A 144,179-nucleotide genomic window follows, 5' to 3' on the forward strand; every position below is an offset into this window, starting at 1 on the left:
TACTACCTCCACCGAATTTTATTGTTGGATGCAATTGAGTATGAATGTTTCTCCTTTTTTCTCCATACGCTTTTAACATTCATTTATGACTCGTTAGTCCACGAAACTTTATTTCAGAATGATACCGGTATTTTTACATACATCTTAGCAAGTTAACTAAATAAATACAAAATCGACTTGCAGAATTCATAATGTCAAAAAAATGAATTACTTAGGGAAAAACTATACTTATATAAGGTTAAAAATTTGCATTGTTTGAATGTATTGCTAAGTCTTTTGCAATTAAAAACTTAAATATTTTTTTTGCTTATTCTTGATTATATTTGCTTTCATAATAATCATAAAGTTTAATTATAAAACTTTTCTGAAACTCTAAAATTTGACAAATTTTAGATTAAAAAAAAAAACATTTTCCCTCTGATACTTATCTCCTTGAGTGTGTTTAAGTAACCTTGTGCTGCCAACAATTAAAAATATCTAACCAACAGTTGTGAAACAATTATACAAAAATCTAATAACTTAAATGGTATTTATGACGTTACAAAAAGTCACAATAGCGTGTAATTGGCATGAAATGTTTAGATTATTAACATAATTACTTGATTTTCAATAAATACTTTTAACTACAGATCATTTGAAGAGAACTAGTAACAGAAATATTTCGGTTACCATTTGTAAAGCTTTAAAAGATTGTTTTCACTTTGATAGGACTAACCTTAATCTTCCACGAAATGAGCTGAGATCTGAAATCTGAATCTGATTGTAAAATATTTTTTCAGTAAATTGTGTATCTTTTTTAATCGTTTTTAAAAACTTTATATCATTTTGTTAAACTAAGTTTAGCTTTCAAAAAAAAAAAAATTCAACATTTTACAATTTATTTTAACTTTTTTCAAAATTTTCACTCTTTTTTCTACAGTAAGTAAATACTTTTTAAGATTGACAACAAAGGAAAACATGAATATTGCTTTGAAAATTGATCGAATTTGAAAACATTAAGGTTAGATAAATCGCGTGGATAAAAATTATTCGTTATCTTGAAAACAACAACATTTTTACTATTACTTTTTGTTTACACATCCTAACAGGACTTCCACGACACGTTTGTATTGTACTTTTATAAATACTTTTATAATATTTACGACTTATCAATTAAATTATCATTATTCATTATTATTTAGAAAATAATCATGTGTAACAAAAATTTAAAAATTACAAAAATTAAACATTATCAAGAAATTATAATATAATTATAAAATAATCTAAAAATTATATATAGTTATAAAACTATATAAAAATTAAAAAACGATAAGCTTATAATTACGGTAAAAACTAAGTCTAGAATTTTGACTTAGTTAAGTGGCTGACTTGATCAATCATTTTGGTTAATTAGTAAAAAAAAAAACTAAACGCAAGTAATGTTAGCAAACATCTAATTATGCAGATCTATAATAGGGGAATTAGCCCCTCTTATTTTTGCAATAAATTGTTGGTTATCAGAAAATTAGTCAAGACTGTAAATTTTTATTAAACCCCATAGTATACAAATTATAGAATTCGATATTAATCTTGGAATTTTTAAAATCTGATGTTTTAACGAAACCGCATTAGTGATAATAAATTATAATAAATATTTATTATTTCCTTTACAACTCTTAAAAAATCATTTAAAATTAAAATTAAATTAGATAAACAAGGAACACTCAGGGTGTTGTACAACCGTCATAAAATGTATATAACCGTCATAAAATAGATGTCTATTGTTCGAAACAAACAGCTTTCGTTATGATAACCAAAAGTATCACCACAAGCCGTTTTTGTTACTAAACATATTTATGTATGTTGTTTTTTAAATGAAATATTTTCTTATTTAGAATTCTTATTTAAAAAAGATTTTTTAAAGTTAATTTTAAAAAGGAAGTAGACTTTTAACATTGAAACGCATCTAAATGCAATTTTTTTTATCTACCTTTTTACTTAATTAAAAAAAAAAAACAATTAGGTTATACTAAATAACTTTCAATTTAAAACATTCAGACTTGCAGAACTTTATACAATGTAAATTATAGACAAATTAAATAAAAAAGTCAGACATGTTACAATATAAATTTAATACCATCTTTTTTTTTTTTGCAAATAGTAAACGATTGTTTATGGTTCAGATTATCTTAATATGATTGATAAAAAACATATGAGCCAATCAGATAGTAAACTCGATTACTAGGTAAAAAAAACAGTTATTTTTTTTCTGAACGTTACTTAATTTATATTTCTTATAAAAAGTACTTTATAAATAATGATAATACTTTTTAAATATAGATACATATTTTGTAAATATAGAGAGTTACTTAAGTAATTCTCTATAAAAAATATGATGCAGCTTTTTACCAAGATATATTTTTTCACCTGACCCATCTCGGATAAGTTGTTGTTTATCTCCGATAGGTTGTTGTTGTAGTTAATGTTGGCACTGCAATCTTTTACTTTTTAAACTAAATTTTTATTTGTTTTTTATTGACAATTTGTGGTTTATTAATATCTTTTTTTAAATTTATTTTGCCTCTATTTAAAAAAATACATATATATTTAGAATTAAAAAAGATTTGCTTTATTAAAAATTTAAAAGAACATTTAAATAACTTTTATTTGCTCGTTTTTCAAACTTATTGTATTGGTTTTTTTCCCGCATATTCTTTAGTTATAAAATTTTAAACGTTAGAAAATTTTTAAACTTGAAAGTATAATAATCAAAGCATTCCGTAATTATTTTTAGCGAGAAGATTAATGACGCGAGATGAGTATTTCTCGTCAGATTTTAAAATAGAAAAATTTTCTATTATTTTTAAAACCACGCAGGGTTAGCTATTTCTACTACGTAATTTATGTAATTGTTCGTAAAATAACTAAGCTACGCACTTTATAAACACAGTGATTATTAATTTAATTGCACGGGATGTTTTATATGAGTCATAAATTATGTTTTTCTCAATGTAAAAAAACTTCAACAAGCAGTTATAAATATAAAAGTGTGTTTAAACTATTTTTTATTATTTTCTATTTTTAAATTGTAGATTAATTAAAACACAGAAAAAGAATAAAACTTCATGCAGCTAATTGAAGTACTAAGGTTGTTTGACTCTCCTCTAAGTCAAGAGCAATGTTGGGCAATCTGTTATGGCGCCTGTCGAACTTTGAACAAAAAAAGAGCAGAAGATTTTCAAAGACATGAAAAAATAAAATATATTATAAGTTTTGAATCTTTGCTACTGACTCAAAGAGGAGAAATTGAAATTTTACATTCGGAGCCCCACTACGGTATTCCTCAAAAAGATTCTGAAATAATATTCAATTTGGGAAACCTTTTATGTCGATGTTTGGATTATGGGTTAAATGAGACTGAGATTGAAGACGTTAAATTCACAGATGATATGGCTGAACTTATTGGAGGTATTTTATTCTGTTTGGTTATATATTTTATATACAAAGCAAACGTAGACATAAATATGCAATTTCCAAAATTCCTCTCAAAGTAAACTAATTTAACATTGTTTTAAATTAACATTGTTTTTTCAAACAAAAAATTCCTCTTAAAGTAAACTAATTTAAAATTGTTTTAGAATTTTTTAAATAAAGATTAGGTCGAACGGGTCAGAGCAAAGTCACTGCAAAGATAAGTGTCAGTAACAAGTGTTGGATCCGGAACAAAATTTGAAGGAGGGATGTGGGTTTTAGAAACATTTTTACAAATAAAACTGGGATTTGGTTCCAAAAAGTCAAATACCTGTTGCATATATTCAAATATTTTTTTGAATATATCTACATAAATTAAATATTTTTTGTATATTTACACAAAACTATAACTTTTAAACCATTTTAATGTTATAACCTTAATGCTTTATGCAGAAATTTTAATTAGGTTTTAATTAAACTAAAAGCATTTTTAATAATCCACAAAAATTTAAAAAAATGCTTGCTAAGCAACCGGCATAACATTTAATGTTCTAAATTGAGCAAACAGATTTGTGCAATGAAATAAAATGTTTTGAAAAGAAAAACATTTTAATTTTTTTTAAGTCGCTAGATAAAAAAGTGAGTATATTATTATATATAATATACTCAATTATATTACTATATAAAAATATATTTCTATTTGTTTTGTCTGTCTATAGGGTGTGAAGTTTTAAAAAATTTTCCCACTAGGTATTTATTTAAAAAAAAAGCTAAAAAAAAAAAAAAAATGTATATATACATAAATGATGCCGACAAACCGACAAAGTTCATGAAAAAACTGACTGTAACTTATAAATTGCCTTTTTATGGTGAGGGTGTTCCTCCCTCGTTGAATCTTCCTGTATGTATATATATATATATATATATATATATATATATATATATATATATATATATATATATATATATATATATATACATATATATATATATATATATATATATATATATATATACATATACATACAGGAAGATTCAACGAGGGAGGAACACCATCACCCTAAAAAGGCAATTTATAAGTTGTAGTCAGTTTTTTCATGAACTTTGTCGGTTTGTCAGCATCATTTATGTAAATATACATATTTTTTTTTAGCTTTTTTTTTTAAATAAATACCTAGTGGGAAAATATATATATATATATATATATATATATATATATATATATATATATATATATATATATATATATATATATATATATATGTATGTATGTATGTATGTATGTATGTATATTTATTTTTAGGAATGGTTTTGCAAAGTAGTGAGTTTGATGAGGGAATAGGTGACTTAGATAGCCTTTCAGAAAGCTGGGAAAGTAAACGTTTCAGTACTTGCCGCAATTTTAAAGCACTTATTGAAATAACTCAATTTTGTGAAAAGCGTCGATTAAGACGAAATGTTTCAGAAAGCAAAAAACATTACTTAAACGTGTGCAAAGCACTTTATATTGAAGCGTCAGAACTCAAGGCATTTTTAGGACACGTAATGTGTGATTTTAATATTGATCGTTGTGATTCATTTGAAAAAAGCCAAGAACTTGCGAAACTGTATTTACAGGATTGGGCGAGCTTATGGGTGCGTGTAATGAACGAATTGCGGCTAAACACAGCAAAGTATAGAGAAATTTTCCCCGAAGATTATCAATATGTTACCTATGAAGTAAGCCCATTAGAACGTAAGATTCGCAGGAGAAATCTTTCATTTTTACCTGATGATGCTGAAGATATGGTTTACAATTTCCTTCGTAGCAGAATGACCAGTTTAGATTCAAGAGCCGATAGTGTTTGGGAATTGAATCGATCGGGAAGTTTATCTTCTAAAGAAGAGATAGTCAGTGAAAATAATACGAAAAAAATAAAACTAAGTATAGATAAAAATTTAATAAATAAAATTGAATCTTGGAATATTGAAAATGATGTAAACAATATTAACTTTCAACAACCAAATAAAGTATTAATATATAATGAAAGTTATTTTGATTCTAGTGCATCCACGACAAACAAAACAGACCATAATTTAATTGTGAAAACAAATGACGTAATGCATTCACAAGGTATAACTTTTGACTCCAGCTTCTCAAAAAGTTTGATGGATTTAGATGAAATTGATCTTAGCAGAGAAGATGATGCTTTTACAGATAAAAAGATTGGCGTTAGTATGATCGAAATTTTGAAGATTCGACAAGAGTTAACGAGATCCGAATTTGAAAGTTCTTCCGATGTAAATTTTATTAATGGAAAAAAGTGTTTTACTTGTCGAAAAGTGAAATTCTCAATATTTCAACGTGCCAGAGTTTGTGCAATATGTTGTAAGAAATGCTGTTTAAAATGCATGGTGGAAAATTTTCAGATACCTTACCATTTAATAAATACATTACCTTCAAATTTAAATGTGACGTATGGTAATCGAAACTTGATATATTCCAAATGGAATCTTGATATTAGTGATTTCCATATTTCGCGATGTTACAGCACAGATAACTTAATTATGCATAAAAGAAAAAATAGAATATTATTAAATATCTGCGTTGTCTGTAAAGAACTACTAGAAAGTATTGAACAAGAAAGAAAGACAAAACGTACAACGTATTTAGGGCTTGATAATTAATTAGGAGAAATAATATATATAAAAAATTCGCGTGTAAACTGTTTATATTTAAGTAATATTTATTTAGAAATAAAATGCAAATTCTAGTGATCTTTGTTGTAACAACGATACACTCCTCTTTTTAAGAGGTTTTCAGTTAAAATTAGTTTACTTTAGGTTTTTTTAAAGCACTCTTTCTAGTATGTTGACATGAAACAAATCAAAAGCATTTTTTTAAACCGTTTTCTAAAATTATAAAACATTCAAAAAATTAAGGGTTTCTAATACATTAAATGGCTGTATTTTTTGAGCGCTAAAATACAGGGATGCGGAGTCCCAAAAAGGACTCCGGATTTGAAAGTCACAAAAAGATTACTTTATCCTAGTTTTTGGTATCCAGTAGCTCCAAAAATATAAATAAGTTTATAGACTACTAATAAGAAAAAAATTAAGACTTTTAGGTTAGAGGAACAATCATTTTTAGAACCCGGAGTCTTTAAGTATATGGCGGCAAGGACTCCGGGACTCCTGGCATAAAAAAATAAGCTTCAAGTCATTAAATCTCATAAGTTTTTTTCTTATAGCAGATTTATTTGCATTATAGGTAAAATAGAAGAACTCGTCTTCTTGTTCATTCTTTTCAATCTTTTTAACTCGATTAACCATTCAAGCCTCTATAACTTTACTGATAGTCTTTCCTGTTTAAAATATAGGTTCATATTCCTTTACAAGTTCTAATTGAATAAACATTCATGTTCAAAATTAGTTCAGCGTTCACTAGTACTTTAATCAATTAAATAATTGACACTTTTTGTATAGACACACAACAGAAACAGATATGCAACTTTCTCAATAAAGTCTTGCTTTTCGCAGGCTTTTGATTTTATTTTTGGAGAGTCTGAAGTTTTTTTCAAAAAAAATTTGAGGCACACAGTACTTGTTTTGAGAATTGGAACATAAAAACCTTTAAAAAATATCCCCAACACACCTTGGGTCAAGATAAACTAGCTACAAACAAAAGGTTATACCTTAAATAGATCATAATTTTTTTATTTTTTTTTTTATTATTATTTTATTTATTTTTGTCAAGCAACTATTTACAATTAAAGATGATTTCCGACATATAAAATATTTAAAAATATTAAATACAAAATACACTTTATCATATATAGTAGTTTCAAGACTGGAGAACCTGAAGAAGATAAAATCTTATCATCAGTAACTTTTGATAATAAAAAGTTTATTGTTAGAAAAAATCAAGTAAGGAATCTTGATTGACAATTAGTTCTATTATGTTCTTTTTGAATTTTTGAGAGGTATTGGCTTCTCTTAGTTTACAACTCATGCTTGTTAAATGGTTCCATAGCATTAAGCCACGATAGGAAATGGCAAAGCTCGTAAGTTTTGATATAGGGAAAGGTTTTTTATAATTTCCGGTTGATCGAGTGTTGTATCGGTTTGATATTTTAGGAAAAATATTTTCGAAAACCTTCGGAGTTTTTTTAAACTGATGTTGGAACATAAATTGTGTGATTTTGAATACATTTATTTCATAAATATCAAGTGCCCTCATACTTCTTAGAAGAGGTTTAGCGTTTGTGAAGCGATTTTGAAAATAAATAATGCGTGCTGCATGATTTTGTTGTTTGAGGAGACATTTGAGTTTAGATTTGTTCGTACTACCCCAAAGAATATTGCCATACGATAAATAACTATGTACGAATGCAAAATATAGCTGAATTAGGGTAGATTTGTCTATGATTTGACGGGTTTTATTTAAAATACCATTATTTCTTGAGATTTTATTGCTAATATACTTAATATGATCTCTCCAGGATAAGTTTTCATCTATTAAGACACCAAGTAATTTATTTGTGAAAGAGCGCTCAATTTCCATGTTATTTATATATAGCATTGGTAAGGATTTAGGAATATATTGAAACTTTCGTTTAGAATGGAATAAGGAAAACTTAGTTTTAACAGTGTTTAAAGATAGGCTGTTCGTGTTAAGCCAGATTGATATTTGTTTGCAACTTGAAATAGAGAAATAATGTTATTGTGAGAATGAAATAAAGTGGTGTCATCTGCAAACATGATGGTAGACATAGTATTTGATGCTTTATATAGATCGTTGACGTATATTAGAAATAGTAGAGGACCTAAGATGGAGCCCTGTGGAACCCCGCATAATATTTTAAGTTTGTTTGTCTGAAAAACGTCATTTAGAGATATAAACTGTTTATTTAGTAACTAGTAAACTATTTATGGTATGTATGGCATATTCCATAATATTTTATTTTATCTAGTAAAGTTTGATGGTTAACGGTATCGAACGCTTTTGACAAATCTAGAAATATACCTAAAGTGAAATTGTTATGAGAAGATGCTCCACTGATAACTTCAACTATTTGCATAAGTGCATGCTCTGTAGAGTTATTTGATCGAAAACCATATTGGTTACAATAAAGAAGATTGTTTTCGTCCAAAAAGGAAAATAGCCTATTATACATGATACGCTCGAGGATTTTAGAAAAAACTGGTAACACTGAAATAGATCGATAATTTGAAACCAGACTTTCATCTCCTGTTTTAAAAATGGGTGTAGTAATTGCAATTTTAAGTTTATTTGGAAAAACACCTGTATTGAGCGATTTGTCAAAAACATCTAATAAAACATCTTTAATAAATCCATAGCAATCTTTGATTATGCTTGCTGAAATAAAATCATAACCTGTTGCTTTTGTATTGAGTCCTCAAGTTCTTAACTAGTGATTTTTTTTATATAACTGATAACTTCAACTAGTTGCATAAGTGCATGCTCCGTAAAGTAATTTGATCGAAAACCATATTGGTTACAATAAAGAAGATTGTTTTCGTGCTATGGGATTGGCAAAGCGCATTGATTATTTTTTACTTCGTAAATATCGTGTTAGAGTAGTTCAGCAGGTTCTACATAATATTTGAGGGACCATGTTTGTCCTGATCACCCAAGGACATTCCTAACTACTTTGCGTACGCTATCTAGGAAATGGCATCTTTCACGATCTTATGTAATACCTGATTTTGCCAATACAATATCCACATACATAGCAAAATATATCTTAAGAATTTAACATCCTCTAGCCATTATGAGAAAAATAGAACATACCCAAACGGCAAATATTCGTTTTTAAAACAATTTAATTTGGTCTTTAGAAATTTTAAATTCGTATTTGATAACATGCAAGTTTTTATATACGTTTAACGAAAGATTTTACAATGCAGAAACCGAAAACTTCGTATTTGAAATACCTAATAAAGGCGTATTTTTTGTCAACAGTAGGGGAGACCGGGGCTAGTTGCAACAAAATTTAAAAAACTGCATTTATCTCCTTAAACTTTAATATTTTTGAAATTTTTTTTTCAGGGTTATAAAATAGATCTTAGTGACATGTTAATCCAACATTGATAAATATAATACAAAACTTAGTTATTCCGCAATAGTGAAACAAAAATGAAAAAAAAAATGTTGCAACTTACCCCGCGTCGGGGCAAGTTGCAACAGTGAACGGGGCAAGTTGCAACACATTACTTTAAAAGAATAAGCCTTGTAGAGTTCACAGAAAAATTACTTGTCAATCTGTAATTTCTATTTGGCAACAAAAATTTTATAATTACAATAAAAGAAAGTAGTATTTTCCTTGAGTTGCAATACATTTATTATGCTAGACTTCACATATACCTGACTTGTTTAGTAATCTAAAAACTGTTTTTGAAAAAAAAAATTTCTCTTGGTCAAATAAACAACAATTAAGTTTAAAAAAAGACAAGAGGAGTATTTAGGATATTAAGTTCTGTTTTTTCTGTTTTTAGGATATAAAAACACAATAACATTTTGTTTAAAAAACAATTTTTTTAATGCAAAAAATTACATTAATTCCATTTTAATTCACCTTTAATGTTTTTTTTTTTAATTGTTGGTGTGGAAGTATTAGACTTTCTCTTTTTAGAACTAACTTCTTTTTCAGCCATAAGTCGCTGTTTTACTGGAGTATCTGTAAGAATTTCTGCATACTTTCTCTTTGATCTAGTGAGTATTTCTTTCCTAGGTTGTGCTTTTGGCAGAGGTCTTACATTCTCTGGGGAAAATTCTAATGATGCCAGAGATGGAATTGCATCTGAGATTGAATTTGATATACTAATATCAATACCTGCTTTAGATTGAGTTTCTGGACAATCAGTAACAAATGATGGAGCAAAATCTGCATCTGAAAATATATCCTTATCATATGGGAATATTCCTGCCACTCTAAAACCAGATGTTATGTTTTGTTGTGTAAGAGAATGCTGTAAGGCTATTTTTGCAATTCCTGGCAAATCATATATACTCATTGTTTTTCCTGGCCATTGTTTCATCCATGAGTCTTGTGCATTAGCTACGCATTTTTTGAATGGTCCGAATACAGATCTATCTAGAGGTTGCAACTTATGTGAGCAATGAGGAGGGAAGGAAAGCAAAACTATACCATTATTTTTACACAATGTTATTAATTGAACAGATAAATGAGACTGATGGTTGTCTAAAAGTAATAGCACAGGACTTTCTTTTGTGGGCTTGACGTGCCGAATAAAGTGGTTTAAGTAAGTAACAAAGCACTCTTCATTCATCCACCCTGACCCATTCGAAGCACCAATGCATTCATTTGGTCCATCACGAATAAAGTGATCAAAAAATTTCTTTCTCGGAAATAGAAACATTGGAGGCACACTATTGCCACATGCATTTACAGCTAACACCATTGTCACTAGTGTCCCCCGTTCTTGAGATGTTAATGCTCCAACTTGTTTAATACCTTTACGAGCAATTACCTTGTTTGGTTTTTGCACAGTAGTGATACCAGTCTCATCAACATTGTAAATATTAGATGCAGAAAAATGATTTCTATCTAAAACACCTGATAATTTTTGAAAAAATACACCTACATTAGCACGATTAAAACTAGTTGCTCGTGCAAGACTTGTTGCTTCTGGAGTTCTAATAGACAATCCTGAATGTCGATTTAAAAACCCTCTCATCCAGTCAGGACCAGCCATTGAAAGTTTTAACCAAGATTTTGGAAAATTAAGGTTATACTTTATAGCACATTCAAATGCAAGTTTTCGTGCTTCATAAGGTGATAATCCAAAATAAATATCAGAAGCTGTTGATATATATAAAGCAATAGCTTTTTCTTGTTCTAAATTGAAAACTTGGCGCGATTTTTTATAACCAGGAATAGGTAGCGGCATTCCCATATTAATAGCTTTTTTTACTTTATTTATGTAACGAAAAAGAGTTGAGTAGTGGATTCCATACTTTTTTGCTGATGCTCTAATCGATATTTCTTTTCCATCAATAACATGGTTTGCTGCCTCTATTACCACTGCTGTTGGATAAAGTCCTTTTTCAGTTTTTCTCTTATAAGTTCTCATTTACAATTTTTACTTAAGCACAAAATAACAGTTTAATCAAATAACAATAAAATAAAAAAACATTAAAGTAATTTTACACAACTTAACCTACATCATAATTTATTTATATATGAATGATTAACGTATCTTTGCATATATGTATACATGTATATACATATATATATATATATATATATATATATATATATATATATATATATATATATATATATATATATATATATATATATATATTTATATATATATATATATATATATATATATATAGTATATATAAATTTAAAACAAAATTTTATGATAAAAATAAGTTTAAAAAATAAATAAATAAATAAAAGCTTATATAAGTTGTATATGTAAATAATATATATGAAACGTATTTATATATATATTTATGTATTATATATTATGTATATATATATATATATTTATGTATTATATATTATGTATATATATATATATATATATATATATATATATATATATATATATATATATATATATATATATATATATATACATGTATGTAATATGTATATTAAACATAATATACATATAAAATACATGTATATATACATAATATGTAATGCATAAACATATATACATATATATACATATGCTTTATATATATTATATACATTTACAATTTATTTAAACTTGTCTTCATCAAAAAATTTTTGTTTTCGTTTATATTTGTTTGCGCTGTTACATAAAAAAAGCGTCCATTATTTTAGAAAAAACTAGTTAAGTGCGTAAAATCAACAAATCCCGCAGCTAATTTATGAATCTACTTACCCCAAGCAATTTAATGCAACTTACCCCATAGGCATCATTATCACTCGAATCATTGTATATAATTATTTTTATTAAAAAAAAAATTTTTCTTTTGACTTATCGTGTTTGAAAAAGATTTTTTTAACTTACCATAACTTTATTATGGTCATATACCTCTAAGTTTAAAGTAAAACCCAAAAAAACTTCAAAAACGAAATTTAGAATTTTATATCGAAAAAAAAAAAACATCAATAACTTTTGAAATTTTTATTGAATAACTGTAAGTTTTTTACAGCTGACGCGTTAAAGTTATAGTTATATTATTTAAGAAAAATTTAGGAAAAATATACAAAAACCATTCTTTAAACCGCATTGTTGCAACTTACCCCTGTTGCAACTAGCCCCGGTCTCCCCTATATGTAATATTATCTGTCTTGTAACTGGCTGCTTTTCTTTCCTCATCCAAGTGTCGGCTGCAAAAGAAACGCACTAAATACATTCCGTGAAACGTCTTGTGATGCACCTACGACGTAATAGCGCTCTGTTGCCGGTAAAAACGTTGTAAATTTGAAACGGTCAATCATACAGAAATGTTTTTTACATTTTTGGAATTAGAAAAGAAAATTGAAATAAAATATAAAAAAATTTATAGTGAGCAAAATTTGTGTAAAAATTTGTATCATTGTTTTATTACATAGTTTTGATTAGAAAGTTTTAAAGCTCTCAAAAAAGAGAGTTTAACACGGCGTTAATTTTTGGCCTAAAGTCTTTCAGCGCGAATTGTTCGAGCGACTATTATAACTAAATGTCGTGTAGACTGGAATATTCTTACGTTTGGTTCAGTTACACTAAAAAATACAGTTAAGTAACCAAGGATCATGGCTTAATTGGTCAAAAGTTTAATGTGTTAATGTGTTGAAATATGAGTTGTATTTTTTAATCATGGAAGAATATATATATTTTTACACATTCTTCGTATTATTTTAATCATAATAAATAAGTCTACAAAATTTTTGTAGTCTTATTTATTATGATCAAAATAATACGAAATAATACTTTTTGTCAAAAAGATGCTCGATAAACCACTATGTTACCTCTTCTATACACACAGTTTTACATTTGAAATTTATACTTGCATTAATATCTTTCTTTTCAGCTAGAGATTTTGAAAGTTAATAAATATATCTTGAGATATCTTATTTTTTCTTGTAAAAATTGATATTTTTGATTTTCACAAAGTCTTAAAACCCAAAATAATGAATTAACTTTAAAATCGCTAACTAAAAATGACCTAACACACTAAGGACCACTTGCGAAATTATTTTATAAATGAAGTAAAAGATAAGTATGAGTTTATCTCTGATGTGTTTCTATGTGACTTTCTGACTAATTTTCAGAAAACTGGCAGCCATTTTTAAAAAACATTTTTTTATTATTTGATTAAAAAACAAACTATTCTTAAGACTTTATCTTGAATGTTAAAATGCAAATGTTATACAATTTTTTATTTGTTTGTCACTTGATATTTTTAAAATTTTTTTTCAAATTTTATAATTGATAAAATATATTTCATAAAAATAATATTTATTAGTAGGTATATATATATATATATATATATATATATATATATATATATATATATATATATATATATATATATATATATATATATATATATATATATATATATATATATATATATATATATCTATCTATATATATAAAACAGTTAAAAAAAATAATTACAATTATCTTAACTTGCAATGTGTGACTGGCTACACAGCAGTGTTGTCTGTCTTTTACCAAGAAATGCATTCAGATCATTTTATGAAGTAAGTTTATGTTTATTCTATATTATTGTGTTATTAGGATATTCAAACACACTAAATATTACTTTTTATTTTATTTGGCTGAGGCAAGCAGGCTTTGAAAATTATTTTTTTCTCACAAAGTTTTTGAAGTTCCAAGTTTTATCTTTTTATTATTGGATCTTCATAATTGTTTATATTAATTATTATTTTTACTTTTATATTTTTGTTTTGTTTTCTGCTTTATTTCGTATTTATGAATGTCAAAATTATGTTCATTAAATTTTAAAATTGTCTGGATTTTCATATGCATTTTTTTGTATTCTTGTATTGTGACTTCATTAAAGATATTTATGAAGGATAAATTTTTTACTTGATTACTTATTATTAACTTATTATCAAGTTGATAAACAAGTTTATTATTGGTTTCAACAGTTTTATTATTAAAGACCTCCAGGAATGTAAAGACTGGTACTACTGTGAATAAAATGTATAAACAGCTACAAAAAAGTGTTTTAGGAATTATAATTAGTATTTTTAAATGACCATTTGAATATGTTACATTATATAAGTAATGAACTGAAGTGTGCACAAATTTTCTATATTTACAGGTTTAAATGTTTTATATTATTAATTTTTCATACAAATGTTGGTGTATCTTAAAAAACTGTATTTCTCTCATTTATATTCATTAATATCCATTTATATGTTGCATGTTCAAAAATAAAAATAATTTGTAGTTTGTTTTTTAAAGTTGATAAACATACTGATACAAGGTATCAGATATACTTTGTATGTTATAGCAATCTGATACAAGGTATCAGATTAATAAAAACCTTGATGTTTGTGTTAAGGTTATCTTAGTAAAGCCATGATCCAAGCAGGGATGTGGAGTCTCAAAAGGACTCCAGATTTGTATGTCGCAAAAAGGTTCCTTCAAGTATTATAAATTTCAAAATAGGTATCACATATGTAATGACTTGTAAGGCTGTTCAGTTTTATGGTTTTTTATTAAAAGATTTGTGCTGGCAAACATCAAAAAGAATGTACAAGCAACAAATTTTTTGGTTTCATTTTATTTCTGAAAATCCTTTTGCATTTTGATTATATCTCGATTTCAGAAATTATAATTGTTCAAGTTAATAATTATTTTTTTTTAGACTTGGATTTTATTTATATCATTTCAAGATATTTGCATATAACCTTCATAAAAAGATAAGATATTCAAAATATGAAAATAATTTATTTCTATTATTTTTTATAAATATTACCTATTATAAAAATATCAAAAAAGATGACACCTTTCTTAATGTTATGCTTTTTATTTATTTTTAATAAATTAAGGTGTAGATGTATATAGGTTTTGTTGGTTTAAGGTTATATTGGTTTAAGGTTAAGTTATTGTATTGGTTTAAGATTAAGTTAAGGTTAGCTATTTACTCCACAACATATCTAAAGCTAGGCTGTTCAACAAGCTAATCAAATTACAGTGTGTGTGTAGATTTATGAAATAGAATTTACAAATTGAATGAAAATAGAACATGTATGATAAATTGATAGGACAGTAGTAATTTTTTATTTTTGCTTTTTAGGTATTGGCAGGCTGTACTTGACAACTTACTTTCCTGCAACGAAATCAAAAGAACTTCAACTTCAAACCAATTAAAATAGTTTTTAAAGCAGCATTTTCTTAGAAGAATTTTCCCTTTATTTTATTTACTAATTAGATTACTTATATTTCTTAATTTCTTTAAATTTTTTTGGAGATTTTTGTTTTACAGTTTTGGAGATTTTTATTTTACAATTTACACATCACTTTGCAATGACATCGCAAATGGAGGAAGCATTTTCTTAACGATGAAAAGATGAAAAATAAATAAAAGAGCAACAAATATATATATATATATATATATATATATATATATATATATATATATATATATATATATATATATATATATATATATATATATATATATATATATATATATATATATATATATATATATATATATATATATATATATATATATATATATATATTGTTTAGAGTAGTAAATTTGAAAAATAAAATAAAAGAAATAAAGTGAAAACAATTAAAAGATTAAAGATTAAATAAACAGAAGAACTAAAAAAAAAAAAAAGATAAAAGAATAAAAATGTTTGTGATAAATTCGAAAATAAAAAAACTTTAAGTTTTTAAAAGATACAAAAAAAAAATTTTTTAAGTTTTATTAATTTATGTTGTATGAATTATTTTATTTTTTTTATTTTGTTTAATTTTATTTTGGTTACTATATTACTTTTTTTTGCTTTATTTGTTCATTTTATTAAGGTGTCACTCCAATGACTAGTTTTTAACTATATGAGTGACACCGAACCTAATTTTGTGAAATTATAAATCACCTTGTAATTATTTTAATTTTATGGTTTTAAATAAATGGATAAAAAAACTTTTGGTGTAATAATTTTTTAATCTTAAGTTTAAAAGATTATTTTACATATAGATTTTTAGTTTTTTGATAATTAATTTTTATTCAGAAGTACAATTATAATTGGAGTGTCCAATTCTTGTAATATTTTTTCTGCAAATATCAATTTGATATTATGTTATCAATGTGAAAGTATAATCTCAAGATATAATTTAAAAAATGGTAGGATGAGGTACATAAACATACGCTTTGTTTTCTTATATATAAATTTTAAGTATAGCGCAAAATGTCTGTACCGATAGAAACCACTCGCAAAAACTTTTGATATTGATTGGTCAATTAAAATTTTGCTGTTATTTTTTTACATGGTTTCCACTTACTACGACTGTAAGTGTGAAAACACGCACAAACTGGCAATCGGGAGATTTTTGAACAAAAATTAACGCCATGTTTAGTTTATGCAATCTTTAGCAAAAGTTTTAATACTCTTTAGATAGAACTCAAACATAAAAATTATATTGTGCTCAGTATTATAACACTAGAAACATTTGGTTTTTCTAAACATTCCATAGAAGTATAAACCTTTAAGAGTTTTTTAGCCATGCTTAACACTAATATGGATTGCTAATAACTTAACAAGTTCGAGGTAATAACAAATTTTAAAACTTACATAAACTATTATACTGCAAAAAATTATTAAAACAACCCTCTCTATTGAATCCTTCAAAATTGGCGAGTTTCTAAATAAATACTTGCCAACTCAGTAGCCTATGTTAAACAATTTTTTAATTTCTGTAATGAATAGAACTATAAAATATAAAAATTTCATGAAATTCCACTACACTATCTATTTTATTTTTTTTCATTTGATATGTTTAACTATAATTTAACCCTAGTTACTATTTTAAATTAAGTATAAGGTAAAAATATGCCGTAAAAATTTATTTAGAACAAAATTTTTTCCTCTTTCATCGCTTCCATGAATTTATTTTTTTATCGCTTCAATGAATGTAACAATATGTTAAAATTTTTATTACTTATATAGCAAGCCCCGTATTAAAAAAAAATGTCTCTTAACAAAAATGAAATCAGGAAAAATTATAAATATTAACTTGAAAATTAAACTTTATTTTTCAATTAAAATCAAAAAATATTGGCCTGTTTTAAAAATCAATTTTTATAATCTAATTGGTTTAAGGAAATTGTTTATTTTTTATACTCATTATTACCTTAAATAAGCATTCTTTTGTGCAGCATATGTTAAAAATTAATTTAAAATCCTTTTATTAAACGAATAAACATGGAATTAAAATATACTGTGCTTATCAACTAAATATTTAACATCACTTAACTTTTATGTTCAAAGTTGATATAAAAATATATTTGATATTTTAACTTGTTATTTATGAATTAGCAAAAATACTTTACCCGGTTTTCAAAATAGCATTTATATTCAGCCAATAGTTTATTTTTATGCAATTGCATTTTCAATCTTTATTAGTTCTTTTATTATCAAAACCTCTATTAATTGAATTTTCAATCTCTATTACCAAAAGTATACTCTTGGTTCCCTAACAAAATTGTAACTTATAAAAACACTTGAAACCTTTAATAAATTCAATGTAAAATTAAAAACCTTCTTCTTAGCGACAATTTGCATGACAAACATGGCTTTTTCTGAGGCATTCCGTATCGAATTTTTTTCTTATTTTAAGTCGTTAGTAGTGGTCCCAGGATTGATCCCTGTGGAACTGTGGATCCTTGTGGGACTCCACACACAATTTTAAATTGTGTTACACCATTTAATAGATCATAATTTAGTTTTATCGTATGTTTGAACAATACACATTGTATTTATGGTAGACGCGTGTAATAGATGTATCAAAAGTAAACAGTATTGAACTTTGTTATATGTTTATATATATCTTATTTTAGCGCGGAGTTGTTACGCTTCCGAAGGACTTTGACGCTTGCTGTAACCTTGGAAACAGACAAACAGTTCGCGCACATTAGAGACACGGCGAAGGATAGAAAAATTAAGTTTTAAATAGTTTTTAACACTTTTTTTTTTTAATAATATAAATCGTTAAAATTAAATTTTTTTTATAATATAAATCTATAATATGCATAGAGCGTATCAGCCTATTACTCCAGCACATAATAAGTTGCTTAAAAAACGTTGGGATATGACCAAATATGATATTCATAGAAAAAAGGTATTTAGTATTCATTATTATTATTATTATTCATTATTATTATACAAACTTGTTTCATATAATGTTTTTCCAACAGTAAGAGATTTCCAACAATAAGGACATAATTAGCTCTTATTATGAAAATCACCAAACAGTGAAAAGGGTAGGAAGAAGAAATTAACTGATTACAGGCTCTTAGTCAAGAAGAGGCAATGTTGTCAAGTTGTAATAAAGGCATAAATATAAAAATGATAATTGTTATAATAATAGCAATGATGATAATAATAAACTTATTGTTCATAAAATTATTACTATGATTTGTAATTTAGAGAATATAATAATACAATGTGAAAACACATTGGATCTATTTTGTGTGGATGTATATATATATTTTTTAAGTGTTCTTATAAGTAACTATATTTTATAATACAAATATTTAATAAATTATTAATCTCTGTTAGAATCATTATAAATTCAAAAATGTTACATTCTTTTAATTATAATACTACTTTTAATTATAATTTATTTTACAACTCATCATCTAACATAAACATTCTTTTAATTATAATACTACTTTTAATTATAATTTATTTTACGACTCATCATCTAAAAAAAAAATCTTTTTCAAAATCTTAATAAACTTGACAATGATAATATTAATTGTAAATACTATGATGCAACAGAGTATAAAAAAACTATTAGTATTGGTTCAAAAACCTATTTACATGTAAATATATCATTCCTGGCATATTACCTTGAGGATCTAAAACTTCTGCTTTCCCTTATGAATAATTAACCCAATATCATTGCTATATCTGAAACTTGCTTTAATCACAACAAAACACTTAGAAATGATATGTTTAAATCACTTTAAATGGCTATGTTTTTAAACTTACTGATTCTCTTTCTAGTAAAGGAAGAACTCTTATATATATAAAATCTGAGTTAAAGTATAACTTAAGATCTGACCTCAAAATACAGAAAAAAAAGAACTAGAATCAACCTATATTGAAGTTTTACTGCCATCGGAAAAAAATATTGTTATAGATTGCATTTATTGCCACCCATGTATGGACACTAGTGAGTTCAAAATCACTTATATACAAAACCTACTTGACAAGTTATCACTAGAGAATAAAAATATAGTTTCTTTAGAAGACTTCAACATTAATCTTTTAAAATATGACTCCTGTAATGATGTTTCTAACTTTCTAGATCTTATGTGATCTCTCTCCCTCTTCCCATTAATTACTCAACCAACCAGAATTATTCCAAAACCAAAGGCTCTCATGGATAATATATTTGTAAACTTTCACACTCCAAATACTAAATCAGGTAACCTAACAGTTTCCTTGCTGACCGTCTTATTCAGTTCATATCCTTTCCATGCAAGAACTTAAAGCAGTCTCATCCCCAAGTATATCATAGATGTTTTAAAAATTTTGATGAAAACAAGTTTCTTAAAGACCTTAAAGAAGAAACAGATTGGCTTTCAATAAACCAACAAGGGAACTATGGTGTTAATAACTCTACTTCTAAGTTTTTGGATGCACTTAAAAGATTACTTGATAATCATGCCCCTTTCAAAATGTCTACCAAAAAATTTAAGCTAATAAATCTTTATCAAAGCCATGGATTACTAATGGAATCATTTCGTCAATATAAATTAAAAATAAGTTGCACAAGAAGTTTATAAAATGTAAAAATGAGAATTTAAAGCTACCATACTTTTCAATTCAAATATTATAAAAATCAAATTAGTAACCTATTGTGATACTCAAAAAAGAACATAATACTCAACCTACTTTAATGAAAATCTAAATAACCTTAAAAACACCTGAAAAGAAATAATGAGAATTATTTCTATTAAATCAATAGAGTGCTCAATGTTCTTAAAAGAACAGAGCAATTGTATATTAGTAGAAAATCACTTAACAAAAATTTTTTCCATTTAACACTGTGTTTCATCAACAAAGATTTATCAGAAAAATTTTTCTTTTATATATATATATATATATAAAATTTATATATATATATATATATATATATATATATATATATATATATATATATATATATATATATATATATATATATATATATATATATATATATAATTCACCTCCCCAAGACCAAGAAGGCCACTACAGATGAGGAGGCTACTTAATTGTGCTTATAACCTTAAATATCAATAAATAAATATAACCTTAAATATCAATAATAAAACTATTACCAGGGGTTAAAGTAGAGGGCAACATAGGGGAATGCCATTCTTCTTTAGCTAACAAATCAAAAGTTTCGCTCAATAATTCTTTGCAATCATTCCACCTCGTTTTTGAGTTGTTTTTTTTTTTACAATGGGATTGTCCATAAATTATGTAACGCCTAATTTACCTCTTTAAAGTAGTAGATCATTTTCACTTTGTGCGCTAATTTTTATTGAAGTTAAAGAGCTTTTTTAATTTTTGCTAAAATTTATGACTAATATTAAGTAGTAGTCATCATGCGAGATCTCGAAATACAGCAAAAGTGATCAACAAAAATACACCTACAGCAAAAATTTAAAGGAATGATTACGCACCCGAAAGGGCTATTCCACATCTCTTTGAACAAACAATTGAACTTTTTAACATCCTTCACTTGATTTACTGTTCTACTTTAACCCCTGACTATAACTAACAAGAAAATAATTACAAACGCATTTAATGAATACTTCTCTTCAATTGCAGATAATCTTGCTAAAGAAATTATACCTACTAGATTTCACTTTAGCCACTATCTAAAAAACCAAAATCTTTATTCTTTTTTTATATCCCCAGTTACTTCTCAAGAAATAAATGACTATATTTCCCTCATGAATCCAAAAAAAAGCACTGGACCCAATAGCATTCCTTCAAAAATCTCAAGAATTGAGCTTCCCCTTGAGTATTATAATAAATCAATCTTTTCAATCAGGGATATTCCCTGACTTATTTAAAGTTGCAGAAGTTGTTCCAATTTTTAAAAGCGGCTGTAAACAAGATCCTTGTAACTATTGGCCTTACTTTCAAATATAAGTAAATTAATTGAAAAGCTTTTGTACAACAGGTTACTCAGTTTTTTAAATCTATCAAATAACTTATATAGTTGCAATTTGGATTCCAAAAGAAACATTCTATTAACCAAGCACTCATAGCTATAACTGAAACCATACGCAAAGCTTTGGATCAAAAAAAGTTTGCTGATGGTACTCGAAAGTACTCGAAAGTGCATCATTTTGTTGATGACAGCAACCCCCTGATTGTAGATAAGTTTTTATAAAAGCTAAATAAGTACCTAAATATGACCTGGCATCACTGGTTCCATGATTGTGATCAAACAAAGTATCTTTGAATGTCAAAAAAACTGAATTAGTTTTATTTAAACCTCAAGGCAAAAAAACTACTAAAAAACTTAATTTTAGAATTAGTGGTCAAAAACTAAATATTTCTATAAATTAAAATATTTAAGCATATTATTAGTTGAAAATTTTTTGTTCATTCAACAAATTAAATCTATATCAAACAAACTAAGTTGAGCAAATGAAATGCTTACAAAAATAAGGCACTTTGTGAATTACAAAACCCTTGTGAATGTTTGGCATGCTATTTTTAATTCCCATTTACGCTTTGGTTGTCAGATATAGGGACAAAGTTCATCCATTTATAAAAAAAACCTTAAAAATCTCCAGAATAAATCATTAAGAATAATTCACTTTCCACCTAACAGTTTTAGTTCTGACATACCATATAATCTTTCTAAAATTTTAAAGCTTGATAAACTTATCTACTTATCCAATTGTGTACTTGTATAGGACATTATCCACATTAATATGCCCAACTGCTTCACTAGTTATTTTAAATTCATGACTGATATTCATAGTTACAAACTTAGATCTGTATCTTATTGTAGCCTTTCTATGCCTTTAAAACAAACACGTAAGTAAGATCAATAAAGTATCAATCAATTCACTATTGATGCTCTCTTCCCATTAAAACCAAAAAAATATTCACTAAAATGACAAATAGAAATGCCTTCATAACCCATGTAAAAAGTTTATCCTCAATAAAAATAATCAATGAACTATCATTTATGCAATCACCCCCTAGTTATTCTCTATGACTAAATTTTTAAATTTAGTCATAGAGAATAACTAGGGGGTGATTGCATAAATGATATTATTATCTATGACTAAATTTTTAAATTTTGACAGGTTGCTAATAATGGGAACAAAATCTTTAAAAGTATATCAACCTGGGTCTCAAAAAAAGTGAAGTATTAAAAAAAGATATTTTTAAGCAAATATATTTGTATAAATCTATCATTTTTTAATTCAAAATCAGAAAATGTTAATTTTTATGGGGTTTTTTTAATTGGTTTTTTTAAAGATATTATTATGTAATCTAATTATAATTTTTAAGTTTTATACCATTTTGCTTTTTTAGTTACCCATGTTGACATATTTTTAAAGAGTTTTTTAAAAATAAAATTAGGGACCTATCAAATATAACGTTGGACAGCCCTAATATGCATAACCTTTAAGTATATTATATGTATGTGTGTGTATTTATTTATATATTAGGTTGGGGTGATAATTACTTTTATTGAAAATTCCTCCTGTTACACCCCCAGATTTTTTCTATATAATAAAATAACATCAAATTTAAAATTTTTTTTGAATGAAAAATATTTTCAGGGGTCCCAACTTTCTCTTGAATATTTACGTGTCTCTAATATAAAAAAAAAGCAAAATGGTATTAAAAATTTAAAAGTTATAATTATTTTGTTTTAAATATTATAAATATTTTGTTTTGAAGTGTTTTTTAACACATTGTTTTTTTGGTGCTTTCTAACACAAAATATTTTGGAGGTGTATTTTTGTTACATCAAAAATATTAGTGGTGTTTTCTACCATGTCAAAAATTTTGGTCAAGAATATGATGTAATCATAGTAATTTGTATTTCATTAGCCATGTTTTCATTAACCATGTTTTCATTAGCCATATTTTCATTAGCCATGTTTTCATTAACCATGCTTTCAGATTTAAATGTTAAGGTTTCCAAAACTAAATCTTTTCTCAAAATCGTTTTTTAAAACGTTTTTGAATTGATTTAAAAGTCTTTAAATCAATTCAAAAACTTTCGACTATAAAAATAAAAAAGAATTTTCAAATTAGATTGTTATGCTGTAAATATTTGTATCTAATTAGTTTTGTTTTAAAATACACAACAGTTCAAACAACTTTCAAAAACTTTTTACTTGCACTTGAAAATTATTTAACAATTTTTTATAATAATGTGTTTGCGTGCACACCATTATTTGCTTTTTTCTACTTCTAGGCTTACAGTTTAACCCCACCCTCTCCACCTTCTTTTTTTTTTTAATGTTTTAATATACAATGTATATTTACTATATTTTCTTTTTTTCAAATTTTATCATGTCAATTGCAGTTGTTATTATTTTTTTCATTATCACTAAGTATTTAAAACTTTTTTTTTTAACTTTTAAAGCCTAATGTCTCTTTTTTATTATATGTGTTTTTTAGGTTTATCTTGCTCGACCAGTTATTGACAATCATCCTCCTAAAACTTATGCTCATCTTCAGTGTAAATTAAAAAAGATGCAGGTTGGTATTTATCTATTTGAATCTGATGTTTTATCACTTATAAATTTTATGGGCTTTACCTAAGATGCACAAACTCAGTAAAGATTCTTCTCTACCACCTTTTAGACCAATTATTTCAATAATCGGGACATATAATTATAAACTTGCCAAATATCTTTCTGATTTATTTTCTCCTTATATACCTAAATTTTATTCCACCTGTGACTCTTTTTCTTTTGTTGAGGAATTAAAACAAGTTGATATAACTAACAAATATATAGTTTCCTATGATGTTGAAAGCTTATTTACTAATATTCCACTTAATGAAACTATAAATATAGCTACTGATTTATATTTTAATGATGAAACGTGCTTATAATATTTTTCTAAAGCTCATTTCAAAAAATTACTTCAAATCTGAACATCCAGTTCTCATTTCTTATTTAACAGGAAATATTATGATCAATTAGATGGCATTGCCATGGTTTCTCCTTTAGCGCCAATTTTAGCTAATACTTTTATTGAGTTTCACGAACAAAAATGGGTTACTAATTGCTCTTCCTCCATACCGATTTTCTATAAACATTATGTGGATGATATTATTGCTATTTTTAATTCAGAGTTTGAAGCTCAGGAATTTTTTACACATCTTAATAAACAACATAAAAACTTAAAATTTACTATGGAAAAAGAACAAGATAATCAAATTGCATTTTTATATGTTCTTATCAATAAGTCTGTTTTACTTTCCACATCAGTTTATCACAAAAAAACAAATACTGGTCTTTTACAAAAATTTTCCAGTTTTGTTCCCTATTGTTATAAAATTAGTCTTACACGTTGTTTAATTGATAGAACGTAAAAAATCAACAACACATGGCTAGGATTTGATAAGGACATAAAAAATCTATCTAATGTTTTAAAAAATAACCAATATCCACCTAAAATAATTGACACTGAAATTAAATTATTTGTTTATAAAAAGTTAAATCCATCTGTGATAAATACTATTGATAACCATAATATAAGATATTATAAACTTCCATTTGTAGAATTTTACTCAAATTTTATTAAATCTAAAGTTAATAAAATCATTAAAAAATATTGTAAAGATGTTATAATTAATTTAATTTTCACTACCAACAAATTACAAAACAGTTTATGTATAAAAGATCCACTTCCTAAGCTGCTCAAATCCAATGTTGTTTACAAATTTTCTTGTGCTGGATGTAATGCCAGTTATATTGGAGAAACCTCCAGACACTTAACAACAAGGATTCATGACCATCTTACAAGTGACAACCAATCTAATGTTTATAAGCATTTAATTTCATCTGTTATTTGTAAAAATATAAGTAGCTATAACTGTTTTAAAATTTTGGATACTGCTTCTAACAAAAACAACTTGAAAATTAGAGAAGCACTCCATATTAAATGGGAAAACCCATCTTTAAATAAACAAACTGTTCATTATAATATAAATTTGTTTATCTAGTTTTTTTTTTGTTTTTGTTTTTTATTTTCTTATAATTTTTTTTTTTTTTTTTTGCTATTTACGGTTTCATAATTTGTATTATAATTTTTATTGGTTTATAACAGTTCTATTTGTCTGTTAATATTTCTCTGTTCAAATTTTGATTTTATATTTATATCCAGAGTTTTTAAATTGTAATTTTATCTTTTGAAAATGTAGTATGTTAACTACGAAACATGTCAAGATTAAAAAATATCGTGTTTTTCTTTAAAATATGTTCACATTTATTGCTATTGCGTTGCTCAAGAAAAAAATATATATATATATATAAATATATATATATATATAAATATATATATATATATATATATATATATATATACATACATATATATATATATATATTTATATATATATATACATATATATATATATATGCATATATATATATATATATTTATGTATATATATATACATATATATATATATATATATATATATATATATATATATATATATATATATATATATATATATATATATATATATATATATATATATATATATAGATAGATAGATAGATAGATAGATATAGATAGATAGATATAGATAGAAAGGTATAGATATAGATAGATAGATATAGATAGAAAGGTATAGATATAGATTGATAGATATAGATATAGATTGATAGATATAGATATATAGATACATTTGCCAACTTTTATTGCTCAATTATTTTCATACAACTATTTTTGGAAAGAGAAGAACAAAAGAATACTAATTTAAAAAAAGATTGTTGCCCCAACCCAAACTCTTTGTTGATGTAGCAGAGCTCCATATATTTTCCTTCTCCTTGCATATGTATTTATGCATCATTTGTAAGGAAGGTTGCATGAACTTCCTAATTAAATGTTATTCTGCGGTGCTCTGTGATAATGCCATTAGGACTTCTTGGAGCACCTAAATAACTAGTTCATTATATATATATATATATATATATATATATATATATATATATATATATATATATATATATATATATATATATATATATATATATACATATATATATATATATATATATATATATATATATATATATATATATATATATATATATTTATATATATATATATATATATATATATATATATATATATATATATATATATATATATATATATATATATATATATACAGTGGTGGCCAAAAGTATGGAAACTTTTCAAAAATGCTTTTTATTTATTTATAAAAAATGTAACACTTACTACATATTATGCATATGTTTATTGAAGTCGTAATACAACTTTTTAATAAAATAAAACATTTTTTTTTAATTAACATATACAAAAAAAAATTAAATTTTTAAATAAGGCCTGGTCATAAGTATGGAAACTTATGACCATTTTAAATGTTCCCTTGCAAACAATAATCTACCCATCTTATTTTTCTTAGAAATTAACGGTTTTTTGACAGCCACTCTTCCAAATAAGCCCGCATCATTTAACCTTCTACGAACTGTCATGTCAGATAATAAAACTCCATGCTGTTCCAAGATTTCTTCTTTTATATCCTTTGATGACTTTCTAGGATCTTTTGTAGAAGTATTTTTTATAACTTTATCCAATCTTTTTGTTGTTTTTCTTGGTCTTCCAGGTTTCATTTTCACTTCCACAGTTCCCCTTTCTTTGATTTTTTTAATAATTTTTGAAACTGTACCTTTTGGAACTTGAAAATTTCAAGAAATATCAATTCGTTTATTACCGTTTTTAAAACACTCAACTATTTTATTTTTAATATCACTAGAGTAATATTTTCGCAATGCCATACTGATTAATATAAAAGTAAACTATGATGAACTAACAAAGATGTCAATTCTAACACGTTTTAATTCTAAATGATAGAATTTGTTTATGTTTAGTGACAAGTTTGAACAAGTTTCCATACTTTTTGTCCAATCGAAATTAAGAAATATTAGTATGTAATAAAATGTCTTAGAAAAGACAAGTTCAAACTTGTAGTATATATAAAGTAGACTATTGCAAGTACACTCGGGTTAAATAATTTTGGTTTTATTTAATACAAATAAAAAGAAATGTAATTTTAAAAAAGTTTCCATACTTTTGGCCACCACTGTATTTATATATATATATATATATATATATATATATATATATATATATATATATATATATATATATATATATATATATATATATATATATATATATATATATATATGTATGTATATATATATATATATGTGTGTGTATATATATGTATATATATATATACTCTGTCATAGCCAGCCAGTATTAACTTGATGCATTTGAGTTCTCCTTAGTGTCTGCACTTATTTCTCATTGTCATCTTCTTTCTCGTTATCTTTTCTCGTAAGAAGTTGTCTTTAAAAGTCATAAACGTTTTTACTCACATCAGTATCTTGCAGTTAAGCTTCCCTAAAAATTCCTGTTGAGAAAACACATTCATTCTGGGCCTAGGTCTGGTTTACTTAACTGATACCAAGCATCCTTGACTATAAGTATGGATCCATGATGCTTACAAGCTAGAGCAAAGTGTGACCTTTCCTTTAAAATTATAGATTTTTTTGTTGCTTCCATTTTAGGCCTGTTATAGAAACATGTGCTAACACCAATGCCTTGATGCATTTTTCCAAGCCCTAATTTTTTCTTGCTGGCAAATATACTTGGCTTGCTCTTCTCTAGTCCCTTTAGGTTTTCAGTCTTTTATCTATTTTTTCCTCAGTGTAGGGTGTTGCTCCTGAAACTAGAACATTAACCAAATGTTTTAGTATATACTTCATCATTATTTTATTTCAGTGAAAACCAACAAATTGAGGTTTCAGCTGTTGAAACTTATTCACAACTTGTTCAAAAATAGAAAATTGAGGTTTTAGCTATTAAAATTTATTTACAACTTGTTCAAAAGCAGCAAATTGAGGTTTCAGCCGTTGAAACTAGTTCAAATGTGATAGTAGACCGATAGAACTTTTGGCTCACAATCAAGAGGTTAAAGATTTCAAATCCACCGTATGTCTATGGAAGTATGTGTGTCTATGGACCGCACTCAATTTTGAAGTTTAGGATTGAGAGAGTTACAAATAAAAAAGTTTACAAAAATAATTAGTAGTCTTCTTGACTGTAGTGGCCTCTGGAGCCACTACAGTCAAGAAGACTACTAATTATTTTTGATTTATTAAAAAAAAATTAAAACAAATTGGTTTTCTACTTGATTGATCTCTGTTCTGTCTAGCATAGCTAAAACATTAGAGGTCAACCATGAATTTAGGAAATACAACCTCTAGAGTTTCAGATTTTCTTATTTTTATTTGATTTATTTTTGCTCTTTTCCAATAACCCTTGTCATTCTCATCTTCATTTTTCTTTATTGCTACATTTTTTTTTTTCATCTTTTATGTTGATCATTTTGTTTAAAATCCAGATCATCTGATGTTTGTCCTCTTTCTTACTCTCTTTCTTACTCTTTCTGGACATTTTCTGAAATTTTCTATAAAGTTACTATTCTCAAATTATTTGGGCAGGCAAGAGTATAGACAAAAAAATGCTGGTATTTTTGTTATTATTTTGTGTTAATAATATTTTTAATAACAACAAGATGTAGCTGGTTTATCAAGGTAATAGTTTTAATTTACTTTGCTACTTCTGCTACTCTGTTCACAACTATGGTTCTGTAATCAACTATGCTAGTACCTTCCAGATAAAATTTTAAATCTGATAAGGTTTTGTTAGAAAATAGCAGAGTTTAATTGGGTAGAATTAGTAACTTGAGTTTTCAAAATTTATGCTTCATAACAGTCTACAGTTACCAGAATGTAGATATCAGTGGTCTTTATAGTGGGATTTTTTCTATATTAGTCTTTGTAGAAAATGTTTAGCTTTAACACTTAATCATTATTATACAACATTAGGGGGCGTGTAAGAGTTCTTTACAGATTTTAGTGTCTAGATCATGTTAAATTCACTATGTAGTTCCTGCTTTAAAACTGTATAAATTGATCCAGTAATAGGTTTGATAGTACATATTGCAAGCGAATGCAATATGTCCTTTGTACTATATAGTTGTTTGTCACTAGTGCGAAAGCTGTAATAAATCAAATGAATTCTTCCTGAAGCCTTCCTATTATTGTTAATACTATTGTTACTTTTATTATTATTATAGATCGAAGAAGAACATTTAGCAACAGTTCAAAGAGATAATATGATATTATATCATAAGATGAGTTTTATTGAGAAAACAAAAGGCAGTGTTGATAATAGGAATGAATACGAACATAAAAGTTTAAATCAATCAAAAAGACAACGAGAGTTACATAGAGTAAACCATGAAAACCAGGTAAACTTAAAAATTAATTTAAAAAAAAAATTTTATTTAATATTATTAAAGCATATATTTTATTTTTAAGTTATTAGTATTGTTTTGGTGTTATAGTAATGTGTTTCATTTCAAAAAGCTTTACATATTAAAAATTATTGGCTTCTACATTAATAAATTTATTATTTTTCCAAATAACTCAAAAAAAGTTTTCAAACTTCTCCGTAACCAACAGTTCAAAAATTTTCAAACTTCTTTATTACAAATGACTCAAAGGTTTTTCTATTAGAATGTTTCAAAGGTTTGACTTGAAAAAAAACCTAAAATGTCAAAAGTCAACTGGTCCCAATCAAGTTAGTCCTAGTTTTTTAAAAGAAAATATTTTTATCATTGTCATATCATATTTTAATATACTCATATAAATAAATTATGTATTCTCTCTATTAACTTTAACAGTAGCATGTATGTGGAAAATTATTAAAATAGTCCAAACAATGATCCAATTGACTATATGTCAGCATCTGAACTACTTTATAAATAAAAGATATTGATAGTGTCATTCTATGTACAAGAGCAAAGCAATTTATGTACAAGAATTTAAGTACTTGCATGTAAATGCTTCTTGACAAATGTTTCTGCTAACTCCGGTTGTTACTTTATTCTTATCACTGATCTTTTAGATAGCTTAATTGTTTTAAATGTCTGAAGCAAGGCTAGTGTATTGAAGTGAAACTTTTGAATGATACATCAAAATATTTAAGGTCACTCAGAATATATATTTTTAAAAGTTAGAACCTGATTAGTTTTGAACTATTTCTAAAAAAAGTTCAAACTTGCATACTGATGCAAGAGAAATATTTCAAAGAGTTTTTGAGAATGAATCTGAATATTTTGTTCAAAAGTTTTGCTGGTGAAGGCATGTAAATGTGTTGGTGAAGGCATGTAAATGTGTTGGTGAAGGCATGTAAATGTGTTGGTGAAGGCATATAAATGTGTTGGTGAAGGCATGTAAATGTGTTGAGGGTGAAACAAATAACGATAGCAATAAAAAAGAAAATTTTAGAATAAAGATAAAAATTATGGAAAAATAGTTTTTTTTATGTATAATAATATCTTGAGGTTGAGCTGATATAGGTATGTTAATAGGTATCAAATCAGTACATACATCAAGAGTCACATTTTTAAAAATCTCTTGCGATTTTAAAAAATGCGATAAAGTTAGTGTGCATGATAAGGTGTTAACATTGTTTATTTTTAATAAGCGTTTATAGATTAATGATATTTATTTTTATAATATGTTAGTATATCCCGATTAATGTGTGTCATACATGTTTTTAGGCCATTATAAAACGAATAGTTGCCAAGCAACCATTTTACAGTCATTTGGATTTTGTGAGTTATTATTTATAATTTTATTAGTTTTGATAATTTTTAGTTTTTTCTTGCACATGTTCAGTGCAAACGAACGCCGTTTGAGTGTTGAGTTTAAATGTCTTACATACTTGAATAAAAGAATTAAACCTGTTTGTTTGAGCCTAATAAATTTAGTTACTTTCTGTTTTAAGGAAGAAGACTGGCGTACAAACCAGCAATTTATGGATAATATAGCAAAATATCCTCGAGATGTTATTAAAGACACTAAATCAAGAAATGACGATAGCCTCGATTCAAAACCAGTTGATTTGCCGGGTTTTTTACCATCTTTAATAACAATTCCCTCTTGCAAAAGAATGCACTAGTTTATTGGAAGAAAAAAAAAATGTTTTATTAATTTTTTTTAATAGATTTTTAAATGGATTTTTTAGTGAATTTTTAGATGGATTTTTTAAAATGGATTTTTGGATTTTTTAATGAATTTTTAACGCATTTTTAATAAATATTTTTTAATACTATGTTAAATAGAACATTTATTTTTTGTAATATATTTATTTTTGTTGAAAATTTTTAATAATTTAGTTTTTTTTATGTTTAATCCTTCTATAATAATAAGGTTTATTGTTTAACTTAACTGTAAACATTATCTCTAAAAATCGTGTCAAAAATTGCGGTTCTGTTTTAGCGTTCATTTTTTGTGATATCTAAACATCGAGGTCTTTCTCTTTTTGTTTCAGTGTTTCTTGTTATTGTACTATAAACGCATCTAAGTTCAGATTCCGACTTATCCGATTGCATATATTTCGTGTGGCTTCGGCGGGTGAGCGGCCCGGTGAAAGTTATAAACCAGGCGGTGTCTTTCATGGTGTTTATCGTCGTTCATTTTTTTTAGATACACAGAAGTTTCGAAATGAAAAACTAAAATTTTTATTGGCTTGATAGGCTGTTTCATGCTTTTTATATGAGTTGATTAGCTGTTTCACGCGCTTTATATGCTGGTAACTTCTATAGAAAAACTGCTACCAATTTTAGTTTAATCGATCTAAAAAACGCTTTAGTTTCAACTTTTTTCAAAGTTTTTAAAAATTAAAATTACCTGAAATTTTTTAGTTGAAGTCTTGTCAATCAAAGTCAAGAAAGCGATCCGCCACGATAACCTAAAATAGCTATTTTTTTAAGATTACCATTTATTTATAGTGGCATCATAAAAACATTTACGATTTGAAATTTAAAACTGTAATATTTAAAAAAGTTATAATATAATATTTAAATTTAATTTCTTAAATTTTCCGTTTATCACTAGGGGGCAGCATTAATTGGACACTATTTACTCTCCTATAAGCTGTTCGTTAAAAAATAGTACAGAGACGCTGAAATCGCCATTTTTGTATTAGCTGTGAAGCTTTGATTCCGCTACCACGTTATAACTTTTATGTATGTGTAAATAAGCTCTGCTACAGAAATAGGTAAGCTATTTCGTTTCTCTTTAACATTAAAAGTAAATTTAATGTTAAAGAGAAACGAAAAAAAAAGGTCAATTATTTGTCTTTCTTCATGGCAAGAAAAACGAATATTTTTAAACAAGCAGTCTGGGGCAAGATGGCGAGCTCGTCATATGTTTTGTAAATTATTTAACTAACCATGATTATGATCCAGAAGCTGTTGCGTTGATCATGATGTTGTTGGCGATCAAAATAAGAACGATAATGCTAATCATCAGACCCAAGTAGTAAAAAAAACCATCATATAAACCATCCAGAAGAATTTATAACAAATGTTAATTCAAATGCACCAGAGAAGTTGGTTAGTGTTTTTGATTTTGACAGCAAAAGAACATGAAAAATAACGAAAAAGCAGAAAAATTAGCTCAAGCATCTTTAAAAGTACACCCTTCAAAGAACTGTTGCAAGTACACCCTTCAAAGAACTGTTGCAAGTACACCCTTCAAAGAACTGTTAAACAAAGAAAAAGCAGAAAAAAGAACTAGAAAGTTTTTAAAAATAGAGCAAAGAAGCTCGTGAAGCTACAAAGAGCCTAAGTCTATAAAATCCAGGACAAACATTTTAGTAGCATCAACATCAAAGGATGATGTTATAAGATGTCTTGAATTTGTGACCCTCCAGCAGAAGAATAGATTCAGTGCTGTAAATACAAACAGTGGTGGCATGAGGAATGTTCCGATAATTAAAACAGTATTTTTATTTCTGAATATTGTTAACGGTACAACAAAACACTTCAACATTACGTTACATTGCATTACACTTAGTTTGATAGTTTGTAAGATGTAAAAACACAGTTATCATTTGTTAAACCATGTAACACATTCAAAAGATAAAATATATTTAACTATTTTCTATGTTATCATTTTGCCCCAAGGTCAAAGTCATCTTGCCCCAGTACTGGGGCAAGATGACTTTGACCTTGATTTGTTAGGGTTGTGAAAAAATAAAAAAGTAATTTTTTTTTCAACTCAAATAAGTAAATGTTAATATATTTAATATCACAAAGGACAACTCTAACATGTTCATGTAAAACTGATTTTACTTGAGAAAAAATTTAATATGCAACAAGAGTCATAACATAGTCATCTTGCCCTGGTCCTGCTTTTATAATTATTAGAATCTAAGGGTGGGATAATTGCAACATGCCGATTGCGTATTATATAATCATATCGCACTTGTTTTTACAATGCCAACAAACTTTTTTTAATTTCATTTTAATTTCATTTTTTTTTTATTTCATTTTTTTTTTTAATTTCATTTCAAAATATTTTAAAAACAGACGGTGACTCAAAGAAGATATAAATGATACAATATCACCTCAATCTTTTCATAGAACCCCTTAATATAACAAAATATTTTCAAAAAGGGTTATAAAAATCCATTAAAAAAAAATTATTAATAAAATAAAATAATATATAAAATAAACTAAAGATATAATAAGAAAGCAAAGTATTTTTACAAAAAGATACTTTGCAATAACTATATTGCAAATTTAGGTAATCAAAAATTTAGAAATAAATACAAATATATACACAAAGATTTAATAATTAATACATTAAAAGACACGTATATCATTAGTAACTACTAAGAATAATAAATAAAACTCATTTAAATAAATTTACAAAATTTCTTTGGAATTATTATTTCACAAAATTAAAAATGTGTTTTTTTTGCTTGAAACTTAAATGAATTTAATGATTTTACCATATTTGCATTAGTTTTTTGAAAAGAATTCCATAGCTTAGGTCCTCGATATGCTATTGAATATTCTGTATTCTTATTTAATTTCCTTGGCAGTTTAAAAGAACTTGATCGATTTGTTCTTAAGAAATACTTATTATTTACATTTTTCTCAAACTTACAAATAAAATTAGCTGGAGTTAGGTTATTAATATAATTATACATGAAAATTAGGTAGTGATAAAAATTTATAAACGTAACGTAAACATATTTCTCATTAAGGGCTTAGTGTGCTCCCCTCTTTTTTTCCCGTAAATAATTCAACACGCATGTTTTTGCAAACTAAGTATTTTTCTAAGTTTTGATGGTTGTGTACTAGCCCATGTAATATTAGCATAGTTAATGAAACAATGAAGTTCTATTGTAAATTACACGTTCGATTGTTTTCGAAAATACAGAAAGCACTGATATAGGCCTGTAGTTGGAAACGATCATCATTTTTGTAAATTGGTAATACTTTTGCTAATATAAGTACATCAGGAAATATCACTTGATCTAAAGAAAGTTTTACTATATAAAACAAAGGTCTACTAATACTTTTTTTATTTGAAATAAGTATATTACTGGGCATATCATCATATCCCGGTGGATTATTCTTTTTTAAAGAGGAAAAAGCAGTTTCAAATTCTTTTAATGTTAAGTCAAAATCATGCAAAGTTTTGTCGTCTGATGGTTTTTAAAAGAATTATAAAAGTCGTAACGTGTTAATAGTGTTGCAAAACATTTCGAAACATTTTCGAGATAAAAAGATTCACTATTTTTTTGAAATTTGAAAGCAGGATAAGTAGTATTTTGTTGATAAATTTCTTATCATTTTATTATTATATCGAAACTATTTTAAAACAATCAGATTTTTATAACTGTATTCGTCAAATAAGATTAAAATTGTATCCGACAAATGAGATTAAATGGGTGAAGACCGACAAATGAGTGGGTGAAGACGATATATCTATTTTGAAAATTATGGACGTTTTATTATTTCTTAAACTGTCGTCATATTAGACGTAATATTTATTTAGAAATTTATCGAGACAATTGTTCACATATTTCAGCGGTTATGTAGACTCAGTTGTTTGATGGATGCAAGCAGTACAAAACATATCAAGAAAAAAAAATAATAACAAAAATAAACCTAAAAACTTTGTTAAAAAAGCTCTAACTTCACCAACACTGGTTCTCTGTGACAAGACCTGATGTTCTTCTTTGAGTTTATGCGTTCCTTTTACTTTTTATTTTTTATATTTTAACAATATTTTCACTTGTAATTTTTCATGCTAAACTGCATGAAATATTAATTATTATTATTGGTAACTACTTTAGTAATACTAAAGTTGCTTCCAATAAAGATTCCAATTTCATTTTAGACGAAAGTTGTATCTTTTGTATCTCAAATTATATCGAGTTATATGCAACAATGTCATCAATCTTTGCATCATATCCCATAGCGTTTTTTTGAAATAATTTTAAGAACTTTGGAATGGTTATGTTTTTGTTGTTTTTAAATAGAAACCGTGTAAATGGTTTTATCAATGCTAAAAGGCGAATACTGCTACCCAACAAACGCATGAGGTAATTTGTCGAAAAGACGTCAAAAAAAAAACGTCAAGTGTTTGCTGGTTATAAGTAACACCTAATATTGGCGTCATCAATATACTTTGTTTTTCTTCTGTGGAGTAAGCTTACTATTCTTTTAAGTATTTCTGTAACTATGGATACTTGGACGCCTAGGTTTTATAAAGTTGTACGGTTGAAGTAATTATAATAGTGAAACTAACATGTTTACAAATTTTAACGTAAGTAAATGTTACACATTAATCATTTTTTGTATTCCTGTCGCAAAAACATATAACCAAAAAATTTTTTTATATGTTTTGCTTACGTGAGGAAAAGCTTATACTTTTCCTAATAAACTTTTAGCTTTGTTACTAAGTTTTTAGTTGACTTTATTTAAGTTTTAAAAAATCTGCTTTATTATAATTTTTATTAACTTTATTTGTTATTTTTTTCAAAAACTACTGAAATAAATGTTACTTTAAATAATTAAAAATTAAAAATAAAACAAAAAATGTTTATTAGAGTTTAATTCGGTACACCATGTTTATGGTGCCACTATATGTGAATAATAGCTTGGAAAAAAAATTATAAAAGTAAAATTGTTGATTTTAGGCACAAAATACATGGGTAGGTTTTGAAATTTAAAAACTGTGTATACTTTTTTTTATATATTGCCATATATTTTAACGCATGAATGGTTTTTTTTTAAAAAACAACAAAAAAAAACAATTTCTTTTGGAACAATTAATTTCAAATAGCTCCTATAAATCTACACAGTGCTGGCTCCACGCGGAGACTTAAGGGACTATAGTCTCAGGGCCTTGAGCTTTCGTAGGGCCTTTTAAAAAAAGAGACAAAAAGACGAAAAGGAAAAAAAGCAGTAAAATTCTAAAATAATTAATTTACCAAATTCTATTTTAATTTACCAAATTCTATTTTATTTTATGACAGATTTATTTAGTGCGGTGCTTTTGCATTTCTTATTTAATATTTTAATTTTTAATGAATTACATTTTGTTTTACTAAATCACTAATAGTTGTTTATATTGCTCCGATTTTAAAAATAAGTAAAAGGTGAAGATTTTTTCATAATTAAGAAAAAAACTTTAGTTTCTATTAGTTACATTATTTCATTAATCTTTTGGTATAAAACGTATAATAATTAAATATTATTTTATAGATTTAGTGAAAAAGAAGTATGGGTAAAAGAAAAAGTGGATCAATGAAAAGAAAATTAAAAGATGAGAAACAAAAATGGAAGAAGATATTGTGAAATGTCACAAGATAAGCAAATTTTTTGGTAAATTTTTTATAATCTTGTGCTGTTCCTATAACCTATATACATTGCTATAATGTTGCTTTTTTAGAAACATCCTAGATTGTAATACTAGATCACTATCAGTGGTAACAGAGATATCAACATCTACTACTGAAGCTGGCTCATCACTTACTACTTTATTTTCAATATCAGCTTCCCAAGATTCATCATTAGTGCCACCATTCTCTCAGGCTGAGGAGGTTGTCTGTGATGATTATAGCAATGTCACTACTAATGAACCATGTGTTGAATATGAATTTAACAAAAGTAATTATATGGATACTCATGATACTGATTCAACTGATACTGTTTTCTTTGATGTTGGTGCTTGGAATAATGATAAGAAAATCAAGAAACGTGTACAAAGATATATAATTGACAATGGCACAGAAAACTTGCAGCATAAAAATTGTAATTTTTCCAAATCTGCACAAACTGTTGGAAAAGCAGATAAAATGTTTTCAACCATCAACATTTTACCTTATTAAACAAAATAAACAAAAGGTTCTACGAAAATTGATGTGTTATTCCACAGCGAAAGGATCAATATATTGCGTCCTTTGTGTGGTATTCAGCTTAGGACAATAATCAAACATTTTTTTGTCTGGCTATGTAGATTGGAAACATGCAGAGCGTGATTTCTACCTTCACAAAAATTCCAAACAACATAAAGAGACTGTGGAAGCAATTTTAGAAACCCTCTAGATGTTAAAAATATTTTTTAACATCTAGAGGGCTTCCTTTAAGGGATTTTGAGGAGAGGTTTGGTTCCACTAAAAATGGTAATTATCTTGGAAGTTTAGAATTGGTTTCTCAATTTGATGAATTCCTTGCAAGTCATATCAAACAATATGGTAACAAAGACAAAGGCTCGGTTTCATACCTTGGAAAAAATATTTGTGAAGAATATATTGAAATTGTTGGGAAATCAATGTTGAGCATAATTTTTTGGTGGGAGATGCCACTAACGATTTTAACATCCCCTTAATTTTTGGGGGCCTCAGATTATGACCATGTCTAGCCTATTGGGCAATCCAGCACTGAGGAGGAGTTGTATTATTGTTACACTATAGAAATCCTATCAGAATCTTATAATTCTACAGGAAAAAGACAGACTATAGGGTTCTATAGCAATCATATGGTCCGTCTGTATATATTTTATATAATCTATAAGATTTCGATATGATCTTATAGGACGTTTTGACTAAAATATAGCAATTTTATTGGTCCTATAGAGCCTAATAGATACATTTAAGGTTGTTGTAGAATTTCTATAAGTACCCTTTTGCTCCTACAACAATCCTAAAAGATAAGTTTAGAAATCCTATACCAATCCGATTTGTCCTATAGGACGTTTTGATTAGGGAAACACTGCCGGGTTATCTTAATGTTTTTTTGTTTACGCTGCAAGTATTACATTTTAGAACCGTTTATTTGCACTGCCAGCAGTACTGCTAAATTGTTTTGACTGTCTCGATTTTTTATTCTCAATTATTTCGTGCATATTGATCAATTAATAAATTGTCAAAATAAATGAGCAGATCAAGAAAAAGAACATTTTTTATAGCAGTTTTGGACCGTCAATTTGTATTACTAAAAATAAAGTACATATAAGCTCTGTAAAATGTTAAATGAGCTTATAATTATTTAACAAAATTACGGAAAGCTCCTACTCCAAAGTACGAGCTTGTTGTCTCAAAACCTTGATTGTTTAAAAAACAAGAGACTAACACTATTCGGTACGTCACCACGCTTGGTTAAACCATGGTTTTCTTGCAATTTTTTAGTGACGTTGGATTTAATTTAGAAACTTCTAATTTTAATTTTACCCAACAGTAATCAATGGGGTTTAAATTGCTCGGCCACGGAGCGAAAACAACCGCAATTTCTTGCTTGATGGAAAAAGTTTTTCATGCCCTATCGTGCATGAAGACATTAACATTTCAATTTAAACACAATTAGACTTATTATTCCTCTGACTGTCTGAATTGACTATCTCACCTTGATGCAAAAGGTTCAAACCAGTACGACTATTGGGAGCAATACGATCGAAGATGCAAGTCTTTGATCAAAACGCCATACCAACTGTGCGAGTATAAACTTAACACTAGGAGGCGAGCTTAAAATCTGTATGTCCTTTGAGCTTAAAATTTGTATGTCCTTCGCAGCCAAACAACATATCATGTTGACAATTTTTGGGAGAATAACTCTTGGTTTTACACTGGATTTTCCTGGTTGGTGCCATCTGTTAACTTGATGGGCTGAATGCTATCATAAAATCGTCCTAGGCATCTTCAAACGTACAGCAATTTGTTTGGACCTACCGTCTTGCATTAAGTACTAGCGTAAAGTTTGTTGTACTAGCGTAAGTTTAACAGGTTATATTGTAGTCGTACTCTGTATATAGAGCACAATATATTTTTCTAATGATAACTAAGCAATCATTTACGCAACGCGTAATTTTGTGTTAAGTGTGAGGTAAGCACGCAAATTTCCCATTTTATTTGCAAGTAATTATCTACAATAATAATAATAATAGATAATTTACTTGAAAAACGACAACTCATAATTATTGTGAGTTGTTGGATCTTTTTAGCCATAACTATATATATACACACACAGACTTAAATACTCAATGTGCGTATATCGTGTATGTTACAAATACTAATTTGTTCAAATTTTATGGGACCAAAACTAAACCATATAACTAAATAAACTGTGCATACAACTTATTAGATAATACGTACACATAAACTGTAGTAAAAATGTAACGCATTTTTTAAATTTAGCTTTGCGCAGCTAAAAAAGAAAAGGATTTCCTTATACGTGTTAAACACGTCCTTTCAGTTTCAATTCCCAATTCAGGGAATTACGCAAGCATTACCCTTATAACAACAGCAATAACAACAAAAAATCGATTGAAATAAAAAAAATATATAGTCGCAGCTCTATTTATATATACAGCCCCAAAAACTCGAAAAGATAGGAGCAAAACATCTTCACCAAATTAGAAGAGTCAGCTAAGATAAATGAAAGGCGTTCTTCCCTTCGTTATATGCACTTTTAAGCTTATCATACATAATTTCTAGGCTTGAATAATCGGGCAACTTTAGGTAATTAACACAAGTCATTACGGAGGGCAAATAATCATCAGGGTTTGCGTTGTTGTCAACAGTCTTCCGGACGATTGTAAGAGGCGGGTTTAAACTTTTGAACCCTGCAACAACATTAACAAAAATAACTATAAGACTATAAAAGTAGTGGTCAAAGCTGAAACTTATAATTATTTTTAATTTTTTTAAAAAAAAGATTTGAGTTTCTAATTTCTTACCACCAACGGGTAGTTTTGGACTTCCGGTAATAAACTGTAAGAACAATCTTTGTTCTTCAGTATTGTATTTGCTTAATATGTCAAACAAGTAGCAAACCGCTCGGCTAAAATGAACCAAAGACAAATTTTTAAATAAAAAAATACATTGGCAATTTTTAGAAAAATAAAGAAAACGTTTATTGCTTACTAAATAAAAGCTTACCTGCTTGAAGTATAACCATGGTCAGGTCGACAACATTCAAATAAATCTAGAACAATAAAATGTAACTAAATAGAAATTAGCTCAGTCATAACACAGTTGTACTTACAATCTAGATAGTTTACAGAAAAAAAAAGAAAGAAAAAAAAGACCTTTTGCAACCCATTGTTCACTTTTGCAGCCACATAAAAGCAGTTCCATCTAAAATATTATATATTTAATATATAATCTTATTTATGTGTCTACACGCATTAATGTGTGACACACACACATATATAAACAAAAACACAAATCTTTGTGAACTTAGCCTTGACCGATATCAAGCTGAAAAGCCATCAGCGCATGAAAATAATTTCCTTTCTTTTGACAATTTCGTATTTTTTTTAAATGATAAAAAAGTGCAAAAATCATTTTAACAGTGTTCATCTAAACCAGCTAAAATGTGTGCCTGTCTGGAGCGTAGATTTTAGAAAATTATTAATAAATTTTTTGATAAACTAATAACACTTACATCTATTTGAGATTACTTTTTAAGTAAAAAAATTTTCTGAAAAATTTAAAGAAATTCTAACAAATTTTGAGCAGTTTCCAAGATTTGAGCATAAAAAGGGTGTGAAACAACCCAGTTAAAATTTCTGCATTGCAACTTCAGTATATCGCAAAAAATAGATCATGTAAAGACCTCCCTGCTTTATGAGTTTGAGTCAGACACACTATATGCCATCAAATAGGCACAGGGTTCGGTGTTTGAAACTGGACGCTAGTCGGTTAGGTTAGCAAGCGGAGATCCGGCACCAATCTACTGTGCTTAACTCAATAGGCTTTATGCTGAACTCTTAGAAAAACAAAAACGACAACGCCTGCCCTCATATTACAAAATTAGCATAATCAGACATTAAGTTTACAAGTAACAAAAAAAAAACTCTTTAAATAAGACAGACATCAACAAACTACTAATAGAGTAAGCTTGCTGTTTTTCAGATTCGATATTTATGACAGTGTAACTTTCACTGTTTTAAAGAAATTTTCTTTGTAGCATTCCAATTTTCAGGTGTTTTCCTTATTTTCCTAATTTCTTTAGTGATTTAATGATTTTTGTCAGTGAACTCTTTTCTCATTATAATGTCTGGCAGGAATTTTTAAAACCTTCAAAAACAATGCAAACCCCAGTAGAAGCTTTTAACTGAAATATTGCTGACGAAATTCTTATCTCCAAAAACAAAACAATTTTTTTAGGGGTATTTTTTCCAAATAACAGAATTGAAGTTTTAATTGTTGTTTTTCGTATATTTATATAAACATTTCAAAAGCAATTTATAAACTGACAGATTATGAAAATTCGGCAGAAGAACAACTTTAACAATTGTTGCAAATGCTAAGCTTATCTGCTACCAACTATTTTTGGTTAGAGAATTGATGGTATTTGATCAGATTACAAATGTTACAGTAATGAAATAACTGCCTAAACAAATTTGTATTATGGAAACAATTTATTATGCCCTTCCATAAAAGAACTGTTATTTTACCATATAACTACTTGATTTCATTAAAGAATTGTTATTTTACCATATAACTACTTGATTTCATTAAAGAACTGTTATTTTACCATATAACTACTTGATTTCATTAAAGAACTGTTATTTTACCATATAACTACTTGATTTCATTAAAGAACTGTTATTTTACCATTTATAAGAGTAATAAGAGTTCTTGAGAAAGCACAATTTTAAAAAACCATTTAAAATTTTTTAAAAAAGTCATGTAAAAGTTATCAAAAGAAAGTAAAACTTACTTCTTCTGGATAAAACATTCGGAGATTTTTCAACGGAAAAAATTGTTCAAAACCTTCTTTAAAAGCATTTAACTGTCTTGCTACTCCATCACGCAAGCTGTATTTTACAATCAACTAAAATTTAAATATCAATAAAAATTTATACTTTACTTTTTACTAAATTAAAAGAAACAAAAAAAAAAAAAAAAATTGCTAAAAGCTTTTCAAATAAGTTTAAAAAATGAATCAACTTACATTTAAATATTCTTCTAGGTTTTCAACTGTTACTAATGTATCTTTACCATTTTTTTTTAATTCAATATTAGTACCAGGTAATATAAAATCAAGACCTAAATCTTCAATAGAAACACCATCTAAAGTCAAACTGTTCAAAGCTAAACTTAAAGATTCTTTAGAATAAGAAGTGTCATTTTCAAGGCGTTTCTTTTCAAGACAAACATCGTATAATTGACTTATAGATTGATATAAGATAGAGTCAACATATTTCAAGTCTGTTATATCTATTGTATTATCTTGTTTAAGCAACCATTTATAAAACGTCCTGCTTAAGGGAATGTCAATCATACGAGAGTCCATACATGCTTTTGCAATAAACTTTCCAAGATAACGAAATTTCGCTTTAATCTTGTTTAATTGTGAATTCTTTATACTTTTAGGTAGTGCAACTAAAGTCATAAATAATATTTTATACATAAAACAATATATTATTGTATATTTATTACTCTATATAACTCTTACTTTGTGTATATATGTCTGGCTGCATACATACATACATATATAAATATTTACAACCTATATTTTAAACTATTAAATTATATACAATAATCAACAAACTTATTTGTAATTAAACAGAACATTAAAAAAAAAAATTTGACCAACTTGGAAACAACCCATGGAGAGTACTGCAGTATTCAACCTGTCCTTTTGAATCACCTGTAAAAAAACTTAGAAAAATGCAAAAACAACATAAAAAGACATTTACAACAAAATACTAAAAATGTGTTAGTATATAAATAAAATACCATCACTCTCAACAACTGATACTTTGTCTCCTCTCCACATATCATTATCACTTCGTTGAAAATATTTTGAAACTAAAGCATAAAATTCTAATGTAGGTCCAAGACCAGTCCCAACCTAATTAAAGAAAAATATTATTTACACAAAGTGACATGCCTAAAGATTATTAAAAAAGAAAAAAAAAACACAAACATACCTCGCCTTCATATTGTATTTCTAATAAAGATTTTGAATTCGTAAAATCATTTATTAATGATTCACCTTCTTTGAAAATGTTATTACGGTTAACAGTGCGCTATGAAAAAACAGGTCTCAGTAAATTTTATAAAGTAAAATATATATATATATATTTACCAACACACACACACACATATATAAAATAGGTATACAATCTAGAAAACACTTAAATAAAATTCTAAAAAGATCAAGTAAACAACAGCAATCTTTTTAAACTTTGTTTTACTAAATATCAACCGACATATAAATGAGTGAAAAAAAAAAGGAAAAAAAAGAAAAAAAAAAAATAGAGCTTTTTCATAGTTAGAATAATGAACAAAATAAAGTAAACATAGCTTAACATATGAATATTAATACTTTAATAAAAGAACAGAAAATAATACTAACATAAAAATAAAATAGTTAATCCGTTACCAACTAATATTACACTCACTTATATTAACAAAAAATCAATAATTAATAAAAATCAATAATAAACCAACTTTTTTTTTATCTAGTCTCGGAGCTACTCGATCACTACTGTCATTAGTTGTAATATCAGGAACAGTCTCCTAAGATTTGTATAATGTAAATATTTTAATCAAAAAGAAATATTAACAACAAAATTAACAACTATTAACAATTAAAACCACTTTCGAGTGCTATTCTTAATTTCACTGTGTTGATAGTATTTCACTGTATTTGTTTGAATATTCTTAATTTCACTGTATTGATTTTATTTCATTGTATTTGTTTGATTATTATTAATTTCATTATATTAATATTATTTCACTGTATTTGTTTGTCTATTAATTTCACTGTATTAATATTATTTCACTGTTAAAAATTCATTAAGAATTAAAGATGTAGCCAATATAACTTTAATATTTGGACAAATAGTGGATATAAAATATATTTTGGGAAAAAATAAAAGGACTCTTTATGGTTAATAATCTCATTACTTCTCAAAACCAGTTTTCTAAAAGGATAACTTTTTAAAACCAATGTTGCGAGAGACTGTAAAATGTAAGGAACTGTTAAAACTTTGAAAATTTATTTTAATTTATTTTAATTTATTTATTTAATTTAATTTAATTAATTTTATTTTAAGATAAAAAATGAGTTGCTAGTAGAACTCAAGAAGAGACTCAGTAATATATTTTCCAACACTATATAAAATGCTTAACCATATCAATTAAAGAGTTCCATTTAATTTTTACGTCAAGTTTGATATCGTCTTACAAAATATAATTTCTAACTTGATTTTCTAATAAAATATAATTAAAAAAACAGTCAAATTTAGGTATGTTTTTTTTTACCTTTGATTGAGTATTTAATATATTTTTAAATTCAACTTTTGACAGACCAACATTGTTAGCTTCATCTTCATCTTCAAAATAACCTTATCTATCAATATCAACATTGACTTCATTCAATGTTGCATTATTACTACTATCTCTGTATGAAACATTTTGTATGTTTCAATTCAAATACTTGTTTGTTTTTTTTATTAAATAAAATGTGTCACAAACAGCTAAATGTATGCCATGGTTGAAGCATAACTGATAAATTGCTCTCTCTACTTTACTTAATCATATGAGCAACATCACAAGTTGAGGCAAAAATATCTTTCTCAAAAGAGATGTTAAAATTTTAAACAAGATCAACAAAGTTTAAACAAGATCAACAAAGTCAGATGCAGAAAAAGATCCAAAAAATCTCACTAATCCAAGACTATAAAGTTCTTTTTCTTTAACATCACGTAAATTAACATTAACATAACACTTCATCCAAATACTAAATTAAATACTGAATCTTCTATTACTCTTCAGTTTTTCAATTTTTATTGTAACCTTTTTTTTTATATAACTTTAAGTAAATCTCATGGTATCGGATTCATTTTATGCAAGATGTTTAGTACATTTGGCTATTGAACCTCCCATAAAATTAGATCTCATAATTTCTTATTAGAAAATTTCATCAACAACAGCTAGTTTAGTCACAATTTCTTCTTGGCTGCAACGTTTCATGAAATCAAACTATTTTTTATTTTTTCATCACTGACATACCATTATCACCATCTTCATGGCTTGACTTACTTAGCATAATTCTATGAATTGTTTTTATGTACTTTTTCATTGAACCAGTAGAGCCATTGTTATTAGAAATATTTGTTTTGTATATTTTACATTTTGCTTTTCCATTAGAAATTTGATTGAAATGTTCCAACATCTTTGATGTTATTTTGGAACTAGATGGGTTAAAATAAGAGACTTTAATTTTGAAAGGAAAAACTAAAATTAACTGAAAAAATTATTTATCTTTATGTTTTGATAAATATAAATTCAAAAAGTTTATTTTAAAAAAACAATTGAACTTTATTTACTTCAACAAACGATTCACTTCAAAAAATGATTAAAGAAATAAAACAAAAAACTTCAACAAGCAATACTCTTGATTGATTTTTATATGATTATTTTTTTTGGCAACCAACTTTTAAAAAAAAGTTAAACTTTTGTCATATACAAAATGTTGTTTCATAGAAAGTCATTATAAGTAGTTAAACTTTATTCTTATGGAAAGCCATTATGAGTAATTACGCATGACACTCTTACAAATGACCAATTAATGTTAAGACATAATTACATGCAAATAATTGTATATATAGAGAAACATATTTGCAAATATCTTGGGAATATAGTTTGTATATAAATTATGTTTAATTTCAGCATTAACCTATAATTAAATAATATCATTTTTAATGTTAAACTACAATATTGTTTAAGTAGTAAGTAGTATTGGGAGAAGTTTAAATTTTGAGCGCTTAAGAAACTTATAAATTTTATAAAAATTGTTAACGGATATCAGATTTGAATACATGAGAAAACCGCAGATTTTCGGATTTGGTTTTCCTGCTTCAGAAACCCTAGTTGCTAGCTATGCAAATGAATTAAAACTTTGTCTGAAAATGACTAAGCATCAGGGTGCAACTACAAATAAACTACAATTAGAAATGCAACTACATTTTTTTGACTTTGTCAAAAAAATCTAGTTGCACCCTGATGCTTGGAGAGAACAGATAATGAAGTAACTTAAATTTATTTTTTTAAAAACTTAAAACTTAAAAATGTTAAAATAAACTTATTTAAAATAAGTTTTTGTTAACAACTATTTTATAAAAGCTATTATATTTATAAAACTATTTTCTGTATTAAGATAATTATTTCTTCAAAGCATTTCTGTGAAGATATACTATTCATGTATATGGCAGAATAGCACCCTATAATAACACCAGAAATTCATAAGACAATTTTCAATAACATTTTTATATCATTTCCAGTACACCTCTATAAAAAACCATGATAAGTAACAACAGATTAAAAACTAATTGAATTTATTATATAAATCTTACTTGCAATTTCATAACAGCTCGATCTCGGTCAAATGTTGTAACATAGAAAAGCATTTGACGACATTCAAAAGGAAATATAAAGGGGCTGAATTATTAGAAAATAAATAAAATTAGACATATAATAATAAGTCACAGTCGAACAAAAAATTAGATAAAATAATATCTAAATAAAATACTAATATTACACAAACAAACAAAAAAACAAAAACAAAAAAATGTTCCACAAACAAAAACTGGTTAAAAAGAGTTTTAAAATGTATTATTTTGACCAAAAATTTATTAAATCTGATAAAGAATATATCACCAGAGGTGAATGAAAAAATTGGTTACCATAAACAATATTTTGCTTACCATAAACAATATTTATGCATAAAAAATACTCAAAAATACAAAATGCTGTCTAAATATATTTCAATAAATTTAATAAATTCAAAACATATTAGTCTAATTAGTCTATTCAGTGGTGTAAAACAGTTAATTGTCTAACTTGAATTGAATTATTGGATAAAGTTTAATTACACAAAAGATTGCACAAAAGGTATTGCCCAAGCTATTACATAGCACAGCACTGTATGTAAACACACCATGTGCAAACACAGGTGTGTGTGCACATGTATGCGTGTATGTGTGTGATTATGAATACAACATTTGAAAAAATGTTTACTTAGACTCCTTAAACAAAAAAATGACATTATTAAAAGAAATTTTAGGAGTTGACATAAAAATACAATATTTTTACACAAGACCTTTGAACATTTGAAGAGCCCATAATATAATGAAGAAATAAAAAACTCGACAAAATTATGGTCTTTAAAAAAGAGGAAATATAAGATTTCAAAAATTTTGAAGGTATAATATTAAATTATATTGAATTTTATTGAATAATAAATAAAAAAACATTTTTTCATAGAGAAAACAATTTTTTTTAAATAAAATAATTTTTTACTCATATCTTTTTAATAATTTCAGTTCACTTCAGAACCAACTTAACTGTTAAATAATTTTTTTTTTCAATATTAGGGATCTATGTAACATTTAAAGATTAAAAAAAAACCTAAATATAGTTTTTTTTTTAAACATCTTCACTTCCAAGAAGGCTGCAAGCAACCACTAATTAGAGTTAGAAGTTACTGGAAGAGAAAAGATGAAGATTGTAGAGCAAGATAACGATTGACAGACGACTTAAAGGATTGCAAATTATATGAATCAGGAAAGTAAGATAAAGAAAGCAAATTCCAAAGAACTGATATTCGAGGGAAAAAACTTGAGGAATAGGAGTTTTTGGAGCACTTAGGAACAGTCACAGAAAAAGGATGAGACTTAATTGAATGACAAGTAACACAAGAATGAATTTTAGCAGATGGCACATAAGACGCTAGCTCTTTAGAGCAGTGCCCATTATAGTATTTGTAGAAAAAAGAAAGAGAGCAACATTATAACGATGTGATAATGGTTGGAGGTTAGCTCCTAACTATTTTTACAATGCCCAACTATGTTTACAATGCGCTTTTGCACCTTGTCTAAAAGAGAAAGGGCATCATTAGAAGATCCGCCCCAGATATGGCAACAGTATTCCATACAAGGATGGATTAGAGATTTATAGAGATAGAGAATAGAATCCGAAGTAAGAAAGTGTCGAGCTTTATAAAGAGATGCAACCTTAGCAGATGCTGATTTTGCAACAAATTTGGTACATGGTTTTCAAGAAAGATCGGAAGAGTTAATCCTAGAAGATAAAGGGTAGATGACTCATTGAGTACATTAGCGTTCATAAGTATAGGAAGATCTAACTTATTGCGATAACGATTGGCTGAAAAAAATTAAGTTTTATCTGAATTAAAGTTCACCAGCTACTGTGAGCCCTATGCTGTAGCAGAAGTGAGATCCTTTTCAAGCTCAGATGCCCCCTCCAAGCAATCAGAAAGTGTTGGCTTCTTATCATGACAAGAATAAATGGTAGTATCATCAGCAAACAATGCCACCTTAGATGTGAGAATACCTGGAACATTAATGATCATTAATGTAAATTAAAAAGAGTATAGGGCCAAGGATAGAACCTTGAGGAACCCCTGAAGTTACAGAATAAGAAGAAGAGTGCTGTCCATCGAGGACAACTTTTATACTATGATTGGAAAGGAAGGATTCAATAATCTTAAATGTGTTATCAGATACACTGTAAGAAGAAAGCTTATGGAGAAGACTAGCATGCCAAACTTTATCGAATGCTTTAGAAATGTCAAGAGAGATGGCCTTACCCTCTCCACCTTTACCTAATGCATGATAAAACCTAGCGGTTATTACTGTTGGCAAATCAGCTGTAGAATGAGAAGATCGAAATCCATATTGATGGGCAGAAAGTAAGTTATTAGATTCAAGATGAGAGATTAAGTGTTTGTTAATTAAAGATTTAAAAACCTTGCTTACGATAAGAAGAAGACTAATGGGACGGTAGTTGGATGAATCAGATCGCTCTCCAGAATTTTTGAAAATAGGGATAACAGATGCCGCTTTCCAGCAGGCTGAAAAACAAGACTCTGATGAACACTTGTTGAATAGTTTTGAATCAAACAAGAGAGGTGAAATTAAAGATTTGCCCTTATTATTGATACTAATTAAAATTCTCCAGAAGTCACGAGAGCCTAATTTTTGTGGTGAAATACGAGATTTCATGACCTGAGAATAACGGGCTTTGATGTTAGACAAAAATAGCGGGCTTTGGCATTAGTTTTATCAACCAATTTATATAATTCAGTGTTGTTCTATTCCATAAAACCATTTAGCGTAAGAGCAAATATTTTTTTAAATATTGCTATCTTTAAAGCCATAGCACAGCAATAAAAATATCATAGTATGCAATAAAAATATCATAGTATGCAATAAAAATATCATTGAATGCAATAAAATTCATAGTATCACAATAAAAATGATCCGCAAAACAGATTAATGCCAGGAAGGGTATGAGGTTGTAAAAAATCTGCCATATTTAAATAAAAATATGACAACATAGAAACCACATATACATATGAGCCCATGAGATGCATAGTGGTATAAGTCACTTTTTTCAATATTTTGAGTTATTGCCACCAATGGTTAGCATTTTGTTTTTTCTATTACATGGCAGAGTGGTATAAGTCTAAAGATATTGATAATGATATTATTTTTATTTAATTTCTCTAAAACAGTTTGATGATTTATGATATGATGTCTACTAAATGCCTCTGTATCTCAAATCTAGATATGAGTGACTTATACCATTATGCATCTCAAGGGCTCATATATGATAATCTATATAATACATATACAATATACCATGCTTCTGCCAATTCTGAAAGCCATGATGGTAAATTACCAGTCATAATAATGAGAGGGTCTAAATTAAATATAATATATAAAAAAACTCACTAGATTTGTTTTAAAAGTACAAAAAACAAAAATAAAAAACCAATCAGAAATAAAAAATATTTATTTAGAGCGTTAAACATTTATATAATAATTAGTAATACAAATTAAAAAAGGAAACAAAATACCCTGAAGTTGTCGTGTTGCTTTTGCTGTTAATTTAGTATTAACAAACTCAGTTTTAGGTACTACAGAACTACAGGCTTGAAGCTGTAAGTGATTTAATAAAGCAGTTATATATTATTACAATATTTTATTTACATAATATAAATATATATCAGCCCTTGGAATTAGGGTCAGCATTCGGCAATGCCGATACATATATTTTATATACACATACACACACACACACACACACACACACACACACACACACACACACACACACACACACAATGATTATGGTAAACACTTACACCAAAATAATCTCCCCAATTGCTATTAAGATAGTATAGAACACGTAGCAAACATATTACTTCAAGTGAGGGATCTTCATTAACTATTGAAGCAACAAAACAAATTTTATAATTAAAAAAAATTTTGATACTAAAAAAATTGATTTTAAAGAAAAATTTACATTTTTCAACAGGTAGTTTTTCACAAAGAAAATGATCAGCTGGATCTAAAGAAAAAACACCTTTACTTCTTACAAAAAACTTTCCCTATTACAAAAAACAAAATTACTATCTTTAAAAGACATAACACTTAAACATAACTAAAAGCCTAGGTATAAGTCAAATCAGACAAAAATAATAAGTCTGGCAAGACTATATAAGTTGATAAATTATTATATTTGCAATGTAAAAATATAAATACCTAAATCTCCATTTTCTAGAGAAATTGAGGTGTTTGCCTTATGTGCTGAATCTGATTTGATTCTTTTTGGAGATAAAACAGGCTCTGCTTGATTAATAGGTCTGAAACTAAAATTTTAAACAAATTTTAATGAGTTTACTCAATGTTAGGCATTTGAAAACTTTTAAGAATTTTTTAAGAATTATTAATTTTTAGAACCATTAACTTGAGCACAATGACATCTTGGAGCACAATGACATCTTTAACCATTCCTAGCATCGCACAATGTGCTCAATAATCCCTGTTATATATGGGATGTATAAACCCTGCAGCTAATTTTCAAATATATAACATAACAAATGACACATAAAAAATGTTAACATGTGACTAAAACATAATGATAATATTTTGGAAACATAATGATAAACTTTTTTTATTTTTGAATTTTTCAAATATTAATTAAATTTACAAACTTGATTGTAAATTTACAGAAATTGGTTAGACGTCACTCATATAGTTACAAACTAGTCAATGGTAAGATACATAAAAACATTAAAAAAAGAATTTAAGCAAAAAAAAAATTATAATAACAATAATTATTGTTTATTAATAATTATTTAAATTATTTATATAAACTAATAATTAATATAAATTTTTGCAAATTATTATAATAATTTGCAAAAATTTAAAAACAGAAAAAAGAAGGAAAAGAAAATAAGTAAATAAATAAAATATGAAAAGAAACATACTTAAAAAAAATAATAATATTAAAAACAAAAATAAAAACAAGAAAACTACTTAAAAAAATAACAGTAATACAATAATATCAACTATAATAATAATGACATTAAAATAATAATATTAGTAATAATAATAAAAATAATTACTATATAATATTATTATAGCCTAAATTTATAAGTAGTATAAAAGAATTATAAAAACATAAGAAATCATTATAATATTAGAAATAGTAAATATTGTCGATATAAAAGCTAAATTAATAATAGATTACTTCCTGGCAATAAAGCTCATAGCACAATCCAAAATACATTAAAGAAGTTATTTACTTAAGACAGTACAGAGAAAATCTACTAGAGGATATTTATTTCTATATAAAATGTGTTTCAAAAAATAAATGTTTTAGTAATATATTTTTATAGAATCTATTCTTGTTTCTTTTTCTATTATTATTAATAACAATTCAAGCAGTAAACATTTAACATCGTTCTCTTTCCACATGAACTGTAATAATAAAAAAGCAACTTTTCTTTGATTTCAGAATTTATTTATTGATCTAAATAAACTAAAACTTTTAATGATTTAATGATACAAAATCTATTCTGAAATATAAAATAACTCTAACTTCTTTTTAATATTTTTTTTTTTTACAAAAACCAAATTTGTTCTTTATCATAAAACCTAAAACTTATTTTAAGCTATTTTAAACCTAAAATATATTTTAATATATATTATAAAATGTTTTATAAAATATTTTAATTAACTTTTATTACATTTTTAAATACATTTAAATAAATAACAAGTACATTTTTGTACATAATAAAATTAAAATATTTATTAAATAGTGACAAATAGCGTACAGATAAAAAATATATTGAGCAAAGTTGAGAATGTTTAATGGCATCAGCTATTAGAGATAAAAAATATTAGATATTGTATTAAACATAGTATGATGATCAAGAAGAAAAAGTAAAGAATAAATTTTAAGATACTTTCAAGATAAAGCTTTCACAAAACTAGTTACTTATGACATCAAACTGGCTTATAACCTGAGCTGTTTGTGCATATGATTAGTTTAGTTATGGAAACAGGGGAAGTTTAGATGGAACAATGACTTGAAATTAATTAGAACAATGACTAAAATTTAAAGAACCAATGATAACATTTAAAAAAGAATCAATACCAATATTATTAAAAATAAAAAAATTAAAAAAAAAAATATTATTTAGAAAAGAAACAATGGGAATATTATTTAAAAGACAGCAAATTTTAAAGAACAGATTAAAAAAATTGAAAATTCTCGAAAATTAAGTGACTTGTGAACCAAAAATACCAAAATACCTTATTTAACTTTTTTTGCTATCTCTGAATAATTCGTGATCAGATTCTCAAAATATTTTAAATTTTTAAAGTTTCTTTATTAAACAAAAGCTTCTTACTTTAAAACATGTGTTCCAGACCATATACTAGCTCTACCAAATGGACTGTAATCCTCTGTATCACTTACATCTTCTGTCTATAAAATTGACACAAATTATAAAACATGCACACACAAACAAAACTTACGTGTGCAACCCTTAGAATTAGGGTTGGCATTCTGCAATGCTGACCTTAGTGTTTGATAAAAATTGGAAAGGTTATTGAAAACTATTTCTTCTTGATTCGATATTTTTTAAGTATAACAAACAACACAGGTTGGAAAATAAATCTTACTTTTGAAATTTATTTCACTTTATTTTCACTTTATTTCACATGCAACTCTTGGAATTAATTAAAATAAGGTCGGTAATAATTTGCTGACCAAATTTTTTAGAGGTCTGCAGCAGGCCGGCAAAAAAAAATTAATACAAAGGTCTTAACATAAAACATAGAAACAAGGTCAGCAATTTTTTGCCGACCCCTAATTTATATGTTTTATGGTAAGACCTTTGTATCAAATTTTTTTGTATCAAAAGTAATTAGTAAATAATAAAGTATTTTAAAACAATTTATGTGAAAATAATTAAAAAGAAAAAAAAAAAAAAAAAAAAAAAAAAAATTTTTTTAAATACATAATTAACTTTAAAAATTGAAGTTAATTATGTATTTGAAAGAAAACTAATAACTTCGTTAATACTACAAATACTTAAAAATCTAGCTAATACAAATAGTTAATAATATATCCTTTGTTTATAACTTCTTTACAAATTTTTATAAATTCTTTTTATAAATTCAATTAGAAACTCTTTACATTAATTCATTCAATCATTTATTAATTTGCAATTTAGTTAATTTCACCCACACTTGTTTTAACTTGATGTTTAACTGATCAGCCTTATAAAATGTTTTTTTTAATCAAATAAAACCTTGCAAAAAAAGTACAACCTACCATAAATTCTGTATTATTTGAGACTTTATCAAGTCAAACCCTAGAGTAGATGTAAATCTGTGTTTACTGTGCTTCTATTGGCTCTTATCAGAAGTTCGATTTGGTCATGGTACAAAAACTTAGTTAAAAAGCATAAACTAATTTCTCAAAAAACTAATTTATTGTTTATAACTTATTAATTATTTAACTGCTTCGCACTTTAATTAATAAGTTATCAACTGACCTACAACATGAGTTTTGAAGTTGGGGTAGGGAGAGGGGGGGGGGGGGGCTTTGGGCACAATTGCCAACTTTAAAAAAAAGTCTTTTATATCTAAAAATTTCTTTAATTAAAAAAAAGTGACATTAACCATGAATTAAGTTTTATTTTACTATTTCAAATTATGTCAACTTCAAATAACGATAAAGATTCATAATTAGGATAATAAAATAACTTCAGGCTGAATATAGAACTAATATTCAGCCTGATGTTATTTTAAAAGTATTCCCTGAAATACTTCCCTGACTTTTCCAGGTTTTCACTGATTTTCTAACTTTTTAAAACATTCCACTGGTTTTCCCTGAGTGCTATGAACCATGACTTATATTACAGTTCTAGCAATCAATTCACTCTAGCTGACTAACCTTGCTCTGAGAAAATGATGGAGCATATAAATCCTCAGTGAAAGTGAAACATTCTACCCTTTTTACGATACAAGCTGCCATAGCATTATGACAGCATCATGGACACTGCATAAGTTAATTTAAAAAGAAGTTAAAAGCTGTCAACAAGCGGCTATCACCACCAATGCAGTGCACCAGATGGAATTCCAAGTACTATGCGTTGAAATCAATCTAAACCTTAAAAGTATTTTGGTTTCTCTTATGGAATAAGATGCACTAAATAACTAACTACAAGATGCTATTTCAAGTGATATTCAGTTTTTGCTTCAATGATTCCAGTCTTCAAAACAATGTAGAATATGTCAAAAGCATTATTTTACCTTTTTTTAAAACTGACAATTGTCTCAAAAACTGTATTGATAGAAAATAGAAATGAAAATAATTACCAAATGAATATTTAAACAAGGACAGACAGTTCAATGAACATAGAAAGCACTATAAACACTATGCCTCACGACACCTTTTTGAATAGCATTTTAAAGATGAAACAATTCTAGTTAAAAAATAAGATTGTTAAAAGACAAAATTTCTATATACATTTCAAATAAAAAAATTTGATATATATACACTAGAAAATTCATGGGCGCCGGTAGTGCCAATTTTTAGCAACCTTTTACACTTGTAAATGATATTTATTTTGAGAAGAGAAGCCGGTGAAGGCAAATAAATCTTATATTATGCATACCTAATGAGTGTTTATAAATGACAAAGAATTAAAATTAAAAATTTCAATGACTGAAAACAAATGCTTAAAATTAAAAATTCTAAGTTAAAAATTTCATTAAAGAATTTCTTTATAAACTATATTTTGAGCATAACGATAATGCCTTCCAGTAAAAGTAAGACATGTTACGAGCATTTAGGTTATTTATTCACTAAACTACTTAACTATTTATTAACAGTGTCTTTTATTATATTAATATTTATTATTATTAATACATTAGCAACAATATTAGTTTATTAATAAAAAATATCTAAAAAAAAAAAAACGAAAGAGAACTCCAAAGGATTTAGTTAGCAATTGCACCTCACAATATTGTAACTCAATTAGTTAATAAAGTTTAAATAACATAAATTTGTTTTGACGCATGATTAATGCATAAGCGTTACACTATCAGGGAATCAGTGACCTGGGTATATATATGTATATGTATATATACATATATATATATATATATACATATATAAATGTACATATATAAATGTACATATATAAATGTACATATATATACATATATATATATATACATATATAAATGTACATATATATATATATATATATATATATATATATATATATATATATATATATATATATATATATATATATATATATATATATATATATATACACACACACACAACCTGAAGTACCAGCTTTTGTGAATGAATAGGATAATCTGCAAAAAGTGGATCCAGTAGTTTTTTTCAAACTTTGATATAAAAAAAAGTCAGTTTATAATTGATTTGAACAGGTAGCTTTGCAAACTTAGGGCTTGCAGTAGATGGAAAATTTTAACACAAACTAATCTTAGTTGTTAAATGTTTATATTTAATGCAACATTGTTGACATTCTCATATCTATGAATGCCAATCTTAAAAAAATTCCTTTACTTTACATTCTCTTGGAATATCTTTCGCTGCTCACCTCACATGAAAACCATATATACAATCCATCGCAAAGTTAGCATCTGTTAATCTCTTAAATGTGCTTATTATTTTTTTACTCCCTATTCTCTACATTTATTAACTTTTAAAAAACTACATTTATAAACATTCTTAAATAAAAATCTATTGTCATAGTTGGGCATAGAGAAAGTCTAAAAGCACATTAAAGATCTAGTTAGACCTGCTTTGTTTCAAGTAAGCTATTATTTCTTGTTCCGTCAACCAAAACACAATCTTGAAAATTCTCTCCTCACGCTGTAATGAAAATAATTTATTTGAAAAAAATGTCCATCAGAAACAGTTTGCATTTAATCCTTTGATTCTAAAACACAAATCTCAACAAAGGCACTATTTAAAATAATAAACTTGAACCAAATTTTTTTTTAATGTGTTGTTCTCTTTAGAAACTACTTTAATTTTGGAAGACTTTTTTCATACTGTAACAACAACCACAACCTAATTCTACAAGTACATTTATTTTTGTTTATCTCTATTGCTGTATGTTATCATTGATAATTTGTGCCAACCAGAGATGACCTCCCAATCAATCACTAGCAGCAAAATGCCAATCAATGGCCTCCCAATCAATTTGTAGCAGCAAAATGTTCTTTCTTCAAAAATCATTACAGGCTGCCTCCAAAAAAAATTGTGGAGGCAGAATCATTTGGAGGCTGCCACCAATGGCCTCCCAACTGGTTGTGGCCACCAAATTGGAGGTGGAAATATTTGCCTCCCCCCGGCAGATGTAATGAAAAATAATTGCATGTTTGCTTTTAAGTTAACAAGTAATTATATGATTGTTTGCAATTAAAAAAATTCTAATCTTTTTTTAAACTAAAAAATTTAGTAAAATAAATTAGTAGTTTTATTATTCAAAACAAAAGTTAAAAGTTGGAAATTTTACTTCTATGCCTTGACTAATAAATCTTTTTGACAAAAAAAAAAATTATAATTAGTAATTAAATTGACTGATCTTGGTCAAAGGTTTTTAGAACAAGACGACAAGCTAAAATTTTTATCAGTTTTATCATTTACCATAACCTTAAATACCTATTTTTAATAGTTGGATATTGTAAAAGTTATTGAAAAAATTATCTGCTGTTTATTAAAAATTTGTGACCACGCTGTATTACACTAAAATCTACATACGAACGCAATATTAAAATTGTATGAGTTTTAAAGGAGAGGCGAGATCTTAGTGGTTTCTATTTTATCCTGGTTAGGCGGGATTTTTATTTATATGCACAGCTCTTAAGGCACGTTTTTCATTTTCAATTCTGTAGCAAAAAATTTTACTATCAATAAAATCTTTTTGTAAAAGTTTGGCTAATTGGAAAAAGTTCAATTCAAACCAACATTAAAAGAAATTAATTTTATTAATTCTTAATAATATTAAAAAATGTTGTTTTTTTCAAATACTTTTACAATATATAATGACAAAAATTAATAATTTAATGTTATGATCCAAAAATTAAAATTTTAGTATGACCTTATGGCGACAAAATACAAATTTTTAATTTTTTTTGCTTAAGGCATGTAAAAAAAATTTTATCAACAGTGGTGCCAACCAAACTCAAACTGATACAGCATTAATAGCAAACTCAAACTGATACAGCATTAATAGCAAACTCAAACTGATACAGCATTAATAGCAAACTCAAACTGATACAGCATTAATACCATAATTGTTAAAGAACAGAATATGTAACATAAAATGTGCAAATATATTAATTTGAGATGTTTTTGTTTGGCACAGATAGTATTCACATATAAAAAAGCACAAAAACTTAGCTTTTAAAAAATAATAAAAAATTTCAAAGACATACCTGTGTAGTTCCATATTGTCTAACAGCTTGATATATTGTCATATTATATGGCAAAATGTGTCCATTCATAGAAAACTCTAACATGTGTCTAAAATAAAATAATCAACAAGTTACATAATGCAGATTCTTAACTTTATAGACCTAAATTTATAAAGCTTACTTTCCATTAAGAGAGCCTTGCAATTGGGAAGCCTATTGAAAATAAAAATAAGTTGTTGGAAATGTTTTAACTTGAACATTGTTAAAAAAAGAAATATTATTCAAATAAAAATTACCCAGGATTCTTCGATTTCATCTTCAGATTGATCATCATCATCATTGTCACTAACATCATTTGAAAACTCCTTTTAAAAAGATAATATTAATTTAAAATTAATACTCCTATACCGATTGCTTCTTTCTTTTTTCTTTTTTTTGCAATAAATTATTTTATATAAACATAAATTTTTATACAAAATATAATTTTATATAAATATTAGTTTACTTAAAAATTTTACTAAACAAAACAAATTTGGTAAAATAATATAAAAATCAATTAAAATAAAAACTCAACAGGAAAAAATAGTCTCTAATTAATTTGTCTTTGGATTAAAAGTTAAACTTTATTTAATTTAAATCTTTGTATTACATATTGCATGACATATCCAGAATACCCAATGAAAACTTATATATCGATATGGTAAAGGTCTACAAAATTTCAATTGCATACTGTTTCAGCCATGTGAATAGTGCATCTAACTAACAAATAATTCTATTATTAACCCATTAACCTGATCATTTATTTTGTTATTTTTTGAACACATTTTTTAAGATTTATGTCAAAATATGCCGAGTTAAAATATGTGACAATAGTGTGTTGACTGATTTAAAATATGTAAACAATAAGATAAAAAAAATTATTTTAATATTTAAATGGTAAAATTTTATAATTTTTACAAAACATTTTCATATTAGTCAATTTTATAAATTATTATTTGCCGAACTGACGACTTTCAATTTGCAAAATAAAAAAAGTAAAAGAAAACAAAACTTACATCTTTTACTCTACCAAATCCTCTGACTATTAAATATCTTTCTATTGCCTAAAATATTATAAACAAAACATATATATATATATACACATACATGTATACATACATACATACATACATACATACATACATATATATACACATACATGTATACATACATACATACATACATACATACATACATACATACATACATACATATATATATATATATATATAATATATATACACACACACCCACACTCCTAGTCAGCGTTTGCAGGGACATGTACTTTTGTTCCCATTATGTTTTGTTTTTTTACTATTTTTATCATATTTATATATTTATTTAAATTTTTATTTTATTTGTATTTTTATTTATACATATTTAAATTTATTATTTTGAAATATAAAAACATATTTTTTATATTTATTTTTGTTATTTTTATTTATTTATTATTATTATATCTCATTTTTATTTTCATCTTTTTACAAAAACAATTACAGTAATATAACCATATTTAAACTTTGCCGTAACCCTAACCCTAGGCCTGACCTTGATTTTGACCCAAACCAAACCCTCAGTTGATGTAACAGCACTTCCTTGCGAGTAGTAAATGACCGGGGCCCCGGCTAAAAACGAGACTTTTTGCAAAGCCGACCCCAAAAAACCCTGCAAAATTGTAAGATTTAGCAGGGGTTGATAACTGGGGCTAGAAATAAATTTATAATACTTTATATATTATAACTTTATACTTGCATTTACTATTTATTAAATTCTGGCATATATTTATGGCAGTATTTAATAAATAAGGACAGAAAAAGTAAAAAGATGCAACTTGTTGAATAAGAACCCAAACATGAATGAGTTTTGATTTATTGTAATAGAGATTATAGCTCATTTGAGCATTGACCATGATTAGAGAGACAGCATAATAGAGGAAGGGTAAAGCCTGTTGCTGATGCTGATGATGATGATAATGGTGATAATGGCAATGATGATGATGATGGTAATGATGATGATGATAATGGCGATGATGATGAATACAATAATGATTATGGTGATGATGATTATGATGATGATGATCAAGTTGATCATAATGATGTTTACAAATGCATATATATACAAAATCAAACATAAATTTTGAAAAAAAAAAAGTACTTTAGTATGTATAAATGTTTATGCAGTCCCGGTCACAAACCTAGCCCCAGCTAGGTTTTATCAAACCTGGCCACAGTCAAATATCAACCCTGGTTGTTTACTACTTGCAAGTCAGGCTATTTGAAAGTCGATATATGTACTTTTCATTCTCTATAAAAGTTGCTTATGGAGACATTTTTTTACAAAAAAAAAAAAAAATTAATGGGTACACTAAAATGTCCCTGATAATGCTAATGTCCCTGTAGGTATTTGTTTTCTTATAAGATGTGTCCCCATAAATGATACTATAGATGTATGTGTGTGTGTGTGTGTGTGTGTGCGTGTGTGTGTGTGTAAAGTTTAATTTTGCTACGATTTGTTTAGTGGACGTTACGGTTTATATTTGTATTTAGATCGTTACGGGACGGAAATTGATTAGTAGTTAGGTTAATAATATTATTAATTTGTTTTTAGTTGGCTAATAATTGTGAAATAGTTATATGTTTAATGTTGTTTAAAATATTTTTTATATGTTAATGTGTATTATTTGTGTATTAAAAAATAATAAAAATAAGAATTAAAATTGATATAAAAATATACATAATATTATGAAATATATTACAAAAGCTGTGTATGTGAGTAATTTATTAGTTAGCCTAGAGATATATGGAGCAGATTAGTATAGTTATTTTTATTTATAGTTGTTATTCAGGTTTGTAGCGAGCTTTGTAATTTTTTAATAAGAATTTATTTTCGTAGCGGCACTTTGATGTAAATTTGGTTCAGAATTGAAAATAATGATCCAAAATGCAATTGTCGAAACAAAGCAGAATGCCCCCTGAATGGTAAGTGCAAATCAAAAAATATTATATATAAATGCATCATCGCAGCAAAAAACCAACCCAGCAAAGTTTATATAGGATTAACGGAAGGTGAGTGGAAAACCAGATACAACAACCACAAATCATCATTCAACAATATTAAATACAAAAATTAGACCGCCCTTTCAAACTATGTCTGGGATTTAAAAAACAATTTTAATGAAACCCCTATGCTAACATGGTCTATTCTCAAATCAGTACCCCCCTACTCAAATATCTCCAAAAGATGCCCACTATGTCGGTATGAGAAATTTACTATTATATCATATCCAAAACCTGAAGAACTGTTAAATAAGAGAACCAAATTTATATCAAAGTGCCGCCACGAAAATAAATTCTTATTAAAAAATTACAAAGCTCGCTACAAACCTGACTAACAACTATAAATAAAAATAACTATACTAATCTGCTCCATATATCTCTAGGCTAACTAATAAATTACTCACATACACAGCTTTTGTAATATATTTCATAATATTATGTATATTGTATATCAATTTTAATTCTTATTTTTATTATTTTTTAATACACAAATAATACACATTAACATATAAAAAATATTTTAAACAACATTAAACATATAACTATTTCACAATTATTAGCCAACTAAAAACAAATTAATAATATTATTAACCTAACTACTAATCAATTTCCGTCCCGTAACGATCTAAAATACAAATATAAACCGTAATGTCCACTAAACAAATCGTAGCAAAATTAAACTTTTACTACTTGCCTGATGATTGTGATAACACATGAAACTCAGAGTTGCAATATTAAATTATACTATAAACATTAGCATTTTGCTAATTCCTGGTACTGCGGGTAACAGTAACATATATATTATATATATATATATATATATATATATATATATATATATATATATATATATATATATATATATATATATATATATATATATATATATATACACATATATATATATAGTCATGCATGGTAGTTGAAAAGTTTCTTCCATAAACTGTAGTTTTAAAGAAAGTGCTAATAAACCAGACCAGAAAAAGTTAAAAAACTTTTACTTTCCCTTGTACCAAAAACAAAAACACTATAAATTAAAAAAAACTTTCTTGTCATTATTATTGCAGTTTTCTTAAAAATGATAAAACTTAAAGTACTTCTGCATTAATTTAATTGTTTTAACTTTTCAACAACAATAAAATGTAGCTTAACTGTCAAAGTTGCAAAATTGTTGTTGAAAGAGACTTTTTTACCATAAAAGTCTCTTTCAACTACGAGATAAGGATATATATATATATATATATATATATATATATACACACACACACACACACACACACACACACACACACACACACACACACACACACACACACACACACACACACACACACATATATATATATCAAGGGGTGAATTAAGCCATTGTGAATTATGATGGGCCAAAGATATTTAGCGATCTTGAAAGTATATTTTTTGAAGTAATTACTAATTTTTATATTTCTGGGTAAAAGTTTTTACAAAAAAAGGGTTTTATCATATTTCAAAGCAATTTTAATACACATTAACCTGGTCAGGCAAAGACTACTTTTGTTTATTTGTATTTCAGAATGGGTGAAGCTAATTTAAAATTAAACACAAAATATCACCAAGTAATACTTGTCTTTTAAGTTTATATACATGTATATTCCTTTGAAGTTGGTTAAAGTAGTAACAAGCTTTTATTTACCTCTTTTTTGAAAACTTTTTTGGCATATATAAATTACTTTTAACCTGCTTTTGTATTGCCTGGATTATAACAGTTATGAGAGTCTAATGGAAGAACATTGCTATTTTTGTTGAAGCAAATTTGTTGTTTTTTCTTCAAAATTTTTTTGCAATCTGGTAAGTTTTAGTTATTTCACCCCTTGTGTGTGTGTGTGTCTGTGTGTGTGAAATAAAAAAAATAAAGAATAAAAAAATAAAAGTATGTTTCAAAATAAGAAGTAAAAAATAAAATAAATATCAAAAGAAAAAAATCTATGTAATTAGATTTTGTGGGAGTACCTGCACAAGTGCTAATGGATCAATTTTGACAGCCCCTCCTGTCCATTGTTTTACTGATGTACAGTCTGGGTGTCGACTGAGAGAGCACTAAACATGTAACTTTTTTAATTAAACAAAATAATAATTTAACAAAAAACAAAAAAACATAAATTAAACTTAAAAAATAAAAACCTTTATTTGATGAGTGTTAAAAAACCGAAGAGCTGATGTTCCACCTCTAAATAATCAAACTTAAAATTATACTTTAAAACTATAACACAGTTAAAACAATAACACTGTTAAAATAATAACAAAGTTAAAACAATAACACTTTTAAAACACTCATTGCGCAAGTGTTTTAACTGTGTGCTAACATTAAACAGCTACAAAGCAAAACTAAATTGCTTGAAGTCAATTAAACAGACTGTTGTAATGTGCAATAAAACACAACTTCTTTTAATAACTGCTAATATTCTTTTAATCTACGTCAATAAACAAAATGTATGATATCTATATAATAATGTATTAATAACTCAAAGTTTTAAAGTGCTTTTAATATTTTGTTTTTTGACATTAAAATGTTGTTTAAGAACAATATTTTAATCTCCAAAATACTAAAAAATATGCTAAGAAAAAATGTCAAGAGTGCACCTTCAAATTAACCCTATGTGCAATACATAACTATAATAGTATTCAGTATATAATTATCATTTAAAAGATTAAAATATTTAACCTTGTTCCATTACCACCACCAGAATCATGACATTTTACAGGAAACTAAAAGATTTAACATTAGTATAAAAATTAAAACCCTTGCAACCAAAATAAAAAAAAATAAGCAAATATTACCTGTTCTAGTTGGTTAACACAAAGATTGAGTTTCTGGACTAATGGTATTAATGCTGGTTTTTCACAGATATGCTATAAAAAAAATCCAAAAAGAACCAAATTATATATTTAAAAACAAAGCTTTCTAAATAATAATTTTTTTAATGAGAAAATTTTTAATAAAAAATATACTCATTAAAACCTACCACAGAGTTTATCAAATTCTTTGTTGTATCATTTGTTTTCATCTCATTTTTCTAAAGAAAAAATAAAATAATATGATACCAATAGTAAAATATAACAATAATATACAATAAAACAATAGATATTAAAAATTTATATAATAGTATAAAAAAAACTTTAAAAAATAATACAAAACCCATAAATGATAATTTTATATAATACCTTTATATCAAGAAATGCAGTGAGAAATGTTTTAATTCGAGCACTTCTTTTTGATGATTTGTCATCCTTCTTAGTTAAATACCTATGTGCAAAGTTTTAGTATCACAATGACTGCCACAGATAAAAAAAATGGCAGAGCATTTTGTGCTTAACAAGCATAGTTCTTATAAAGCTTTCTAATTAAATAAAAAAATATAAACTTTTTTAAATGGAAATATTACTTTTTCAAAATATTGCAAATATTAGTGTGAAATTGTAATTTTTTATTATTGTAATAAGTTATATGATAATAAAAAATTACAATTTGACACTAAATATTAAAAGTCATAGATTGTAGCTTCCAGCTAATATTAGAACCCATTATTCAATAATCATTATTCAAGAAATTTATTTTTGTTTAATTAATCATCCAAAATTGTAATGAAAGCTTAAACAACTAAACTAAAAATACCCTTTTTTTGTGTTATTATTCAATACTTATAAGTAATACTATTTTCTTACACTTAAAAATAACATAGAAGATAATGAATATAAGATAGCTTATACTGCAAATAACAGCAGATATTGAAAAATAAGATAGCAAATATTGGTTTACCTCTGATAAAGTTGATTTTAATTACTAAGTACAACAGATTTTAATTATTTTAAATTAACTACTTTTTATTGTTGTGAAAATGGTAAAAAGTCTTTAACATAAACACTTATAAAAGGATACACATTGCAAAAAAGAATTGCAATTTTTATTTTATTTTATTATGTTATGACTTTTTTATACCCCCAGATGGGAGTACAAAAAAGTCATAACATGATAAAAAAAGATGAATTTTAGTTTGAAAGTAACTAAAAAGTCATTACTTTTTGAAAAAGGTCTGCCACCATGACCCAACGGTCTCATTTTATTCATTATAGAAGCATAAAATATGATGTATTTAACATGTTCAAATTAATTCAAAACTTTAAAGAAAATTAAAAATTTGATAATGGCTTTAACTACAACTTTTACCTAATTGGGTTAATGAAATCTATTTTCATATAAGATTTTGTATAACTAAAATTTATAGCATAATTTCTATTTATAATTGAATATATTTTATGAAAAAAGTGTAAGATAATTAAAAATAAATAAATAAATACATCACAAAACAATAATTTTTAAAAATTTGTAAGAATATGCTACAACCAACATTTATGAAAAAATTACCTTAACAAATTAGTAACTGTGCCACTGTGTACCATTTCAAAAGGTGATGCACCTGCCTGTTGGTTATCATTTATTAACACACTGCACAGTTCCAATAATGGATGGATATTGTCGCTTCTCTGATTTAAAAAAACATTTATTTTTATTTTTTAATATTTTTTATAAAAATTAAATGAAAAAATTTGATAAGTATAAAAGATTTAATAAAATTTTTAGATTTAAAATTGCTTTTTAGCAACAAATAATTTCATCTATTAAAATTTTTTATAAGCAAAGTTTATTATTTGTAATACTATAAATAAGACTAAGCATGCAAAGTTATGTGTGTATGCGATGATGTCTCTATGTGTATGTGTATATATATAGTATTCAAAATAGCTGCAGGACATTTGACATTATCCAGAACATATGCGGTCGAATCATCATTTTGTCAACAGTCATTTTGTCTGACCCATGTTTTGTGGGCATTTATTTTATAATTATTTTAGGTGTTTTAAAATTACTACTAAACACAGTATGGTAAAGTACTAAATAAAGTATGACACTAAATACAGTATGGTAGTTTTTGAACTTTTACTTTATATACAAAACAGAAAATAAAGTTGAACACACAGTAATGTTAACAAAAAAAAGTCTTTTTTGAGTGAATTTGCTTTTTTGAATTAAGCAGCCTAAGTTTTATCATATGTATTAAAACATGGCAATACATCATTGTTAATTCAATTTTTAGAATTTATTATTTTGTTTAACGGTTTTTAAAATTTCAACAAATATTGTAGCTTTTAAAACTCTTTTCAAATTTATTTTTACAAAAAATTTAAAGTAACAGCTATTTCAATGCTTATAGAGATGTGCCAGAACCAGTTTATGCCAAGTTCCTGATTCCGGGTACCCGAAAGAAAATACCAGGTCCAAGTCCGAATACCTGGCACCAAATCCATTTTAAGAAGTTGGAATAAAAGCTTGTGAAACCTCTACTGCTGAATTGTTTTGACAGAATAACGCTGATTATTTTGCACTAATTAAGTTTGCCTAAATATATTTGCCTAGTTTCTTTTTAATAAACAACTATACTTACTTTCTAGGTCACAAATTCAAATTTTGCTAACTAAAGTGTTAACTTGATATTTTTTCTTTTTTAAAGTTGTTAGTATTTGTTAATTTAGTATTTTTAATATATATTATATATAAATATTTGGAATAACTTGCAGTGACGGATCCAGGATTTTTTGAAGAATGAAGTTAAAGGGCTTTTTTGTTCCCAGCCTCCAATCATCGCAATTTTTTGCAAAGCTTCATTATTTGACATAAGTATAAACATACAAATATTTGGAGTTTGCTCGATGTCTGGAAGTTAGCTATCTCAAACACCAAATAATCCTGGATCCTTTACTGATAGCTTGTCATCTGAAATGGCTATAGCCACAAACATCAAGAGCTTTCGAAAAATTCTCAAGTGAAAATATTCTCTCACCCTTTAAAAGGACTTTGTGGTTTTTGACTCTATAAAACTCTTAGACTTATATCAGGAAATTTATTTGTTGAAGTTTAAACTAAAAGCAATCCTGTTAATAATATTTTGACGCGACTTAAAGTACCGTATATAAAATTAGTTACAGTACTTAAGGTTAACGTTAATTAAATATTTCTTTTAAGACACCCGGTGCCGGGTAATGCAACAAAATAGCTGATTCCGGGTATCCGGGAAAACAGCCAAATTACAGATCCCCAGCACATCACTAATAGAAACCAGCACTTTTTATTGCGCTATTCAATTATGTTACATAACATTATAAGTATATAAACTTCAATGAAATATAAAATAATTTTCTTTTCAAATTTAAGTTTTTTTTATTATCTCTTTCTTTAAAATTCTTTTTTTAGATTATTTTTTTAATTTTCTTTTTTTTTTTGTGCATTTTTGAAACACTTAAGTTGTCAAAACATACAAACAGTCTTAGTTGAGTTATAAAAACAAAGAAATATATTTGTGGTCAGGAATAAATAATTTTTAGTCTGAAATTCCCATGAATCTTGGGAATTCAAACTTCCTGAACTTACAAGTTTTAAGTCTGACTATTGCAAAAGCTTTAGAAAGCGCATAAAAAAGGGCTTGTCAAAAAAATAAAAGCGTTTTTTTAAACAGCAACAAATCATTTTTGTTCATCAAATTCTTTTATGAAAAATCATGAATTATTTTATCTGGAATTTAAATAAAATGTTTGTTTTGTCATTCTTTATTCAGCTATTTCATTTAGAATTTATACAAAGTATTCTTTTCACTGTTTCTATTTTAATTTAAATAACAAATAAAAATGAATTGCGAACACCAGTCTAAAAAATGACTATCCTGCTAGCACTTTTTTGTGCACTGGCATTAAATTTCAAACAGATAGACAGACATATACATATCTGTCTATCTGTTTGAAACTGATAGACAGATATGTCTGATATCAACTGAGGGTTTCAGCGTGGGCACGCAATCTATTAATTTACAAAGTTGTTTTTAAGTTTAAAACAAATTTACAAAGATTTGTAACTTTGTCAGGTCTTCTATATTAACTTTAAATATATATTTATATATATATATATATATATATATATATATATATATATATATATATATATATATATATATATATATATATATATATATATATATATAAATATTATATATATATATATATATAAATATTATATATATATATATAAATATATATATATATAAACAACTTTGTAAATAATTAGATTGCGTGCCCACGCTGAAACCCTCAGTTGATGCTTGTACACTCCTTGTATGTTCTACCTATTTAAGTCCCTTGATGTACATGCACTCCCTGCATGCTCTACCTATTTAAGTCAGTCAATGTATAAACATTCCTTCCATGTTCTACCTACTAAAGTCAATCGATGTATGTACACTCTGTTATGTAAATTCCTAAATAAATCAGTCGATAAAAAAAAAGCAAAAAAACAAATAAAACATTTAATTAAATGGTAAAAATAATTTAAAAAAAAAACACATTTAAATGGTTAATACTAGATTTTTAGAAACAAATTTTAATGCTAATTTTCGAAGCAGATGGAGCTTAGTAACTTATAATATCAAATACTATTTAAAAACACTTGTTTTTACGCTTAAAACTTCTTTTTATGCCTAAACGTAAGTTTTTACTATTAGTAAATATATATTTTTTTGTTAATTCAACTCCTCAAGGCCGAGAAGGCCACTACAGACGAGGAGGCTACTTATTTGTGGTATAACCCTCTCTCAACTCTATAACTCCAAAACATGAAACTTGACGAACAAGGCCGCTGTGCGGAGAAACGAGTTGAGCGCGGTACTATCAGAGACGTGGTGGGGATTGAACTTGAAACCTCTCGCTTATGAAGCAAGAGCTCTACCACTGCACCACTATCGCATATATATATATATATATATATATATATATATATATATATATATATATATATATATATATATACATACATACATACATACATATATATATATATATATATATATATATATATATATATATATATATATATATATATATATACATACATACATATATATATATATATATATATATATATATATATATATATATATATATATACATATATATATATATAGTTAAGAGAATCAAAAAAACATACTAATGCTGCAAGTTCTTCAGATGCTTGTGTTAATCTTTGTAAAACACTTAAGGCAGGATGAGTCGAACCTAAACTTCCTGCAAAGTATTTGCTGTAAAATTCAGTAGCTAAATTATAAACGAATAATTTATTGAACTTTATATAAAAAATAAAACTGTTAACAACATTTTTAAAAACATTTTTTTCAAACCTGTTTTTTTTATCCATTGTTTTATACACTCTCTGTTTTTGTCGTGTTCTTTGTTAAACTGCTCCTATAATATATAAAGTCTTTTAAAAAAAAATACTAAATATATATTCACCTTCTTTTGACTGAATTATAGAAAAAAGACCTTAAATGAACTTTCTGCAACATTAGTTACGTTAGAAGCATCTGTATTGTGATATGATTCTGAACGACCCCATCTAGGTGCAAAGTTAGAAAAAAAAGATCGTTTGGTTGAGTTTGCGTTGGTTGATGCCAAATTATTGGATGGAGAAAATGATGCTGACTTAGGTCTAATGGTTTCATGAGATAGCTTTTTGGAAGAAGATTGAGGCAGCTCTTCACCATACTTTCCACTACTTTGTCTGCGAGTCAACTTTGAACTTCCTCTTTTTTTACTTCTTAAGGCATCAGTGAACCTGAAGTAGAAAACAAAATAAAAAAGAAAATGATTATTAGTTAACATTTAAAGAAAATTATTTAAAGAAATAATAATAAACAAACTTTGATGGTTTCGGTACAATATCTAAAGTTTCAGGAGGTGCTATAACACCATGCATTGAACAAGGAAGCTCAATGTTGTTTTGGTTTTTTCTTAAAATTATATCGCTATCTTTTTCACTGGAGCCTGATAAACATTTCCAGTCATTATTTATATCCGAATCAGCTAAGATTTTTATTTTATGCATAACACCTTCACGACGAAAATAAACATGAAATATATCAGAAAGTTTTGTCATTAAAATTTCGATTTTTTGCATTGCTGAAGTAACTATTCTTAAGTCACTAGAAGAGAGCATTCCTGCTATATAACTGGATATAGGAATATTTTGAAGAACATCTCGTAAAAGTTCACTAGGAGAATGATACAACATCTTTAAAGCTGAACACAAACATTTATGCTTTACAGCAGGACCAACTGAAGAATAATATACAACATAGACTATCCTAATTAAAGACTGAACAAGCCTTTTTCCTTTTTCTGGTTCATTTTTAAAAATATAAACTCGCTCATCTTCCTCAGATATTTTAGATTTGTTCACAGTAGCATGCCCCTGATCTGATTTCCTTTGAATTAAGCGCATTGTTCCTGTGTCTTCATTTATCTATAACAAAAAATATTATATATATATATATGTATGTGTGTGTGAGTGCACTATACTATACTCAATCCATATGTAAGGTTACAATTTTATATCATTTTTGCGCTCGTTAGGTAAAAAAGTGCGCTTTAATTTTGTAGAAAAAGTAGAAAAAACAAAGAATGATGAAAGAAATGATTGATGCCCCATGTCAAACCTTCAGTCAATCTAACAGCACTCTGTTGCGGGTCAGGCTATTTGATAGTCAATGCCCCCACAACTTCCTGTTTTTTTATGACGTCATCCATGTGCATCTAATACTGCATTTTTATGTGTGTGTGTAGACATACATATATATGTATGTATGTATACATACATATATATATGTATGTATGTATACATACATACATATATATATGTATATATATATTTTATACACACACACACACACACATTTTTTACCTAGAAAATAAGTAAGCTACTGTTTTGGCTTCTAATATTAACTATTATTTGCTAACAGCTTTAAGTTATTAATTTTTTATCTTAAATTTGTATCCAAAATAAATAGTAAAAGAACTTTCAAAAAATTTGCACTTAATAATGTGCAAATTTAGTGTATGAACTTGTTACAATAATTTTATTCTCTTTAAGACTACTATTAAATATTTGCAAGAAAAAAAAAATACTGTTAGGGCTACACAGCTCTATCATTAAAAACACAGGCAACAAGACCCAATCTCCCCTATATAAATTTATACACACATGCATGCATGTATATTTTTTGTATGCATGCATTCATGTATGAAGAAAGAGAAATTATACAATTTATAAAACTATAATTTAAAACTTAGCCCAACAAACAACTAATTCATAATCAATAACATGTTAATTATTTAAATTATATTTATATAAATTATATTTAATTAATAATTCAAATTATAAGTAATTATACAAAAAATATCTATAATACAATAACAAATCTTACTTGCTGCATATTTGGAAAGTCTATTATGTAATTTCGTCCAAGTGTTGACAAACTTATTTCATCCTCTCCACTTTGATATGCTGCTTCTATTATTCGATTATCTACCCATAAATAGGAATGCCACACATTGAGATCATCTTTCCATTGCCAAACACCTGACTGAGTACTTTGTTGTAAACCTTTGCTTAACTGTGTATCAATAGAAAATATCCCAGTTGCAGGTAGGCTAGGCATAAGTTCACTTATTAAGCAAGTTAATTCATAGAGTTCTTGTGGACTACGAGCAACTAATTCTACACTATCAACCAAAGTAACATCATTGCTACCAATCAATAAATATTGCACAGTTTCTGAAATATCTAAAAAACAAATACAAATGATAGTTAAAATTATTTTGAAATAAATACTTATTGTATCTAGTGCACAAAAAAATTCTTCTCACATTTTTAAAGAAACATTGAAAATATATTGAAACTAAATGTTCTTTAATTTAAGATTAATGACTTTTGTAAAATTTAACGAGCAGCCATAATATTTTACTTACCAAGCTTCAGTAATTCTACAGCAAGAGAAGGACAATTTGCACACATAATGGCTAACATACGAATGACCATCACAAAAGTACTACTGCTAATAATAGGTGGATTTGTGAGCTTAAAAAAAAGATTTGTTAAAAGTAAAACCGAAAACTATATATGATAGGTAGATTTACGAACTTAAAAAAAACAACTATTTGAGTAAAATTAAACAGTTATGAAAAATATTCTTTGTTCAATTTATAACAAAAACTACAAACATGTTTACATTTAGTTAAATTAAAAAAAAAAGAAAAAATACCAGTTTTTTAATATTAGCTAGTAGCCCATGTTCAGAAAGCTTCAACAGTAAAGCCTATAAAGACAAACCAAATACTTAACAATTACAATAAATTAATAACATAGAAATTGTAGGACACAAACTACTAGTTGTAGGACACAGGACTACTTTACCTTATCAGACTGAATGTTGTCAACTATTCTTGTAAATGCTAAACAAACACTTTCAATAGATCTTTTATCCTACAAGAAATATTTATATAAAACAAAAATATAAATAGCGAAAACCAAAAATACATTTTTTTTTTAAAACAAAAAAGATTTTATTAACTTCTGAAAATAACCTGATTTAACAGCTGATTTGAAATTATTTCAATCGAATCAACAATGTAACTAAACTCATCAACATTAACTGATTGGCAGCAATTAGCCGCAATGGCAAGAGCTGATCTCTAAAAAAATATATCAAAAGTTATAAAAATAAATATTCAAAGCAATTTAAAATTTAGAAAAATCTAAATTAAAAATTTAGCTAATAGTTTTTTTTTAAACAAGAATTCACTCACTTGAGCAACAATAGAGAAGAAATCCAAAAATAACAAACTTGCATTTAAGCCACCCTAAATTAAATTGAAAAGTAGGCAGGCATAAACACATTTAATTTCTAGATAAATAACAAATAGATTACAACTTTTTACATGTTTAATTCCTTTATAAATGTAGACAACAATTAAACCTGTAATGTAATTTCAGGCTATAATATTTAACACATAACAATACATACAGCATGAAGAATATTTTTCCCATGTCTTTTAGATAGCATTTCTAGTGCAGTAAGCGCTTGTTCTGCAACATCCATACACTGAATAGACTGCAACTAAAAAAATAAATATTGATTTTCAAAATTTCTTTACATCAATTATAGAGATAAAACTTAAAAATGCCAGCAGAAAACGCTTAACTAACTGAAGGCAATTACTTTTGCTAAAAGGGAAGGTATTGCATCTACTACTACAATAGAGGATCGTGGAAGAGCTTCCATTAAATAGGTTAATGCACGGCATGCATGATTCATCTATAAAAAGAATGTAATAGGTTTAAATATTTATTTACTTACATTTTTCATAGTGTATATAATAAATAAGTAATATTAAAAACGTTATTAAAAATAACAATAACGAAAATAATAATAATAACAATAACAACAAAAACAACATCAATAACTATAATAGTAGAACCAATAGTAAAAAAAAACTAATAAAAATAAGGAAAAAATTTTGATCAGGATTTTTAATTTCAAACTTACTATATCAAAGCTATGCTCCATTTGCAGAAGTGTGATCTATAATACATAATACATAAATCTATAAAATTTTGTTAAGTAAACATATACTTTAAATAACATGTACCCCAAATTTAAAATTGCTATCAACTAATAACTAGAAACATTTAACACAAATTATGATAATTATGATAATTTGAATATGTGCCTGTTATTTCATATTTGTTGATTTGAGCCTATTATTGTGTGAGATTTAAAATTTTAGACTCTACATTAATTGCACGACAAAACATTTTTTAAAGTAGATCAAGCAAGAAATAGCAGAAATGACATGTACATAACTACAGGCATGGTAGATAATGTTCCTCAACACATCAGAACTATTTTTAAAACCAAACATCTCTCTCAAGTTAGGATATTTGGTCTTGTTGCATCTGATAGACTTTAAATGCTACCTATCTTTTTAGAAAAAGGTTTCAAAATGGAGGCTAAAGAGTACTTGGAAAAAATTCTGAAACCTAAAGCCCAAATAAGACTTGTTAAACGCTGTTTATGTTCAAGACAGAGCTCTTTGTCACAACTGCAGTGCAGAAATAGTTGTCCAAGAACTTGAATATCTGGTCAAGAGATCTGTTCACCTAGCTTATCAGACCTTAATTCTCTGGATTACTCCATATGGGATAATGCTCAAGTATAGTTTTGTAAACGCCAACACAACAATATTGAAATCCCCAAAAAATCTGTTGCTAAGACATGGAATGATATGTTAAACACCTACGTTATAAAGACTTGCTTAAGGTTCAGATCCAGGATGGAGACTGTGATTGAGGCCAATGAAGGTTATATTGAACAAACTATTCTAAAGACATGTATTTTTAAAGTATTATGTGCTAATAAATACTTATTTTAAAGTGTTTCCTTTTTTATTCACACAGTTTTAAAGTATATTTTTTCAATAGTCTAAAATTTTAATTTTTTTAAAGGAAAATTATGTTTAATTTCTGTCGTGAATAATATTTGAAATCAAAAAAAAAGTAAGAATCTTGGGGAATATTTCATAATGCTTTTCATTAATTATTAAACCACTGTAAATCAAAAGCATACATAAAACAGAATAATAACATAATTAGATATGTATTACCAATATTGGTACAACTTGTTTGGCTGGAAATCCTCCTAATGTTTCTTCATTTCCCATCACTAACATCTAGATTTTGAAATAAAATTTTTAAGAATGTTCAGCTATTTTTTTAACACCATTGTTTTTGGTAATAACATTTTTTCAAAAAATAAACCTGGCACATTTCCATGACACCTTGCAATTGGAGAGTTTCATCACCACTTTGCATTGAAGTCATTAATTGTTGAGCTTTTGTACCTTAAAATAAAGCATTTATAACTTTCAACATCTCTCTCTCTCTCTCTCTCTCTCTCTCTCTCTCTCTCTCTCTCTCTCTCTCTCTCTCTCTCTCTCTCTCTCTGTGTGTGTGTGTGTGTGTGTGTGTGTGTGTGTGTGTGTGTGTGTGTGTGTGTGTGTGTGTGTGTGTGTGTGTGTGTGTGTGTGTGTGTGTGTCTATATATATATATGTATATATATATATATAAATATATAAATATATATTTATATTATATATTAATGCCTACTAATTTGATGGAGTCATAAAGGTTAAAAAAGACAGAAAGTTGCAAATGAAAAGAGTAGAAGAAAAAAAAAGAGAAAAAAAAAACATATCTTAAGAAGAAACTAATGCTCAAAATAAACAAGCAAATATGAAATAGTTATTTATATGGAACTTTTACTTTGGTTTAAAATTGAGCTAACTAAAGTCTTTGAACAAATATGTTTTGGAAATATTTATCGGTTATTGATTCTTGCAATTTTCCTAAAATAATGACTGATCTGATAGATTATGGTAAAGTGGAGTTGCTATAATTGATAAGTCACTATGGAAGCCTTTGTGAAAGTCATCAATTTGATCAAACCGTGCAACAAGACATGTAGATTTTGAGAAAAAAAAAGTCAAATTTGATGGTTTTAAGTTTTTAATTTTCAATGAAAAAGGAATGGAAAACATTTTGATCTCAAAATACTCAATGCTTTCATTGAACAACAGTGGCAAGTGTTTAAAAAAACAGAACTTATGAACATCTTTAAAAGAACCAGTCTAAATCAGGATTTATATCTTAACTGTATGTTTCTATTGAATTTATTAGTGGTTTTACCGATTAGTGTTGCTTGTGTTTTTCAAAATTAAAATTAGTAAAAAATTGTTTATGCAACCAGTTGTCTCAAAGCACTTGAAAGCCTCTTATTCACAGTGAAAGTCCAGATAAATGTGCATCAGATATTGGTTATGATCTTTTTTCTGAAAAATACAAGGATAACTCCTTCAATAAGGTTCCAATAGAAACAGCGCCAATTTATACAGACTGCAATTTTGGTAGACATTCATATACAAACCAAAATAAACTTCTTTTGCTTTGTATATGAATGTCTACCAAGATCTATGCTATGTAATATTTAATCATAAAGATAATGTTCTGTCACTACAACACTAGCAATATCATACTGAAAATGTTCTGTCCATTTTTACTTGAAACAGAAGCAGGTTTGGTAATATGGTTGCTCACCAAGTCAGCAAATGTCCCACTGATTTGCCTGGAAAAGGAGGAACAACAACAACAGGTAATATAGCTAGAGAACTATTGTACAAAAATCAATCAGGAATTTAGTTATTGCACAAACGCCTGTTTAATATCATGCATTATTTCAAAGGTTTGGATTTATGCTCTCTGTAATTCTTGGAGTATTTTCCTCAAAAAGAAAAAATTTACGTGGACCAATATAAAAGTTATTGTACAGACTTTTATATATTCCTAGTTAGCAAAATTCTGCTAGTTACAAAAATAAATTTACCTGGACCATGAATCAGTATAACACCATCACTGCACAAACTAATTGGTCATCTTTGGGAGGTAATTTTAAATAATGAAGAAAAAAGTTTGGGAAACCTTGATGAGTCAGGGGCAGAAGATATTAACAAAATATTAAGATCGATACATACTGTACTCTCAAGAAAAAAACTTCTGCCAATTTTGTAATGAAAAAGGACATTCTGATAGATATTGTCCATAAACAAAATGTCTGTGTCATATCCAGATAAAATAACATTTTATCCGGATATGACACATATTTTGCAAAGTTAGCATATAAATAAATTACAAATTTTAGTACTTCTTTTGATAATTTTTATTGTTTTTGTCATTGACGTACCTATGTTATCTTTGTAGTACAGAACGTACATACATATTTATATATATTTATACGTATTTTTGTTATAACCAATAAACATATATACATACATACATATATATATATATCATGTATATATATATATATATAAATATGTTTACAATGTATTTTTGCACCTTGTCTAAAAGAGAAAGAGCATCATTGGAAGATCCGCCCCAGATATGGCAACAGTATTTCACACAAGGAAAAATTTGAGATTTATAGAGATGAAGAATAGTATCTTGAGTAAGAAAGTGACGAGCACAATAAAGAGATACAACCGATGATGCTAATTTGTATTTTATATATCTTAGACACCATACATCAAGTCGATAGCAGATGCAATCAACTTGATATATGGTATATTAAAGTACATGTATATTAAAATATATAGTAAAATATATATTTATTTATTTTTATTGAAGTATATTAAAATATATATTAATTCATTTTTTTTAAATTCTTTTCTATTAGTTAATCAATGCTAATAGAAACCATCAACCTTTTTGCTTTAACGACCTTGATCCTTTTAAGGTTATATTTACTTTGATTTATATATATATATATATATATATATATATATATATATATATATATATATATATATATCATATATACACATATATATATATGACATATATTTATATATCATATATATATATATATATATCACACATACATACATATATATATATATATATATATATATATATATATATATATATATCTTGTTCAAGTCTAGGTAGCTTGAATACGCAGAATATGTTTATTTGTTTATTTGACACAAATATACTATTTATAAATAAAAATAATTTCGAAGCATTACTTGCGCCACTATTAAATGTTTTATGGAGAAGAAGATGCATTCTGGGACCAAGACTGCCAAAAAGATGTGCTGGCAATCCTCTTGCTTCCAGTAAAGCTAAACAAAAAATTTTATCAAACAATATGTTGCTTCCAATTATGTTCAGCTAAAAACATGATTAAAACTTAAACTAAAACCTTTACTAAAAAATTATAAAAACTATAATAATATAATATCTAATAATAATATAGTATCTTATAACAATATCTAATAATAATATAATATCTAATATTAGTAATAATAACAATAATAATAATAATAATATTAGTAATAATAATAATAAATAATAATATTAGTAATAATAATAATAATAATAATAATAATAATAATAATAAATAATAATAATAATAATAATAGCTGTCTGATTTTTTTAATAAACAATATCTTTATTACTAATCAATAATATTATTACTACTTATTGATGTTTCAAATTTATATTATATATATATAATATATATATAATATATATATATATATATATAGAATGTAATATATATATATATATATATATATATATATATATATATATATATATATATATATATATTACATTCTTTATTTTATTCTGATTATGTTACATGTTATGACGCATATTATTAGCCAATTTGAAACAACTTTTTTTTATGCAATTAAGATAAAACTCATTTTTTATTTGTTATTAATAAATTTATGATTCAAAAAACAGAAAAAGCAGACATCGCTTGAAAAATTATTATTGAAAAGTCATGCTACAAAATCAGATAATTAGCATTTATTTTCATAGCTATACCATATAGCAGGCTTGGCCAGGAAGGCGTGCGATTTACAGCCCTTATATGACCACGAAAATAATATTTTGTTTTGACAATTTAACCACAGTTTTTAACAAATGCGCTGAAAAAATTGGTTTTTAATTACGTTGAAAATAAATAACTTCAACACAATTAATTTTACTAACATTTTTATATTAGCAAAACGCTTTTAAATAAAGTAGCTAATGATATTAATTAAAGTATCATTGAAAGTTGCATAAATTTTTATTTATATTATATAATTATAGTAATTAAAAAATAAGTAAATTAAAAAAAGTAAAAATAATTAAAAAAATTTTTTAATTTTATTAGCAACGGTCTCTTAAAAAACTTTATATAAGAATCATTAAAGTTAATTAACTCAAAAAGTAGAAGTATTTTTGAGAAAAAAAAGACAAACTTTTTGAAAGCTGTTTGAATTAAGTAACTTTGATCTTTATTTGTTTTCATATTATTAAAACGCATTTTAATAAAGTAACAAATCAATGCTAATGATTTTTTACAAAAATATTAATGAATTATAATATATATTTATGTAAGTATGTATTTTTTATTATAAATGTCTTTAAATAAAAAAATATATATAAATCAACTTTTTAAATAAACGATTTAATTAATTTTTTTTTTTTTACTTAATGCGAAGTGTTGCTAACAATCTTTTTTTAAACTTTTAAATGGGTGCATTTGTTAAACAATCGTTAGATTTAAATTGTTAACTTATTTAAAAAGCTTTTCGCATAATATTAAATTATAAAAACATTAGTAAAGATAAACGGATTTTTCGTTGTTTTTTTTACGAAGATTTATTTGCTTCTTCTACGATAAGTTTTTATCTTTTTTTGCAATCAATAAAAATATCAACAATACCAAGAAGTGTAACAGTTGTCAAAAACAGAGCTAATTTTGTAAAACTTATTTAATAATTATATTTCACTTTCAAAGATTACTTTTTTTTAAAGAGTATACTTCCTTATCTTTTCTACAATAAACAATTTATTTATAATTTTCTTATAGTATTTGTTGGGCTCAGTACTTTCTGTCCGGATATACTTAGCAATAACTCCAGAAATACTTAACTAATTCCAAATTTTTTTATAATTTTAGAGAACGCTTAGAAAGTAACTGAATTTTTTTGAGAGTAGGTGCCATCATCGTTTCATCATCCTCCATAATGCATATATTTTCTTGGCTAAACTTTGACAAGCTTCCTTGCACAGTGAATTGCTTTTAATTCTCCATAAATTAATAACATTGGATTTTTTTCTAGGTGTAAGTCTTCAAACCCTTGCTCTTGAGTGCTTTTCTAACAAAGAAACAATTCCATTGAACTTTTTGGCGAGATCTCTTGGTGCTTGGCAGGGATTTCTTGTAACTGACTGAATGATTGAATTTATTTTGTTTTTGTCAACAAAACCTTTTATCTTTCCACCGCCTCATTTTTTTCTATAGTTTAAGTTTTCCTGTATCACCTCAGTATGCCCTTAAAATTTGTGTATTAATTTTATAAAAACTAATACACGATTTCCTAAAGAGATGTTTTACGCTAAAAATAGAAAACAAGTTGCAACATTAATCCTTCCTATACAGTTTTTAACTTTTTAAACAAAAAACTTAAAAAATAGTATTAAACTGTGAACCTTGTAATCTAGATATGTCTGCTTCTTCAAGCCCAAGGTTAGAACCTGCATCTCTTCCTCCTAAAATAAACATGAAACTATTTTTTAATTATGCATTAAATTTTTGATAAAACTTCAAAAGTTCTTTTAATAATAACAAAAGTAAAAATAACAATGATAAAAACTTATTTGAAAACAATAAGCAATAATCATAAAGCATTGCAGCAGCTAATCATCACCATTAGTTGTTATATTGTACAAAAATAAAATAAAAATTATAAAGAAACTTATTAAACTAGGTGACATTTTGACATTTTAATACCAATAAATCTTCAATATATATGTACCTGAAAACCCTTCAACTGAAGCTAACGAAGCCATTGCTCCAAGCAGAGGTGCATTGACAACATCATCAGTGCCTATTTTTTTATTTTGTTGATTTAAATTATTTTTAGTAAAAAAAAAACTCTATCACCAGGTATAAGAAGTCCTAGAGTAGGGCTTTGGGTTTAGAGGCTTTGAGTTTGTATTTTCACCTAGACTCTTGAGTTTCAGAATATGTAACTTATGGAATACATAAGAAACATACAATCTTTTCAAATAAAAGATTCTTTCTTTTTGGACAATCAGTTATAAGTACAATTAATACATCATCAATCTAAACTGAGGTTCAGAGTGATGGAGTTAATTAAAGTTTTGCTCTAGGACTTTTTATTCCAGTTTATAAAAAAAATGTATGAATATAGGAATATAGTATATAAAATATATAAATATATAATATTTTTAGATTTTAGTGGCAACTCATGAGTATTAGGGGAAAATAATTAAACTTTATAATATAGTACTTTGTTTATTATAGTGAAGTTTTAACAATTTTGTTTTCTTTTAAGAAATACTTTTTTCTAAAACTTTGAACATGAATTTGAAACATAAAATAAACTTTGAATATACCTTCATTAGATGATGTGTTACCAACTGTGGTTTCTAAATCTCTAGAAAGAATAAAGATGTTTAATTAAATCCTTTCTAAATAAATTTGTAATTATGTTTGTGATAATATATTCAAATATTATCTATATATATATATATATATATATATATATATATATATATATATATATATATATATATATATATATATATATATATATATATATATATATATATATATATATATATATATATATGTATACATAGATATATATATATGTGTACATAGATATATATATAGCCCTCAGAATGAGGAAAAATAAGGTCAGCAAAAATTTGCTTATCTAAAACCACTTCAAGTCATTATAAGGATGGCACAAAATTTTAAAACAGGGTTTGACAAATCAACTAAGGTTTAAATGTTAAGCATACAATAGACAGAAAAAAAAATGCTGTTTGAGTTCACAGATTTTTTATGAATTTGATTGTTTAATTGTTTGCTTAAAAATTTGAAAAACTAACGAACATTTTACTGATTTTATTTAGAATTAATAAAACGTTAGTTTTTCATTTTTAAATTAATTGTTTTGATTTTAATTTAGAGTTTAAATAGAAAGTTTGTATTGCCATTTTATGATAATTATTTTATTAGGAACTTAAAAGACATTACTTTATTCATAATTTAAATAAAACATTCGTTTTGCTGTGTTTTTAAACTAATTTGTTCAGAATTTAAATAAAATCATTTTATTTTAATTATTCTGGTTAAAAATTAAAAAGCTTCTATTTATAATTTAATTAAAATGTTTGTTTTGTCTTTTTTATTTTTATTAATTTTATTTATAATTTAAATAAAACATCAGTTTTTCTGTGGTTTTTTGTATTAACTAATTTAGAATTTAATTAAAATTTTGATTTTTTTTTTACTTTTAATTTAATTATTTTATTTAATTTTTTAAATTAAACATTCATTTTTTTGTTTTTAATGTAACTATTTTATAAAGAACTGAAATAAAACATTTGTTATACCATTTCTATTTTTACTATTTTATTTAGAATTTAAATAAAGCATTCGCTTTGCTCTATTTAATCAATTTATTATAGCAAATAAAATTAAGTTATGAAATTCTGAGGTTGGTAAAAAATTGCCAACTTCAGACACTGTCAGGTCAGCAGTTAGGTTGAGATTGCCAAATGCCAACCCTAGTTCTGAGTGCTGTATATATATATTTTTAATTATTCACCTCCCCAAGGCCAAAGGGGCCAGTAGAGTTGAGGAGGCTATTTTTGTGGTTACAACCCTCTCTCAACTCTATAACACCGAAACACGAACCTTGAAAAACAAGGCCGCTGCGCGGCAAAACAAGTTGAGCGCGGTATTACCAGGGATATGGTGGGGATCGAACTTGGAACTTCTTGTTTATGAGGCGAGCGCACTACCACTACACCATTACCATATGTGTGTGTGTGTATATATATATATATATATTAGTGATGTACCGATAACACTTTTTTGGCCGATGCCGATGGATAGGAAAAAGCCAATACCGATGCCGATGAATTAACTAATTATTAAAGTTTTGAAGATATAAAGCCATAGAGCTTTAAATTGGGTAAATTTTTTCATGGAATCTGTACTGGTAAACAAATACTTGGACCCAAATAAATAAACTTGCCTGTAAACAAAGTCAAAATAAACAATTTTTCTAAAAATTCTAAGCGATGCATAAAGTTTAGATTATTTATTATTTAATAATTATCAAAATGCAGGATAAAAGTATTAAAATGCCATCGGTAATGCATATCGGTAAATTAATAAAAAAAGGCCAATGCCGATTGTAGAAAAAGTGGCCGATTAAGCCGATGCCGATTAATCGGTACATCACTAATATATATATATATATATATATATATATATAATATATATATATATATATATATATATATATATATATATATATATATATATATATATATATATATATACCTAGCCCTAACATCTAGGAATTGCGTATATTGCATTAAACTACATTTTTTGAAATAAAAATATAAACAATTAATCAAATTTTTCATTAAGGTTTATTCATTAAGGTTACATTGACGGCTTTAATGTCAACATTGATTCGCCTTTAATTTTTATTCCCTAAATAATATAAAGAATAACATTTTTTGTTGTTCTTCTCTTACTTTTTAAATCAAGTTTTTTTTTTTTTTAAACATCTTCGCTTCCAACAAGGCTGCAAGCAACCACTAATTAAAGTTGGAAATTACTGGACGAGAAAGATGAAGATTGTTGAGTAAGATAAAGATTGACAGACGACCTAAAAGATTGCAAATTATATGAATCAGGAAAGCAAAATGAAGGAAGCTAATTCCAAAGAACTGATGTTCGAGGAAAAAAACTAGACGAATAAAAGTTTTTGGAGCACTTAGGAACAGTAACAGAAAAAGGGTGAGATTTAATTGAATGAGTAACACGAGAATCAATTTTAGTAAATGGCACAAGAGACGCTAGCTCTTTAGAGCAGTGCCCACTATAGTATTTGTAGAAAAGAGAAAGAGAAACAACACTACGACAATGTGATAATGGTTGGAGGCCGGCTGCAAGAGCAGGTACAACTATGTTTACAAAATAAGGTTTCCAAAAAAGATCGTAAGTAAGAGTTAGTCCTAAAAGATGAAGAAAGAATGACTCACCGAGTACATTACTGTTCATAAATATAGGAAGATCTAAATTATTGCGATAACGATTAACAAATTATTGCTGAAAAAAATTGAGTTTTATCTGAATTGAAGTTCACCAGCCACTGTGAGCCCTATGCTGTAGCAGAAGTGAGATCCTTTTCAAGCTCAGATGCCCCCTCCAAGCAATCAGAGAGTGTTGACTTCTTATCATGACAAGAATAAATGGTAGTGTCATCAGCAAACAATGCCACTTTTGGTGTGATTATTACAATGTTATTATAATTTTAAAAACTTTTATTTACTTAACTATTTAAAACCGTTTATTTACATTTAAACTGTAATTTTACTATTATTTAAAATGAGAAAGTTTAAAGCTTATAATGCTTATAATCACATTGTAAATTACAGTTATGAAAACAATAGCATAGGAGAAACTCATATTAAGTGTATTTAAAACAAGCTAATGCTTTTATTATATATAATATATATAAACATTTTAAAAATAAAAGCATTAGCAAATATCATGTTTTAGTATACAAAACAACATTGGAAGCAACATAGACATACCTTTAGTTAATTAAGCTAATGCTTTTATTTTTAAAATGTTTATATATATAGGTGGCGTTTTTTTTAGTTATTAGATTTATGCATGTAAAGATGGCTTACTTATAATATATATGTATTTCATTACAAGTTCTGGTATTTATTAACGTTACAACAATGGCGCTGCGAGTAGGGTCTGAGTTGACTTTAGATGACCCAGACAATGCGGAAGCATGAATTAGGTGCTTTTCAGCCTCCGCACGTTCCAAGAAATTAAAAGATGAGATAAACGATTGCTACGAGATAACAGACTTATTTCTGGCAAACGCAGGCATTGAAGCAGTAAAAATGATTTCCCTTATGGTATATCCAAGAGAGTTAGAAAATATGATATTCGATGATATTAAAACCGCTATTATGGCCCATTTGAGGCCTCAGAAACATTTAATTATTGCTGAAAGAGTTAGATTTTTAGCATCAAAACAACAAAACAATGAAAACATTGTAGCATATGCACAAAGATTACGTGAAGCTTCACGCTTTTGCAACTTCGAAAAATTGGGAAAAGATGGCCAAAGTGCGGAAGATGATTTAATTCAAATGAGATTGAATGATGGCCTCCAGTCTCCTGATCAGAGGATTAAAGCCCTAGAAATGTTACAAAGTGGAGATTCGCCTAGATTAGGAGCATGTATTGATTTTATCAGACAACTGGAGCAAATATCATGTTTTAGTATACAAAACAACATTGGAAGCAACATAGACATACCTTTAGTTAATCATATTGATAAAAACAAAGAAAAAACATTTAAATGCAAATATTGTGGCCTTCAGCACCCACCTAGGAAATGCCCAGCATTTGGGAAAAGTTGCACAAAATATGGAAAGTTTAACCATTTTAAAAACGTATGCAGAACAAACACCAAGTATGAAAAAACAGTAGAGGAAATAGAGAACGATGATACTAGTGTATACTCCATTAACATGAATGGTACAAATTCAGAGATTAATGTAAAAATAAACGATTATAATATGAAAATGCAAGTTGATACCGGAAGAGTTTAAGAAAGAAAGGGATTATATTCGAATGGAAAAAGGAACATCAACATGCATTTGAATTGCTAAAAAGGAAGCGAAGAACCTGTAGTAAAGGTTTATGACATCAACCAAGATCTGGAATTGACAACCGATGCCAGTGAAAAAGCTATATCTGGAATACTTTCACAAAATGGCCATCCTGTATTGTATCTCTCGCGAACTTTATCAGACGCTGAGACAAGATATTCTAATATTGAAAGAGAAGCTTTGGCTATTGTATGGTCTACTCACAGGGCTAGGCATTTTCTGTTGGGTAGAAAATTCAAACTAATATCCGATCACAGGCCACTGGAATTTATATTTGATGGTAATAAAGAACTGCTCAAAGTCACATCCGCTAGAATTTTAAGATGGGCCATACAAATGATGGCATTCGATTACGAAATAAACTATAAGAAGGGAGAGAATATTCCTCATGCCGATGCCTGATCAAGATTGTCTTTTCTATCACAAGATGAAGAGAAGGACCAAGGGACATTTATACACTTAGTCGAATCAGATATTGTTAACCTTGATCAAATAATGAAAGAAACGGAAAATGATAGAGTATTGATGGACATCAAAACCAGAATTAGCAAAAATAATTGGGGCAGATGCTCTGTAACAGAAAGACCTTATAAATCTATTAGGAATAAACTGACTATCGAAAAAGGAATCATATGTAATGGAGATCTCATTATACCCCCTCGAACGATGAGAAAGATGTTCATCAAATCGGTCCATGATGACATACATTGTGGCACAATGCAAACGCGATGTCGATTAAAGTTGGAAGCCTGGTGGCCTGGCTACTGTCAAGATGTCGAAGAATACGTAAAAAAGCTGTGAAAAATGTGCTGAAATAAAAGTGAAGAAGGAGAGGACATTACATACATGGCCAAATGAAAGTAAACCTTGGTGTAGAGTGCATATGGATCATGCCCATATGCAGGGCATAGGATTGTTTTTAATTTTAGTAGACTCCTTTTCTGGATGGCCGGAAGTTATTAAGGTAAATAACCGTGAAGCTGCCACAGTGAAGGCAGTACTACAAAATATCTTTTCGAGAAATGGAGTTCCAGAAGTTTTGGTGTCCGACAACGCTGCCGAAATTCATGATACCACCTTGCAGCAGTGGCTAAAGAAAATAGGTTGCTTGCCGTATAAAACCCCGCCATACCACCCTCAATTTAATGGAGCGGCCGAAAGAATGGTAGAGACAGTAAAGATGGGGTTAAAAGCGTATTCGCCAGATAAAGGTTCATTATGTGGATATTTAACCAGAATGCTTTTAAGTTATAGGACAATACCCCATGCAGGGAGATCAAGAAGTCCTCTCACTATGAGTTTTGAAAGTGGAACACCATTATGGTATCAACAAAAACCAGATTCCAAACCTGAACCTGCTGCATTCATATCTCAGGCTGGTTTTAACACTGCAATCATTTTGAGGAATAACTCTTCCGGTACATTAGCACACTGTGATCAAATAAACAAACACCTAAATGAACCTAACACGCCTATGAATAATGAAGACGCTATACATGATGATCCCATCAACAATGAGAAACTCGACCCTTCCAATAGTGATAGATCTGATATGCATGATATGCCAGAACTACCTGTAACTAAGGAAGAACATATCCAGAATCGAAGAACTACACGGTCGACAAGGAACAATGTTTATATATATACGTGGCGTTTTTTTTAGTTATTAGATTTATGCATGTAAAGATGGCTTACTTATAATATATATGTATTTCATTACAAGTTCTGGTATTTATTAACGTTACAACAGAAGTCACTGAAAAGACATTTTCGAACAGTGCAGGCACCAACGTTTATGCTAGACTGTGTCAAACACAGTCAAACAAAAAATAATGTTGTCTGTTTTTGAAGCAATAACTCTTGGTCCTTAGGTAAATTGTTATTTTTTCATGAAAAGTTCATTTTTTTTTAAAATTTTTTTTTTTATTAAAAAAAAAATGATTCAAGTAATTGTGATATAGGATTATAATAGAAATAATGAAATGATATTCCTTTAATTTATTCATAATTAAATGTTTTTGAAAATAACATGCTTATGGTTATAAGGTAAAAAAAAAAAATTTTAATTGCGAATTTAATTATTTACCAAAATTAGTTTCAAAGAAAAATACTGCTTAATTTAATTGAAAATGCTCAAATAAAAATTGATTTAATTTTTTTTTGCTGAATCAGCATTAAATGCAAAAAAATCAATGAAAAAAACAACAACATTTTCCATCTTTTTTATGACATAATGAGCTATAACTTACAACATTGATAGGTTATATTTTAATAAACAAAACCTTACTAGTAAAACTAAAAATGATGATTTTTAAAATGGTAGCTCTTTTGATTTTAAAGGATATTATCAATACAGTTAATAACAATTTATTCAAATGGAAACAAATTTAAGATTAGTTCTAGTAAGATATTTATAAAGAAACAACCCTGAATATTTAAACTCAATTGCCTATTTGGTTCTACAGATATGAATGATTTGCTGTTCGCAGTCAGACAAAAAAAAAATACAATCGAGAAATCAAGTTTCAAAGCTTAAAATAATATGATTAAAAATTTCCTGATATATAAGAGTCTACTCTCTCTATTTCTTTTTCTTTATTAATCTAACCCTTCCTGATAGATCTCCGTTTCTTCCGAGCTTTTTTTTGCTTAGGAGTGGAACTTTTTATTCATCTTTTTTACTTTGAATATGTCTTTCTGCCTTGAATAATAAAACTATGGGCAACAGCTGCAAATAAGTGAAAATTCTTTTAACTCTCAAACTGTCATTAATTTATTACAGCTGAAGCAACACCCAGATATGGTACCTTTTTAGTAACAAAATTTTTAGTAACAAAATTTTTAGTAACAAAAATTTTTTGTTACTAAAAATTTTTTCAAAATTTTTAGTAACAAAAATTTTTTGAAAAAATGTTTGTTAAAAGCATCATTTGAATTTTGTGTTGCGCCATCCAGGTACTTTGATAACAAATCATCTGACCATAGTGCTGAGAATGTGTCTATAAGAATATTTTTAATGGCTTGAGGCAGATTAATTGATGGCTTATAATTTTTATAATTCTGGTAATACTTGCACCAACTTTCTTTGTACATGGACAAAGTTGATGTCTCTCTTCACTACTACTTATATCCTTGCAATTTCATAATCCAGCCAAAACAGATTTTTTCATATTGTACAAGGCTAAATTATGGTCTCCACTCCATACTGCTCCACACTCCTAACTCCTAATATGGGTTATACCATAATATTTTTGCATTTTATTTATAATCTTATCAGTCAATCTTCCTTTCAGTGATATAATTTTCCTATCATCTAGCTTTTTATCTTATAAGTCATATCGAATTTGACACAACTGGATACCTAGGTGTTTTTGGACATGACCAACACACTATATCTTTACTGGCACAAGATCATCTTCACATGGCTTTGCCTCCCCAACATTCTTATATGATTCAGTATCTGTCTCCTATATAATAAAAATAGCGCTTTGTCAATTATTTCATAAAAAATAATGAAGCACCTGCTGATTCCATGGCACCCGATTGACATGATTGAAAGTGGTTGAGGTCGCAAACATGTGTCTTCTAGAAATTATCATAACCACTTTTATTGCTTTTACCTTGCCACAAATCACATCGGTGACAAAACTTTAAAAGTACCTGGTAGTCAACAACTTAACGGTTAGTTTTTGCAACAGCAATGCATACAACATTTAGTGATGAATTACCACATGTCTGTCATGAATAATCAATTCTGTTTGTATATCAACAATATCATTTTCAGATGCATTCAGAAAATCTTGCGCCAAGAATGAAATAGTGGAGTAACCATTATTGTTACTCCACTATTTCATATTATTGGAGTAACCATTATTATTACCTTTTGCAGATTTTTCCAGAAGAGCCTCAATTGCCTTGAAATACTTGGTTAACTTTTTTCTTTTTGAAACTTATGTTTTACCATAATAAAACATTACACTTTTTTCTCTAAGCTTAACAAAAAACATCAAAGCATATTACTTTGCTTTACAACTGATTCAAAAGTTTACTTAATTAAACAGAACCAAGAAAATAATTAAAATCTAGTCTGTTGGTTAATACATATATAAAATTGGTTACTATGTGCATCACTAAGTAATGTCATTTACACTTATCAACAAAAACAATATTTTACATTTATTTTTGTTATTAAACCCGTATTGTGCTATATGTGGTTAGAAAGCCAATTAAATTATACACAAAGTTAGCTAAAAAACTAAGTTTTTTTCTCACTAAAATTGCTGTATTTTTACCACCATAAATAGTTATGTAGTTATTGCTTAATTAAGAACTTTTTTGCATTGTTTATTTAAGTATATATAATACTTAGATAATACACTTACAAGATTATGCAGTTCTGTTGTTTTAATTGTAGTTTTAACATTTTGTATCAACTAAAATCAACTAAAAAGTTGTATTGTGAATCCTATTTATTATTTATTAATTTAAAAAAAATTACTCACAGTAATCTATCATTTTTTTATTTATTTTTCTCATTTATGTAACTCTTATTTATTAAATATTAATTACTCGTTGTAATAAATTATTTTCTTTTTAATTACATACTATTTATTGCAGAATCATAAATTGTTCTTATAAGTTGCTAATTTCATTCTATTATAATAAAGTAAACTTTTTTATAAATAGTAAAAATTTTATGCAAAATGTTTCCAAAAATATTTAAAATATGAACTTGAATTAAATTATTGATGAAAGCCCGAGAACTAAGATATTACATACTTTAATATATTTTTTTTACAAAAAAATATTTTTTTTTAAGAACAATTTATCTGGAAGAATTGTTATTGGTATTTGCAACCATAGTGTATATATTTTAGTGAAAGTCTATATAACCCCCTTAAATTATATTCAAGATTCATGCTGATAATGGTGTGTTTAACATTGTTTTCAGCTAAATAATCAGAGATTGAATTTGTAGAATGATGTAAAGCATTGTATTGACATTGTATTGAGTCGATTAAGGCTAATTAAAACATCAGTTATAATTGGCTTAAATCAGAACTAGAAACATCACATTTCTCAGTTTTGGGAAGGTGAAAAAATATTTATTTATATAAATTTATAACATGCAAAAAAAAGTACTATTAAAAACCTGGAATTCTCCATAACTGTTGGCTGAGAGTTGGCTACTCGAGATCTTCTATTTCTCCTATAATAAAAAAACTGAAAAAATTGACTAAATTGTACATATTAAAATTTTTTAAATTTATTTATCAACATGAGCTTTCTTTGTAAAAAATATATGAATGTGTGTGTGTCTATACATACATATATATATATATATATATATATATATATATATATATATATATATATATATATATATACATACATACATACATATATATATACATATATATATGTTATTTTTATATTAATATTTATATATACATATATAGAGTGAGTTTAGCACTCTATTAAAAATGTCATATTATAAAAATACTTTTTAATACATTTTTTTAAGTTAATTTAAAAAGACATTAATTTTTTTTCACATGTATAAAAACAATCTTGTTACTTTGGAGTAATGTTACTAATAGATTATCAAAACAAAACTATACAATGTTCAGTTATGTAAGTATGTAATAATGAATATATAGCAGAAACTTATCATGACTTTTATAAGCACTTTATTTGTTTTATTACAAACTTTGTTTTACAGCTTTTGTTGCATTTCTATTTATACAATCCCATATTAAGCAGAGGGGTTTAAAATGATATTAACAATGTTGTAAAAAACAATGTTTTTATTTACCCATGATTTATTAAACATGTTAACAAAAATGTCAAATAAATTGGAAAAGTTTTTAAGTGATAGTAAGGTGGGAATAATAAATATATGGATTGTATTTATATCAACTCACAGTGTTCACATAAATAAATAAAAAAGTCAACAATAAATTTGTTTTTATTTGCATTAGCAATAAAACAGCTATCGACAAACGATTAAGCTTAAAAAATCTTGATTTATGGATTTAAACTTATTTTTGGTTGTGATCCATGCATTTTAATAATTGTTGGCAAACCTTTTAATAAACAGCTTTTTATCAATTTTAACTAATTTTTATTTTCTACTATTAAAAATGAACTAGAAAGCCTTTTAACTATTGTTATTAATAAACCTATATAAAAAAAAAGATTTAAAAAAATCTTATACACAAAAACTTTCACTGTGTATTTTTCTAAAACAATATTTTCAAAACAAACAAAAAAAAACAAATTAAAAACAAAAGCATTATAATACGTGCAACAACAAAAAAAAGTTACTTTTTAAAACTGTTCTGTTGCATTAAAGCATCAAGTGATAGTCATTAAAATAACAAAACAATTATCTTTTAAGTCATAACATTAATTGCTTTTAAAACTCAATTAAATAGGATTTGCAATACAAGGATTAGATCTTAATTCATTAAAATTTTGAACCTTTTGTGAATAAGTTAGATTTGCAAAGAGTTTGTTATCAAGTTTTTTTTAAAAAGGTATTAATCGATAATGAATAAAACTGGAATTTTGCTTATAATTTAAAAAAAAACAAAAAACAATTAAAGAAAATTAATAAAAATTTGGGATTTGAACAAACAGTAAAAAAAAATGTATAATCAAAAATAAATAGAAGAATTAACAAACAAAATACAAATTATTATTCTATAAATAAATAAAACTTTTAATATACTATTATATTATAGTATATACAGTATAAACTAAAAGAATGAAATAATTGTAAAACTTTTTCATTCAGTTTAACCCTTATTTAGCTATTTTGTATCATTATTTAAATATATTTTTTAAATCATTTTTAACTTAAAAGTTCTTTTTTTTTTGGGTAAGGGTAACCCTAAAAGTTTCAATTTTTTTTATTATTTGTTATTATAAAATACATATTGTTCATAGGTTTTTTTATTAGAAAATTTTAAAAGTCATTTATTATTTTACCATTTTTCTTGCCACGTAATTTTTAAGCTTAACTTAGTTGGCTTAACTTAAATGACTATAAATGTGTATTGGCTTATACTGCCTTGATTCATCCACTAACAGCTTACACTTTAAGCTGCTCTACATTTGCACAAAAATACTCCCCGGCTGTTTTTAAAAAATTTTCACATTGAAAAAAAAATAGCCTTACTCTAAGGTAAATTACAAATTCCAATAAAAAAATTGCTTTACATTTATAAACTATGATTGAGAATAATTAAGATTGCTATTGCAATATCCTACTAAAGAAAAAGAAAATTAACAAATAGCCACTTGTGTTACCTAGGTGCTAAAACAAAACTTAATTGCGACCTTTCAATAACTATTCTTAACAATATAACGTTTATTCAATTCTCTCACAAATAGACTAAACCTGAGTACATTCTTTGCCGCAAAAACACTTCCACTAAGCACATAAAACATCCTGTATATTTAAAACCAAAATAAAAATATTTTAAAATAATTATACTACATTATATATTTTATAATAAGAGAATAATATAATACAATTATATTTAGTATAAGGATGATAAAAAGATAGTACATAATTTAAATATTTATTGTTTTTATAAATTCTAGAAAACTCCATGTCTTGCGAGTAGTCATGAATATTCTGAAATTGTCTTGAATAGCCAAACTACTGAAATTGTCTTGAATAGTTAACTACTGAAATTGTCTTGGATAGCCAAACTACTGAAATTGTCTTGAATAGTCAAACTACTGTTCAAGTATAGTTATGAATAGCCGAAACTCTTTATGACTATTCTTGACTTACTATAACAACTATAACAAGCCACAGGAAATGCATTCTAAGAGTTTTATCACTTATCATTTGTATTTGACAAGCTATCATTTTTTAGCTTACAATTCAGTAGTTTTATGTACAGTATAGGTTTTTTATCGTATATAAATCAGAAAAGTAATTTGGCTGGCAAAAGCATAACAATGAAAGACTCATTGGTTTATATGATCTTTGCTTACTGTTCTCTAATTTTAGTGCTCTATATATCATTGTATTTTTTTTTTTTTTTTTTGCAATTTATTACCCTAATTAATGCTAAACTAATTTTTAAGGCAATTGGAATTTTTTAGAAGCTTTTAATCTTTTAGGTTTACTATCATCTAACAGACTTTTCAGTTGACCAGTATGATAATTTTTTTTTTCATTATTCTACTAACAATTGAGTTTTTCCATTTAAAATGCTTCATGAAATTTTATGGGATTACTCTTTATAAACAATAAATTTACAATTTTTTTTACTTCTAAGAATTTTATGATACAAATATAAATTCTAATAAATATATTTTAATAAATATATAAATAAAATCTAATAAATATTAATTCTAATTTATATGCATATATTTATTTATATTTATATGCAACAACTAATGGATATCAAAATTTTATACCCATATCTAATTTTGATACTGTGGTTCCTAAAATTTTATTTGAGGTTTCTTGTTGTTTCCAGATGTCTTTATTGGTTCTCTTGGTTTACTGAGAGATTCACCCTGCTTTGAGTGGTATTTTGTGTGGCATATTGTATATATTTAATAACATAATAGTATATTTTAAAATAATAATAAGTTAGTAAGGTAAGATTTGGGGAGCGTTTGTTTAATGCGCTATAGTTAAAAAAAAAAAAAAAAATTTGTTTGATTTTTTCATTTAAGGTCCCCATGTATGATTGTTGTTGGAGTCAAACTCACAACTAAAAATCAAAACCTTCTAGCATTTCATGTTAACTGCTAGGGATTTATGTGTTTGCAATTTTCGAAATCATAACACTTGGTAGCATTGAGGTAGCAAAATAGTCACCGCCAGAGCTAGATAAATCAAAGAATGTTTATCAAAAAGTTAAACTAAAAACAAACATTTAGTCAATTTCTTTAGTCAAATATCAACGTTCAGTTCAAAAGTATTATAGTAAAGCGACATTTCATTATTATTGTTTTAAAGTTTGTTACTACATTTATTTTGCATTAAAAAATATCATTGTAGATTTTTAAAAATTTTTTAATAAATATTGTGAAACTTTCTTTGAAGTTAAATTTTACATTCTACGTTTTACTATTTTACTTATATTCCTCCATAACTAAATTTATATTTTTAAAATCATATTTAATTCAAAGTCTTTTAAATAAAATTTATTTAAAATAATCATAGTCACAGTTAAATGCTTCTTTTTTGCAACTTAATACTTTCTAAATAAATGTCACATTGTTGTTATTAAAAGATAATTTAAATATTTCAAAATAATTTTGAATATTTTAAAATAAAAGTTTTTGCTTAATGTTTCAAGTGTTTTAAGCCTAGAATTTTTAGAAACAATTAAGGACTGTTACTTATTAGAAATAGTTAATAAACCAACATTCAAGCATAATTTACTCAATATCATTTCAATTAATAATCCTGATCGTGTATATGCAGTAGAAATAGACCCATATTGGTTCCACTGAGTGAAATTAGTTTCAAAAAAATCAAAAAGATTTATGAGATTACAATTGTGGTGATTATGAAGTAAATCACTCAATGATGTTAATTGACTTGTGAACTTCTATGGTAAAGACGCTAACCAATGTTATAATATTTTTATTGACTTTTATAATAAACTAGTTTGTTCCCATGAAATCTCTCTTCAACCTCGACTTATCCAAATCAGTACCTAGATGGATAAATAAAGATATCAAAAAAGCTTTGAGATATAAATTACATCTTTTCAAAAAGATGAAGCAGTAAATTAAATAAAGGTAAGCTTAAAACTGAATTCAACAAACAATGCAAATTAGTTAAAAACCAGTAAATAAGGCAGTTTTACAATATAAAGAAAATATTTTAATGCATGCAAAAGAAAATCATAAAATTTTGTACTCTTACATTAACAAAACAAAATTAAAAATGACATTAGGACATTAGTATTTGATGCTGACAGGAAAAAAAGTCACAGACAAAAAATATATTATTCATTGTTTAAACCAACAGTTTCAAAAAGCTCTGACCCATAACAGAACATTCATACTAGAGTTCCAACCAAAAAAATCAAACTATATCTTACATTGACAGTAAAACTCTATTTATTAACACTCGAGTAGCTGCTATATTGTGCAGTTTAGACAAATCTAAACTCCCTGGAGGACCACCTTGATGTCCATTTAGACTGGTCTATAAAGGCTCTAGAAGCTGCCCAAAAAAGAGCAGTTAATGAGTAATGAAACTTGTGGCAGCAATAAGAAATTTAGATTATAAAACCAGTTTAACTTATTTCAATCTACAAACTCTAGAACATAGAAAGGAAAGAGGGAATTTGATTCAACATTTTAAGACAGTCAAAGGATTTAATGAAGTTAATTGGATTTATATCAATCTCCTACTACATTCCTTATCAGCACAAGAACCTGCAAGTAATGTTAGAGGCTCTATAAATAAGACTGTCAAGACAATTAACAAGAAACCAAGCGAGATTTGATTTCTTTATAAACAGGATAGCACTCTTATGGAATAAGTTACTTTAGCAAGATATTGATTCAAGAAGTGTCAATGAATTCAAAAATCAATATGACAAGTTTATTGTTGCTAAACAGGCATCTGCTCATGTCTGCTAGGCAGACTTCATGAGAAATTTAGTTTTTTCCCATTGCAAATTATTGTATTATAATAATGTAAAACTGCTGAGTGTGTAAGAAAATCACTATTTCTTAAAATGCAAACTGCGTAATGCTTCTTAATAAGGCCTGCAAATAATTCAATATTAAAACATGCTATGAATTAATATTTATTTTCTCAGTAGAACATTTTTATTCATCCTTATACTTTGCTTTGTTAGAAACAATAAAATTTTCAAAACTGAAAATAAAGTTAAAACCAATAAGCATCTTGCCAATGCTAAATAAAAAAGATGCTGGAAAGTGATTTGGACTAACTCAGTAAACTAATGCAAACAATTTAAATAAAAGACAATTAACTAATTCTGGTATTCTACTTAGCAAAAAATAAACAAATTTATTTAAATATAGATATTCAAATATAAACATTATTAATCAAGTTATAATTATTTTCTTTTAAACAAATAGATCTTATATTAAAACCTTTAATTATTTTGCTAATCTAAAGTTTTAATAACAATCTTATATATATTTTTATTAGTTGCCTAAAAAAGCTAATGTATTTTTAATAGGCTTAGGTTATTGACTACTTAGTTTCAATGGAAACTAAGTAGTCAATAACCTAAATTTGCCCTTCAATTTTTTTGTGAAAAATGTGCACAAAAAAATTGTAGGGCAAATTTACCATTTAATCTTGCAACAATGTGTGAGTTTTGCAAATAAGTATAAAAATTACTTTGAATGAAAAAAATAGTCACTTAAATACAAAGACATCTTGAAAATAGTTACTTTGTAACTAGGATGTAAAACTAATTTAAAATAGAACAACTTCTTATTTTTCATGTTTTTTAATAATTAAATTAGAAGTATTATTTATTTGGAAATGTGGTCAAACAAACTTTTGTAATCAAATAATTTAGTTATTAGTTTTATTTTACTAAAGCTAGTAATAAATAGAGTGTAATTTAACAACCTAGTTTAAAAAATTAGGCAATTCTCAAGTTTTGCAACCTTAACTATAATTAAACAATCAAATTTGGATAACTTGTGTTTGTGTTCCAGGGTAAAAAGAGGGCTGTAAAAACAAAAACATGAAGATGCCCTTCTTGTTTGTAGTGACCTATTTTACAGATCAGGACTAAGTACTTTTATCATAATACTAATATTAGGAAAAATACCATTAAAAGTTTATGAGCTCCTTACCTATAATTAAATTAGAGCTTTTACAGCCCTCGGAATTAAGGTTGGCATTTGGCAAGGCTGACCTAACAGTCGACCTGAAAGTGTTTGAGGTTGGCAAAAAATTGCTGACATCATTTCTATGTTTTATGGTAAGACCTTTGTATCAATTTTATTTTGCCGACCTCTGAAAGATTGAGGTCGGCAAATTATTGCAGGCCTCCTTTTTTCCAAATTCTAAGGGTTGCTTTTATAAACCTGAGTTTACCTTCTCCAAGGTAAGTTGCCTTTTCAATGAAAAATTCTTTTTGGCTTGATTATTCAAATTTAATAAAAAAATTAATCATTCAACAATATTACAATACCAACTTATAGCAATATAAGAATCAACTAAGGCAACTTCTTCATCACTATATATTAACTAAATTTTGAAAAAATATTGATATGACTCGTTATCAACTTTTAAAAAATACCTTGGTAAACAAGACATTAAGACAAGTATTAAATCATTGAATTGTTAAAACATTTCTATATGTAAGTAGATAACTGCTTTTAATTGAAAATTATTAATATTAATTGTGTTTAAGTTAACGACTAATAAAGGCAGTAAATCCGAAAGAAGCTTTAAATTTTTGACAAATTTTAATTATCAAATTTTTCTAAATTTTGAAATTTAGAAAAATTTAAAAAATTTATTTTTTTATTTGGTCTTACTATGGCCAAGGGCAGCCTTTAGGTAAAAAGATTATCTCTCAAACTTAATCTTAAACAAAAACCTTGGTAAGCAAGGCCACTTCAACTTTGTTACTAAGACTTGTTTTTAAAACTAAAAACATGTCTCATTATCACATTATTAAAAACTCAAATAACTCAGTAAAACTGTAACTACATACTATATAGCAATGATAATAGATGAAAATATATACCTAGTACTAGCACAAGACCCCAGGTTTACACTAGCTGTCCTCCGACCGGGAGGACTCCTGTTTCGAGAAGACCAGCCACCCGTCTTGGAAATTCTTTGCTTTACAGAACTACGTAACTTTTTGGGTGAAAATAGAGGTGCTAATTTTTGCTTACGCTTACGAGATGTCTGATCAGAGAAACTTTTGGTTATTTTTTTAGTTTCCTCTAAAAATGGAGCAGGTAATATAATTGCACTTTTGCTTTTAGATAATTTATTTTCTTTCACTTCAGAATCTAATGCAACACCAAGCTCAGTAGTTAAATTAATAAGTGACTTAATAGGCTCTGAAAAACTTTCAGAAGTTGTTAGGTTATACTCAGATTTACAGCTTGAACTCTCCGGGTTTGTTGATAGAGATTCACTTAATATATCTAAAGATGATTGAGATTCTTTTAACTTTTTTCTTTGTTTGTTAAATTTTTTCTTTCTCCCTCCAATATCAGATTTATCACTGCAAGTAAGTTGCGTATCTGATTGTGATACTCTTGATTTTCTTTTACTCTTTAACCTAAAGAAATTTTTTTCTCATTAAATAATGAATATATTCATTAAAAATATAGTACACATCAAAAAAGCAAAAAAAATAAAAATAAAAAGTAAATAAATTTAAGTAATTTTAATATAATCATAACTAAAATTTTCCAGTGATTTTGTTATTTTTTAATAACAAAATTAAATAACTTTTATTTAATTTTACTAAACTAAAAAAAAACTGTTTGATTCAATAGAACTGAATAATTTTAATTCAATTTATGAATTTTATTCTTAAATTATTTAATTAGTTCTATTTTAGTTTATTTGTATTAGTTACCTTAAATCTTCGGTTCCAAATTTCTGTGTTTGCAATGAATCTTGATTTGACGGTCTAATTAAACAATAAGTATAAACATATAATCAAGAGTCAATCTAAATAATTTGTTTTAGTCCAAAATTCTATTTTTTGACTGTTTATTTAATTTTACATTATTGAAAATGCATTTTTAGGAAATGAAATTATAAAGTTTAAAGTTTAATTGGATTAACCATTTATAAGGTATATGTTTTAATCAAACTGTATATCATTTTTCATGGCTTTTATATTTCAATGACAGTTAGATCTAATTATTCTTATAAACAACCATAACCATAATATGATTTTTAATTTATATTATATTGGTTACATTTTCATTGTTACAATTTCATTACATTACATTTCATTACATTACATTTCTTTACATTACATTGTTACAATTTCATTACATTACCTTTAAATTGATTAAAAACAATACTTTTACAATATTTAAAATAAATGAATAGCTCAAAGCTAATTGTCGCGATAATAAAAATTTTATGTCATTAATTCACACAATGTTGGATGATGTTCCTTACATTTGTTAACACTTAAGCATAAAAATAAATTAAAAAGAGTACATTATCAAAGCACACTATCTCATAACAGATAGGATTTACATCTATATGTGAAATTATTTTTCTGCTTACAATTTTGTATTTTTTAAATTTGACAACTTTAAAACACAAGAAAACTTTTTCACTTCAATAATATATTATTGTTTCCCAATATAAATTATTACATTTAAAATTATTTAATGAAATTATAAAAATAATAACTAATAAATAGGCTAAACAGTTCCATTACCCCTGTTCAGGTATAATATTTCTTCTTGAAGCACGAGTTTTTCCTAAAATCTTTTGTGACCCACTCTGGTCAGATTGTACATCATCAGCCATTCAGGGTTTTTTGTTCCTATTTTCCGCTCTCTACTATTACGAGAAGGAAAAATACATCTTTTCAATCCTTCATTAAAATTTTTGAAAAAGAAATAAATTTCAAAAGCACTTTAGGTACGACAAAATCGTTATCTCCAATTTTTGCTATAGAGACCTGGTTCTAGTTTTTTTTTTTTTTATTTACGCTATTTAGTAATCCACTGAAACCTTGTTTGCAGTAGATTGCATTATTGAGATATTTACTTTTCACGAGTAACAAAATAGTGTAATTAAATAGACAGGGCAACATTACGTTTTGAAAATACTTAGTTTTTGCAAAGCTACCAGTTATGAAATAATAATATTTTGTCAGTTTGCTTTATCATAATGATCCATTACCGTCACCTGCATGTGTTTTTAGTTTGTAAGTAGAAAATTTTGTAACAAAAATTGAAATGTAAAATTAATAAATTTGTCATCTGGTCACGCGTCTTGGCAAGATCTAGTTTACTATGCATTTTCTGTCTCCAAATTTATTAAATATTAGAAGCCATTAATTACTTAACCTAAAGTAGTTAATTGTTTTTAAAAAAAAAGTCACTAAATAGACACGCGCTGCGAAAAAAATCATTTTAAAAAACGATCCACCCGTGAAAAGATACTACTCATCAGCAGTAAGTCTAGTTGTAATAAATTTTTTTTAAAGCTTAGAAATATGAATCTACGTTAATATTATTTTAAAAAAATTGATTGGTATTTTAAGATACTAGATATATATGCAGTTTCTATTCCAAACATTTAAAAAATTTTATGTTGAACTGTTATAGAAAAAGTCATCTTGCCCCATTCACCATCTCCCCCTATCTTCCCCAAATTTTATAAAATGATATGTGTTTCCAATATTCATTAGAAAACATTTTTTTTTTTACATGTATTAGATCATACTTCTAATATACACTATATTAATCCTGTATTTCATTAAACAAATTTATATCCAACAAGCGTGTTAACAACCACTGTTTAAGGGGCTATCCATTAATTATGTCAAAAAAATAGGGGGAGAGGGATCTAAATTTTTTTTGACAATTGTTGAAAAATGGGAGTGGGAAGATCAAAACAAGTTGACATCAATAATGTTACTTTTTTAATAAATTTAATTACTTAAAAGGAAAATTATGCGGCGTTTGCAGTCCTGTGTTACATCTCAACCTTCAGTATTTTAATAAAGCTGTTTATATTCCTACTTTTTAAAAACCGTGTTGTGCTTTAAAACAAAAATCATGTTGTGCTTTAAAAAGACCAAACACATGCAGAACTAAATAAGCGCACACGAGATGTTTACTCGTAGCGCAAATATTTGTTTAAAGTCATTGCTGGTTAGTCTGCTGTGCAAACTAAAAGGATTTTTGTGAGTACATGATCTACATATTATTTATACGTTTATACCAGGGCTAGGCAACCAGGGCTAGGCAACCTTCAAGCATCGTGTGGTTCTTTCGAAGTCAATATGCGGCTCTTTAGCTCCATGAACGAACATTATTATAATATTGAAATAAAGATGTTGGTAGCTTTTTAAAAGCTTAAAAACTTTGTAAATTGCCATTTTTGGGTCTTCCGTCTCAAAAGATTGCCGACCCTTGGTTTAAAAAAATTTGTTAAATGCATTTTTTTTTTATATACGAATAACAATATATGGAAGTGAAATATTAGAAATAAATGGCTTCTACTGAAAAATTTTATTAGGTTTAAAGTTAAAGTGAGGAGGATTGGTACATTGAAGTGTTGTATTAATTTGAAATATGTTCATAATTTAAACGTGTAATACATTTATATAATACATTTATTAGTATAAAATACATTTTACAGTATATATTATGGTATACAATACATTTTTTTTGAACCCTTTAATCTTTTATTTTGTTCAGAGGAAGCCTTTGTAGTTATAAATTGGAAATATGTTAATTTGTTAAAAGTTTATTAATTTTTATTTCTATACCGTTTACCTTTATTCACTTTTTGTTCAGAGTAAACATTTGTTTTTTACCTTTAACTATTTGCATTATATTCTAGTTTCTAGAATATAATGCAAATTATTTTAATAATTAAAGGTCAATAAAAATTATCAGAAGGCTTAAGAGTAAGTAAATTATGAGAATTGAAAAAATATAAAAACGGAAGATGATTTTAAAACACTGACGTCTGAGAAATTAGGTTAAGTGTTTTGAACAAGAATGAATAGTTACTTTTAAAGAATGTAATTTTGCTAAACAACAAAACACTTAAGATTATATTTTGGTGAATGAAATATGTGATGATAGCAGCAATAATAGTAGTATTTTAAAAAAGACAAAAAAAATATAGTCTTATAAAGATATTGCTGCTAGAACAGATCTAACTACCCGTGCAGCCGTGGCGCAGTGGTTAGAGTTCTGCTCAGAACCAAGAGATCCACGGTTTGACGCCGGCTAGTCAAGTTAAGCGAAATTGGTAAGGAAGGAGGTGTAAACTTTCTAGTTAAATGTTATTCCGCAGTGCTCTGTGATAAGACCGTAAGGTTTTCAAAAAATAGAGTGCCCCCCGATAAAAAAAATTTGATGTGGGTCAGATGTGTCATTAAATGATAGCCAGACTTCTTTTATGGAATGGCGTGAATGTGAACCATACTTGACTATGGTACTTATACTACTTAGCTTAAAGCTACATATAGCCTATATGTGTCTATAATACTTATTCCACTTAAGTATTAAAAATACCATAACACACATAGTCAACATCTACGCCGTCCCATAAATTGAATATGTTTATCACATTTGGTCCGCATCAGATTTTCTTGACTGGCATGCATTTCTAAACAATTAAAAAGATGTTTTTTTATCAATACGAAACAATAAAAAAAAAAATTATCAAGAAAAATATAATACCTTGTAAAAAAAAAATTACCGTGCAGTCAACTAAAGGTTACTTAAAATCAAGAAAAAAAAACAAGCGGAAAAATTAATTAGAAAAAGAGTAGATTATTTGCATAGATTAACATATTTAGCTGCTGTTGTTGTTGTTATTGTTGTTGTTGTTTTCTTTAAAAAAATATTGTCTTTACAAAGTTTAGCTATAGCCTTAGGCGGTCCGGGTGCGATCTCATTAAATTCGAATAATTGAAGCTAATTCTATTTATTTATTTTTTACTTTTTTGACATAAATAGATAAAAGTAAAAATAAAAGATGTAGACTTTCGTTTTTATGTCCATTTTATTTTTAGTTCATTTAGAAATGTTTTCATATAAAGTTTTAAAGATGTGTGTAAGAGGGCAAAAAATATTTTTCTAAATTTCATTTGCATTTCCTTGCTGATGTTAGATGTAGCTCCTTAAGGTGATTCCTAATCATTTTAAGTACGAGGAGTCACGATCGTGGTTCAAATACCTTTTAAAATGATATTTAAAACGGTGACGTCAAAATACCGCTGTTCGTACATTAAAATGGTACTAATGATTTGAGCTCATTTTTGGAGATGTTTAAATCAATGATATGTTATATAAAATAGATATCTATCTTGCGGTGTTTTATTGAACGAATAATGAAACCGCTTTTTATTGTTTATAAGTAGTGTTTATGAGTCCGCCATTTGTAAAAAGAGCGAAAGCTGAAGTCGACTGTGGAATAAAAGTTAAAAAAGCAAGTCAAAAGTTTCCCATAAATTAAAGATAAATCAAAAACACGTTTTAGTAATTATAAAATACTTAAAAAAGTTTTTTTATAAGTCTATGTTTATTGAAAATTATTTTAATTCATAAAAATGCTTCAAAAGCGTCTATCGTTATACTTTTCTATTCACAACTTTAATCTCTTTCTAATCGGAAATAAGTTTAGGAATCATAAAGTATTATTGTTCAAGTATTCTTATTTCCTCTTAACACTTTTACATGAATAGTATTTATATTTAAGATATATTAACTTCATTTAAAGAAAGAAAAGTTAAATAATATTTGTTTACAATATTAATCTGTCATATGTGAAAAGGGCAAAAGCGGTTTCAGTTTTCGGGTCAAAGCTAGACATCTAGTTTATATAATATGTCATAGGTTTTAATGCATTATTATGCTTTTAAAAAGAAGCTTTAGTGGGCTGAATGATTTAAAAACCAGAAATTTTAAAATTAAAATTAGTTATTCTTATATATATATATATATATATATATATATATATATATATATATATATATATATATATAATAATGAAACAACTTACTTCAATTTTTCATTGACGCTATTTTATTTTTATTTTGCAAATTTAATTTTACAGCCTAACCAAAATATTCACGACAATTTTGATAAGTGTAAAACCGTTTACATCATTTACATAATTTTAAGTTTGGAAATACAACTTTTATTTATAATTTTATATAAGTTGTACTTCCAAATCATATTATATAATTAATACAAGATAAGTTGTATTTCCAAATTTAAAACTTAGTTTTACAGTTCTTTGTGAAAATAAGTTACTTTTTATTTTATGCCAATTTAATGAAATTTATTTAAGCGGCAACTATATTCAATTCAGTGTTCAAGCTATTATTTCGGTGGGCACACGTCGTCCGGAGGTCGTCCGAAAGAGGTCTCATGGACGTCCAGACGTCTGTAAAATGTCAGATAGGCGTCCCCCGGACGACGGATCCCCACTGGGATTTATTCATCCTGGTATCTAGCTAGAATTTTAATTTTCTGGTTGTTTCACTAAATATTGAAATATTTTTAAGAGTTTTTTTTATGATTTCAACCTGTATTTTATTCGGGCTCTGGTTTTATTATGTTAATACATTAATTTAATTGAAAACTCATGTTTTTATCACAAGGCTGACAATCACAAGTTTTAGTACTTACATTCTTTTTTTTTTAAAAACACCTTCAAATGCCAACGTAGTCACAAAATCTATACCAAAATCATCAGATACTCCTGGATACAAGTTTCTTGATTCTTGGAATAAATTTCCAATTGAACTTTTTAAACTAAATAGTTTATTAACCTTTTTGCAAAAGAAAAGAAAAAGAAGTAATTCGATTCGAACTATTAAAAATATTACAAACGAGTAACAAGAAACTTTATGTAATACTGTTAAAAGAAAAAGTTTGTATAATTGCCGATGAGGCATCAACTATTATTAGTAAATCAATCCCAGCAAACATTTTATAGCGGAAGTTCATTGGACCTATATAGACATTTTGAACGGTCCGCTGTAGTTTTGCTCATAGTTTACTTAGTGAACTATTAGCAAAACGCCGCCAAAAGTGGCTAGCTAATGACTAGCCACTGTCAACATGTCACATGTTAGAAAGTTATAGTGATGTCTGCTAATCTTATTCTGCTGTTTACAACCATTTTTCAAAAAACAAGAAGTATTCTGAAGTTGCGTCACATCTCAAAAAATGTTTTTTAAAAGACTGAGCTACCTCTGCATTATTAATCATTTTTTATATTTTATAATTGAGACACCTTCAGTAATCCTTAATTGAGACCTTCGAACGAGACACCTTCAGTAGTAATATTTTCTAATAATGAACAATCAAATCAGTTGAAGTTGTAAGAAGATAATTAACTTGGCATCAACACATTTTATAAAATTAAAAATAGTAATCTTATAAAAATCTTTAAAATAAAATTAAAAACTGTTGTTTTATTTGCAAAAAAGGTTGAACATTATCAATCAAGATACCGTAGCTCTTGACACATAACCAGCTGCAAGTAGGGGATGACGTAACTGATTTTTTAAGTCATTTAAAACATATAATTAAAGTGTTGTTAGTAGTATATAGTAGGTAGTGTACAGTGCATACTATAGCTGCTGCAGTGTAGTGATTGGAGTTCAGGTCACAGAACTAGAGGTCTGGGGTTCGAATGCGACCTCGGCCATATATGTATCAGGTATGTTATACCATGATATGTAATTTGTTACAAATGTACCAAGAAAATATATGACATGAAAATCAATGATTTTTAAAAAAATCTTTGAAACTAGATATATTTTTTTATTATTTATACCTAAAAGCAGGAGACAATTTTTCAAGAAAATTCATTCAAAAAAATGATGCATATTATAGTGCCACTGTAATTATAATAACAGAAAGTATTTTTAGTAATAATTTCTTAACTTAACTTTCAAATGCTGTATAAAAGATTTTCTCAGAGCCAAACGTGTACTTAAACTAGATATGCACCCGTGATGCAATGGTTAAAGCGTTTGCTTTAGATGCAAAAGATCCAGGGCTCAAACATAAGGGTAACAAGGTGATAAAGTATTTTTTTTACTATTCTCAACTAAATTATTACACATCAATAAATTTTAAATTTCGTAAAATAATCTCTTAACGTTCAAAAATCCCCTGTAATTGAGGAAGGTTCAAACTTTATACGATGAAGGCAACTTTTAACTTAGTCATTAAGACTAATTCAAAGTAGCGTCCGTTATTGAACAATATTTTTTGCGTACAGAAAAAAGTACTACTCAAGCGCTGAGTTGGCGGTGGCAGGCTTTGAACCCGTATCGTTTGACGCTCTAACCAACTGAGTTATCCAGTAACATAAGAGAGCAATGCTACTTTTTAAGTTTTTTTGTTTTAAAATTTTATCGGTGCACTCTTAAGTTAAAACTCAGAGAATGGCAACTATTTCCATTTGTATATTGTTCATGCCTAAACTTGATGCCTTTGTAAATATTGAATTCCTGTATTGCTTTTCCACCTGTATATGGGGCTTTTTTTTAAAAAAAAAAAAAAAAAACAGATACAAGAACTCATTTTAATTGCCTTTAGTATATCAACAAAAAAATAATAATGCCGAAATTAGCTATATACAATGATATAATAGATAACTCAAATGTGAAATCGTAATGTTTTTTTGTAACAAATTCCATAGTTTTTTACAATTCATCAGTCAAAAGCAATATGAAAATTTTAAAATTCTTCACTAAATATAAGTGCCGTAACGCCGTTCCGGCACGTTCCTAGAGAGAAAAAACACTGTATATACACTGTTCATTATACATGAACGTCTCTAAGGTGGTAGGGATGCAAATAGACTACTTTCTAAAATTCGTCATCGCATTCGTCATTTCGTCAAATAGACTACTTTCTGAAGTTCGTCATTGCATTCATTCGTCATTTGGTTTATTAAAACTGTTAAATACATTAAGAGAAATAATTTGCATAAAAAGCACTTTTAATTTTTTTAACAGAAAATTTATAATGGCGAAAAATATGTTAATTTTAACCCTTACAAATGATGTTTTTGAAACATGATACCTTAATAAAACAAAATTAAAGTTGAAAATTTTTTACACACATGTATATTATTATATTTTACACACATGTATATTATTATATTATACTCCGGATAACCCTTAGGATTGGCATAAATCATTTTACCCTTCAGAGTTATTGAAGTTTTTGTGAAAATAAAACTTTTTAATTAATGTTGATACAAATTGGCATCTAAATTGATTTTTTATAAGAAATTTATTAAGTGTTTTATGTAAAATCCAAGGGTCATCCGGAGTATTAGACACAAATTCAAAATTTCAAGTCAAATGCTCAATTCTCGAGTTATCATGTTTCAAGAATGCAAGAAATTAAAAAAAGAGAAAAACAAAAATTAAATGTTCAAAAAATAAGTTTCTCCTCAGTAAGAACCATTTCGATATGAATCTACTGATTCTTTTTCACTCATTTTATCAAAAAATTCTTTTTTCTGGCTCGCATTCTTTTTTACCCCTTTTCTCTGCATTCGTGAACTTTTTATCCATTTGCTGAATGCGTGAATTATCTAACTTTTTCGCCACAGCTTTTAAAATTTGTCTTTTTAAACCAAAGTGTTCTAAAACCGTCAGTATTCCTTTTCACCCATTATTAAAGTGAATAATAGCTGAACGCACACCCATTTCTATGATTTCCCGGCTAACAAGTATAATTTTTGGTATATTTTTGTAAATAGTATAAAGTATAAAATTGCCAACAGTACTGTTACAACTTATCAGCTTATTTATCTGTCTGAGCCAAGTTTATGACTTTAAAATATGGTATTTAGACCGTTAAAGACATAACAAATACACCTTAGTAAATGTTCAAAGTAAAATTAGCCATATATTATTTATATGAGAAGAAAATAAAGAATAAACTTCTGTTTATGTTTATTAGGGACGTTGCTATGGGCTCTGATGCTCTATTGCTAGACATATCAAAGGGTGAAATTCCACCATAAAAAAAAAATTAACAGTTATTTTTCGATCATTATTTTTTAAAGTTATTTTTCGATCATTATTTGCATCCCTACCACCTTAAACGGAAAAGAACCAAGCACCATTTTTAACTAAATTTAGTTAAAAAAAGTTGTCAATAAGCAGATATCAATCAAGAAATGTGAAAGGCTGTTTCCGGTATACTGTAATAAACAGAAAGAAAACTATTTTACAGTATACAAGTTCGCATGCGCGCATGGAAGAATAATATACCTTTGAAACTATTTTATTGGCAGGAAACGTCAGATCATTTTTCCTTGACCGTGTTTAATCAGTTATTGAATAGACACTTTCAATTACATATTTGTAAAATTATTGATTGTATTACATTTCATCATTGGTTTTTATTTTGTTTTATAAAAAAAATAATCATAATGATTATCAGTATAATGAACAAGTGAATACTCTTAATTAAAAGCTTTAAAAGAAAGATAGCTCATTATTGCTTGCCAAATGTTTTTGCTAAGTATTAAATTGGTTAATGAAAGAAATATTTCATAATTTAGGTACTCTCTTTGTGATTGGGAAATTAGTAACTCAATATTAATTAAACAAATAGGTTTGGGTGAAATTTTTTCCTGAGAATTTTGTAGTGTATAAGTAATTTATTTTTTCAAAAAATTATTTAAATAAGATGGATGCAATTTTTTTTAAGGTTATTTTAAAAACTGTTTAATGTTTTAAAGATAACATATGTAGATGAGGTCTTAAATAGTTTATTGATTTAATAATTATATTAGTACTGACATCATTGACACCAAATTTTTTAGGTTTCAACTAAGAGATTGAAACTATTAATTCATTTTCCGGAATTTGATTAGACTTGAAAATCTAATCAAATTGGGGTCGTCCATAGATTACTTCACGCAATTTTCGACCGTTTTTGACCTCCCCCCTCCTCGTCACAAAATCGTAACACTTTAATAGCAAGTTTTGTATGAGTTGTCACAAAACCATATCCCTCCCCCCCCCCCCTTCCTTAGAGCGTGACGTAATTTATCGACGACCCCATTACATACAACAAATATTTGAAAACATACTACAAACATTTGTTGTGTATTTTCCGTAAGTTGATTAGACATAACAGATTTTTTATATTAAGTATGAATGACAATTTGTTTGAGATAATTTTAGAAGATAAATTTGAACCTTGATAAATAAAAAATGTTTTGAAGTGTTTCAGCCATTAACAATTTATTTACAATTAAATTATAGTTAAACCCCGTTATACAGTAGGGAACCAATCAACATCATTTTTAAAAATGAGTTATTATTGGAAAAAGGACTATTTATAAATATCTGTAATATTACTTATAGTCACTATAGCAAGAGGCTGTGAATGTATTTGTTAATAATTTCATATTGCAAAACTGAAATTACGTCTTTGAAAATTGTTTTTCTTAAATTATTACGAAATATTGTAAATGTTAGTTAATTTCCTATTGCATAACGGGGTCCAATTAATTCTACGATTTTTGGGAAAGTATTTCTGTCAATACTGTTTTGTGTGTGTGTTATTTTTGTTTGATTTTTTTTTTTTAATTTTTTTTTTTTTTTTTTAGTTTACAATTAATTAATTGTAATATAACAATATAATAATACATAAACTTGGTATCTGAAAGAAGATCCAAAAGATCTTGTTGCCAGAACCGTATAAAATATATCAAACGTGTATATATAATATAATAAAAATACACTTGATTTAATAACTATTAACAATGTAGAATAAACAAAAACAGAAAAAAATTTTACATTTCAAAAAAATTTATATATATTGTCAGTAGAAAGAATAAAGTTTTTAATTTAGTTTTAAAAACAGAAAACGAAATTGACAAATTAAAATTTGGAACAGCAATTTTGTTCCGTAAATACGGTGCTCGATAGTTTATGCAAAATTTATTTCTTTGAAAGGTAATTTTTTTTTACAACATCTTAAAACTGGCTTGTTTTGTTTTCAGAAAAAATTTGCAATATATGCCTTATCATTGTTTTATTTTAGAAGTAAATCTTTCTTTCGTTTGATTGGATTCTCATTGTTTAAAAGTATCTTTGATCTAACTAATTTTAAAATTTTAGGAAATTCCTCACAATGTTTAAGATATAAAAATACCGCAGGCTTCATAAGCTTTTAGATTTATTAGCGGTTTGTGCTATTTTACATAAGACATTATGCCATAAAAATATTTGATGGAAGTATCGTTTAATATTCGTTTTATTTATTTCCCTTTGAGAGCATCAGGTTCTTTGCACCCATTTCACATAAAAAAAAATTGAATGATCCTCAAAAATGACCTTTTTTTACATTTCTATTTTAATTTTTGTATTAATAAGTTCATATGAATTTTTTAATGCATTACCAAGCATTAGTAAAAATTTAATCTGTTGACATTGCCCAAGTTATACGCGTAGGTTTATTTATTATCGCTTTGAAAAATGACGTTATTTAAAGTATTTTTTACGTCATAAACTTAAAGGTTAACCACTTATATAAAAGCTTTTATTTAGTTTTTAATGTTATTTTTAATCTTTGAATTTTATCCTGAAAATAGTTTATATAAACGCAATGTAGAAGATGTTTCTCTCTGGATTTTTATTAATGGTTTCCTTGTACAATGATTAGTGGTTGATCTTAATTTTTACTTAATAAACGTACATCAACTCCCGCTTTCATTTGGCCAGTCTTTAAATTGATGAATCACATTGTAGTTGGGTATTAGGAAAATGTAAATCGTTTTCAACATTTTATTGTGACATCGTGTTGACAAATAAGTTAAAAATTTGACTTTATACAAAAACAGTTTTAATGAAAAAATTCGTTATAGCATGAGTAAATAAAAAGTATTTAAAAAAAATATATATATATATTTTTTATTTACTCATACTATAATGAATAAATAAAAAATGAAGTCATCAAAATACATCTAGAAAATGTAGAAATGTTTTAATTTGATCTCGTGGGGATCCACGAGATCAAATTAAAATATTTCTACATTTTCTAGATGTATTTTGATATTTTTTAATGATGACTTGACTTTACCGGTTTAAATTTTTGTACTGAATAAGTAAGTTGGAAGATGCTTATATAAATTTAATTTATTATTTCTGGGAAAGCTGCAAACATTCCAACATTTTTAATTTTGTTTTTAGTTTCTGTAAAACTTGTGTTTTACTCTGGCGGGTTTTTGTGTGGTTGGAAATATTCCTCATTTGTTTAATTCAAATATGCTCTTTTCCTAATAGTATTTAAAATAGTTTAAAAAGTGACTTCCTAAATTTCAGGAACTACATCATTCTATCATGCTGAGCAAGAATGCCATGGTGTTGGTAAACTGTCTAGAACTGCATGAACTGGCCATCGAGCTGTTCATGCAGTCCTGGACAGTTTGATTTGTTGACGAGAGGAAGTTGTTCATTGGCCTGATTCTGTTGACACCCTATCCAGTAAGTTCTACACTGTGGCACAGATTCCAAGTGTGTGTGGTTGCATTGACCGTAGTCACATACCAATCATCCCTCCACCAAAAGATGAAGGTGCATTCTTTAATAGCCACTAGTTCCATTCGTTAAATGTTCTTTGCGTTTGTGGCCCAGATTTGTTTATTTATTACGTTTACGCTAATGGCCCTAGGCGATGGCATGATTTTAGGGTAGGTTTTAATTTTACTGAATTTGTAATACACTCAAACCTCTTTTTATGCAGTCCTTTTTTATGCGATACTTTATTTGCGCGTTTGTTTTTGTGTGATCTCATATAATTTAATTTTTAAATGCGCAATAATTTCAATCTCAACGATTAAAATGTGTACTATGTATGTACATACGTCATTAAATAGTTACTGTTATGAACATGCAACCACAAATTGCGTTACAACGTTAACTTTTAAATATTTTTTATATAAGAGTTGAATTGAATTTTTGTGTAGCAATGCAAAGAGTTTTTTATGCGGTCCGGATCTAACTGCATAAAAAAAATGCTTTTAATATTGTTTCGAAAACTATTCTTTATAGATACTCCTGAAGTTTTATGCGATTTTTTTTTATGCGTTTTCTTTTATGCGGTCCCTATCTACCGCACAAAAAGAGGTTTGAGTGTAAATGAATTTGAGCTAATTCATCAATTATCTAAATAACAATATTTTAAAATATAAATATTTAAGTAAAAAACTAGTGTAGCATATTAAGTCATATTAAGAGTTTTTTATCTAAATTTGGTCTGTCAAAAATATCAAAAAGTATTTTGTTTAAAAAAATGTTAAATCTTAAGAAACAAATGTATACTCTGCAAATATATTATACAATCTGCACAGCCTATTCATCTTTAGAATATTTAGTACAATGATAACTAGCTAGTCTGAAAAATTTAGATTGCTTTTTCAAACTTTTTAGGTGTTACGTGAATCAACACTTTGGGGCAGTTTTGAAGTTCGAGGTGAGCAAATTTTTCCAGGAGCAGTTATCTTAGGTGACCAAGGCTATCCCTGTATCAATTGGTTCATCACACCTTACATTAATAACTAAACAGCTTTCAAGCGTCGGTTCAATGATGCACATCGAAAAACTAGAAATGTGATCGAGCGATGTTTTGAGATTTTGAAACACAGGTTTTACTCTCTACAAATACCAATTCGATTTCGTAAAGTGGAAAATGCGGCAAAACTAATCGTATGTGCTTGTATGATTCACAACATTTGCATTAAAGTGGGAGATGAGGGAGAAAATCTTCCAGTAACACCTTTCACTGCCTTGTCCTTTCAAGTTAGAGACGACAATAAAGATGAAGTTCAAACAAGTGCACGCCGCGATCAAATTTTGCTGTTGTTCAACAAATGTAAATTAAAAACAAGTGTTTTAGTGAAACTAAAACTTTTTGTTTTTTCCTAGTTTATTATATTCTGCTTCGTTCAAATAAGTTTTGTATAGTTTGCTTGAATCGAAAAAAAAATTTTGTATTTACTTATATTGTACTGTTTGAATAAATAAGATATGCCGGAATTAAGGAATGTTGACATTTGCTTATTTTTTATCAGACACTAATGATAGTAACTTATATTAAAATAAATATAAAATATTCTCCAACCGTAAACTCATTAGCAGCTCTGAAATTTTGCAGATTTATTTAATGTTAAGTTAACACATTGAATTTTATAATAAAATATAAAAATTTTCAATCAATTTTGCGCGACAATTAAACTGTCAAACAAAGAACACGTTTCTATACTTGAAATTTTTTTAAAAAATAGTTTATTTTATCTATGGTTCTGACTGAAAAAGATTATTCGGCTCGGATGTTTCAACATTTTAAGGCGTTACGGACTGGATATGAGCCCGGAGAAGTTGTTGCTAAAGAATAGTTTTTTTCATTTCGGCCTTAAATCGAGTTTCTTCCATCAGATGTCAATCAGGGGTCAAGCCCTGTACTCAGTCTCTTCTTTTAGCATGTCTAGCTCCTGCTTAATCTTAGCTTTCTTTAATGCACCGTACTCATTATCCGAAAAGATGTTAGTTGATGTCAATCGTTTTGTAGAAAATTTTACCGATAGGTGTAAAAAAAAATAGAGACTTTAATATTTCATGGCGTTTAAAATTTCAAATGAATTAATTTTAAATACTTAAATATATTTATACGTATATCATTTACTTATACTATAAATGATATAAATATAAAATTAATAATATAAAGTATAAATGATTTGAGATCCTTAAATCATACTCTTAGTATAAAATTAACAAGTCATAGGTTATACAACGTTGAAATATAACATTTGTTGAATGTTATAACCTATGACAATATTCATTATTAAATAGTATAATCTATGATAGTATAATCTATATAATATACTTATGACATATTATTATATTACATAATATCATAATATTTGATTTTATTTTAAAAGTAAGTAAATGTTTTTTCAGGATCCCATATATGCTTTATAATATAAAGTATAAATGATTAGAGATCCTCAAAAACATTTACTTACTTAAAGTAAGTTTTTATTTTAAAAGTAATACTTTTAAAATAAAATCAAGTATTATGATATTATATAATATATTGTCATAACATATATATATATATATATATATATATATATATATATATATATATATATATATATATATATATATATATATATATATATATATATATATATATATATATTTATATATATTATATTATATTATTTATTTTATATAAATAAATAATATAATATATAATAATAATACAAATAAAGTATAAATGATTTGGTACCTCAAAAAACATTTTACTTACTTTTAAAATAAAGTATGCCACCTCATTTCGTTTTGCTATAAAAGATTATTTATCATTCTTTAATGAATTCCAATAAAATCATAACAAATAGAAATCGATAAAAAGTAATAAGGAAACTGATATTTGTAAAAAAGTTGAAGATTTTTATCTTTATTTATTTTTTAATTCTTTACTAACTCATTAGTATTTTATTTTAAAATTCGTTATAAAAATAACGCATGCGCAAACTCAATTTTTTTTTCAATTACAAACATAGTTTAAGTCTGGGACAAGATCGGCATGATCGGCAAAGTCGGCCGATCGTAAAACGAACATAGCGAACCATTGGAATATGAACGGCATTACCGACGCAGAGGTACCAGTCATCAGCCAATGAATCCCATGCATGGACCAAGCATGGAGAGTTTTCTGGGATACATGTGTGTGCGTAGAGAGAAACTATACCCTCTACTCTCTATGCCATACATCTTTTTATGTTGGCAAATTAGGATCTTTAGTCAGAATTTTAACTTTTCTATTTATAAGCTGGTTAATTGTGATAAATGAAAAAATCGAAGTACGTACTTTTAAATTGAACCATCCCCCCCATACACTTTCATTCGCTTTTTGAAGACCTTCCCCCTCCCCTCCTCTCCCCTCCCCCCTACGAGCGTATGTACTTTATGGACGACCCCTATTTTGAGCGAATTTAGCACCAATTCTAATAATGTGTAAAACATTTTAGTGGAAATGCTAAATCGCTTTTTTTTGCTTCAAGACTGCATGAAGTTTCAAGTGGAGCATATAAATTTATATATATACATATTTATATATATATATGTATATATACATATATATATATATATATATATATATATATATATATATATATATATATATATATATATATATATATATATATATATATATATATATATAAATATATATATTAGGGTGGTCCTTAAAAATGAAAAGTTGAAATGTTGTGCTCCCACCCCCTAGAATTGTTCGTTTATATGATAAGATGTTTGTGTAAAAATATTTATACATTTGGTTGATGTTTAGAGGTGATGTTTAGAGCATGTTCTATAAATGTTATTTTGGCTTATTTAAAAAAAAAATTAGTTTATGAAACTTGTTCATGAAACATTGAAACTAATCAACACTTTCACCTTGTGGTCGATTCAGGTGTTTAGTAATATCAACCATCAACTAATTAAGTAATAAGTATTCTTTGATGCATGTTGGTTGACGTCATTTAGCATAAACGTCATTTTTCAAAATAATAATGCGTGTTTTGCGAGATAATTACCAGTTAATGCAATAGAAACGTCTCACTATCTGCAATTCAACTCAGTAAATACAATACAAGGAGTCAAAGGAATCTTCAAACCAGGAATAGTGAGTATAAATTTATCGTTTCATTTTGTTTTTTGCTCCTTGACCAGTTGAAATTGTATTGCGTCATTCGTTGTATTTGTAGGCAGCGCAAAAAATCAATTGCTGTAATTTTTTTTATGCATTGAAAGCAATTTACTACTTATTAATTTTGCATCACTCAACACTTTCTACAATTAATATGAATTTCATGAGCGATTGACCATTTTATCATTTCAGAAATAGCCTATGGGCCTAACGCATGTCCCATCGCACTGTGTGAACTTTATTTGTTCTTTATTTCACTTTGTAGGCGAAACATGACAACACGTAGTAAGTCGGCACTATATCTCCTGGGTGAACCAACTACTGCAGTTTCCAGCATCCGCCTTGCAACAAATGGTGAAGCACTAGGGCTTTTCTGTCATCATCATCTCAATCTTGGACTCACAACACGCCAAGCATCATCGTATGTGATTGAAGAGGTGACAAAAGTCTGGAACATTGCTCGTATTCCAACTTGCCGGAAGGATCATGCCATTGCCAAGTTGGAGCTACTGTATAAGGAATGGTCAACTCTGAAAAAGCACAAAACACGCCAGTCGGAGTCGCATACATCAAATGAAACCCATTTTTGTGGCAAAATGAACGATCTCCTTGATATCGCTCACGCTAACGCTGTCACGATGATAAAAATCCAGGAAGATCTCGAGTTTCTTGCCGCACAGCGGGAACCTGGTCGACGAGGTTATATGGGCTCAATCGACACAGCACTGGTAGCCAAGGAAGAACAGAAGGCAAAGCGTACTGAGCTGGAAAATGCTAGAAGAAAACGAGCGAAGGACCAATGGGCTCAGGCTTCAGCCAGTGCAGTGTTGGATGAAAAAGACTACATCAGTGAAGAAGAGCGCATCGATGATGATGGTGAATTCAGTGCGCATAAGTTCTGTACTCCACCAAAAAAAAAATAAGAGCAACGAAAAAAGTAATAACACCTCAGTTAGCTGCTGCATTAGATCGCACCAAAATGAGCGACAGGAAAGCCACTTTCGTCATTGCTGAAACTGCTCAAAGTTTGGGATATGACATCAGCGACCTCAGTATAAACCGTAGCACTATAAAGCGTGGACGTGAGAGATATCGGTCGGAAATTGCAGCAGCTTTGAAGAACAATTTGTCAAGTGATGTACCGTTGACAGTACATTGGGATGGCAAGTTAATGCAGGATCTTTGTGGCAAAGATCATGTTGACCGCCTTCCAATAATAGTTACAGGTTTTGGTGTCTGTCAGTTGTTGAAGGTAAGCAAGATGGTTGGTGGAACAGGAAAAAAGTCAGCGGTAGTCCAAGCACTTCAAGAGTGGAGAGTCCAAGATCGTGTTATTGGAATGTGTTTCGACACAACCAGCTCAAATACTGGAATTCACATTGGGGCCTGTGTTGAAATTGAGCGAGCACTTGGCAAGGATTTGCTGTACTTGGCATGTCGCCATCATATAATGGAGCTGTTGGCCGGAGCTGCATTTACAGCAAGCCTTACCCCCTCGTCTGCCCCAGAGGTTCTGCTTTTTAAAAGATTTCAGCAGAAATGGTCCGTTTTGGATCAGACAAAGTATGAGACAGGCTCAGAGTTGGGTGAAATTTCGTACGCAGTGAAGCAGGAAACACTGGAATTTGCTCATAGCCAGTTGCTCCGTGAGTCAGTGCAAGACGACTATCGTGAACTCCTCCAGCTGTCCATCATCTTCCTCGGAGGTTCACCCGATCCTGCACGTGGAATCAACTTCATGGCACCGGGTGCCATGCATCACGCTAGATGGATGTCGAAAGTTATATACTCACTCAAAGTCTGGATGTTCCGGTCACAATTTAAGCTCACAGCATTTGAAGAGAAAGGCCTCCGTAAGATGTGCGTCTTCACAGTCATCATATATTTGAAAGCCTGGTTCACTGCACCACTGGCTGCCAGCGCTCCTCGTAATGACCTTCAACTGCTTCAGAATCTCTACAGCTACAGGCAGTTTGACGAAAAAATTGCCATAGCTACTTGCAAGAAGCTTGAACATCACTTGTGGTATCTGTCGGAATATTTAGTGGGCCTTGCCTTTTTCGATCCAAACGTTTCATCCGAGACAAAACGAAACATGGTGGATGCACTACAGTCCAAACAATCTGTTCAACCTGGTCCAAAACGAATCATTCTAAAAGCCAGCGAGTCAACGCAACACAACTTAGAGGACTTCGTAACTTCAAACACTCGTGATCTTCTCAGCAGTCTCCACATTGGTTCTGATTTCTTGTGCGCGGACCCCGAAACATGGGAAGGCAGAGATGATTACAAGCAAAGCACAACAATTGTGAACAAACTTCTGGTCACAAATGACAATGCTGAACGGGGTGTAGCCCTTGTGCAGGAGTTAAATAAACTCATAACCCATGATGAGGACCAGTTCCAATTCCTTCTGCAAGTTATGGCCGATCACCGACGTCGCTACCCGGATTGCCTCAAGTCAACACTGCAGGCACAGACTGTCTTATAGGCCTGCTAATTTAGTCATTACTGTGGTGATTTTGAACATTGAACAATTACTACACACTACACTAGTAATACTATATCTCTACACTGCCATTACATTAACTATGAGTTACAAACACTAATAAGAATACTGTTGAACTGTCACTTCAGTCAATTACTCTTTTCGGAATAATCGTAATCGGTGTTCATGTTTGCTATACCCTATAAAAAGACAAGCTGGGCGACCTCACAACACTGTCTGATTGCATAAATATTTTTTGCAGGCTCTCTTGTTACCCAAAGGAACATTTTAAAAGGGTGGGAGCTTAACATTTCAAAAAAAAAATTTTTTTATTGCTTTAAGGACCACCCTAATATATATATATATATATATATATATATATATATATATATATATATATATATATATATATATATATATATATATATATATATATATATATATATATACATATATATATATATATATATATATATATATATATATATATATATATATATATATATATATATATATATATATATATATATATATATATATATATAGATATAGATATATATACATATATATATATATATATATATATATATATATATATATATATATATATATATATATATATATATATATATATATATATATATATATATGTATATATCTATATATCTCTATATATATATATATATATATATATATATATATATATATATATATATATATATATATATATATATATATATATGCATATATATATATATATATATATATATATATATATATACATATATATATATAAATTTATATATATATGCATATATATATACATATATATATATATATATATATATATATATATATATATATATATATATATATATATATATATATATATATATATATATATATATTTATATACCGGTTTTTGCATCCATTTAAAACAACCATGACATTCATTTAAAATAAGAATCGGCGTTACCGCACCGGCAGTAAAAAATTTCGGTAAAATGCGGTAAAACGCGTAATACGCATTTTTACCACACTGCGGTAAAAATGAGTAATATGCATTTTTACTGTATGCGGTAAAAAGCGTATTACGCATTTATACGATTTCTTATTACAGAAGACGGTAAAAATGCGTTAATCGATAAAAATGCGTAAAAACAGTAAAATTGCGTAATAACGGTAATGCTACGTAAAAGCGGTAAAAACCGGTAATTCCGGTTTTTGTGATAAAAGTTAGTAAAAGCGGTAATTATTATGGTAAAATAGCGTAAAAAATTACTTTGTTTCATCAAGTCAGATAGTTGTTAAATAATTAATTACATCCTAAAATTAAACTAGCCTCCTATACAAGCTTGACAAAAGTCAAGAAAGACTAACAGTCTCAAAGTTCTAACTTTATTGATCTGATTAGTATACCAAAACCACTACAAAATAACCATTTTGAAAAAATTATGTCTCTTTGGAATTATATTACCAAACTTGACAGAGAAGAGGATAACATCTCTGGCTCTGGCAGAAAATCAGGATTTGCTGAGTGAAATAAATGAAAAAAAGTGATTAAAATGTCTCAAGGTAGCACCAGTGGAGTTAAAGCTCACTTTAAGTAAATATTTTACTCTTACTATAATTTAGTATATTTTAAACCACTGATCTCAAAATATAACTGGATAGCGTATACTATTGTATTTTTGAAAAAAAATTAAAGCCAAAATAGCGGCGATCAAAGCTTTTAGCGGTGAACGATGTACATCTTATAAGACTTTACAGTAATATGAAAGAAAATAAATAAACCGAGTTTTGAAAAAAAAAAACAATGAAATAAATTTTTAAAAAGGTTAAAGAAATGATATAATAAAAAAAATTAGATAAAAAAATTATTAATTTAAGTATTAAAGTTAAAAATATTTGATATACTTTTTAAGTGCAATTTACGACTAAATTAATATTATGTATAATTTATGTACCTTTTAGTTCTTAGTTACCCAATGCAATATGCTAGAAGGTTGATATCATAACTGCATGGTAAGCGGTAGTGGTGTCTACCTACAATTTTGACAAATTTTATATTTTCAATAACACAACATGCAGTTGTGTTACTAACCTTCTAGCACAAGCATTGGGTAGTTAAGAGCTAAAAGGTACATAAATTATATAACATATGCTAATTATTTTAAATTTGAGATTTCTGCACAAGCTTACAAATACTTTTTCTTCAGTTCTATTAAACAAGCTAAAATTAAAACTTGTACTTAGTTTTACTGAGAATGTTTTTTATTTTATTATATTTATTCTAAAAACCAAAAAACAGAAAGTTAATATACAACAAGTTATTGTAAGAATATGTTTTGTTAAATAAAAAAATATTTATGTTTGAAATTTATGTAAATATGTAATATTCCGTTATTTTAGGAAAAAAATCTTATGCTAAACAAAAAAATAGATTTTTATTTGAAACTTATCAATATTTGAGCTTAAGATATAAAACTTGATTAACATCAGTTTCTTAATTTTCATATAGCCGTTCCTTATATCCGCCGCCATCTTGGGAGACCAAAACTGGCTTCAAAAATTTTCCGTAAACGCTATCCAGTTACATTTTGAGATCAATGATTTTAAACTTTAGTAACTTTGCCGAAATGCAATAAAATGCACGACATCCCGCATTGCGAAATGGCAGCTTTCACTACAGATGGATGGATTGCAAGAAATGGTGATCCCTTTGTCTTCCTTACATTGCATTATGTTACCAAAGACTTTGAACTCAAAAACTTATCTTTAAATTGCCAGAACTTTATTGGGAGACATACAGGGGTATTGCTTGCACAAGGAGTAGACCACACGATTCCTCAATTTCCTTGTCTTCAGAGGGAAGACCTTTACAAAGTGGATGTTACTGATGCTGCAGCCAGCATGAAGAAAGCAATCACGGAAAACAAAAAGATCAGTAATCATCTAACCTGTGCCGATCATTTGCTCAACACTTGCTTAACAAAGGCTGTAAAAAATCAAAAGGAATTAATGCTATAATTAAGAAATGTAAAAGACTTGCTCAAAGGACCCACCAAAGTTCATTGGACTGGCAGGACATCAAGATTATTCAGCCAATAGTAACGAGATGGAATTCTAACTTTATGATGTTCAAGTCAATCCTCAGATTAAAGGCTGGTTTACTGGTTGCACTCAAAACTCTAAACAAATTAGATCTTCAAAGTTTGATTTCGGATGAGTTAGAGCTTAATAGTATTTACAACACATCTCCACTTGTATTGCAAAAGAACCGTAAATGACGTTAAAGAGTGTGACAATCAAGTTGCAGAGTGCCTACACAACTTCATGGAAGAAATTGAGAAAGGTTGACCTAATAATGGCGTTGGAGTCAAATACTATAATGTGGGTTCACTTTTACACCCATATTATAGAGGATATGCACTCAAAAATATTGCAAACAGTGAGGAAAGGAGGGAAACCGCCATCAAGGAATTGGTTAACAATCACCCAACCACAATCCAGTTCTACGAGTCATTAGTTGATGATTATACTTCACAAGAAACATCAGATCTTGACGAAACTACGGATCCAGTGGACCTTGACTTTCTGAAAGCCACCCATGATGCTTAAATTTGAAAAGTATCAGACTATGGTCTTACCTGAAAGGGATGTTGATGCTTTGGAATGGTGGAAGCAAAATAAAAATGAGTTGCCTTTGCTCGCTGATCTGGCTAGAAGTTACTTGGCTAAACCTGTGACTTCTGCTTCATCATAAAGAATGTTTTCATTAGGACGGTTACTGATTTTAGGTATAACGTAAAACCAGAAAACACTTGCATGTTAGTTTTTGTGAGTCAAAATTATGCAAGGGTTCCTTCTAACCTCAGCGATTGGGAAAAAACTTGCGAAAAAGAGCCATATGAATTACCACATGTCACTCCACCAACTAAGAAGACTTACTAACCAGGGAAAATCACATCAAACTGAAAATAAAAAAGGAGTTGCATCTGAAAAGGCTTCTCCAACTATATCAGATGCTCAAACTGTTTCTGAACCTAAAGAGCAACAACAGCTACAGTTAGATACTCAAGAGAGTCAAAGGACTCTAGCTCAACAAGATGGGTGAAGACCAAACTCAAAGTGTCTCTTTGTTTATTCCAATGGCACTCCATCAAAAACAAAGTAGAAACAAACAAACAAACAAACAAAAAAAACAAGCAAAAAAGTTCAAAAATTGTCGAATTGGAAGGGGAATAAGAAAAAAAAGTAAAGAGCATCTGAGCTTGCAAATATTTTATTTGAGATAGATGATGAAATATCTGATGATTAATTTTTTATTATTAACTTGTTTGTTTAAACTGTAAATGTAAAACTTACTAATAGAAATTCAAAAAGCAATTTAAAAAATCCTTGTTTAGTTTTTTGGTAACCAGCAAAAGAAGCGGTAAATTGTGATAAAAAGCGGTAAATTGTGATTTTGCGTATTACGCATTTTTACGCAAAATTACCGTAGTAATTATGCAAATTTACGCATTTTACGCAAATTTACACATTTTTACGCATTTTTACCGACGGTGCGGTAACGCCGATGCTAAATTTAAAACATCGTGACAATTAATTAAAATAATCGTGATTTTCAATATTATTAAAAAAAAAACAGGTTTTATTTTAATGTATATTTTTATGCCTCACGCATTCTTGTAAGTAGTTCATTTCTTCCAGCTGGGGTCGTATTTCTTCGCACGTTATTTTTAAGATAAAAAAAATCTCTTTACACGGATTCAACAATGGTAAATATGGTGGCAAATATTTTATTTGAATATTCTGAGCCCTCATCTCAACATTATGATGGATCCTGATATTATCCATCACCAGGGTGAATTCTTCCTCTGTTCCCAAAACTTGTACAACTTCATCAACATATTCTTGAAACAAAACTGTGTTGACATACACACTGACAGCTTCGCAGTGAATAATATTTAAGCCATTGACGGCCAATATCATCGAAAGTTTACGCTGGCTAGGGTGAATGATCGGGTTTGGTATTACTCCTCTTCTTGCCTATGAATGACTGTGAAACATGTGTAAATTAAATGAACTTTCATCAATAAAAACAATATTTTGATAGCGATGAATAGGCTAGACTGAAGTATACCACCTAATATATTAAATTCGAAGATTTTTTACTAATTATCGTTTCTTCTTTCATAAATTGGTAGAGTACTTTTATATGTGTATCCAAGATTGGTCACCCATCTTCAGACAGTTGTAATCGATACATTTACATTTAAACATATTTAATTTCAATTATAGTTGTCGTTGTATTATCGCTTATAAGCTCTTAAATTCTTTTTCTAACCTCTTCATTATAAATAACGCGACGAGCTCCACCTCTTGAATCAGGAAGTGTTGAATTCGTTCAATCGTACCTTCATAAAATTTGATTGTATTGTGTTCTAATTAACTCCTGCTAACAATGAAGCTTCAGATTGAGTTTTTCCTTAATGAACAACTAGATTTACAACAAGATCGCGCATGTTTTGAGAAACGGAATGTCGCGGCTTGAAGTTTCAGATTGAATTTTTCTTTGATCAATGACCTCAAAACAAATTTTCGCGTATTTTGGCAAACAGAATTTCGCTGCATGTTTTAATAAAAATCTAATATGCACATGTGCTAAATGTTTTAGTAGGAAATCATGGTTGTTTTAATTATTATCATGTATGTTTTAATTAAACGTCATGGTTGTTTTGCCAATACAGTATGTGTATAAAAAATATGTACCGGGTTTTACATCCATTTAAAACAAAAATATATATAAAATATATATATAATTTTTAGCTCCCCGCCAGTTCGATTTTGGGCAAAAGTGTTGGGTGTTTTGAACTCTTGGCGGGGACCTTAAATTTATATATAAAATTTTTTATTCATTTAAATATTCTATGGTGGATTGAATATTAATCACATAAAAGGAGCATGTTGAAAAAATTAAGAACGCCACCGAGTTATAAAATAGGTTTTTGTAAAGAAAAATTTGAAATTTTCACAATTTTCAGAAGATTCAGTAGACTAATTTCTTAATTTTTTAAATATATTTATTTCTAGTTTAAGAAGTTATTCTCTGGCAACCAGTATGAGGTTATGGTGTTGCTCATTAAGTTGTCTCTAACAAAGTTCTGGGCCTATAGGATAATCTTTTCTGCGCAGCCATCGGCACATTCAACTAGCTTTAAAAACCTTTTAAATATATAAAATGTCTAAAAGTCATTTCGCTTTGTCCACCATTTCAACTCTCCAACATGAATCTCAGCTATTCTACGAGCTCATTAAGCTCTTACCAGCTCAGTAAGCTCCTATAAGCATGAGCCACAACCTATTGAAACCCCGTTTATTAAGCTCCGTTGATCTGCTAACAACTGGTAGCTTTGGTTTCCCCTTATGAAACTGCTCAGACAAAGTAAAATGTACCATTTTTATCATCTTTTTCTTTTTGATTTGTCACCCAGAATACATTCTTAGTCATCCTATAGGCAAGCAAGTATGAAACATTTACCAAACACCTTGGGAATCAACTATTATTAATATTAGTAATGTTTTTAAAAAACTCTAAAATGTACTTCCCAAAAAGATTGATAATATAATTTAACTATTAATGGAAGACTTTAGGGCTTTCCTTTTAATATTGTTTAAAAACAACCCAACCTGTTACCCATTCTAATTAAACATGATGTGCTCCGTCTTATCCACCTCGTTCTTGGTGACCAGCCTTTATATAATCTTACGTATAGCGCTTTCCTTTCCCATTTTATTTTCTCACCAATAAAATCCTCCACAAAATAAGAAATGTGGAGGTACACATGTGTTGCCTGCAGATAAATCAGAAAAGGGAAGGTTGTGAAGATGGTAAAAACTCCATAAATAAACTCCAGCGTTGGAGTGTTGGAAGCAGTGATGTAAAGAATATTAAAATAGTCATCAGTATTTATTTATAAAATTGTATATCTGAGGTTTTCCAATGCTGAGAAGCTGGTTAAAATATTCTATCAATCAGCTGCCCATGACAGCTGGTTGATTGAATACTTTACAGGAAACAGTGGCTTTCTGGTATTAGTGTCTTTCTCTTTTTTTCTTTATTTGCATCTATTCTGACAGGACAACCAATGTTAGCCACAAAACTGAACTTTTTAATTGACCAAAGATGACTTAAATTGGCATGTGACATGTTTTTTTTTATAAGAGAATTATACATTTATAAATATAAAAGGCTCAGGCTATGTTTAAAAGTTAATCGTATGATAAGCATTTTGTTGTGTGTTACTTTAAATCATGTTTATGAGCAGAATACTGAAATTTTGTTATCGTTGTTGTTTATTTAATGTATTAAAACCATTTAATAAGGTTTTTGCTTTGCAAAACAAAATTGACCACAAGGCTTACGAGAATGCACACGGTTTTGTAAGCTTAAGTATAACTATGAGTCTCTTAAAATATTTTAAATAAGCGTACATAAGCCTGTTACAAATACCCAATATTCATATAAAATAAAAGCATACATTACACTAATAATAATGTTATTCACCTTACTATTCATCAATAAATTTCTTAAAAAACAAAGCAATGAGAAAAATGTCCAAAGAGATTAAATAACATTGACAACAAAACAACATTCATTTTCAAAAGGTTTAATTTTTTTAAATTTTACAAAAATCACCACAATTGATTTTGTTTTTTTGGTTACTAATAGCCTCAGTGGACTTCAGAGAATGGTAAAAACTTGAGAAATGTCCTCAAAAAGGAAAAGTAAAACCTATTTCTGGTACACATTTTTGGTAAACGTAATTTAGAGCTTAAATTACGCTTACCAAAGTAAAGCTCTAAATTAAGTATTTTTTTGAGCACAAACCTAATAATACCGAAATTTCTTAAAAGTGTTTACTTGATGCATGAAAACCATTGATGAAGTTTTTTTTTTTATTAGTGCAATATAAAAATATTTATGTGTCAAATTCGAAGAAAGTTTATTTGTCTTTTCTACAAGAATTACGAGAAAGAGCGCATTTTCGTAAGCTTAATCATATTTCCGAGTCTCTGGATACTTTTTGCCTAAACATACCCGAGCCCAATTCTAAAAATCAAAATATGCTTTTAAAAAGTCATAATAACACTATTCTATACTTAGGCATTATTATTAACTTTATTAAAATCAAAACAAAAGATAAAAATAGATTTCATTACATATTAATCCACAATTGATGTAACGGACATTTATTTTCGAAAAAATCTATCACTTCCTGGCTATGAAATTTATTTTTTTGTTGATTCAATTCACCGTAGAAGAGCATTTTACTGGGAAGTTCACGCCTCCTTTCTTACTAAGGTCGCTTATTGGGCTAGAGCCGACGTTGAACCTCGGATCTCTTGGTTCTGAGCCAAAACTTTAACCGCCACGGCTGCACTAAATATAATATTTACCATGTTGCCAAATCATAAGACCTTTTATACTTGTAATCGGATAGGCTGAGTGTCTGATATGCTTTAAAACGTTTAATTAGATAAATACAATATAAACACAATACAATAAGTGGTACTAATTAAGTTGTGTTTGGATATAATTGTACTTTTATAACGCACTTATATTCATTGTCCATCCCAATTAAGATTCTCGTTGATTCTAATGTATTTGTAGATGAGGGCAACTTTAAGCTTGTTAATACTGTTGTTTAGCCATAAGTCATTTTTAGAGGTTTTCAGTTGAAGTTATTGTTACTTTAGATTTTTAAGCCACTCTTTGCAGAAGATTGACAACCGCTGAAAACGAATTAACAACCCTATCTTTTTTTTATTTCTTGATACTTTAAAACTACTCTTCCCAAAATTGTTAAATTAATTTGATTACGACAATTTGTTAAAATAATGATTCATAAAATTGAAATAATTTAATATAGATAATATTTAACAAAAATGTTTTGTTTAAAAATAAGTCTGCAAAGAGAAAAACTTCATTTAGAAAATAGGACATAGATTTATGTCTGTTGTGTCAATAGAAACAATATATAAAAAAATTATATTTGGTGAGAAATAGTTCAATGATTCAACTGATCAAAAATTTTGCTAAACCTGGTTAACTTATGTTTGAACATTAATCTCATCCGATTAGAATTTGTTGGAGTTACAAAACAAACCTAAAGGTAAGACTATTCTTAAAACTGTAACAATGTTTTGGTTAAAAGGTCGTTATCGAGTTAAAAAGTTGGGGTAAACAAAACAAGAAGATGACAACTGCTATTGTTTTATTTACTGCACAGTGTACTTGAAGTTGTCGAAAACGTAATTTTTCTAAATTCATCTACAAAAAAACTGAAATGAGTTCATTAAAAAAATAATAAATTTTGCTCAGAGTCCTCTAAAATAGTTAGTCCTGTTATTAAAGCAACAACTGTTCAAAACATTTTAACTATTCATTGGCGAATTCGGCACGCAAGCGTTAACGCTGCATACGCAACAAATCAAGTAGAGAAAGCAACGCTAAAAGCTGATGGCTAAAAGCTGACGGCTAACTTTTAGTGTTGAAAACAAATTACCCGAATTCTACTCTTTTCAAAACCTACAAAAGAATACACTGCATTTAAATTTAGGTAGTCAGAACTTTGCAAAATGAAACATGCCTTAATTATTTCAAAAAATCCGAAACTTTTTGACAGTTTATTTTTGACGATACAAATACAAAACTTGGAACAGGAATAAACGCTCTTTCTGTTTAAGAAGGAAGAGATTAAACACCAGTTAGACATATAAGAAGTGAAACCATTATAAATTTAAAGATAAATCATGATCTTCCTAACTGCGCGTTGTTGGGTATAATGTAGGAAATAGGAAAGGAAATTAAAAGATTCGGAATACAGGAGAACATTTGTGTTGTTGTTACAAATAGGTCACGCTAACTGGATAAATTTTACGGCTTGAGCAATACCTCAAACATTTTTTTGTAAATATAGGGTGAAAAATGCATATTTTGCTATTGTGATGGATCAATGAATGAAAAAGAAGTTCTGGAGTGTATTTAAATCCTTAGGAGATTTAAAAAATCTCCTAAGAATTTAAATACTGGAATCTATCTGGAATGTATTTAAATCCTTAGGAGATTTAAAAAAGGTAATCCATTGTTTTTCAAATTGCTTTTAAAACTTTTTAGAACGCTTTTAATTCAATTAATAACTTAATAATTAAATCCTAAATGCGTTTTATGTTATAAAATAATACTTTAAGTTCCAGTATTATTTTATAACATAGAATGCATTTAGGATTTAAGAGCAGATATTATCAAAAACCGTTATTTTAAGAGCCACCTTATAGTAAATATCAAAAGAGTAATAAATTTTTGTTTGTTCTTTTGACAATTTCGAGTGAAAACTATTCTAAATGGCTCTACAATGCGTGATTTTTTTACTCCCACGTTGTATAGAAGGTCTAATTAAGCATTTTTTTTAACTTTCTTAAATTCTTGATTGAAGCTATTGATAAAGGTTTCTAACGACTAATAGCAATATGAACCCATTCATTAAATCTCTTTTATTTGTTGTAACATGTTCGTTATTCCGTTATAAAATTGTGTTTCATACTGTCATTAGAACAGTTTTGTAATTGTCAAGTTTTTTCCAAAGCTTGTACAGACGTGAAATACTGGATTGCAAAAATATATTCGTCTGCAGAAAAATTTCCTGAACAATTTTGAGAATTATTAGTGCATGAAACAAAAACTAAATTTGGGCTAGTTCTTTTATGCGAGCTTTTAAGCATAAATACTTTCCTGACATATTGGCAGCGTTATCCAAAGATTATCCTCTATAGCTCTTAATATACAATACATATTTTATTAATGTTTTCTGCTATGGGATTATTAATGTTTTCATTTATCATTATCATGTTTATCTTTGGGATTGAATTTCAAAATTCTTTCATTTATATCGCTAGTTGATGAAAGGTATCTTATCACAAAGGCTAGCTGATCAAAACACAAAATATCAGTAGTAATGGATGACTTTGTCTCAGAATACAAACTATAAAAAACCTTTAAATAGACAATGTTGTTATACGTTGATCCAATCAAGAAAAACATATCAGAAAATTAACAGCATTTAAAAAAGCAGCAAATGATTTTGGAATGAGAATGAACAAATTTCTTAAACCTCACTTTGTTTCTTTGAACATTTTATAGAAAATAAAATGCAAAATCAGAAGCTAAAAGGTTTTAGGCCCTACAGCAATATCTTACGCTGACCAACATTAAACAATTAAACTCGTTTATTGGCTTTTTTGCATACTATGCTAAATGGATTCTTAACTTTGGATTGGATGGATTCAATTTGGCTACTCTGATGATTCTCATGACTTCTCATAATATTTATCAAAAATAATTCTTATATTTCTCAATAAGCAAAAACATCCCACTTTTATATGAACCTTTTTTACTATTAAACAGCTTAAAGACCAACTACTGGATCTTTAGCAACACCGTACTCAAATATCCAACTTCGCAATTAGTGGTATGCTAAGCCAAGAAGGAAAACCTATTCTATTTTTTTCCTGAGTTTTATCAAGAGTAGAAAGTCTCCAATCTGTCACGGAATGAGAAGCAGTGGCTATTACGGAGTGTTGTCGTCAATGGATAAACCTTCTGTTTTCCACTTCAAATTTTAATTTATTAACAAACCAAAAGGTCATTTCTTTTCTTTTTAATCATGGAAAAATTTTCAAAACAACAAGTAACAAACTCGCAAAATGGTATTTAGACAAACTCACTACCTGAATGTTGTTTCATATCTTCATACAGATTTTAATTAGAAAATTTTGCAGAATATATACTTCGGATATCCATTTGCATTCCCTTGCTCTCAAGGAACCTTTGATAGTGTAATAAACACCTTTCAGAAGTGTTTTCACTCTTCAATATCCCTACATGCATCCACTATGATTGAGGTACACAGTGTGAAGAAAAAAAAATAAAGAACTACTTTATGGGCAATTGTGTCAACAAGACTCGAAAAACAACTTATGGACCACAAGGAAATGGCCACTTTGAAAGACTAAACTCCCCCATCATAAAAATAATAAACTTTGTCTTACAAATTTTTGAGCTAGAAAAACTTACTGGAAACTGGTACTTCATGCAGCTCTCTGCTCAATTAGATCACAAATATGCACAGCTACAAATTCTAGTCCACTAATAAGCTAATGGCTTTCAAACGCTTAACTGTCACTGGAGTTGACTTACCAGACTCAGGCCCTTAGCAACCGGGGGGTAGCAGCGGCATTTGCCCACCCAATAAATTTTTAAATAAATAATTTAGAAGAAATTGACTGAAAAAATGACTAAAAAAAAATTAGGTTCTTAAAACTATTTCGGGGTAGTACTGCTCCCCCAATACAATTTTTGTTCCTACGGCCCTGAATAAAACATCGTTGTAAACCATTTATTAATTTACACGACTCTATTTTTGTATTATTATACAAGAGTTATTCACAGAAATTCAAAAAAAGCACACTCGATTTTATTTTTCTTTAAGAGAATATAATGTAAAATAAATTGACAGCATAATAAATGTTAAGTTTATCAAACTTAACATTTATTAGTTATAAGAACCATTAGGAAAACAAACTAATTTTTTTAAATCTTTAATTTTAAGAAAATATTATGAAAATTAGGCCCGTAGCAACTGGGTGGGCAGCAGGGGCATTCCCCCCAATAAATAATTTTGAAGAAATTGACAGAAAAAATGACTAAAAAAAAAAGTCCTTAAAACTATTTCGGGGTAGTACTGCCTCCCCCCCCCCCCTACCAATATAATTTTTGTTCTACGGCCCTGAAACTTGATTACCGTTTTTTATCTGCTACTGATGATTTACCTGCTTTTTATAAAACAACTATAAATATCAAAATTGCAATACCGAAAACTCAATACCCTAGAGGTACTACAACTCAGAACTTATCAGATAGTAAAAACCGCCGACACCGACACGTACCGTCGACGCCGTACTAGAAGGTATTCTTCTTAGCTTACTTTATACAAAAAATTTACTAAAGAATTTTAAAAACAAACATTTAAATGGAAACTTTTTTTGAAGGGTGGATGGCTGTGATATGTTATCTTATATTTACATTAGGCGTACTAAATATGATTTTGTTGTTGCATACAGTAACAAAATCATATATAGTAAAATCATATACATTTTCTATTACTCTATGACGTATGTATTACACTTGTTATATTTATTAGACTCATAACAAAATTTGTGCTATTACGACAAAACTTGTGCTATTACGGGTTTAGCGTTTATTTACATAGCGTGCTGTTTTGTTAATCACTTGATAATCACGCATTTTTCAATATGCATTTTTCACATTGTGGCAAGAAAAGTATTCTTTGGATTAAATAGCAATAAACGTATATATATAGGTTTATATATATATACATATATATATATATATATATATATATATATATATATATATATATATATATATATATATATATTAGGGTGGTGCTAAAAGCAACTTTTTTTGAAAATGTCTTCTGATACCTCCTAAATGTGTTCAATATAATAGAATAATACTGGATTTAAAATTTTTTTGAATAAAAAATATTTTTAGGGGTGCCACAGACCCTTAAACATCAAACAAGTTCCTAGTATTATAAGAAAAAAAATTTTTCTAAAAGTATGTCATGTTGGGTCTCAAACGAAGCGAAATTATATAAAAGTTTCAAAAGTAATCATTATTTTATTAAAATAAAATTGAAAAAAAAATTATAGTCAAAAAAATCTTGTTGAAATCCCTTTTTTTGTTTTAAGTTAAAAAATATCATTTTCTATTTATTAAAATCTAAAATGATAATTTATTTATAAAATAGTTCCTATTTTCAACATTTTTATATAATTTTGCTTTTTTTTAGACCCAACATGACATACTTTTAAAGAACTTATTTTTTGATAATATTAGGATCTGTTTGATGTTTAACGGTCTTGTGACACCCTTCAAAATATTTTTCCATCAAAAAATTTTTTTAAATCTGGTATTATTTGTATATTTAAAACACATTTAAGAGGTATCTGCAGACATTTTCAAAAAGAGTTAGCACCACCCTAATATAAACTTTTTTTTTAAAAAATATATTTTTTAATAATATATAACTATTTCGATATTTCGCTGATCTATCGTGATCAGCGTCATCAGGTATAATAAATAAAACAGTTACAAAGAAATCGTTATAGTAAAAACAAACCGTTAAAAAGATAACACTAAAAAGCCAAAATATAATACAAAAAATTTCTCAAATAACTGACGTCAGCAGATTTTATTAAAAAATGGCCCCCAGGTTTTAGTTGTCACGTTATCACCGTCATCGCGATTGAGAACCACATCACCATTTCTCAACTCCTGTCGAACCCTAGCTTTGCTTATTTCGAGTGACTCTCTGATTTTCCGAGTTCGATATTCTGGGGCTACAGATAATGTTTTGGGGTGCAACCAATCAAACTTACCATGGCATGTTTTGGAATGTTCAGTTGCACCCGAACTGGACTATTTTTCTTTTAAGCTGTTTTTCTGGTGTTCAATACATCTCGATTTCACCTTCTTTTTAGTTTCACCAATGTATATCGAACCGCATGAACACACCACCTTATGGAACATTTGATTATCTTGTTAAAATTATTCAACCGACTCTGAACAAAAATAAAAGTAGACTTATGAATTCTAATAGTTTTGTTAATGAAGCTAAGCAATGGATAATAGATCCTAACGAAGTTCAAGTTTCTTTTGATATAGTCAATTTATATCCATCCATACCCATTGACATTTATTTTGGGAATATAGGATATAAATAATAGTAAATGACAAAAATATAGAAGTGTAACGTATATTTAGGAAAAATAAATAAGATATACAAAATATTGTACACAAAATCACTAATACTTAGTGTGGCCACCTTTTGCAGCAATTACGGCTTCAACTCTTCTGGTCATACTTTTGATGAGGTTTTGACAATTTTTTTTTATTTCCTCGCTTTGGTGTCAAACATTTATTAATTTTTCAATCAAAACTCTTTTATTTGTTATAAGATTTTTACTTATATCCCTCTTTAACAATTCCCATAAATTTTCTATGGGATTTAGGTTGGGCGAGTTTCCTGGCCAGGGTAATACATGGATTTTTTCAGTCTCTAAAAACTTTGTTACAGTTTTTGCCTTATGGCATGGAGCAGAGTCGTGCTGGAAGGTAAAGTTCCCATTCGGATACCACTCCATCGCTTGAGGAATCATTCTTTCCTTCAAGACTTGGATGTACTGGTCCTGCCGCATTGTATTTTTTACAATGTATAACCTTCCAGTACCCTGGCTACTAATTACTGACCAGACCATAATTTTTAGCGGGTGCTTCACCCTCTCCACAAGACAATCTTCATTGAACATTTCACCTGTCCTTCTTCGGACGAAATTAGTTTTATCCATTAGAATTTCCAATATGGATTCATCTGAGAAGCAAACCTAAAATTTTTAAAATTGGGTTAATATTTTTGATGAAATACTTATATTCTTTTTTTTTAATATGGTATTTGTTTAAATTTTAATGTGTTTATGAAGAGAAACTGAGTACTTACTCTTTCCCAATCATCAGTGGTAAAATGGCGATGATTTTTAGCCCATTGGAGACGTTTATCCTTCATTGCCTGGGTGAGCCTTGATTTTTTGGCTGGTCTACAGGCCTTAAACCCCTGCTCCGCCATTCTTCTCCGAAGTGTTGCAAGGGATGTTGTTATACTTTCATTGTTTATGATTTCCTTAAGCACTTTTTTCGATTTTCTCCTGTTTTCTATCACAATATCCCTTATTTTTCTTTCGGTGCGAGGCGTTGTAATTCGATTTCGTCCACAATTTTTTCTTTTATTCAATTTTAGTGATTGATTATTGTCCAGTTTTCTTTTAATCCTATCGACTGTTGCTCTGGAAACATTCACACACTTGGCAATTTGCCTGTTGGAATAATTTCCACTCGACAAATATCCTTGAATATGCCCTAGTTTTGTGGGAGAAATATCTTTCTCTTTGCCCATACCTTAAAAACACCAATTATTTTAAAAAATAGCAAAATTTACCTAAATATGATAAAAAAGTTATAAAATAATGATAACTTACTTGTAAATAAAATATATAATAAGTGTTGAATAGTAAAATAAACAAATTTTGGTGTAAAAATATAAAATCAACAAATAAAAACCGCCAGAAACACAACTATCGCCCAGTACAATACGTGCTAAAATATGACATCTTCTGCAATAATGCAACTAACTTCACTCTAAACAGCTCAATAGTGTTGTCATTGTAAAAATGTGTTCAAAACAAAGTAATTAACAATGCGAAATGACAAAAACTGGACATCCGTATGTATTTTAATTAATTTCACAGTCGAAACTCAAATATTGTCTAAATTTCGAGGTGGCTCTAATTTTTTGAGCCACCACTGTATATATATATATATATATATATATATATATATATATATATATATATATATATATATATATATATATATATATATATGTACACACACACACACACACACACACACACACACACACACACACACACACACACACACACATACACACACACACACGCACACGCACACACAAATAAAAAATATTATTATCAATAGAAATTATCTTTTTTTATTTTTTGTCTAATAATCTTAAATAATATTTTAGTCGAGAGGCATATAAAATAACTCTCTAACCCAGGTAATTATCATAAAGAAAAACTTAACACAGCACATGGTAATCAATAAGAAGCATGGATTGTTGTTAAAGAAATACTTCATTCGAATAATCCTATAACTACCCCTTTAGATATTTATGCAACATTTGGTACATTCACTCGATGTTTCGCATGTTCTCAAAACTCTCAAGCCTAAGACATTGCCACTCAATATTATTTCAACAAACATTCTTAAATCATGTTCAGAATTACTTAGTCCAATCATAGCTAACCTCACCAAACTCTCATTCAATTCTGGAATTTCCTCAGTCTCATTTAAGGTTGCTCAAGTTACACCGTTTACCAAACAATCAGGAAAAATAGTATTTAAACTCACTGATCTGCGCCCCATATCAAACCTCAATACAATATTAAAAGTTCTTGAGAAGCTTTCTTTATTTCGGCTACTTCTCAATGTGACTTCATCTGTTTACTTAATTTCAAAATATGCAATTACATCCTGTTAAACATTGATGATGCCATAACCACCGTTGTCCTCCCTCTAGACATCTTTGCACCGTTTGATATAACTGATCACATCCTGCTAATTGATGAAACTACCATATTTGGGCTCTTCACCACGTACGTCAATGTCTCACCATAAAAGCATCTAACACAATTGCTTGTGACATAATTTATAAAATACCTGTTATTACAAATAAGACTTTAAATACCAAATCTCCTGCATATCTATTCAAATTTCTAGAAACCCAATTTTCAAAACAAAACACAAGATCAAAAAAACAAGGTTAGCAATTAATTGTCAACTTTAAACTATTTTTGGTCAGAATCAAATTGGCACAAGATTTTTAACACAAAGGTTTCACTATATTAACATAGAAACAAGATGGACAAAAAATCGCCAACCTGAGACAATAATGTGTGAAAGAGACTAAAAGTTGCATATATGTTTAGAAAAGTTTTTTTTGCTATAAGTACTAAGATAGTATTACTGTTATGTTCTTTGAACTTAGTTAACCATTATTTAAAATTATTTTTGCACGATTCAAAATGAATAACAATAATAACAAAAATAAATAATAATAATATTTAAAAAAATAGTATTAATAACATTTATATAAATGCAGCAGTGTAAATATAAACATATATTATTAATAAACTGCCATATTAATAAGATGGTTTACATAAAACTAAAGTACAGTTATTATCTTATATTATGCATAAATAAACTATAAACAGTAATATAACATAATACAAGTTATATAACAAGCGATAAGAAAGCATATGGCGAATGAAACTTATTAACTATTTAAAAGCAAAAAAAGTATTTATATGAAAAATTAAGAATTTGCTTAACAATAATATTTAAAAGTATTTTTTTATACTTAAACACTTATAAAGAATATCAAAAATATCATTATGAAGCTTATCCAATTATAATGTAAAAGACTTTCGATCAGAAATGTTTTTCTGCGTCTAAACTTCAATTTGTAAGCTTTTTTTTTTTCTTTTTTTTTTTGTGTTAATTCACCTCCCCAAGGCCCAGAAGGCCACTACAGACGAGGAGGCTACTAAATTGTGGTTATAACCCTCTCTCAACTCTTTAACTCCGAAACACGAACCTTGACGAACAAGGCCGCTGCGCGGAGAAACAAGTTGAGCGCGGTACTACCAGGGACGTGGTGGGGATCGAACTCGGAACCTCTCGCTAATGAAGCGAGCGCTGTACCACTACACCACTACCGCATATAAAACTCTCAAGCCTAAGACTCTTTAATCAATGAAACTTTAAAAATAACTAAAATTAATTTCTTTTTAAAATGTTACTTTTTTTCGCGCCATTTATTTTATTTTCGAACTTATTCTTCTATTTCTGGTGTAAAATCAGTTTTTATATTGAACAGCTTTCGAATTTCTTCGGATGTCTTACCTTTAATCATTTTAGCAACAGTTTTGCAAGTCACATCCAACAATCCTTTAATATCCAGATAGTTTGCTGCAAGAATTAATTCAAACAATGTACCTTGATCAACTTTTAAAAACTCTTGATCCCAAGGGTCAATATCATCAGTACGTTTTTCATCATCTTCTGGTGGTGGCGGGTCATCTTTGTGATGAGTAGCCCAGTCAATAACTTTTCTCAAGATAGCTGCATTAACATTTAGTAATGGGAAAGGTTCATCATCATCGCTACCCATTGTCCCGATTATCATTGATGCTTTAGCAATCTCAACATCAACTTCAAATACTTCATTGTCGCTACTTAGTAACTTTACTGTTTGCATTTTTTCACTTTAAAAGATTAAAACTCATTAAAAAAAGTTCAAAATAAAAGTGTCTCAACAAAATAAAAAAATTGCACGAAAGTTACAGACGAAAACTAAAGTTAACTTAATTAAACTAAAATAAACTCAAATAAAAAAGAAACTATCGATCATTAATTATATATATATCATAAATAATTTGTTGCCACCGATATATATATATATATATATATATATATATATATATATATATATATATATATATATATATATATATATATATATATATATATATAATTTGAGTGTAGACATCGTGTATAAGAGTGTATGTTATATTAATTTAAAGTTATATTAACTTTACGGTCGAGTTTTTTTATTTCTACTTTAAGAGTTTTAGTTTTCTCCCAATTTATTTTTTCAGAGCAAAACTTGCTATGTGTGACAATTGCTGATTGATAATGTTTGCCATCGTTTAAACTTTTTTGGTGTTGTTGAGTTCTTGTTCTAATTTGTAACTTTGTTTCTCCTACATATTTTTTTGAGCAATTGCATTCAACTAAATATGTTCCAGGTTGGCTATTTTGGGGAAATCTAGATTTGTTTTTACATGTTAGTATTGTTCTTAAATTAGGATTTGATTTAAAAACTACTCTATATCCAACTTTTCTAACTATTTTCCTTAACTTTGGCGATAGTGAAGGTATCCATGGTAATGATACTGTTGGGAGAGCATTGTTCTTGGATTGAATTCTATTGTTCTTTACGGACCGTTTTTTCCTAATTTGATTTGCAATACTTTTTAGTTGGTTTTCGATGTACTCATTTTCAATAAAAACTTGAATAAGAAAGTTTATTTCGTTCTTTAAATGTGTAACTCTGCATATGGAGTATGCCCTGTGAACATAACCTTTGAATATTGCGCATAAAATTATGGTGTCATGATTGAAGTGCGGTTTTATTTAAATATTTGTAATGGCTTCTTTTCTGTAGACTTTAAACTCATACTTACCTTTGCTGCTATTTATTATTGTTATATCTAAGAAATTAAGAGTTTTGTTATGGCTTTCTGTCTCAATTGTGTATTGTATTGCAGGGTGTTGTTTATTTAAGATTATTTTGAATATTTCTGCTTCTTGGATGTTTGAAAATCTAGCACGGCTATCATCGACGTATCTTAGATAGGATTTTAAGTCGAGAGGAGGATTTAATGTTATTGCAATTTTGAAAGCGTTTTCTTCGTGGTGTTGTAGAAAAGATTCTGCCAATACAACCATGAATGAAAGACCAATAGGACCGGAATTTTCCAATTTTTGGATCTCGTTGTTTCACAAAAAATAGCAGCGATGTAAATAAAGCTCTATAAGTGTTTTTTGTTTCTGATATAGTAAGCTTGGTAGAACATCTGTAGGAATCATCTTTATTTAATTGATCTATAAGAATTAAAGTAGCATCTTTAAGTGGAATTGATGGATACATGTTTATTACATCGAATGAAACTTGAACTTCGTTTTTGTCAACATTCCATGAGTTTGCTTTGCTAATAAAATCAAAAGAATTTTTCAAACGTGTTTTATCTTTATTTAAGATATAAGGTTGTATCGCTTTAACTAAGTAGTTATATATATATATATATATATATATATATATATATATATATATATATATATATATATATATATATATATATATATATATATATATATATATATATATATATATATATATATATATACATATATACATAAATCAAACCAATAAAAGGCATCACTCCTTCTTGCCTGCAACTACCCCGTAATTTGAAAAATTATATCAAAAAAATTTCTTGTTATACACAATGCGACAACAAAATCAAAATCTATTATTAACTTCAGTAGTGAAGAAGCAGTAGTAGAGATTGCTCAATTATATATTCTATTGATATAAGACATTTTTTCAAGACAAAAAACTGCAGGAAAAATAATACATTCTGCGCTGCAGATAACTGACCAAGCGTAACCTCATTTTCTTGTGTGTAATTTATAAGTTCTTTAAAAATGAATATAAAAAAATATTGTTTCCTCTGAAAAAAAAGTTATTCAAAATTACCAAAAAGGGTTAGTGCAATTTTTTTTAGTGTCACGAAAGTTTACATTGTTGGACTTCCGCTCTTTTAACATTTACTAACTCAAGTAAGAATAAACAAACCTCATAACTAAAGAAATTTGAACTGTCTGATGTTTTGATTTTTCTGTTGAGTTGTCTGTTATTTCTTACCTGCAACGAATTATCAGCTTATTTTGTGATGTGTTTGATATAAAAAAAGAATTCTTTTTGCACTGAAAGCACCATTAAACAAACTTAAAAAAGTAATCTGTCCACGTCAGTTAAAAGCTTTGTCTAATGTTTTTTTTTCAGCACAAATAAAACATAATTATTGTGTAGAAAAATTTCACGACAAATAATTAGATAAGACTCATAATTCTCAAAAAGGATTACTTATAACAAATATATAACAACTTTACTTAATGAGTCCAAAAGCTGGATTAGATGTATTAGTTTTTTTTCACAAATGATTGATTTTCCAAGAACACCAAAAGACAAAAACTAGTTTTTATCATTGCAATTAAAAGCAGCTTCTTCTAGTATTACTCTATCTTCCTTTCTTTCCTTCCTTTCCAAAGGATTTTGTGATACCGACGATGACAAAACTATTATTATTATTACAAAAAACAGATTGTAAAGGCAATTGAAATAAAAATCTGCATATAAGTATAGTTCAGTAAATCATTCACTAAAGAATTATTTTCAGCAATGACTAAAAAAATTGTTGATATACAATAATTTTTTAATTTATTTATTATTTAATTTTAAGTTTTTAAAGGCTCTAAATCAAAAATTGTAAGTTCATAACTATTTCGATTCGCTTTTTCTTTGGAATGCTTCCTAAACTCGTGAATTAAGCGACATGAAATAAGCAAAAAATTCTAGTAATCTAAAGTAAACTCAAATTGGGCAGGGTGTATGTCAAAAGGAAAGTCCGAATTAAGTTTTTTATATTTGCAGCACTTTGTTTCCTTATTTATGATTCAAAGTGTGAGTTATTAAAAAGATAAACAGTCTTATGTAATAAAATTGGGGATGTCCACTAACATATTTTAATGTTTACTTGTTGTTATTAATTGTATTTGCCTCCTGATGATAGTTAAACAATGAAACTTGAGAAAAATTTTACTCAAGGTGTTTGTCAAAAGGGAAATCCAAAATTTGTTTTAAGTAAAACAATTATTTTGAATTTTTTTTTTTAATAAAAAAATAGAATATTAAAAAAAAAAAATAAAGTTAAATACCGTAAAATCGCTTAAATTCGGCCAACATGTAATTTCGGACATTTAGGAAAATTATTAAAAAAACATGCAAAACTCAAATTTTACAAACTATTTTTTCTCAAATAATATTTGTAATTAGTTTGTAAATATGAATTTATAAAAAAACAATAACGTTTAAATGCAATCTGCTGAAATGATTATTTAGCAAAACAACAGTTTGAAAAAGTGCATACTATTAAAATCTAAAATAAGCAAGGTATTAAAATAAATGATCATATTTAATCTTTGTATTATTAAGAATCACCAAATTAATTTTAATTACAAAAAAAAATTTATTAATTTTTGTAAATTAACTACTTTTTTTATAAAAATTAGTGATATTTTGAAATACTCTAACTTCGGTCATTCACGGATAAACAACGAAGATGGCAATTAGCAGTAATATTGTGAAATGTTGATAAGGGTTGCAAATGTAAAAATTACCGGTAACTTGACCTGTAAATTTACCAGTAAATTTTGACATTTTTATGATGGAATCACACCATGGTATTTTATTTAAATAGCAAATTTGTACATAATTTCAAAATTAACTGACGGTTCTTTGAGTTCTAAAAAACATTAAGCTTGTGACATTTTTTTTGGAGATACATAACAGCTCCACGACAAATATGGATGCGTTGCAAATCCTGTGACGATTGGTTCTGTGGATCTTGCTGTTCTACTATGGTCAACAATACGTGCAGGAATTGCCAATAAACATACAAAGCAAAGTAGTGCTTTTTTATTAATTGAAAAAACCTTTTTAAATTAATTGAAAACTTTATTTTTAATTTTTTTTACCAGTGGCGTAGCAAATGTGATAATGGCCAAGTTAATAAAATAGTTGACTAATTACAATAAAAATTAAAAATACTACTACTTATATTTAAAAAGGCCTTTTTTTATCTGCTCCATTTTGTTTTTTTTGGTGGCCTAAAAGACTTTTTTCTTTGGGCCCGGGGCGAAGTCCTCCTTAGTTACTGGTATTATCTGAATTTATATCATAATTTTACATTTTTTACTTTCATTTATTAATACAACTGACACATTTTCTTTGAACTTTAAACTTTTTTGGAAGCAAGTTAATTAAAACATGACAATTTTTAGGCCACACGTCCAAAATGAACTTTCTTACTTTATCTTACAAATACATTTTCTTTGTATACTATCAATTTTTTTAAAACTGTAGTTTTATTATTTGTAAAAGGAATAAATTTGCTTTCAAACAAAAAAAAAATTTTAATTTTATTTAGTGGTTCTTGAAATATTTCGAAAATCCCATGGGTCCCAAAAATCCCATGGGTCCCAAAAATCCCATGGGTCATTCTTTTTCCGGACAGTCTTTAGTTAGAGCTATTCAAACTAAAATACGTTACAAAAATTCGTTATTCAGAATAATGATAACATTGCTGCTATATTATAAAGGTTTTTGATATTTAACAAAAAAAATTTCCAATGGTGAGCCATCACTAGGTTGCCATTATCCCTGTTTAGAATTTTATTTTTTGGGTAGTAACATTGCCATCTGACTTTTTTAATTATCTCCCTGATTTTTCTACTATAATTATTTGGGATGAGTAAAAGTGTTTAAAGATTATTTCAATTAATTTTCTTTATTTCAATTTTTTGGTTAGGATGGTTTGTAATGTTTTACAATGTCTAGAAGTTGTTGCCAAAAATATCCATTTTCCTTAAAAATATAAATTAGGAACTCAATCTTTTTCTATATAATCACAAGTGCATAATTTAATAAGTGCATAATTTATAAGCAATGGCAAGAAAACTTTTAAATATCTCAATTGCAATATATGGTGATATACACGATTGCGGTATTACAAGTACATTCGTTACTGCATTCTTGCGGTATATAGAAAAGTTATATTTGTGAGTTATATGATTTGTTGAAATGCAGATATCTAAAAAATTAAGTTGACATTGATTATTTTGGTATTAGCATGTGTATTAAATTTGAGAATGAACTTGACAATTGAAGAATTGTCTTGAGAATTTAAAAGTGTCAAAAACCGTTCAGAGTTAGAAAAGCTTGCATGGCATCAACATATCGTTTAAATGTTATTGGTGCAACATTAATGGTTAATGCTTATTGAACTGCATCATATTCAATATGTTGTAAGTAAGCTTCTGAAACAACCACCATTATTGACAATCGGACTAGAGTTTTTAAGATACAGGTTTTGTTTTCCCTCAAAAAATGGTATTTACGTAGACAAATTTCGATTAATTTATGAATGTCAGTTAAAGTTAATTTAGTACGCAACTGAAGATCATTTTTATCATTATTTAAAATGTCAATAATTGCTAAAATTGCTTTATCGAGTGGTGCTGACGGATACAAAATTATAACGTCAAATCATACCTGAACCTAATTTTCTTCAATTGTCGGTTC

General features: G+C 27.3%; 4 protein-coding genes and 1 long non-coding RNA gene across 8 annotated transcripts in view; 3 read left to right on the forward strand and 2 right to left on the reverse strand.

Moving 5' to 3' along the window:
• Positions 1–6,207, forward strand: part of LOC100206276 (protein spire homolog 1) — a 15,206-nt gene extending 8,999 nt beyond the window's left edge. For 2 of the 3 annotated variants that reach the window (XM_065788687.1, XM_065788688.1), the window contains exons 2-3: positions 3,072–3,447; positions 4,754–6,207. In XM_065788687.1, coding sequence (XP_065644759.1) covers positions 3,105–3,447; positions 4,754–6,117 — 1,707 coding nt within the window. In that variant the 5' untranslated portion in view covers positions 3,072–3,104 and the 3' untranslated portion in view covers positions 6,118–6,207. Of the gene's footprint in view, positions 1–1,696; positions 1,838–2,140; positions 2,225–3,071; positions 3,448–4,753 lie in introns of those variants that run through there. The other variant, XM_065788686.1, reaches the window with a different exon arrangement.
• A 12,347-nt stretch (positions 6,208–18,554) lies between these two features.
• On the forward strand, positions 18,555–32,155 carry LOC100202656 (uncharacterized protein CFAP97D2). Its single transcript, XM_065788689.1, has 5 exons — positions 18,555–18,774; positions 24,318–24,398; positions 30,052–30,225; positions 31,543–31,596; positions 31,770–32,155. The coding sequence occupies exons 1-5, from the start codon at positions 18,682–18,684 to the stop codon at positions 31,941–31,943; spliced, it is 576 nt and encodes a 191-aa protein (XP_065644761.1). The 5' UTR covers positions 18,555–18,681; the 3' UTR covers positions 31,944–32,155.
• An 8,455-nt stretch (positions 32,156–40,610) lies between these two features.
• Positions 40,611–101,164, reverse strand: LOC100199001 (E3 ubiquitin-protein ligase TRIP12). Of its 2 annotated transcripts, XM_065788690.1 has the most exons (51): positions 100,889–101,164; positions 100,064–100,117; positions 99,212–99,760; positions 91,624–91,680; positions 82,140–82,180; positions 81,536–81,607; positions 81,210–81,269; positions 78,743–78,838; positions 75,920–76,002; positions 75,766–75,831; positions 74,649–74,684; positions 74,322–74,417; positions 74,127–74,219; positions 73,909–73,962; positions 73,687–73,794; positions 73,517–73,585; positions 73,365–73,418; positions 73,072–73,180; positions 72,528–72,886; positions 70,965–71,566; positions 70,588–70,879; positions 70,446–70,509; positions 70,256–70,362; positions 66,593–66,711; positions 65,392–65,473; positions 65,193–65,243; positions 65,008–65,079; positions 64,892–64,935; positions 64,351–64,396; positions 64,180–64,266; positions 60,154–60,201; positions 59,395–59,463; positions 59,280–59,311; positions 59,120–59,207; positions 54,034–54,110; positions 51,878–51,984; positions 51,639–51,683; positions 51,478–51,560; positions 51,190–51,271; positions 50,972–51,032; positions 47,663–47,747; positions 44,754–44,822; positions 44,231–44,329; positions 44,037–44,151; positions 43,894–43,947; positions 43,249–43,679; positions 43,015–43,128; positions 41,375–41,423; positions 41,226–41,271; positions 41,024–41,127; positions 40,611–40,909 (listed from the first exon to the last, which is right to left on the reverse strand). In XM_065788690.1, the coding sequence occupies exons 1-51, from the start codon at positions 100,978–100,980 to the stop codon at positions 40,713–40,715; spliced, it is 5,769 nt and encodes a 1,922-aa protein (XP_065644762.1). In that variant the 5' UTR covers positions 100,981–101,164; the 3' UTR covers positions 40,611–40,712. The 2 variants fall into 2 exon arrangements, with proteins under 2 accessions (XP_065644762.1, XP_065644763.1); XM_065788691.1 differs by lacking the exons at positions 99,212–99,760; positions 100,064–100,117; positions 100,889–101,164 and adding an exon at positions 92,799–92,901.
• Positions 101,165–111,788: 10,624 nt separating this feature from the next.
• On the forward strand, positions 111,789–114,196 carry LOC136074902 (uncharacterized). The gene is made up of 3 exons (XR_010635543.1): positions 111,789–111,966; positions 112,523–112,890; positions 113,630–114,196. It is a non-coding gene; the product is annotated as an uncharacterized LOC136074902 (long non-coding RNA).
• Positions 114,197–137,959: 23,763 nt separating this feature from the next.
• LOC136074903 (S-phase kinase-associated protein 1-like) lies at positions 137,960–138,466 on the reverse strand. Its single transcript, XM_065787117.1, has one exon. It carries the CDS (start codon positions 138,447–138,449, stop codon positions 138,024–138,026), a length of 426 nt encoding a protein of 141 aa, XP_065643189.1. The 5' UTR covers positions 138,450–138,466; the 3' UTR covers positions 137,960–138,023.
• Between the last annotated feature and the right edge of the window lie 5,713 nt (positions 138,467–144,179).

The sequence above is a fragment of the Hydra vulgaris genome, chromosome 01, assembly GCF_038396675.1.
Source record: "Hydra vulgaris chromosome 01, alternate assembly HydraT2T_AEP".
In the NCBI taxonomy this organism is placed as follows: Eukaryota; Metazoa; Cnidaria; class Hydrozoa; order Anthoathecata; family Hydridae; genus Hydra; species Hydra vulgaris.

What these genes read in the sequence shown, in the direction of transcription:
- LOC136074903 (XM_065787117.1), bottom strand. Translation starts at nt 138,449, where the DNA reads ATGCAAACAGTAAAGTTACTAAGTAGCGACAATGAAGTATTTGAAGTT.
- LOC100199001 (XM_065788690.1), bottom strand. Translation starts at nt 100,980, where the DNA reads ATGGCTGATGATGTACAATCTGACCAGAGTGGGTCACAAAAGATTTTA. An exon ending in TAACACATCATCTAATGAAG is followed by an intron (nt 81,608 to 82,139) that starts GTATATTCAAAG and finishes ATAAAAAAATAG; the next exon opens with GCACTGATGATGTTGTCAAT. An exon ending in CAAATCAGCTGTTAAATCAG is followed by an intron (nt 73,586 to 73,686) that starts GTTATTTTCAGA and finishes TATTTCTTGTAG; the next exon opens with GATAAAAGATCTATTGAAAG.
- LOC100202656 (XM_065788689.1), top strand. Translation starts at nt 18,682, where the DNA reads ATGCATAGAGCGTATCAGCCTATTACTCCAGCACATAATAAGTTGCTT. An exon ending in GAGTAAACCATGAAAACCAG is followed by an intron (nt 30,226 to 31,542) that starts GTAAACTTAAAA and finishes ACATGTTTTTAG; the next exon opens with GCCATTATAAAACGAATAGT. An exon ending in TTTACAGTCATTTGGATTTT is followed by an intron (nt 31,597 to 31,769) that starts GTGAGTTATTAT and finishes TTCTGTTTTAAG; the next exon opens with GAAGAAGACTGGCGTACAAA.